Genomic DNA, 144179 nt, shown 5'->3' with positions numbered 1-144179 from the left:
GACAACATCACTATTTTCCCAAATCGGTTCTTCACCAATTCGGTTTGAAACGTGGTATCTAGTTTTAAACGATATGTCAGTGTCTCCTAATTTGAGAGACGAAAACGTGAACAACTGGAAAGCGAACGAATGCAGGTCAGGGCTCATTTTGTATAGAACGCAATGTGTACGTCTTTTCAGCATGCGACGGTATGGAAAGAAAACACGCACCACGATAGTGGTAAGGGACTTTTTGTCATTTTTTTAGCGTCAGGAAAGAACGCACTAATCAACAAGCCATAAAGAACGTGTTGCTTCATCGAAACGTTATGAAATTAGATCTCATCACGCAATACAAGTTTTTAGCATTTCGAGGATTGGTCCATATTATTTGAAAGCGAAAAGTTTCTAAGACAATGACTGTCTTTTCGGATAACGGAAACTATATAATTTCAGTTAGCATGTAGGTTTTACGTTAAACTCAAGAACCAAATGACTGTAGACACGAATCGTTTTTTCTACCAGTCAACAAAACCATAAAGTGTTTACAAGATAAATCATGATCCCTATCGACATATGTAAGTTAATGAGCTGCCGGCGACTTCTCACGACAACAGCAGAACTAGCACTTGACTGTTATGTCACGAAACGTTCACGCGTGGCAGTACTCTAATACATAAAAACAAATACCAGCTCTCGTGTTGTAGCAGTCCGTGCCAAGATAAAGTGCTCCAAACTAAAAAGCACATTGATAACTCGAAGAGGCGAGATGTTTGTGACCTTCGACCCTAGCTATATTCTTATCTCCAGGGAAACGAGGAGCACGTGCAACTCGAGACGTAGTATGTTAATAACAGGTGCACGTGGGGCACACTCACGTCCGTTGTTGACGTTTTGTGTACCAAAGCGTTGAGATAAATCCATGGAGGTATTTTCGGGGTTATGTTTATATGTTTAAGTGCATGGGGTATGTGTATAGTATTCCATTTTAATCTTATCGAGTTCAAGGCACGTTTACTGTATTTAACTATCTCTAATTTTTCAGATGATGCTAAAAATTGCATAGGCAAGTTTCCAACTATCTGAGTGAGTTTAGTTTTACGCCGCATTCAGCAATATTCCACCTGTATAACGGTGATTTGTATATAATCGTGTGTGGGCCAGACAATTCTGTGATCAACAGCAAGAGCATCGATCAGGACAATTAGGAACGAACCGATGACATGTGTCAACCATGTCAGTGAGCCTGACCACCCGACCCCGTTAGTGGCCTCTTATGACAAACATGGGTTACTGAAGATCCGTATTCTAACCCGGACCTTCCGACCTTCACCTTCGACAAACATATCGCCACCATACACCATAATGTATTACCACAATTAGAAGTATAATAACATCCTACAGTGCACATATCACCCTACCCCAATTACGTGAGTGGGTGCTCATGATGTTGATCACTGGGGTGTCTAGTACAGACTCGATTATTTTCTGACCGACGACATATAGATGGATAATTGCTGAATGCGGCCAAAAGAGAACAAATCAAGTTCCTTCAGAAAAAATAAATTGCTGATAGCACAAGCAGCTCACCGTGCCAACCATCACAATCTGGCCAGTGATCATACATAGTAAATGCCCAATTCAAATGTCGTATCCTGTTTCATAGCAGGAGCAGGCCCATTCTGCTCACAGAAACGTTTTAAGAACCTTGAGAATATTAAAATCAACACAACAATGAAGTCGAGTTACTTCCCACAAATAGTACCGGGTCAGTCCTGCATAAAATAAAAGATTTTCCTGTCAATCTTGTTGTCTTCATTTCCAGTATTTCGTCAAGTCGAAGACTCGGGTTCGATTCCCTACATATGGTACAACGTGTGAAGTGCATGTTTGGTGTGCTCCGCCGTGATATTTCTGGAATATTGCCAAAAGCGGCTTAAAAACCAAACTCACTCACTCAATAAATTGTTTTCAGTGTTAATCAGTAGTGATCAGAGAGTTTAGAGCTATCAGGTACAAACATAGACAACCTAAACTCCACTGGATGTTGGCGCCACCATCTTATATTTGATAAGTGCTATTCACAATGGCTAATCACGATGCGCTGCCGAAGACCAATTTCTACCGTATTTTCTACCGTAAGCTTCACGGGTCGTAAATTATACTTTCACAGTGATAATAAACTTTTTCTTCATAAATCTTTTTTCTTATTTTTGTCAGATTTTTTCTTACAAAGAATGCCGTGTATACTTAAAATGATCCGGTAACCTAATGGAAAAAGAAATTCCCTCGCCACTTCGGGTTTCCGGGTTCGATTCCACGAGCAACTAATGGTCTCATTGGACTGAGAGACAACGAAAATATATTGATGCCATCGGCATAAGACAATACACACTGAAATGTTACCGTTAACTGCAGATAATTTTTTACGGACCCAATATAATATTAAATCAAGATCAAGTATTATATGTCGATGAGACCTCGAGGAAGGTAGCAGTCACGACGAAGGTAGCTCTACCGCTACACCACCTTAGCTCGGTTCCTGACATCTGGGTCTATATACGTGACGGACATAACAGATGTGAAGCCTTGGTAGCGAGATACGCTAGATCCAGCTAATTCGTGTCTCTTTCCGCTGCTAAACACTGCTCAACTAACAGGATTAACCATCCTTCGTCTGTTTAATATCAATTTTCAAGTCTCCAAGTACTCTCACTCTCGCGAGAAATAGTGGTGATTGACCTTTGACCTGCAGACAGTTTTCACGTGACCCATCTGGCAGACGTTCAAGAAATGTTTCACTGTGTTGTACTAGATGATCGAAAAACACACCGCAATCGAATTCAATGAAATCCGTTGGATAAGTGTGTTCGACAGCTCAGCTGCATCCACAGAGGGTGGCTTCGTGCGGCCTGTGCGTTTTTAAATCTCATATTAGCATCTGATATTCTGTGCTTCAGCATTAGGTAGCGTCTGTTTTCTAATGCCAACAGTGTTATAATGCAATCCCGCCCTTATCTTTATAATGTTGTAATACACGTTTGCAAATACGTGTTTTGTTATAATTACGTTGGAAATACAACCTGATTTGTTGTCATAGCAACACAACACGATCGTGGGTTTCCAAGTTCTTTAACGTAAACCCGCGAGTGCTTCTGTAATAACAACAAACGCAGAAATGGTTTAAAAACTTGTACGTGAAGATTCCTTTTTTTCCATGACAAGATGTTCACACAATCCACTCAGAATCACATTTGTTTTGTAGATGGCGTTGCTTCCACTTTATCCATCGTCGTTATACACCAGTTCGTCACAGATTTCACAGTTCAGCAAATTAAATCCCAGTGTTGGTACTGTAAGTTCGTCATGTTAAATCCAATGAAGATCCCATCTTGAGTAACCCAAGTTTGTCATAAGAGGCGACTAAAGGAATCGGGTGGTGGGGTCGCTTACATGTTTGACACATGTATCCCAATTTTGTAGATCGATGCTCATGATGTTGACCACTGGATTGTCTGGTCCATTATTTACAGACGGTCGCCATATAGCTAGAATATTCCAGACTGCGACGTGAAACTAAACTCACTCCTTCACTCGTCGCATTAAAAGCTGTATATTCGAATTTGTATATCTTATGTCGTCTTATCCGAATTTCTTACACCAGTTTCAGTATATCACAATTCGATATATCGGAGGCACTGCTGAAAACCTGATCCTGGATTGACATTTTTCGCTGTTAAACCAGATATAGTAAATGCAAATATCCACGAAAATTACTTTTAAAGTTATGATTTTCACATTGTACGTGAACAATGGAATCGTGAATATTATCTTGATTAACTGCATCTTCATCGATGAAATGAAAAGATCCATTAAACGCAAGATATATCTTTCCTTTAATGAGTCAGGGTGGCTGTATTGCGTCAATGTGCAAGTCTATTTGATCTCGACCTACACTTAACTGGACTGACCCCAATTAACCATAGTGACATATTCATTATCACAATGAACTACACGTGCTTTAACTTATTTGTCAACAGTCAACAAGTGTTATTTTGAAGTAAGCCACTCGGCGTCTGTCAGAAGGGAGAGAGTCTGGAAAGGCTGCGGTTTGGCAGCGTCTCAAGTACTTCAACGCTGCAACAGGAAACACCAGTCTGGGGTCAGAACGAGGCATGTAGTTAAACCACTGCGGGGGAGGAATCCGGAGATGATGTAGGGCACAACAAGGGGGATGCACGATACCGGAGGACGTTAAACTTGTGTAGGGCCACGTGTATTCTTACCAGCCCCGATTGAGGATATTTGTTGCTAAATTATACGAGGAATGCTCACACAGCGTCGGTGACGTCAGTAAGAACGACGTTGATATAAATATTTCAGTCTCTACTCCCACCATTGCTCTGACGTATGATCCTCTCATAACGTATGTTATTGTCCTTTGTGACGTTATTCATATTTTATATGACTCTCAAATTCATGTCATTTTCAGTGACCTTTATCAACTTATTTATGGTGTTATATAATGCGTACTCAAGGACGAAAAAATACCAAAGCAACCATTTTTGTATCTCTCCGAAGTTTTTATTTTCACGACCAAACACGTGATCTCAGTCATGTTCATCACATATTTAATAACCAGCAAAATAGCTATGGCGGTTGTGTTTAACTGAGGTATCTCTATACTGAGAGGTAATTAGTGCGACGGTGGCATATTTGTGTAAAATGCCAAGCCATTGCAAACCTTAGAAACACGTAAATAGTCTGACAACAGTCACCGAAACACTAAAAGCTGAAAGCTCCGGACAAAAGACTGTATACACTTGAAAAATGGATTGTACAAGAAAAAGCTGTTGAATACTGTCGCAGAATCGCAGTAGATTTAAGGTGTTAAACACATCTAATATATCCAATCCATGACTATCCAAAATGTTTGTTTGTTTGTTCCATGTATGTAGTTACGTATTAAACATAGAGTGTCGGCTAACATCCTCCTCACGGACGCTCAGTATTACAAACAGACAAATTATGTGCTGACATATTATTGCGCCGCGGTTAACCTAAGCTGTCTGTGAGGCGCTAGAATGTTAACATTCATATGGTCATCTTCTCCCACCGGGTACCCATTCACTGCTAGGTGAACAGAATATAGTCAGCTTTGGTACATTCGCCCCTTAGCTCCTTTGTCCAAGCGATTCCAACAACTTCAGTATCGTTCCTGGAATTCTAACATCTTCACTCGGCACAGTATACAACGCTGGAGACGAACACGTGTACCCTCACTCTTAAAATGACCAGTCTGATACGCCAGCTATTTATAAGCACATCCACTTGCTGTCTATTGTAGAGGGTGAGGGGTAGTCTAATGGTTACAGCGTTCGCTCGTCACGTCGAAGACCCATGTTCGATCCCCTACCTGGGTACAATGTGTGAAGCCTATTTCTGGCATCCCCACCGTGATATTACTGGAATATCAAAAGCAGTCCACTTATTTTCACCGTATGCCAAACTTTGTACAGGGAAACGGCACTAAAAGTCTGTTTACTCTAGAGATGTAAATTGAATACTGTTCAAAACACAAATAAACTTCAATTGACCTCTAAGAGTGGATGTTTTATGTACGTATGTGGTCATGCCTAGCCCAAGGGAAATAGTTTTGGTAAACTGGAATCATCATATATTTTATAAAGCCAAAATGTCCAGCCTTCAAACTGCCAAGATCAAGTGTGTAATATTATCCGCATATTCACAGATAGACATATGACCTGTTAAATACGTAGGTTTGAGCACTGATCACTATTTGATCATTTGGAAACATTATGTTTCCGTTATTATATTTCTTCTTTGACTTCACTTTTTTGCTTCTTGTTACAATGCAACAAGTACCTCAGTGGCACTCATATTGCCCAACTGTGAATACATAAGTAGTCAGATATAAAATATGTTATAGCAGGGATTAGACTAGAATACAGATTCTGGTACTTTCTTAGGTTAAGTCCCGTCCTGGATTCGAACCGACACACTCAATGTGAGGTACCTGAGCGCCAGAAGCAAAGAAAGTCACGAATCTTATTCATTCCAATCCACAAACTTACAAGTACGACAACTGGTAGTGTAGATCATGTGTACCCCTGACGAGCGTAATTTGGCACGGATCCCACAGCCCAGAGCTATGGCGTATGTTCATGTCTTCACTAAAATGGCGAGATGTACAATGATACAATTTCTAGTAGATCAACCTGGGCAAAACAATATGAACATTATAGGTGTTCTGTTTTACACCTGCATGGTGTGTTTTACTACAATGCGATTGCATCTTTACATATTCAGTTTAATAAACATGGTATGCCCACAGTAATTGATCCTCAAAGCTTCTTTGGAGCAAAAGGCCTTACGCTTGTAACGAACTGGCTCGTAGTCGAAGTAGGTATTGTTCGTGTTTGCCTTACGCTTTCTTACAGCATTCAGTGTCCAAAATATTATAACTAAACAACCGATATTGTAGGGAATTTGAACTAGGCGTGACAGTAACGTGAAGTGTTATAAACAGTTGTTTGAAATACAACGAAAAGCGCGTGTGCGGTTACCTCCCCTGATCAGTTCATTCACCCGGTTGGAGTATCGAGTAATAAGTGTGACAGACGACTATTTAGGCTCTCCATTTCAGTTTATGAATTTCGGGATTCTGTTTAAAATAGACGTAACAGACAAATGTAAACAAATACATTTAATTTCCTGTGCAACAAGTCAGGCCGACAGACAACAATGACGCTAGATATACTATGACAGCGCGATCTTAAAAATGCTTATAAATATGACTATATATGACTCATCTCTTCTGTGTTCTGTACTCGGCGCTCAGAAGCTCAGAAGACGGCCAGTGTAGACTAAAAACTAGTCTTTGAAATGAAGATATTTTACGAAAGAAACCATTCTTGATACGACAAATAAAGTGCAATGAAAAGGAGCCCTCAGACTGAAAATGCAGAAATATAGACTTGCCACATATTCTAAACTAGCAATGGCTTTCTTGGATATGTTTGTTTTAATGTCTCTATGACAGACTAGGGCCAACGGTGTAAGAGTACATACAGATGTGTTTCACAAATGCCACTTTTCTCCGCTCTGGTCTGTACTCCCCTGGCCCACGCTTGAGGAAGACCAGAGGTGTGAGAGTAAACAGTTGTAAACAAGGACAGAGAGAGCGCGATCTAAAAAGCTCCATATCAATCATCGGGCAATGTGCTTAAACTGTTCCGGGTCTCAAATCGCACATAGTGTAACTGTTTATCTAGTTAGTATAGATTTTACAACGCACTGACTCGGAGGTTCCTTGGCTGGAACCGGTCGTCAAGGACACATCTGTACGTTACATCTCTTAATCTGCGTTTTCAGCCATTAAGAACACTTTTTTAGGTTTTGTTCGGGTTTCGAGGAAATGTAAATCTAAAATTGATGAAGTGAGGATGGGTTTTGGCTTTCGCAGTGAAGACACGCCTCAATAACAGGTATATAATGTGGCAGTGATGGCGACACATGCTGCACCATGGTTGCAATAACATTGACGGACCAGGACAGATCGGCTAGAAATAAACGTCGTTTAAATAAATTTAGAGTTGAGGGTGTGACGAAAGAATAGAAGTAAATGGAAAGCAATCGTTGTTTGACTGTCACGTGGAAATCTTGCACATGTGGTCTTTTGGGCACTTTGAAACCAACTGGCCACACTGAAATGTCACAGATCGAGTCAGGTAGGCTCATGGATAAAAAGAGTTTAGTTTCGTGACCACATTGAAGTCAGAGGGGTGTATTCTGGTGCCTACATAGAAGTCAGAGAGGGTTAGTCAGAGGCCCACATTGGAGTCAGAGGGGTGTATTCTGGTGCCTACATTGAAGTCAGAGAGGGTTAGTCAGAGGCATACATTAGAGTCAGAGGGGTGTATTCTGGTGCCTACATTGACGTCAGAGAGGGCTAGTCAGAGGCCCACATTGGAGTCAGAGGAGTTTAGTCTGTTGCCTTCATTGAAGTCAGAGAGGGTTAGTCAGAAGCCCACATTGGAGTCAGAGGAGTTTAGTCTGTTGCCTTCATTGAAGTCAGAGAGGGTTAGTCAGAAGCCCACATTGGAGCCTAGAGGTGTTTAGTCCGGTGCACACATTGAGGTCAGAGAAGTTTAGTCTGGTGTGCAGACTGAAGTCAAATGGGTTTAGTTCGATGTGTACATTGAAATCAAAATTATGACTAGCCTGGTGGATATATAGCAATTTACCAGTTCACATTAGATCGCAAGAATTTCGCAAAATGGTGTATTTGGCACACCACACCTCCATACACAGCATCACATACTTGCAAATCCAAACACACCAACACAAACACAACACACCAACCCCTCCCTCCCTCTCTCTCTCGCTATCTCTCTCTCTCTCTCACACACACACACACACACACACACACAAACACACACAAAAACCTGTTTCACATACTTACACCTACACAAACCAACACACACTCACACGTACACACGTTACCCATACCAACACCAACACACACCAACACACACGCAATAAACACCACACACTAACTCATTCAGACACATACACATACACCTGTACACTTTCACACTCAGTGGACACGTGAAGGTCCGGGGTAGAATAGGCCTTCAGCAACACATGCTTGCCATAAAATGCGACTATGCTTGTCGTAAGAGGCCACTAACGGGATCTGCTGGACAGGCTCGCTGACTTGGTTGATAGAAAAGTTCCTTAACTAGAAAAGAAAGAATCAAACTGACCCATCAACCAGACACTCTCTGCAGGAGGTCACATGGAAGAATACAGGGAAGTGCTGTAATGTTATTCTCAAAACTGATATTTTTGCAATTCCCAGACAAGCCATTTTCCACCTATACTGGATTAAAAGTGAAAGTGAGCTGGAGATATTTGATTTAGTTAGACAACTGGAATCACGTGTTACACTCTTGGAGGAAGCACCACCCTTACAGCAAATCTCTGCTCCTGGAACTGGTACCACTACAGGTAAAGATCAAAACTCTAACCTGCTCCCCCAAAAGGCAAACAGTAACTCCCAAGATAATGACCTGGAATTTGAAGTGGTGGTCAGCAAGAAAGCCGCGAAGCCCAAAACTAGGAAATCACTGGAACCACATTCCACAAAAGACACCAGAGAGAAAAGCCCCACTCCTGCACAAGAGCAAACGTTTAGAGTGAACAGCAACATTAAAACTGTATTCACAGGTGACTCAGACTCAGTCCACACCTGTCCGACCCCTATCATTCTGCTGTCTTCAGATTCCCTGGAATAACCACCGAACTAATGATGAACTAAGTATGTTCAAAGTTAATCATACTGTTGAATCTGTGATTCTTCATGTTGGGATGAATGACTGCTGGCTTCCCTGGAATAACCACCGAACAACTAAGTGATGAACTAAGTATGTTCAAAGTTAATCATACTGTTGAATCTGTGATTCTTCATGTTGGGATGAATGACTGCTGGCTTCCCTGGAATAACCACCGAACAACTAAGTGATGAACTAAGTATGTTCAAAGTTAATCATACTGTTGAATCTGTGATTCTTCATGTTGGGGTGAATGACTGCTGGCTTCCCTGGAATAACCACCGAACAACTAAGTGATGAACTAAGTATGTTCAAAGTTAATCATACTGTTGAATCTGTGATTCTTCATGTTGGGATGAATGACTGCTGGCTTCCCTGGAATAACCACCGAACAACTAAGTGATGAACTAAGTATGTTCAAAGTTAATCATACTGTTGAATCTGTGATTCTTCATGTTGGGATGAATGACTGCTGGCTTCCCTGGAATAACCACCGAACAACTAAGTGATGAACTAAGTATGTTCAAAGTTAATCATACTGTTGAATCTGTGATTCTTCATGTTGGGATGAATGACTGCTGTCTTCCCTGGAATAACCACCGAACAACTAAGTGATGAACTAAGTATGTTCAAAGTTAATCATACTGTTGAATCTGTGATTCTTCATGTTGGGATGAATGACTGCTGTCTTCCCTGGAATAACCACCGAACTAATGATGAACTAAGTATGTTCAAAGTTAATCATACTGTTGAATCTGTGATTCTTCATGTTGGGATGAATGACTGCTGTCTTCCCTGGAATAACCACCGAACAACTAAGTGATGAACTAAGTATGTTCAAAGTTAATCATACTGTTGAATCTGTGATTCTTCATGTTGGGATGAATGACTGCTGTCTTCCCTGGAATAACCACCGAACAACTAAGTGATGAACTAAGTATGTTCAAAGTTAATCATACTGTTGAATCTGTGATTCTTCATGTTGGGGTGAATGACTGCTGGCTTCCCTGGAATAACCACCGAACAACTAAGTGATGAACTAAGTATGTTCAAAGTTAATCATACTGTTGAATCTGTGATTCTTCATGTTGGGATGAATGACTGCTGTCTTCCCTGGAATAACCACCGAACAACTAAGTGATGAACTAAGTATGTTCAAAGTTAATCATACTGTTGAATCTGTGATTCTTCATGTTGGGATGAATGACTGCTGTCTTCCCTGGAATAACCACCGAACAACTAAGTGATGAACTAAGTATGTTCAAAGTTAACCATACTGTTGAATCTGTGATTCTTCATGTTGGGATGAATGACTGCTGGCTTCCCTGGAATAACCACCGAACAACTAAGTGATGAACTAAGTATGTTCAAAGTTAATCATACTGTTGAATCTGTGATTCTTCATGTTGGGATGAATGACTGCTGTCTTCCCTGGAATAACCACCGAACAACTAAGTGATGAACTAAGTATGTTCAAAGTTAATCATACTGTTGAATCTGTGATTCTTCATGTTGGGATGAATGACTGCTGTCTTCCCTGGAATAACCACCGAACAACTAAGTGATGAACTAAGTATGTTCAAAGTTAATCATACTGTTGAATCTGTGATTCTTCATGTTGGGATGAATGACTGCTGTCTTCCCTGGAATAACCACCGAACAACTAAGTGATGAACTAAGTATGTTCAAAGTTAATCATACTGTTGAATCTGTGATTCTTCATGTTGGGATGAATGACTGCTGTCTTCCCTGGAATAACCACCGAACAACTAAGTGATGAACTAAGTATGTTCAAAGTTAATCATACTGTTGAATCTGTGATTCTTCATGTTGGGATGAATGACTGCTGTCTTCCCTGGAATAACCACCGAACAACTAAGTGATGAACTAAGTATGTTCAAAGTTAACCATACTGTTGAATCTGTGATTCTTCATGTTGGGGTGAATGACTGCTGGCTTTCTCACTTGATCAAGGTAAATATGAAGAACTGACCAAGAAATGCCAAAGTGTCTTTTCCAAGGCAAACATACATCTGTCACGGATGGTTCCAATCCCTACCCGTGGATTGTTGTTCCAGTCCATTGCAAAAGGCAACGACACAATTGGAACCATTGGCCAGAAGTACAAATGCAATATAATTACTCATGACAGACTATTTATTACTGCCTCAGGAGCCCCCCCCCCCCCCCCCCCCCCCCCCCCCCACCAAAAAAAAATGTATCATGACAAGATTCATCCAAGCAAGCACAAAATTCATCTTTTTGTCAACTCCCCCATAAACAACATGTTACCAGTACAACTTATGCAGCCTGACTATGCTGACTTTCCACCATTGCTATCACAACCTAGACCAAATACCAGTCCTCATGTACTACCAACCAATAACAACAAAAAAAATCTTCATCACCAGCCAGTATCTGCGAACTCCCAAGTTCAGTCACAGGACATGCAACAACCCTGGCAGAGACTTTGCCCCCTCATGCCATGTCGCCCCACACATGGAATGGTCAGCTGAGACCGTCTCCAACTCCCCCACACCAGATACCACCCCGATGGCCAGTCTCCCCACAGGCAGGATCTAACTATCAAATGAACTCTTCCATTGACCCCATGTGGTGGTCACCCTCTCCATTGCATAGTGACCCAGCCCAAGATATCATCAACAAACTCCATATGTGCTTGTCTGGAATCTTATAAAACAAGTGACATAATGTAGATGTTCCATATATTCCATCTACAGTCCATGTTCTAAGAACTTTTCCAAGGATTACATGATACTACTACAATGGAAACTCAAGGTCGACTCTCCCTCTGGTCTAACTAGGCAAATCAGCAGAGTGTGTTTGATTTGTGCTTTATTTCACCAACATTATGCTTCTTAACTGTGAAGTCAACATTTTTTTCTGAAATATCCAGGGAATGAAGGATGAGAAAACGGATGACTTGTGTAAATGTGTACACCAATATGACTTTATTGGTTTAACTGAAACATGGGAGGTAACCACTCCAAAAAGCATTCCAGGTTTTTTTACCATCAGCAGACCTAGAAGGAATGCCATGAACTGTGACAGAGGAGGAATAGCCTTCCACTGTAAGGACAAACTTACCTTCTTCCCACAGACATAGCCTCCAGCGTTCAAATGCCTAGACAAAGTAGGGACACAAAGACAAAAATAATGGAGGAAAATGTCTGCTGGACCTAGCTACCTCATGCAAATTAGTTATTTTAAATGGGCGAAGTGTCGGGAATAGGCTTGGAAATTTTACTTGTCACACCTATAATGGCCATAGCGTAGTGGACTATATACTGGTATCTGATTACATATACGCACAGGTTTCCTACTTCAACATTAAGCCCCTTAACTGGATATCAGACCACTGCCAGCTTTCACTTAAACTATACAAGAATAGATCTACACTACCATCACAACCAAGTTCGAACAACAAACAGGAAAACAATAAGATATTTTCTAAGCCTCCTAAAAAATGAAAATGGCATAGTGACAGTGATCAGGTTTTAGCTATGCCCCTATCAAATCCAAATATACAAAACCTCCTTACAGCTTTCATGTCATCACCGCCTCCAACAACATCTCGGGAATGTGATAAACACCTATCTAATTTTTCACACATTTTGAAACTGATAAATACCAACTGTACCAAAGCAGTTGACTACAAAATTCAACCTAAAAATCCCTGGTATGATAAAGAATGCAAAGAAGCTAAGGAGAATATGGAGGCATATTATGCCACCTTTGGTAAAACCTGCAATGATCTTGACAAACACTTCGCACTTTCAGCCAAAAACTGCCACAAAAGAACAATCAGGAGAAAACGTCGCAATTACAAAACAGATCAGCTACGCAAACTCGAATCGTTATCGCAGTCAGATCCAAGTAAATTTTGGAAACAATTAGGTCAATTACTTAAGACAAACCCATTAAATCTTGACTAGCCAACACCAAATGAAACTCTCAATCATTTCAAATCAATATACAATAGTAAGAAAGTTACCCAGCAAACCAGACTTCACCCTATTAAGAATAATGAACAAAGTATCAATCCCCTCCTTAATAATCCCATTTCAGCTGAAGACGTTATTGCATGTAGCAAACAACTGAAAAACAATGAGAGTACAGGTGAAGACAACATTTCTAATGAATTCATTAAGGCTATAGTTCACCCTATCATTGACTACTTAGTAAAGCTCTTCAATGATCTGCTAAACTGAGGACACTTTCCACAAACTTGGGCGACATCTGTTATTCACCCATTACATAAGAAAGGTAATAGAGCAGACCCAAACAACTACAGAGGTATTGCTATAAGCAGCTGCTTTGGTAAACTTTTCTGTAAAATACTTAATGAACGAATAGCCAAATATTGTGAAAACAATACAATCTCTGATAAATGTCAAGCAGGATTTAGGAAGGGATTCAGAACATCTGACAACATCTTCACACTAAAGACTATTATCGACAGTTCTAAATCAAAGAAAAAGAAGCTTTATGCTTGCTTTGTTGACTTTAGAAAGGCCTTTGACACGGTTGATAGAAGTATACTAACATCAAAACTGAAAGCATTGGGCGTATCTGGTAATATACTTCGTGTTATAACATGCCGATATAGCAATGTTCTTTATAAAGTTAAAACAAGCCAGGGAATGTCGAACCCTTTTACATCTGATATAGGGGTAAGGCAAGGATGTATACTATCCTCAACATTGCCAACATAATCTATTTATTAATGATCTTGAATCATATTTTGATAAGAAGAAAAATGGCTTAACACTAGATGGTATCAAGATATGCCACTTACTGTTTGCTGATGATCTGGTCCTTCTGTCTGATTCACCAGATAAACTCCAAGAACTTCTCAATGATCTCTCAAATTACTGTGCTGACAATAAATTAACTATCAACAATGAAAAAACTAATGTAGTGGCACAAAAACCCACTATCCAACATTTCAATGGTCAGTAGCAGGGCAGAGTGTTAATGTCTTAAACAGATACAATTACTTAGGTGTTATGTTTCATCAAAATTCTAAATTCAAACATTGTGTGGAATCACTTGTAAAAAAAGGTCAAAGAGCATACTCTGTTCTCTCTTCTAATTTGTTCGGAGATAATTTAGGTCCATCAGTTTGCTGCAAAATCTTCAAGGCAGTAATCGAACCTGTTATTCTGTGTAACAGTGAAGTCTGGGGAATTGACTTTGCTCTGCTGAGACATGTTGATAATTTTGCTCCAGAAAAACTACAAAGTTCTGCAAACGTACTCTGGGTGTTTCTCCGCAAACACACAACTGGGCATGCAGAGCAGAACTTGGTTTGTACCCCCTACTATTCAAAGTAATTAAATCCATTGTTCAATTTTATAGACATATTTTACTCCAAATACCATTTTGAAACCTGCTTTCAATGAGTCAATAAATATTGCCAAACACAAACTTGGATGGTACTATAAACTTAGTTGCCTCCTAGATAAGTTTAACATCAATGAAAGTAACCTAACCTCTTCCTCTGTCCTCAAGGACCTTCGACTGAAATTTACTGACATGTTCCATTCCTCTGTTCAAGGAACAATCTTAGAACATATAGAAAATTTATATCAGAAATCAAATTTGAACCATATCTTGAACATTGCAAAATAAAAAAAACACCGTGTCCACTTTACAAATTTAAGACTGAGTGATCATAGGCTACAGATTGAACTAGGTAGGAGACCACCAACACCTCTGGAAGACCGTCTCTGTAGTCAATGCTCAGTCCTTGAAGATGAAGAGCACCACTTCATGTATTGCTCGAAATATTCGGATGTAAGGTGCCACTTATTTCATTCACTTTGGACTCAAAATAATAAATTTCAAAGTCTTTCTACAACAGAAAAATCTTGTCTTGTCTTGTCTTGTCTTGTCTTGTCTTGCCCGGAAGTAAACAAATCTCAGGTTACAAACCAGCACCGAGTAGCAGAGCGAGTCTCTGATTGGATTGCGTTTTTCATTATTCCCACCTCTTCTAAGGTGCACCTATAATATCCAGTCAGGGACTCGCTCCACTATTTGGTGCGGGTCTGTAGCTTGATATTTGTTTTCTTCCGGGCATATGTCCTGACTTCGTCCGAGAATGGACGGTAAAATTTTTGAAAGCTTTAAATGGAAATAAAATCAGCAGATAAGTGATAGGCAAGGTCGTTTACAGAGGTCAACGGAGTATTAATTGTGCAGAATTTTCAACGATCAAAGCTACAGAAGCGTTTGTCAGACCGAAAACGAGCAGAGGCGAGCGGGACCGCCATTGTTAGTGTCACACCTTTCTATATCTTGTATATTTAGGTCGTACTTCCAAATATGTACCAGTGTCGTGCGCCTATGCACTGCCATATAGCTGGAATACTGCTAAGTGCGGCGTAAAACTAAACTCACTCATGCTCACACTCTGTGACACCAGCCAGTGTAGCTGCTGCAGATGTCGCTAGTTTCTGTTCGGTGCTGTATGTTGAATAATACATGTTCGCCTTCAAACGCTGAAGAAAACAAGCTATTGCAAATGTCAGAAACTGCCCACAGCAGTTCCAGAGCCAGCCATCACTTGTCATACGTGATACTTTTATGTCAGTACTGTAATTTCATGCACCAAGCAGATGGTGCGATATTTCAGTATGATTTTTTTATGCCATGTCATCAGCTTTTTACCTGAAATGAACATTGAGCACTATAAGATCGGTTGCTATGGACACAGTATTACTGGCAATTTGCATGCCAAATTATGAGTTTACGTAAATTGTGTTCTCTGTTGTTTACAATTATGAGGATAGTCTGATTTTATCGTTCACGTTGGCTGTCATATAGAGGGAGCATTGCTCAGTGCGGCGTGAAGCAACACGCGCTCATCTTTGAGTGAGTGAGTGAGTTTGGTTTTACGCCGCTTTAAGCAATATTGGAACATTGGGGGCCTGGAATGTGTGAGATGCGTGTGAGGCAGTGTACATGTTGGAGAGCTGGAATGTGTGAGATAAAAATACACAAAAGTAAACCCCTTTTGTTTCAGTGATGCAAGTGAACAGACTGTTTAACAGTGTTCAGTGAATATATTCCTTACAACTGCATACGCCTGCCTTTTTTTCCCTTAAATCCAGAAATGTTAGGAAACGCGAGACCAGTGTTCTGTTGTTATGTTATCGCCTTCCCGTGTAAGACTGAAACCATATCCGCGTTGAAAAGGTACCCGGCGGGTTCTTTTTCAACGTTGAATTATTACCCGGACTCACTTTTCAACCCCAGTTGTTTTTTTCAATCGGGTGAATAATCAATCACCCGACTGCTACTGAAAATTAAAACGTGTCATTTATTGAAAAGACACCCTCGTTGAATAATGACACGTATACATTTTTGCTTGTCTGTTTGAAGTGCGTTCACAGTGAAGAAACAATGAGGGTTATTTTTCAAACAAGGAATCTTATCAACGTGTGACCCGTGTTAATTTTCAATAGCATCCGGTCGATTATTCAACGTTGAAAAAAGACCCCTGGCGTTGCAAAGTCCGGGTATTAATTTAGTGCTGAAAAAGTACCCGCTGGGTACCGTATCGCACCCCGACCGTGGCACCTGCAACAAACGTATGGAACATCTAGTTGCAGTTGTTCATCTGAATTTCGGGAACGGATGGTACCGATCAAAACAGAGACTTGCACAGGACTGTAGTTTTCTTCCTGGTATCCAGTTGCTTCCGATGGGAAAATTTCCAAAGAGAAAACAATCCCCATATGTACAATTTGATGGTGCAACACCTACAAATGTCCTCACAAAATATCATTAAGAACTGCAACACCTGTCAGGGTTGTAACGTTTAGTGTCTGCACATTTTTGAGTATAACATTGCGCATGTTCCACTGCTGGTGGCCAACAGTTAGTAAATTGTGTCTAACGCTGGTTTAAACAGTGTTCACTTACATCACGGAGAGTGGGTCCGTGTGGGAGGAGCGCCCGGAGGGATACTGGCTCAGACTTGCTGGTCTGTAGATTAATTAAGATCGATTGGTAGCCCTTGGAGTACGGACAATGCGACCTGGTATATCTGTGGGGCAGAACTGTCTGTTACAAACTTACGTTTTTATTTTTTGATGATCATTTTATTTAAAAAATCATACGTATCTTAACACCTATACAATCATGAGCATTTTCACATGCTGTCGTGCTTAGTCACGAAATTGAATTTTGAAAAACGTAAACACAAATGATGACGTTGTTATTGTTGTTGCCATTGTTGTGATTGTTGTTGCCATTGTTGTTTTTGTTGGCGCCATTGTTGTTAATGCTGTTGTTGCCATTGTAGCCATTTTTGTTGTATTGGTGTTTCTTGGTGTTTCTTGGTGTTGCTGATGGTGGGGTAGTCTAGTTTTTAAGCGTCTGCTCATCACGCCGAAGACCCGAGTTCTATTCCCCACATGGGTATAAATGCCAGTGGAGCCCATTTCTGGTGATCCCGCCTTGATCCTGCTGACACAAAGGCGGCGTAAAGTTATACTCACCCACTTAGGGTTTTCGTCCCTAGTGTTGTTGCTTTATCACTCTTGTAGTTTTGGTGTTGTTGGCACTGCTGCTGTTGATGATGAGGGTGACTTGTTGACAAGGTGCCAGTACACCAGGGTTGTTAGAAATATATTTTAAACGAAATGGTGTCATGATGTGATATTCGCCTGACATGACACAGCGTTTTCACATGAGTTGCACCATCCACGTGGACGTCCTACTCGTCTTCATCACATTACCTGCCTTGGTAATATATCTTAGTAACATATCCAGCAACGTGTGTCACAGACGTATGATCAATTGTACAGACTTTGCGTCACTCTGTCACAGATCACACATGACCGATGAGGAAACATACATATAGGTTTTCACTTCGATCAATCACAAACGTTCCCTGTCACTATATAACAAAACTTTACCCTCCATGTAGTCATACTAAACACAATTATGACGTTTCTGACTCCATGTGGCACTGTGCCCTAACCATGTATACGCAACTTCACAAGTATGTAACAACACTCCAATGGCATGTGTATTTAATTAAGTAAGATTAATAGTTCTATTTTCGCAGGTGTATGATTACATAACGGATAGGAGTACTGTCCATCATTAATAAGAATGTTGTTAGTCTGTCATACAGACCCGGAGCAAAAATATCCAAGAAAGCCCCCGCAAATCTAGAAAATATTGTCTAAATTTCCACAGCTTCTGAAAATGAAGAAAGTCTCAGGGCTCCTTTTGATTTTATATTATTCATTTTACTATGATTTTTTATGTAAAATATGTTCATTTCAGAGACTAGCTGATAGTCCAGAGTGTTAAGTTCTACATAATTTGCCACGGTGGCATATCGATATGGATACTTAGATGAGCGCCTCTACAATGTGTTTTTGTTTTATCGTTAAAAGTCATTATTTTTATGTCAGTGGCTGTAAATATAAATCATTATCATCCTCTCCTTCCAATATCATACTCCACCATCAGCCGCTGTTGTACATCACAACCATCTCCTATTTGTTTCGTGAAAGTATTCTCCGGAAAGATGTTAATTTGGCAAGAGATGGTATGTTGGATTTATTGTGGCCTGGATGAATGGAGAACTGTTCAGCCTGACGGATGTGACGTCCAAGGGACTCCCAGTCTGATGTGATGCCAAGCAGGTCTGAGAGAGGCGAACCCAGCCTAGTAGAGGCATTGTTCCCTGACGTCGCTCTAATAAACACGTGTGATGAGCAAGTTGGTAAAACCCGTCCCAGGAATTTGCCAGCGTTATCGAGAGCTCGTAAATGTCCAGTATGTGAAATTATTCGAAAGATAAAAATGATTTGGTACGCCATTAGTCTGGACTGCATTATTCCGGAGGCACCGCCTTTCGGGACGTGTAGTTCTTCGCCAAAATTGTTCTCTTAGGAATTGACCAGCAAGTCGCGGGTCCCACTCGGAGAAATTGAGCACCTCTCCGTATGAAAGTAATATTCTTTTGTTTTGAAAACTCGGTTAAGACTTAGTGCCTTCTCGTAAAGTGTTATGAAATGAATTTGAAAAGAGACCAATACATTTTCAGCGTTATTGTCTTTGTAAATAATATGGGTTGGCAACGAATCATTCCTGCAGAGTTAAACAGTATTTAGCAGGAAAGTACTCTTTTGTTGTTCATCTAGAAATGCGTTAACCTAACATAAAGCCACGTTCAAATATACATTGTCTTGGACCAGTGAATGTTATATTGTGTGTGCGCGTGCATGAGAGTTTACTCGCACGCGTCATATCACTTATAGAGAAAAGTCAAATTTTACATTGTTCGCAGGCACCATGTTACCGGTTTCTGTTTCCATTCCAACTGAATATAGGGAAAATGTTTCAGGTAAACAAATATCACGGATACCTTATTCAGGGCAGTAGTAAAGCTTTCAAAATACCTCATAGTAGACATGAAGAGACGTTTCGAAATTGGACACATCAATGACAGAAAACGTAAATACCTATATGACGCGTTTGTGAAATTTGATTTGACTTGACATGCCAATGCATGTGTGTATGACAGTCAGCACTGGTGGGGCCCAATACGCCGATCGTTTCTCGAACAAGGGCTATTACTGAGTCTGTTAACGGTGATTCATAAATGCATTCTAATGATTCTGTTTCGTGGATTTGTCTTTTAGTGGAAAATTCGTATGGTAATGGAAATGAGTTTGTCCCATAAATTTAGAATGAAGGTTTTGACTCTTTGCCACAATATATAGTATCCTCTAAATATATTGGAATCTGCAAACAAGATGGTTGGTTTCACAGATGGAGAACCTTGGTTGGGACCAGTTCCTTTGGATCCCCAGCAACCTGCGTATGTCGTTAAAGGCCCTCCACAAGGATGTGGTGACTTGTTTCAAAGCGGTTCATCTGTCCTCTCGGTTTAGAATGCAGCTGGTCCGTATATTATTCAATACATTGTCTGGACAAGAACCGGTTATGTGGGTGGATTAAGGACTGAGAAACACTGTGCCTGTGTGTGTATGTGTGTATGTGTTGGTGTGTGTGATGGTGTGTCAGTGTGTGGTGTTTGGTGGTAAGAGAGAGAGAACAAGGGAGAGAGGGGAGGGGCGGGAGTGGGTGGGTGGGTGTGTGGGTGGGGGGAGGGAGGGGGGATCCCCGCATGGGTACAATACGTGAAACCAGAGACCACCATTTTTGGTGTTCCTCTACAATATTGCTTAAAGCAGCGTATAAGTCATGCACTCACCTTCTGTCCCCAACAGCATCCAACACCCAACCCTAATAGTATTAGACTTTGAGCGTATTAAATGACTAGTTACAATAAATAAGAAGTTTATTTAAGAAAATAACAAACTGTTATACACGCCGAATGTATTATGTCACGTATGGCTGTGTGACGTCACTTCACTCAGTGCATTTGGTCTATTTTAAATGTCACACAACGCACTATAGAATTCCTTGTAACGTAAATGTAACAGAATTAGACATATATGTTTTTTTATTATTTTTGTGAATGCTTTTGTAATGCCGGTTTGGGGGCAACAATCGTTACATGTAACTTGAGCTTCTGGGACTGCCAATAGTGAAAAATGTCATTTTTAATATCTGCCTACTACAAACGGCCGATTGAGTTTAATCAGCCGTATTGGGACACACGTGGTCAGTTTAAGTCATTTGAATTAGTGTTCCTGACATCGGGAGCAATTGATTCAGAGTAAGCGACCGCTTGATGACCAATTACAAGCTGTGCTGGACCTGTCCTGTTCACTTCCTGCACTGGTCAGCCCAGTGGACATGGGTCAAATGATCGCCACTTTACTGAAGGATGGGAAATGGGAAACCTTATCCCATTGGGGTCTCTGGAAGCGTCTAATGTAGCTTCCACTGTCTCGTCTACAGCTCCCCGTGGTCTCTGATTGAAACTAAATGGACGTATAGGTAGCGTTGTGCTACTAACGTGCAACTGCACAGTGGGCCAATAAACTCGGCGTATAGATGGTGTTGCTACTAACATGCAATTTTACAGTATTCTAATACACGTGACGTACAGATTGTGTAGTGCTACTAACGAGAAATAGGAAACCCGACGTATAGATAGTGTTGTGCTACCGACGTACAGTTACACTCCTGAAGCTGTACAGTGTGCTGCTATTGTACAGTGTGTTACTAAACTATTTTGTACTATTGGATTCGACATGACGTTAAATGCTATTTTGAACGTGTACTTACATGTTGTACTATTTAACTCAACATATATATATGGATATAGAGGGTCTTACTCTGTGTAGACGATTTTGTATTCTCTAACTGGTCATTATATTTTTTCCGCACGTTCAGCTAAGCACGATTTGTCGATGCATGCTCTGCGCTGTATTGTTTAACTCGACGAGTAATCCAAGTCTCATTGTTCAACTCGACATGTCGTTTGATATATTCTTCAAAAAAGTAACGTAAAAGTGAAAATATCATTATAAATTTAGATATGTAATTTTAGGAACGCTGAATATGTTGTGATATGGAGCTTACAAAATGCATTTTAATCGCAGCATTAGTTTTAGAACTGATGACTTTGTACACCGATGGGTAACAATGAAAACTCCCCAAAACGCACCTGCTGTCCCTCGGAGCCAGTTATGCAAAGGCATGGTATACATGCCACAACAAACACTATAAACGTTCAGGGTTGTCAGCACAGATTTCGTAATGCCAAGACTGAACGAAGCTCAGAGGAGCAGTCGGACGATTGCAAGCAGGCAAGTCCAGATCAGACGCTGAGAGGTTTTCTAATGTCTCTCCTATAACCACATATCGAGACTATGGAACTGCTACCACCAGCAGTGATCAACACGTGACCTTCACAGATCGGGTAGGTTACGTGTCACTACTCCTGCCCAAGACCACTATATCAGGCTGCGCCACCAACACCAAAGCACGACAACTGCTGTCTCCACTGCATCCGCAATACCGGGACTGCACAGGATCTCCAACCAGGCTGTCCCGAACCGTCTACGAGAGGCAGGGATGCGACCAACACGCCCTGTTAGAGGCGTGATTTTGTCCAGGCAGCAACGCCAGCTATGACTGCAATGGTGTCAAGCGAACAGGGTATGCCCTCAGGGACAATGGAGACACGTATGGTTCAGAGATGAATCCCGACCCATGCTCTGCAGACAGGATGGAAGGACCTATGACTACGGTCGAAGAGGTGAACGCTTCGCAGCAAACTTCATAAAGGAAGTGGACAGATTTGTCAGGGAAAGTTTCAAGATGTGGGTGGTAATCTCTTACAACGCTAGGACAGACTTGGTGACACCACAGCATTATGGCGATGTGACCTTGCTCCCGGACGTCCGGCATGAAGTGTCAGGAAGTAATTGGTGCCAAGGGGTGTCACACACGTTACTAACTGTAGGTTACGTCTAATGTGACAATGAGACATTTGATGATTTTCACTGAAGCCTTGGTTGATGTTGTGTATCTGTACAATCTTTCACCTTACTGCCATTGTAGTTCAATAGTTAATGTTGTTAAGACATCCAATGAACTTCTGGCTTTGAGTTACGCTTTTTGTTAAGAGTATAATAAAGTTTACACATACGTGCATAGTGTACTGTTCACATATGAACAGTTAAAGTCGACATAAAGATTATGTTATAATATTCAACTCGGCAAAAGACCATACTGAACACTGTCAGCTATACAAGCACTATGAACATGTTGTACTGATAAACTCGATGTGTGTGTGTGTGTGTGTGTGTGTGTGTATATATATATATATATATACTACACAGGACATTTCCCTTGCATATATATATATATATATATATATATATATATATATGTGTGTGTGTGTGTGTGTGTGTGTGTGTCTGTCTGTCTGTCTCTCTCTCTCTCTCTCTCTCTCTCTCTCGCTCTGTGTGTGTGTGGTGTGTGTATGTGTGTATGTGTGTTGTACTTTCCAGTTCGACATCATATCACTTGAACTCTGTCAGCTAGACGCGATATGTAGAAACACGTCGTACTGTTTAACTCGACATATAGATGTATGTTAGGCTGTTCAAGTCGACATGATATCATATTGAACACAGGCAGGTAAACGCGATATGTAGAAACACTTTGTACTGTAAATTTCGACCTGTAGAAACATATTGTATTGTTGAACTCCACGTGTAGAAATATGTTGTAATGTTTACCACGACGTGCAGAAGCACGTTGTCCTGTTAATTCGATGGTGGCACGAATGTCGTTCAGATGTGCGTTGTGCAACTTGCCATTATTACGTCAGTATTACAGCAAAATACCCTATAATACGGGACTTCTTCGTCTTATTTCCAGATCCCATGTCGTAATATTATCATCTCAGTCACTCGGAAATATTAGTAAAGATCAATCCATCGTAAAGAGGTTTGTAGGCTGATCTTGGGTAGAAATGAAGCGAATTCCGAAGTGACGGTTTGACAGCTTGCATATAAGCGCTACTGTAACACCCTTACCACCGTTTGATATGTACACCGTATTGACAACGGTGCTTATGAAATCAGACGTCAGCACGGCACATGAGTGACAGTTGCACGCGCTACCGTGGCAGTTGATATCAAATTCTGGAATGACTTTCCGAAGCGGAAGAAGAATATATTTAGGATCACAACCTCAATTTAGACTGTCAAATTTCGAAACCATTTCATTTCCAAAATGCCTATTATATGACCCGTGATAGAGTGCTGTGGCATTTGAAATTAGAAGGCATTAAAGTACTCTTAGAATTCTAGGCCAATCTTCTCCTTTAGGGACAATCCCGCCGATCTATTAAGGTTATCAATGGCAGGTCACGTGCGCAGTTGGACCAAAAAAAGGTCACGTGAAAAGAATTTGATTTACGCACCACCGAATTCGCAGAAAACGATCATGATAGGGTTTTTTGGTAGCAAGACACACCAAATTTATGATCATGCATTGGAATAGATAAAAACCTTTCTGGAAGATGAAAATTGTATCTTTGGAGGAAAACGTGAAAGAAAAATTAGATTTGATGTGAATTATGGATCGGCTAGGCTTATTAAGAATATTTCCATCGATTTTGCGTCAAGACTTATCATGAGTTCGCACAGCAAGAAAAAACGGAGAAAGATTGCCTTCAGAGGCGTATAGGGGAAATGCAATTACACATATTCGTCATCATTTTTCTCCGATTTCAGACCCAAGACTCGACAAGGGATGTTAAATAGGTCAGACGTTAAGCTCCGCACAGCTAAAGCAGGACGGTCTTCGGAACCGACAAATTATTGATGTTTTTACAATTGCCTCTCCTGGAAAGTTTGGCCCCATCTTGGAAGACTTTCAGAAGTCTCGGGAATCCGAAACGCAAGAATTGCATCGATTTCTCATTGAAATAATCAGCGGGTTTTTTTTCAAATAATTTGATACAATCTACACTTTGGAAGGATTTCTTTTGCTATTGATACTGTCGTGTATGCTTTCTGTGTTGGTCGTTAGTATTGTTTCCTCGCCTTCAGTTAATCCGTGAGTCTTGTCAGGTTTATAATACACCCAATATTAAGCCGAAGGAAAGGTAAAATGAAAAGAAAAATTGGAAATCCGGAAGAGGATAATAAATTCGAACAAATACCTCGTTTCCGATGCTTCTTTTCCTCACATGGTTTCAACACAATGGTCTTGAGATGATTTGTAGTGATCATGTTTCTCTGGGAGCTCGGGTAGGTTATGTACGTCACCTAATTACGCGCCAACGGTCGTTACCACGATTGAGAGTTTCAATTTAGTTCCTCAACGGCTAACTGCCTTTTGCAAAGTTTATATATTGGCCATTTATTTTATGTTTTTTCACCATCCTTTGAATGGTTTGTACTTTGTCCAAGACTGCGTTGTAATACATCAACGGGAGAATGGACAAGGGGTAAAGAAAAAAACATCAAGCAGCGAAAAATTATCTGTTTTATCAGATAAGGTATTATCTGTTCCAAGGCAATGATGTTTGTGTAAATACAACTATAGGAATATATGTAGGAGTACGAGGGCACATAAAATCTTCTGAGACAAAATGAAAATTTGCATGACCACATTTTAATATACGTAAAAATGTACTTACACTGATAACAATTCTACAATAATTGCTATTACGGGTGCATACCAAATAGAAAATAACTTAACGATATAATGCTTTAAGATATGTATATATATCCAAAACACGGGCATTACTTTTGACAAATTATGTTGTATTCAGCAATGTTTCAGCTACATTCCGCATTCTGTTAATAATTGAGTCCGGATTATTGGGGTGTGGTTTACTCCCTGTGTCATATGTGCAAGTAGACTGGACTAGAACTCACTGCGCAACATCGATACCACCTTCAGGCTCTAACCTGGGAGACAAGTACTCACGTGCACATTCAACATTTGGTATGACTGCACCAGATATCGTGCACTCTGCCACGTACTGGTATTCACAATACTATACCTAATGAACATCAGTCTTGCGGTGAAATGTTCTTCTCATCATGTTCAAGGCTTTTCCGTAGTCTGTCGTACAGACCCTGAAGTATATGTATCCAAGAAAGCCCACGCAAGTCTACAAAAATGTGGCAAGTCTAGATTTCCTTAGCTCTGAAAATGAATAAAGTCTCAGGGCTCCATTTCACGTTGTTATATTTTTTGTACTATGAACGTTTTTTCAGTAAAATATGTTCATTTCAGAGACTAGCTCTTAGTCTAAATGTTCCCACTTCAAAGCATGTTAACATGTGAACTTCGCTTTAATTAGAAATCGCTTTAATTCGAGACTAATTAGTGAAACCAATTCCAATTCCACCGTTAATGATATCCGACTCTTTCTCATCGGCTATTCTCCATAAACATCGATGATGGAGGACAGGCCACCAGTCACAGCGGCTGACTTAGAATGGCTTGAAATTTGCACGCATGTTCTCCACTTCCAAACTCACTCAAGATTGTCAGCTGCTCAACTTTAACGACATTCTAATGGGCCACTTCGCGTAGTCTGACCTCTATGACCTATGTAACCTCTGTAACCTCTGTGGTCTCTGTAACCTCTGTGGGGTCTGTAACCTCTGTGGTGTGTAATCTCTGTGGTCTATGTAACCTCTGTGGTGTCTATAACCTCCGTGGTCTCTGCAACCTCGAGCTCTGTGGCCTCTGCAACCTATGTGGTTTCTGTAACCTCTGTGGTCTGTGTAACCTCTCTGACCTCTGTAACCTCTGTGGTCTCTGCAACCTATGTGGTCTCTGTAACCTCTGTGACCTTTGTAACCTCTCTGGTCTGGTATTCTGAGCTCTCCCTGACATTGGGGGTGGAGGGAGAAGGAGGTTCAATGTAGTATTTTCCAAACGAACCAGTGAAATGAAAATCCACATCAGCACATGAATCGTGACCGGAGGATATTTCGCTGCTACATACCACCAGAGTTCTTCATGACCATAAGGTCCCTACAGAAACTGCTTATTATTCGAATTTTTATATTCAACATTTTTCTGCCTGCAGCGAAGATGGGACTGAGACTAGGAGTTTATTTCATGCGCTCCAGCGGCAATAATCCTCTGTGTGAGCTTTAGAGTTTTCAATTAGCTCCAATCACGTCAATTTGCGCGATAAAAGTCCATAAATTACTTTCCCGTCTTCCTCGATTTGACGGCTAGATAATGAAGACGTATAGTAATTTATTTCAATACGACATATAAATTACCTCCCCATGTTCTTTTGAAAAACGTCATACGAATTAGATCGTTTTATCTTAAGGTTTAATCTCTTTGGGTGTTTTTTCACCCTTCAAAAACTGTTATTCTGAAGTAGAAAGGCACAGCTCTTTGACTTAACTAGGGCCATGTTGGAATTGGTTGATGGAATGCTTATTGAAACAAAGTGAAGGGTCGTTAGTCATCTCGGCAAGTAACCATCGTAGATATACTTTCTGTAGAACAACCTCAAAGTCCCCTTCTTAGAAGGCTGTGTTGATAATTTGTATAAATGTGAGCAGGTACACATAAATTTGTGTGAACAGATTACGAGATTTCGCGTCCTATGGTATTGACCACAAGTCGCGTTTCATGGCAACACATTGAAATATTTATAGTAATTGTTTGAACCCCGTAGTACAGTAAAAGCTTGGTTGTGTTTTCACAACATATTGATATCGCCAACTGTATGAACTTGAAGATGGTTAGCGTGACAACATCAAAGGGGTACCTGGTTTCCAGTGCAGACATAATTTGTTTAAATTGACAAGGTGTACTTGTATCCTTCCTGGTGTGATGCACAGCATCACAGGTGAACTTGTATCCTATCTGGTGTGATGAATCTTATCACATGTGTACTTGTATCCTATCCGGTGTGATGCATTGTGTCAATGGTGTACATGTATCCTATCTAGAGTGATGCATTGTGTCACAGGTTTGCTTGAAAAATACCTTTGTGTGATATTCTGTGTGTTTGTATCCTAACTGGTGTTATGCACTGAATCACAGGTGCACTTGTATACAATCTGGTGGGATACATTGTATTATCCTTGTACTTGCTTGCTAACTGGTGTGATTCATTGTACCACAGGTGTACTTTTATTATGTCTAGCGTGATGCATTGCATCACAGGTGTATGTGTATCCTATCTGGTGTTATACATTGTACTACAGATGTACGTGTATCCTATCTGGTGTAATGCAGTGAATCACAGGTGTACGCGTATCCTATCTGGTATGACGCAATGTATCACAGGTGTACTGATATCTTACCTTGTGTGATTCATTGTATCACAGGTGTGCCTGTATCTTATCTGATGTGATTCATTGTGTTACATGTGTACTTGACTCTTACCTGGTGTGATGTAAATTGTGTCACTGATGTAATTTTTCTTGAGTTTCCTAAACCCCGTGCAACAGGGTGTTCCATCCACACCATTGGAGCAATCCACTGGCGTGTGTCTGATAGCTGACAGACAGATGTCAGATGGTTGAAGCGCTATACTGTCTACAGCAGCAAATCAATACCTGTTCATCGTTCTATTTAAAAATGTAGCAATGTGGTCTGAAGTAATGCATATCGGGCGTGAATGTGAGAAAATAGTTTTTCAAGTGAAGACATAGACATGGACGCTTTCTTTCATGAGATTTCATCCTTTAGCAAATTGCGGGTTTGGGGGGGGGGGGGGGGGGGTTGTTTGATTGTTTTGGGTTTTCTTGTTTTTTGTTTGTATGTTTGGTTGTTTTATGTTTCCTTCTTTTGGTTTTTGTTTGGTTTGGTTTGGTTTGGGTTTTTATTTGTTTGTTTGTTGTTTTTGTTGTTGTTGTTGTTGTTTTGCTGTTCAGCATACAACATACAAATGGCCAATAACATTAATCGTAAAATGCTTTGTGATGGTGTATGCCAACCTTCTGTCAAGACACACAAATACTTGGAGTGACCACATACATCACGACCAAGAAAACGTGCTTACAGTGTTGGATCTTGTTCATGAAAGGGGCATATTTATGGGACGTCTCCATGATATCCAGGTCGGAATGTTAACTATCACTAACAGAATGTATGATAGCGTTTATTAAGTTATGTATTCCTTTACATGCTGAGGTTCTGTTTCACAATAACGCTGACGACCTCTTCACATATCTAAAACAGTGTACGTGTATATATTCATGTGTGTGGTCTATGTGTGTACTTTTATGTGGTCGTGCTTTTGAGTCACTTTGTGACTGCGGCGTGTGGTTTGAGCCCGCAAAGAATGTTGTATCGAATGAAGGAAAGGTGTTCTGTTAAAAAGTTCTCGTTAAAAAGTATCACTACAAAGTGATAAGGATGCCTGTGTGAAAAAATCATAGGAAAAAGTCCCCTTTCCCCTTTCTAACAAGAAATGTCTAACACCAGGTTGCAGTTTTTTTGTGTGTGTTCGTTTTTGTTTTGGTTTGGTTTGGCATGGTTTGTTTTTGTATTTAGCGCGCGCGCGCGCGCGCGCGCGTGTGTGTGTGTGTGTGTGTGTGTTTTGTTTGTTTGGTTTTTTGTTTGTTTGGGTTTTTTGGGTTTGTTTGGGGGGGGGTTGTTTGTTGTTAGCTTGTTTTGATGTTGTTTGCATATTATTATTTTTTATTTTACATAATGCATCACATGATGACATACTTTAATTAAACCCACTGATGCTGAGGTATATGAAGTCAGATTTCAAGTTTTAACTAAAAGAAATACTTTTTTACCGAGGACCTTTTTCCTACAGCCCAAGGAAATAACTTTGTCAGAGAACTCTCAATACAACTCCGGCAAAGATTTACAATTGATGCTGCGTTTCCGAAAATTTAGATATATGACGATCGTAGACTGACAGGGTCCTGCACAAAATTTGCCAGTTTTTTTAACAGTAAGACATTAGAGGAATGTAGCATTCTTTCCAAAGCCTCTCTGTGGCTGGTAGTGCCCACGTGTAAATACGAAAAATATTTAAGGTGTATATCATGATAACAGGACAAACAAAGGTAACATGAATTTCATTTTCAATAGCATTTAAACTACACAGTGGGCAAAACCGGATGTTTTTATCCATACCTTGCCTATTCGGGAACGATATACACCGATCCACATTGGTTAACTTGTCATTAACATGACGGTGTTCGTTTGTTGTTTTACTCAGTAATTGTCCACCTATAAAACAGTTGTCTGTAAATAACTGCGTCTGGTCCATACGACCCAGTGATCAACATCACGACCATCGGCCTATGCAGTTGGGATACGATAACATGAGTCAACCAAGTCAGCGAGCCTGACTACCCGATATAGTCATTCAAGACAAGCTTCGATTACTGAGGACCAAGATCTCTTTTCACGGAGAAACCTTTACTAAGACTAACGTTAACTCCCAGCGTTTAGAACTGCACTTAGGTTACCTTAATGACTTACGATCACCTTGGTGCCTTGAGAAAAGACTCCAAGTTCTAAACCGGATCTTGACGCACAATAGCATAGTGTATCAGCCTAATGAGGAAAGTCATCAAACAGTGGAGCAGGTTTTCGTCGTCTACAATAAAAGCCCGGCATGGAAATGGAAGTCTAACAATGATAATCAGGGTGACCAGGGATTCGAACTAGTAATCGAATTTTAGAATAATCTCTGCTGAAGGAGTAAGTATGCGTTAGACGAGCAGGACAGTCATGGTCACGGCAAACCCAGAACTGGCTTCACATTCTGTACTCATCAATGAGACAACCACATATACACATTGAAAATGGCGAAGATTCAGGCTTAGAAGAAAATGACAGAGTTTATATGATTGAGTTCGGACAAAAAGAAAGTACATCTGTCTATGTAATTAACATACTGACATTAACATGAAAGATATGAATCGCATTACGCGAAGTATGAAATTATGTCTTGACTGAATCTTCTTTATTCGATATCCGTCGACTTTCATAAATGCGACTCAAATCTGATACCACTTACATGCACTTCCTTCTAAATTTAATCCGCCTGTTATGGAAATGGCCAAAAAATGCAAAAACATTTTTTTTAACAATTTTGAGTGCATGTTTCTGTTTGGTCTGTTAATCAGGGAACTCTCGTTTCAGAACTGAGCATAAGGAAATAGTGATGCTTTATTAAGAATTTCTATATTACGTTCTGTTTCTACAGTTGTCAAACAAGACAACTCTCTGTCAAGAATTGAGACTTGGCCGTAGTTCCATAACGGTAATTCTCGGCTACCGGATACTTCTTGGTCAAGTTTGTTGTACTGGACCAAACAACGTCATGTAAACATCTCCTAATTGAAATAATGACTCATGGAAAGGATGAGTGGTTCTAACCAGATTGGACAGTGGTCAGTGGGAGATTTAATTAGCGGACACTTTGTAACGTTATTGTCCTTCATTTAGAAATGACAGTTTTGATTAGCAGTATCCAGTGAAACACTTAAGGCATGTCAAAGACGGCTGGGTGGGCAAAGGGAAGAGAGGGTGATTGTGGACGTTCCTTTGTGCATTGGAATACAATGGAGGGCCACTCAATAATGGTCAACAAAGTAATTGGTGCGGGCCGGTCAATGCAATGATCACCATGAGATCACGACCAGGAAGGGACGACGCGAGTCTGGCCATCTGTACCAGGGCGTGGTCCCGCTCGTCAATTTTGGGTCTATTCCCAACTGGACATGGCCATCGATTGGTGCCAGATTCAGTCAGCATCATCCTGTCATATCAATACCTCAATTTACATCCGTAATCACCCCCAACAGCCGTAGATCCCTAACATCATAACCGTATTTCACACTAACGTTCCCCGTTGAGGGAAGCGACCATTTGTTATCGCAGTTTGACCGCTCTCTGACTTGGCCCTGTAGCTGGGATTGTTCTGGTCATCCAGAAGTATAGACGTTATTTGCGCAGGACATCTGAATGACGTCACGGAGGAAACTCTCCGTTGTCTGATGCCTCTGATAGGGACACAGCATCATTCTCAAACATGCTTATTGTATGTGGGTTTAACCTTCGCCATATGAGATTGCGTTTGACATATGTGAAGAGCCCTGTGAGGCGCCACCTTGTTTAGCATGCATAGTGTGCCGTCTTGTGTGATGCGTTATTCATACAACAGCGCCGGGACGACACGTCGTCCGACTGCAGTGTTGACAACGTGGTAATGCTTAAAGACCCCAGTTCTCATTAGCGTCCTATGTTAGATGAATCTCATTTGATTTGTGATCGGGTTTTAGGTTGCGGTTAGATTGATTAATTTCAACTTCATAGATGATAAATTTGTTGTTGTTGGGTCAAGAAGAGACAGCAATTGGGTATTACTTCTCCGAGAACATATAAATATTGTTGTTGTCGACTAAAGAATCCATCTTACTGTCGCTACTGTGCCTGATGCAGTATCCTGTTCAATATGTTATAGGCTTATTTTATTTTCCAACATGCCAATCACAGTTCAAGCTATTAGCATAAGGACATATATATTCACATGCTTGTGTGGTAAACAAGATGACCTAAACTTTCCCTATATTTTGAGATATTCGACAGCATCTCAAGCCTTTGGTATCAGCATTTCACATCTTTTGATGTATCTCCGTGCATGGTCTTTCTGAGAATATTTCAAGTTTGCCAGAACTCACTTGTTCAAAGGTTGCGTGGTAACAACAATCCAAGCCCAAGTTTTGTACCCAAAAAACGCTTAATGTCGCGAAGATTCCCAACTTGGTAAATATATGTCCGATGCAGCTAGAACAAGTGAGAACACCGATATTCTGAAGATCAAGACCACTGACACGAACTCAGAATCATCACCACTAGTACGAACACATACAACAAAGACAAGAAATACCAGTAACACTAGTGCCAACACCATTCGCACTCATCACACGCCCATACCTTTGCGGATAATTTTACGCCCAAATCTAAAACCTTAAGAACCGGTCCTATGAGAAGCAGCTATATTGATATCAACCAGAATCACGGACGTCAAAACAGTCGATACTTACACTGTCAAAAGATCCGGTACCATTGACACCCACACTAAATCTAACACAAAGCACAAAATTACCTCTTTCCCAAATACCCCGCCTTACATTACAAGCCTGTCATTCAATCCAACATCATCAGCGTATACCAACATATCCAACAGTCTATAGATACGCACTTAAGATGTTTAGTGGTTCATTCATATGGTTTTCACAATTGTTTAGCCATTCACACCAAATGGAATCTATTTCTGAGGATGGTCGGGACTGGATGTTTTTGTACTGACGTATTACTCGAAAATAACACATATCGGTATGGGGAGAGCCAGCTCGATGTGGACTCTCCCGTGTATGCAGACCGGGCTATTTGTTGTATTGATGGGCAGTTCCGGCCACATTGCTCATTAATCTAGAGAACGGTAGCCATTAAATGATGCTTGATGAGCAAGGTGGCTTTTTTTCTGATAAACTCCCACACATGTTTGCAAACTGATAATTAATGGCAACGTGACGACGGAAAAAATCAAAGATGAATACGTGCACTCATGTGTTCGATTTTGGGTACATCCTATTGCTGATGGCAGTTCTTCTTTGCAGACTGGAATCCGGATACTGGTCCGCCACCGGACTGGTTCACTGCCATCTCGTACCCGCCTACACAACGCAACATGCTGGGAAGATTCTGTTTTAGAATTAACAGATATTGGTCTCGAGTTCCTCATGACATGTGGAAAAACAGATCATGGAGCACCTGCACATTAATACTATTATGCTTGGCGGCATAATGTTTGACTTTATTGTCATTCAACATGTTTCTATTGTTTCAGAATAGAAACCAATCAACGGGGATCTGCAAGGTCATGGGATCGGTTCTGAGTTGATTGAGCACTTAAAGATATTCAGATTAGTTGGAATTGCGCTGGGACACAGGGTCTTAAGAGGGTATCATTTCATTTAAACTTTGCTTCATTTTGCAATTTCGTTCCAAGCAGCAATAAATGTTTGTCATAAAATACGTCAGAAATGCTGAAATCGTTATAATGGTATATTTACCAATTCTGAATAACGCATTAGGCATTACGTGGCTTCTTAAGTATTCTCGATGTTAATCGTTTTTCATGAACTTCCCTCCAGTGTTTCCAAGGGACGTTGAACAAGAGCTATGAAACTTGTAGGCTTATGTGATGGATACTTAAAATAATAGAACATGAAGAGGCTACGAATGGGATCTGTGGGGATGAAATTAGATAAAAGCATGGTAAAATTTACAAAGTGCTCCCTAGGATGAAATGACATTCCGCCAAGTCATACAGGGACAGTGCATAATGCCGTCACGAAGAGAACTGCAAGACCAGCCAACTGTGCAGTTTCCAACTGTATAATCGAGTGGACCCAGTTGCCCTTTCAATTATCCCCGCCCTACCCTAGAATTTGTTTTGTGGTGTTTTCTCGCCTCTCTGCTTCACGAACGCCAAGCGTTTCATTCACTTTTGGCGTGACGAACCATTAAGTAAATTACGTCCTCTCAGCGTTGTGTTGTGAAGTGCCGCAGTTTGGCATATCGAATTAAGATGAAGTGTCACTGCTGAATTGGGATTGCGAATAAAGCAAAGATGAAATAGGCTGTGTCCCAAAAGACAAAACATCCGGAATAAATTTTCCTTCATACGCGTGCAATGCAGAAACAGATATCTATGTTCTATTTCCCAAAGGCCAATATTCGAAGAGGCCAAACCCTCCCATCGCATCTCTTTGACGACCTCGTCTCTGATTCCATTAGTAAACAAGACTTTGAAACACCCCGCAAGAGCATTTCGTTCTCCTCGGTCTGTTTGGTGTGTTCCGAGCAACGTTCGGGAATATTAGCTACAGCGATAGTTCTGTATCATCATTCAGTGTTTGGTCTGTCACAGTTCGTCCCTCTGGGAGCCACGAGAAGAGTTAAAACGACTCTTCCTGTTTATGCTTTGGTTATATAGAATTTAAGGCCAATCAAACTATGACACTAATATCAATATGTAATCCCTGGAGATCTCTTTGTCGTGCCAGAATTACAACGCCATTCGTGCACTTTTAAGTCGTCACACAGAAAAGGTTTCTTCGGGAATTTTTAAAATACTGACCATATATTTAAGCAGGAACAAGGGTCACCTTAAACCTACGACAGATATCACCATTACTCCTTCCGTTTAACCTATCACATACACCACTTCTAGCCTGCCATAGACTTAACCTTTCGCAAGCACTGCCACTACCCTTTCCTCCAAACCGATTCACAGATACCAAGAACACCGGTACCTTTTTCATTTTAACACCACCGCTAACATTGCTATCATTGACAGTAATCACCCCACCCCCCACCCACCCACCAATCCTCGCCCACAAAACCGTATCCCAAAACCAAGCCTACCACCCTACCACCCTACCACAGACATCACAACTATCCTTTCTGCTCATCTCTAACAACAATTTCCATTTAGCCTTATATACCAAACCCCACCATCACAAATCCCCTTAAACCTTCGTGCTTTACCTAACAACACCCATACTCAGCACAACGCTCTGACCAACGCAATGTGTTGTGTTCTTCCCTCTTCTTCATACGTTCTCATCGCCATTAATGACCTTACCGCAATCACACCCCACCCCAGTACACCACCAGCCTGCACCGCGTCCCCCTTCATGTACTTTCCCTCCCCTCCCTTCCCCCATGTCCCAGTTGCCATCATCATCTTCGACTCCTCTTGTGAATGTGTCCCGGGCGCGCAGGAAGGAACTGACTCTCACTGTGATTGCATTTCACACGATCAGGCCGATACAGACAAAAAAGAATGAAATTCCCTCGGATTCAATTTATACTGAGAATCTCAATTACTGCACGACATGTCCTCCTTTGATCATCTTTAGTGCGCATGTCAGCACACAATTGCCGCAAACCGGCTAGATGCCGTCAAACGATGGTCGTCATTTGGGTTTTTACTAATTCATTTATTGCGCCTTGATGAGTTCATGTACACAAGAAGACAAAGTTAACTTGTTAATAAAATTGGAAGGGTTTTTACAAGATATTGATGTCTTTTGAAAACAGATCTTAGGTAGTAATTAATGCGTGGGCAGAATGCGCTGGCTTTAGAAAAATTAAACATTTAGTTTAATGATTAACGATTACCTGACTTACCGAACGCAACCTGTAGACGTATGGACTATGTAAGGAACTACGGGTCAGGGGGTCCAACATAGTTGTCAGCACAGGTTGATGAAATTGTAGGACAGATCTTCCACTCCAAACATATGGACACTTCAGGAGTGCGATTATGGACTGTTGTGTTACGGGTCGTCGAGAAACAATTGACACTGGAGATATGATATTCTTCTACAGTAAGTTACGTATTTTGATATATGATTTGAGACGACTCAAGTGAGGAAATCAGTGATCATAATGTTTAACTTTCAGTGCTGCTGAAATACAGATGACCTACCCGTGAAGATAAGGGGTAGGCTGGATCTTCATTAACCCATGTTTGTCGTAAGGGGCGACGAACCGGATCGGGTGGTCAGACTCGCTAACTTGGTTGATACATGTCATCGGTTCCATTTCGCGTAGATCGATGCTCATGTTGTTGATAACTGGATTATCTGGTCTTGACTGGATTACTTACAGACCGCCGTCATATAACTGGAATATTGCTGAGTGCGTAGTCACTCACTCACTACAGATGACCCAGAGATAGCGTAGGAAACTTGTTCACAGAGAGATAATGTTTTAGCAATATCACATCAGAAAAGGGCTTCACACATTGTACCCATGTGGGGAACCGAACCCGGGTCTTCGGCATGACGAGCGAACGCTTTATCCACAAGACTAGGGTTGGGTTTAACGCCACATTTGAGTCTTCGGGATGAGACACTGAAGTGAATATAGGTGGCAGACCTTCACTTTGGTACAATGCTATCAGACCAAGAATCATGACGTTCGAAACCTTCCATCATTTCCTGGGGTGCTCAAGGGACACAACTCTGTGCGGCGAATTGTGGCCTCTAAGATGGATTGACCACCCGTGTTACTTTCCAATTAGAAGAATGCCATATTCATAAGGAACCGTCCGTGGAATTTAATATGCGCTGATTCAGAAGGTTTGCGCACCCGAACCCCTCCTTCTGTAGTATACTAGACATCCTTGTTCATAATGTCAACCAATGGTCCAGGTGCAAATGTTTACAGGCTGTCGTATAGTTGGAGCAGCCTTCAACAACAAACAAATAACGAAATATATCAAAATGACACGACCGTTGATGGCGAAATGCCAAATCAAACAACCCTTCCCAATCCTGGTATCTGTGATTGTTTATCTTCCTTGGAAAAAGGGATGCATCACGTAAGAAGGTTGTTTGAGGTTATTGCACCCATGAATAAATGAAGTATGTATTACTGTCATACATAGATTCCCGATCGAGAGCTTCGACATTTGGAAAACAAATAATAGATGAGATATATTTTCTTTTATGCCAGCTTTCATCTCAGTACCCTTTGTTGCCACAGATCTATCCATCTCCAGTGAAATGCATGAGAATAGCTTCATAATCATATCCCTGTGACGTCAAATCACGCATGATCTCGTCGCACGATGTTTTGCGTTATGTTTAATGTATATTTTAGAGCCGCATTTCCTCCGAGGATCGCGTGATAGCGATGTCAGTGACACTCATTCTGTATCAATAAATGATATCGGTAATCACGTTTATCAATGAATGCATACGAAATTATCGCTAAAAATGGAGATTACAAAGCACCGAGATATCAGATCATTAATTCGAAACAAGCGCCACTGAAAGGCGATTACGAATACGAAACAAAGGCAATTGACATGAGGTCACGAATACATATTTCAGATGGCCACAAACGCTATAATTCAGGCATACGTTATCGTTTGAATGATGGAGACTTTGTTAAAACGAGACAGCTAAAGCCAGGAATATTAAACATGAGAGGATAATACCCTTCTCATAGTAATAGGATTCTGAGATACGGGTTCGCCTGTCAAAATCTCGTGTAGGTTTAATCTTGGCTTCTTGTGGTGCGATGTTGAATTTTCCCAGCCATGATTTGAGAAAGAAAACGCCGCTCACACGTCCAAAGTCGGCAGACCTTCATGCACAGACCAGCTTCGAGGAGATTTCAAGATGGCGAAATCAATGGCTAGATCGACCTCCGATGTGAAATATTCAAACTTGTGTGACCCTGAGAAAAAACGCGAGATAATCTATCACTGCTATTCAAACATATCCGGCGGTTCTTCCAAAAAACGTTTTGTCAATGTTTGTTTAATATTTATTAACAAAATATAGCTGAACGTGTGTAAATCCTTGCTGAGCAATTTCATTTAGCATGAATCATTGCAACAATTTGTATCGATTCCTGGTCAAGAATATTTCATTAAAGTGATAGATCACTACTTGATGATCTGATCTGATAAAAATATGGTGCTCAAATTAACACGACAGAGTAGCATTTGTGGTCACTCAGGAGTAATTGCGTTGTTACGTAATCAAGAGAGACGTGACTTCTTTTCTACTCCTTCTTTTAACAGAGCAATCCATAAATTATCATAATGCACTTCAGTGCTTGTCATACATAAATCTTACACAAAAACATTGCAACAAAATATACTATGCATTTGAAACACAGTAATGCAGAGCAGGAAAATGTATTCTGTATTTTTATATCATTCATATTGCTTCTGAAACTCGCATACGTAAACCATCTTCATATGTCTGTGATGCATTGGTTGTTTAATGTTTTCTTGCGTAGTTTGTTCTTTTTAACAACAGCCTCAGTCTCTCTTGCATTCTCAACATACCGTTCTCATTGTAATTCAAGGGGCGGTGGGGTGGCCAAGTGGTTAAACGTTCGCTTGGTCCGCCAAAGACCCGGGTTCGAATCGATACATTGGTATAATGTCTAAAGCCCATTTCTTTTGTGTCCAGCTATGATATAGCTGGAATATTGCTAAAAGCGGCGTGAAACAATGCTCACTCACTCCCACATTATAATTCAAACGTTTTTGAAAGTTTGAGCTGACAAGCAAACAGCGGGAATTCATCAGGATTTCTTCATTTCCGTGCACTGAAGGGGGTCAGTGGTATTTGACAGTCCTAGCAATCTGGATATGATTCACTTCCCTCGAAGTTTAATGTTCTACCAGTTCACAAGCATTTGCTATTGATATTGTTTCCCTGATGTTTAGACTTCAAACATAGCATTGATTACAGCATTTCAATACATTTAGTAAGCGGACATTGTCCACTTAGATATGCATGCGTAATTCCTTGGATGACGTCTCATGGCGCTGTGGAGAGTAACAGCAGTGGTATAGAGATCTTCAGCAAAGGGAATCGCTGTAAGGAGCTTCGTGAGTCTGCACATACAGTTTGTGTTAGTATAAGGTGCGTTCTGCTTTCGTCCCTTTCAACCTTATGAGACCATTAAAGTGAGGGGATGAGTGATACGCCTTTAGCATACTCACGAAACTGGACACCGCAAATGGGCTTTCCACACTGTATCCAAGCGCAGAATTGAACTCGGGTCTTCATCGCGAAGATCGAACAATACTAGACTAGCCCACCGTGTTTACTATCACTACATGCTACGTATAAGAGATGACATGCGCGTTCCATTCTACCAATGCAAGCCCTTTACAAATTTCAGCCGTACCACTATGAGAACGAAAACAGCAATCAAAACCAATAAGGAAATTCAATTGTTAAATAAAATCATCAGGAAAAATGATTTCCCTTCTCTTGTTTGCACATCTATTATGAGGTTATCGTTGCTATCTATTCCCACCAAGAATTGAGTGGTATGGGAAAGAAGCTGTTGTCGCAGGTGCTTCAGTCGTCCCACCCACACAACCGTAACATCATTAATTCTGTTACACGTCTAGTGGCTCCTGTTGTCAGCAATGGTCTCAAGAACGATGGCCTTCACCACAACATGTAGCTTTCAAGAAGGCGAAATCAAACTGCCGGCGAAAGGAAAGTATTCAGGTGGACACTGAACTTGACAAAAACATTACAAACGTTTCCATACTTTACTGACAACATTCACAGAAACAATCGAAACTGTAAACATAATCATTACAATACCATTGAACATAACTACCGCTTGTATGTTCCATTTTTCCACCATCTAAGATTTCCTTATTCGGTTTATGTTTCTACAACTTCTTTGGCCTTTTCAGTGCAAAGATTAATATATGAAATGGTATATCCTTCATAAACGGCACAAACTGATAACTGGAGACAGCAAATCGTTGAAGGATCAAAGCCATCAAGAACATAACCTAATAGAATAAAACAACGGCCAATCTCTCATGGCCGAAAAAACGTACCAATGGGATTCATTTGAAAAAGAAACAGATTTCTACATTTCGACCGCACTCCAAAGTGCATTTTTTCACATTAACTACATTTGTGGGAAATTGACCCAAATCAGTTTCTTTTCAAACGAATAGTAATTGACACAGACAATGCTGTAATGTGGAAGGAAATATCCTCCTCTTTATTATAGTAATTGCTGGTAATAAATTCAAGTTATTCGAGTCAAACTTCCTGACCCAAATGGCCATACACGCAATCCGATTTCGGAGACTGATGGAATCCTCCTATAAGATCTTTATTATTGCTGACGTAAAAGATATTGACGATCTCCAGTCGAATGAATATGGATTCCAAGGAAGGAGACCGATAAGAGTATGTGACTGTGTTCTTCTAGATAGCGTCGATGAATGCATGGATTGTTTAGTTCACGCTAGCTTTCTGATTAATCTAGCGCAAATGTAAAATTAGATTATTGTTTTTGTACACTGACAATGCTCGTATGTTATGTTGTGATGTAATTACAGATCTGCTTCAGCATCCGGGTGCCTTGGCTGTTTATGTTGTATCGATTACCTAATTTACTTTCTACATACTAAGATCTGGCATTATTTCAAGAGGCACAAATATTGCAGGACCTTTTTCATAAATGATAGACGTTGTTATTGAAAATGACGTTCGCAGTCTAATTTTCAGATAAACTGTTATATGCTAATGGTTTTTAAACTCTGATAGTGCCATATTTTCATCTGTGTCAGGCCGAAGTGAAGAGTTGAATCCCGTAAGCGTTCTTGAAACTTATCATGATGTGTTCTTATTCGGATTTGACATGATTATATTTCTAGGACTGTCACCATATTTCCCGATGACCATCTTGCCACATCAATCAGACCCACAGATCCACGTCTAGTCTCGGAAATGAACATATTTTACAGAAATTACGGTTCCTGAAGTATTTTCATAAAACATAATCGTAAGGAGCCCTGAGACTTCCGCCATTTTTCATTGAAACTGGAAATCTAGACTTGCCATATATTCCACACGTGCGCGGGCTGTATTGAACATACTCGTTTCAACATCTGTATTGGATATACTTGTTTCATAGAATTTATTGGGTGTAGTTGTCTCAGGGTCTGTATTGGATATATTTGTTTCAGGGTCTGTATTGGATGTATTTGTTTCAAGATCTGTTTGGGTTTTTTTTCAGGGCCTTCATTGCGTGTACTTGTGTCAGGGTTAGGTGCATGTGTTTCAGGGTCTGTACTGGGTGTATTTATTTCAGGATCTGTATCGGGTGTATTTGTTTCAGGGTCTGTATCGGGTGTATTTGTTTCAGGGCCTGTAGTGGGTGTATTTGTTTCAAGGTCTGTATTGGGTATATTTGTTCACGGTCTGTATGGCAGATAAATGTATCTGGCAGAGCCGTAGATGCGTCCAGGGTATAGTGGAGATTTATAGGAACGTATACCCTGGAGATATCGAGGATGCACGGCGGGGTACTCCAGAGAGAGTGAGTTGGAAAGATCAGCGAACAAAATATCAATGAAAAAATTATGCGAATGGATCGTTGAAAGTCGCATGCTTATAGCGCTGGCTGACCACGGGGAATTAACTAGGTCGAGATTCGAACTCATCTCCAGCGGTCACTGGTATACATATGGACGTAACTCTTGGACATCCAGTGCAGGTTGTGGCTGGTAGAGCTTACAGTCATCGCAACGCACGCGAGCTTGATACACATCGTCACATGTACAACGTCTCAGTAAACTGACACTGTCTGCCGTTCGTGATCGCGACTACAAATGTAAGGAATTGATTCTCCTGACTAAATGTTCCTTTTTGTACTGAATACAAGGTATTACAGACATTAAGGGGATAACTTGGACCATGGACCCTTTGATACCGGAGTCCCAGACCTACAACTAATACTCTGTATGTACCTTGTTCGGATAAAAATGTAGATCACTTTTAACGATGCAGGATCACGCGAAAACGTGGTTCGGCTTCAACAAAAACGAATCTGGATCCACATCGTTACTTGAGATTTCTGCTTTGATAAAACGCCGGGGCTCAAAAAGGCGACTTGAAACCGAATAACATGTCTTTTAATTTCAGAGAAAATATCTGAATTAGAGTTTTACATGATTTGGTCACGTAATGGAGCTTTGAAGAATTGAGATGGAATGCACAGCGTCCCGCCTAATCGGACCTGTTTGTGTCAGCAATTAAAATGGGACTTGCATTGGGTACAGGCACGTATTTACAAATCTTCGGACGGGAATTTTGAACACATAATGACGTAGAATAAGAGACAACCAAATCCTGGTCTTTACTGTAGTGATATCAGTAAAGGAACGGAAACGCATGTTCGTCCTTTGAGATCCTTCAACATCCAGGGGAATATAATGAATACGTTGTCTCCCAGCCACTACGGTTCCTTTGAAACGAAGTTACCATCATTCCTTTGAAAAGATGTTACCATCAAATCTTATTTAGGCTTCTAGCTGAAATATTTATAAAATTCAACAGAGGAGAATTACAAGATGCAAGCGTGGAAGAAAAGTGTGAGTTTGAAATCAGTGGACCTGTCAGCTGATATTCTTCAACCTGATGAAATGTCATCACAAATGAAACATACTTTGCTCAAGATTTCATGAAATGATTCGTGCGTGAAAAATGCAAATGTCAATATCTGAACATTATAGCCTCAATTTTACAAGTAAAAAATTCTTTTTTGACAGCTAAAGTAGATTACGTTTTTTATGCGTGTTGTCTTCTACTTTGATATGAAGATATCATTCATTAATTTAGAAGTCCTCGGAAATCTGAGGTGCCACCTATCTAATAATTATTCTTAAACATCGGAAGTTCTTTGAAGTTCTGAGCTTAATGCCAACTTTTGGAAATAATTCCATTCGTCAATAATCAATGATATAAAAGTTCTCATGAAATCAAAGCATTTGTTATTTTTTCCGGAGAGTGATCTCTTGACATTGCGGCTGATGTCCTTCGATGACTGCAGATACCAGAGATTTTGAAACGATTGCGTTAATTGGATCAGACAAACAGACGTCATCGTAAGTTCTACAGTGCTAGACAAAATTAGATTCCACTGTGGCAAAACAAGGGTGAATATTGGATACAAGTGCAAACTGGTTTGCTTATAGGAGAACACGGGTGTGGTGTTTTGCGGACAGACTAAAATAGAGTAGAACAGAAAAATGCTTTAATGATTTTTTCAGGAATTTGTGTTACGTCAACAGAGCTAATGACGCAGAGAGATACAATTAATACATAACATATTTACATACATTCATTTATTTAAATATCTTCACATTTGTTTAAATGGATATTGTACTTGGAATAAAGGATGTACGGGTCCTCTTAGTTATCACAATTGGAATTTGTAGCGGCGACCTGAGGGGAAGTTAGCCCGACGTGTTGCAGTATGCAGTAACATTGCATGCAAATAGGACCAAATTTCCTTAATGTGAGTGCGCTATTTTGTATTTCGCTGACGTCTTGGCGAGTCATGAGCGAAACCAATGAGAAGTCACAGAAAACTCCACGTCTATTCATACACCAGCAGTGCTTAGTTATTCAAACTGTCATAAGTCTTCCCCATGAAGCTGATTAGACATAAGACAGCCACACATCGGCCATACATGCATCAATATAACTATGAGAGAGGGAGTTCAGTTTTACGCCGCAGTAAGCAATATTCCAGCTCTATGACGGCGATATGACGATGAAACAACACCAAAGAGATTCATACAACATGCGTTTGCGTTCAAGCATATAGCTTCAGCACAAGCAATTGTACACGGGTGTATACGCTTTTGCATTGCTACGAACATAGATGTGAATGTCAATTGTTATCATGCAAAGGACACCTATGTCATCGCGGTGGTTGACTGAAAGATGAGGGAGAGATTATAGTCGTGGAGCCACATCACTGGTAACTCCAGTCACTGTTACACTAACAGATATATTTAGTTTCTATTCTACGTCTATAAATACTCAGGTCCGTTACCACACTACAAATTAGTCTGTAGCCAGATTCGAATGATACGTTGAAAGTAGACATCAATCAAATTACTCGACATAAACGAGAAGAGGACTTTGCAAAGATAGATATGACTGAATGGGTGTGCTGTCAAGCTTTACAAGATCATGTCATCGATACGAAATACCATAAAGGACGGTCTCGCGATCTCTCGATTTCGCGACCTCGAGAGTTGGAAACAACCCCAAAATAAAAAAAAGAGCAAGAATGCGAGAACGCGAGATTTGATCAATTCCCGCGACCTTGTATTTTCGCACTTTTTGCATTTGAGAGTGTTTCCAAAGTCGAGATCGCGAGACCGTCAGGATATCCATTACAACGATCCGTACAACGAAGAGATGCACAACACGCAGGCTATTCGAAGATACTGTGACAATATCAAAACTAAGGCGTGGTTACAGTTATTTCCCCTTCATTATCCGCCACTCTCCTTAAACCGGAATAGGAAGATGTTTCTGCCCATCAGTGTAGGGTGAATCAGCTTGCAGATTAACATTAACAATGCCGCTAATTACAAAATACCACTAATGACATGAGATGAGCATCCAGCGAGATATTAGTTAAGAGGTAATCGATAAGGTCGCCGAAGGTCAAAGATTCGTAAGTCTTCCCAACACGCTCGCGTAATTTCAGCCAATTTCGCGCCATTCCGATTACCGTTCCGCTCAATGGATGTAAATGACTCACATGGTGTTGACCAACTAGGAATCGAAATAGAAACGACGGTAGACCACTCCACTCAGCCAATCAGATGACCTCTTACAATGGGGTCAGGGGCCGTAACCCTTGTCGGCAGAAACCTGCTTCATCAACTCTTGAGATTAAACGCTTGACTCGATATGGAAGATTTATGAGCCATTTCTAGAAACAACATTGCTCCAGAGATAAAATCGGCCATGAATAAATTTCATTATCAGACTCGTAGATTGGGATCATTACATGAGTGTACAAGATCATCTCTGACCCAGTGGTATCGATTTGTGCATTGCACGTGCCTCGTGCAAGTCCAGGATGTCAGCTTGAAAAGCGGGGATGATGTATTTCCATGTACACAACGGACTTTATGAATGAAAAAAACGAGAAGTGAACATTCAAATAGTCCTCTCTGATCAACTGCATGGCCTTTCCGGGTTTCAGAACGTAAAATGCAGAAATTCAATAGACCCTAATTAGTCTTGAATTAGTCATGAAATGGTTATATTACAAAGTGGCTCATTTCGTAGTCAAGTGACAGGAAAACTGATTAATCCCACAGAACCGATCCTTCCTTTCATCTAAACCCCACAGTTTTTATTTCATATCGACATATAATACATGGAACTAATGCATATCACATACGTTGGTCATTTAGGAAGTGCATCTATATACGTAAAAGTGACAAGGAAAATAAAAAAAAACATATTCTCGTGGTAAACGGATCTTTCACCCGACTGTATTCTACATCAGTGAAATCGAACGACGCAAGGAAAGTTTAAAAATATACACAACACTGTGATTCTGTGTCATTACAAGTAATTTACTCCTCACAGACAAAGAAATAGATGCATCGTACAAAGACAAGAAGATGGTTGATTGAGACGACATCTGATTTATTCCGATGATAAAGGTAGAGCCCAATTAGAAGTACCCTGTCTGCTGACCGAGAATTATTAGCCGCCCTTCGCTTCGTCCACAGTACTTTCACCGCTTAATTCAGTATCCTAGGTTGGGGCAGAATGTCTTCATCTGCACTACCTTCAACCTGTGTATTCACAGAAACGCAGTTACACTTTAAAAAGATGTAGGTGGCGCTGAGATCATGGGGAGCATCGCCTATGTAGGCTTCACATTGAAATGCCTTTGAAGTCTTAGTTGGATCGATGTTGAAAACCATGTGAACACGATCTGGATCTTTGACTGGAGTAAAGTATCTCAGCTAGGCCACTAGGTCACGTATATAGTCCGAATAGGTCCTTGAAGGTCAACGCGACCCTCGCTTTAGGTCGACATTTTTACCTCTTCCCATGAAACGTAAGTTTTTTGGGGCGTAGTTTGATTTCAGCGTTAATTGACATTGCGTAAGAAGTACATAACCGGAGGCAGAGAGTGTGGTTTGATGCTTTTATTTGGAGCATTCCTTCGAGGCATTTCCTCCAACGTAGATGACCTTTAACTTCTTAAGATTGTTTTGGGTTTGTGAGTTAAGGGAGAGTTAAAGAATCTTCCTGAGCTAAACTTCAGAAAAGACTCGTACGTATTACTCTGATCTAATACCGCCTGCTCAACTTCTTGTCTAGAACTGAAGGCGGGTCTCAGGGAGGGGGGAGCATTTCACCGTGAGGACAATTTTGTTCTGTAATGGATTCATTCAGATGATACTGAGATGCAGATGTTGATATGTTGTGTTATTCACCATTCCCACATTACCATTTTAATGACTTCATTCCATAACTGGTTGTTTCCGAAGTTCGGTAACGGTAACAAGTATATCAGCATTCCTACCAATCTTGAATAGCATATATAATCCAAAGGTCTCGTATCAAATTTTATTCAGTTCCTGCCGATTGGATGGTGTCCTATTTTCAAAATGGCGTTGCCGAGATACCCACACGTGCATAAAGTTTTAGGCAACTTGTGCAGACAGCGGCTGATACCGGGAGGCCGGGACATATACTCTTTTTGCGAACTCCTTTTAGGTTTTAGTGGCCTTGTATATATTACCAACTTAATATCCCTGGGCCTCCTTTCACGAAACACTATGGTGATCGTCAGTCACTAAGGCAACCTTAGTGCAGTGTTAAAGAATGGAGGTTAGGGTTAACCTTAGTAAAGGTTGCTTCGTGAAAGGAGACCCGGAGCAAGAGGAGGTCCCCACTGAGATGAACATATCGTTCAACGAGAATGGTATTGTCCACACTCGATTATTTATGTGCAAAGTGCAGCTGCTATATTACTGAATATTGAATATGACGACGAACAACAAACAGGCAAAAATCAAAACAGATGTGAGACTGGAATGCTAGAGTACTTAGGGTGCTGGAATGGTCACATGGTATGATCACTGAATCACCGCTTGGTTGAGTCAGGAGCGGTTAGGCGTTCATCCGCTGTAGGCAACATCACAACTACAGCATGATCATGTATTGTTCCAGTGCTTGGAGCAGGCGAACCAGTTGCTGATATTGTCGGTATCGATCCACGCCCGGGGTTGCATGACACGTAAATGAACCATGTGATAGTCAGGAATTGGTCTTCAAAGATGTTTGCCCATCCAAGTGGTATCAACACTCATTTGTAATCGTCAGTTCTGGCGAATTCTGCTTGAAGCAAGGGGCACTCTTGACCTTTCCTTCCCACTGACTCAACAATGAAATACAGTGTATTGAACTTCACATGCATGGCCACATGCTACGAGATGACTGTTTTCTGTTCATTTCTTGCTTATTCCTTCTGCCGCTACTCACTGTTCCATGCTGGCTCTCCGCTTCTTCCCACTATTGTGTTCTGTTAGTTTCAAGACCTATGTTTATTCCTATCGTTTTCTGTTGCGTGCTACTTTTCGTTTAAGCTTACGGAGTTGCGTACAGCAGCTTCCTGTTTTCATTATATATATATATATTAGCTGCTAATATATACATAGGCCACTAAAACCTGTGATGACACCAGGAGTTCGTGCACACACACACACACACACACACACACACACACACACACACACATATATACAGTATGGTTCAAAATTATTGAGAATAGCTAAAGCATTTCATATTATTAAACGAGAACAAATCAGATAAAACTGAATGTATTGTGAAAGTGAACTGACCTTTTCATGTTGTCTAGGTAACAATTTAATATTTTATCAAGTCTCCTTGAGCTTCACGGCACAGTCTAAGACGGGTAGGCATACTTCCTATCAGAGAGGTTAGTGTCTCGTGAGTTATGCTGTCCCAGTATCGGATCACATCTCTCTTCATGTCTTCAATTTTTGTCAACCCCTTTTGATTCACACATTCCTTCATCATCCCCCAAATGTTCTCAATGGGATTTAAGTCAGGACTATATGCAGGAAATGGTAATGCAGTCACATTTTTCTCCTGAAACCACTGCTTGGCATGTTTTGCGGTGTGTTTAGGATCATTATCTTGCTGCAAAATCCAGTCATTTCCATAAAACACATGTGCACTTGGAAGAAGAAAATTATCTAATATGTTAGTGTAGCGTTGACTTGTCAGATTCCCCTCAAACACACACAACGGGGTCGTTCCTAATAAGGATGTCCCTCCCCATACATGAAACTTTGGGCTGTATTTAGGTCGTCGATACAACGGTGCTGACGCAGACCTTGTCCATATTTTCACATTATTGGGATATACCCATATTGAGCTTTCATCAGTAAAAATCACATTTTCCCAGTCAAAGTTTTCATGTGCCAAACACCACTCAACACGCCTGTCTTTATGTTCTTGTTTCATGAGAGGAGAAGGAATTCCAGTCTTTTTCTCCCATCCAAGATCAATCAAATTTCTTCTAACTGTAGATTTTGATACAACTGTTGATCCCCTTTCTATCATTCCATACCTGATGTTGGAGATGCTTGCCCTTTGCTTTTTAGACGCTAAAACTCCCAGCCGGACGCGATCTGAGAAGTCCAAATTTCTGGGTCTCCCTGCTCCTTTCTGGTGCCCAAAATCCTTTCCCTCTTTAAAATTCTTCCTAATCCTATACACAGTAGAAAGAGGAGTTCCTGTTCTCTCTGCCAATGTATTTACATCATCAATTCCTTGATTACACAACTCAAAAATCAACCTTCTTTTATCTTCAGCAGACATTGTTGACAGTGCTGAGGAAAATGACGTCTGCTACAAATTCAGGGGAGGTAACTCTAATTGTACTATACTCAGTAGGCCAAGATGAGTTACCTCCCTTATACCATTACTTAGTTTTAAGTATCAGTGAATCAGTTGAGGTGTTAGGATAGCTCAAAGTAAGAAGAAAAATTCTCAATAATTATGAACCAGACTATATATATATATAGAGAGAGAGAGAGAGAGAGAGAGATTCTACTCTCTGCTGCTTCTATATTCACTTTTGCTTCTGCTACTCTGCGCTGCTTCCTGCTTCTCTCTTCCTGTTCATTTTGCTTCATGGTATTTCTATTTCTTCTTTAGATTTTTCTTCGACTTCTTATTGCCTCCTTCTTCCTAGGGTTTATATTTTGTTTTGCTTTTTTCTTACTGTTGTTCTCAGTTTTCGCTGCAGTGGATCTTTCTTACTGCCGCATGCCACTGTTTTCTGCTTAAGTCCTGCTTCAACACATCCCATCTTGGGGTTATTTTCATGACCCTTCAAGCTGCTTGTTACTTCTTGCAATTGTTGTCAGCTTTCTATGTCTCTCTTATGCATCTGTTTTGGGTCCTAGTTTCTGCTTCAGTATTCTAATTAATACTTGGTGTGAAGGTGTGAACATGTATTCTTTAGGTTGTCTGGCGTTCTTTACCTCTGTTCCAGAAGTTACAATTCAAGCAAATCCTTGTCTTAATGTGTACTGCTTGTTCCTGTGAATTTTCAAGTAAACAATTGACTTGACTTTGCCTGTATTTGTGACGGATTCCACCTGTACGGTAAAATTCGCCCGCGTGTTAGTGAAAACCTGGTGTATCTGAAAGTGAATCATAAATACACGTTCACGATATGTCGGGATCAGGTGAGTGTGTTTTGTTATCAATACAGAAAGGGGCTCTGACGCTCTTCTTTTCTAGTGTTGACTCCAAAATTGTTACTCACTCATACACCAACACCTCATTGGCATACAAGTAAGAAGGCCCGTGATCTGTCCACTGATAGTTGCATGTAGCGTGTGTACATTGAGCGCATCCTGTTCGCGGATTAAAGCAACGGCACCTGATAATGTTTTAAATGCCAGTGATATATAATACTGTTTAATTAAGGAGACAAGACATCGAGTATCATTTCAGTTTCAACAAAATGTAATTACATCAGTAAATCGAAAGGTGTCAGCTTTATTTTTTGTCAATCAGATAAGTTACTAATCAAATTACATTTTTAGTTAGTGACAGTCCTTGTCAAGTTTTTGCAGGTAACCTGATTTTTGTTTTCATTAAAACAGCCCACAGATCCATCACCATTCTGCCAGCAGAACTGAGCGATCGACATTTCAGACGCCGCGAGGTGTTTTTCCAACCTGTCACCTGCCGATATGGCGCGGAAATGCCCGGAAAGGACCGAATCACCTAACGACACACCCAGGGATCGAAGCAGCTTCTTTGGCACTAATTATCCGTTTTAAGGAGAAGCCCAATGCCATCACAGAATCTGCGGACAAGATTATCTGACATCTTCAAGCTGTGTCATAATTGGGTTACCCAGAGTGCGGATGTTTCGATTTTTTATAGCTAATAAGTGACCCAGGGCTAAAAGATATGTTTGACCAGGCGACTTGACAGATTTTTGTGTTTACCAGTGAAGATGCCCCTAGCAACGGTTCCGTTGCCATGGAAATATACTTGTTGGCAATGGAACCACTGTTATAATGGTGACGCGAAAATTTATTTTGGGAGAGAACAAATATATGTGAAAATACCCGATACCTGCTCAAATACTCGTCTATCCTCCATACATGGCTAATTATTGGATTCTGCGACGGTCTGGCAGCGCCGACCGACGTCACTGCAACAATTATACGGTAAACAAACGTTTACACAATGATCAAAATTGATTTATACCAACTGATAACTATCTCAACGTAAAAGCCAATCTTTACACGGTAATATCATTGACTTAACACATATTTGACACAACAGAAGCACCACTGACGGAGGATCATGCATCAATACCGTGTTTTCAGCAACCGCATTCGATTGTAGATAAATGAAGAGGGTCAATGACTCGAAACTAATCGATGTGTTTGTTGGAAGTTATCGACATTCCACTCGGGTATTTATTATGAATGTTTCACAGTTAATCGACAAAGGATTGTTTGACCTTGTTCACAGTGCTAAAAATAGTGTTGATCATGGCCAGTGTTTGGTCTGCTGTACACTTTTGTGCGGAGTTGCTTCCCCTAAGCGTTAAGGATTCGATGATGGTGCGTTGTAGCCGAGATTAGCTTTTGTGTGATTTAGGGTTTGTCTTCAAAATGTCCATTCTCGTGCGTTCACACAAGTAATAAACGTCCAGCACATACATCAAATCTGGCTTTCCTGCCACAAAACTGTCTTACAGTTTCAAACATATAGAGTTACACCTCCGAATACAGACTTTTAGAAATTTGTCCCGTTATTACATTCTGGTGAAGTCATTCGTGGACACAATGCATGGTCAGGAGCTAGCATAACACTGCATGACCCCCACCACGTGACTCTCCGAAACACTTTAAAAATGAATGCATGCTAATTTACTTTGGACAAAACACAGTGATTACACACCAGCGCTTATTTACCGCATTACCGCGTCATTTCAAGTCTTCAAACGTTTCAATATCGTTAAGCTCCACTACATACACAGATTTAATTCCAACTATTCATTGCTCAGTCAGTGTGCTTTTGAAATTAGATGATCTAACACGGTCCACCAGTATCAATAGCACGATGACGCATACCATCTTCAAATGTTTATGCAATGAATGACATATCAAGATGATATGACATGAGGCTATATGGAGTTAGTCATCATAGCTCTAGGTCACCGTAGACGACGTGTATAGCTGGGACCAGAGGCTAATTGCGGAAATAGCGATACCCCGTAGACCATCATCTTTGATGTTTTGACAGAAGAAGACCACAAAGATTACACACACTCGGAGCTGATGTAACAATGTACATATATTCATAATTAGACTGCTATGCTAAAGCATGTCTGGCAAGCTTAATGACTGGTTGTGAAGGTAGCGATGGTATCATTGTTTCATACCTTTAAGGAGGAGTTTTAATTGTACATTTAACGTTGAGCGGCTATGATGAGACCATGACTGAAGTCTCCGACAGAAAAAGTATTCTGTGGTGATGGCATTTTGACAGTAACACTGGATGTTTTCTTCGTCAGACTCTGTATCAAGTTATTATTTCGCCTCAAAAAGTCAGTTGTGTTCATAGGTTTGCAACGACATCGCTGAACGTTGATCGTAGGTACTGACTCCTAGCTTCGCCATGCTACGTCTTGGGTTTGGCAGGACTATAATCATGGAAGTTGGTTTCACCAAAATGGTAATTGTTCATAACCTGTCGCCTTTCCGGTCCCAAGAAACTTAACATCCTGGAATTGCATTATTGTTCAAAGTGGCGAAAAAGTCATCTCACTCACTCACTTACTTGTTGACAGGAGAAAATTATACAATCATCAAAAGCGAATTATATCGAAGGACAGGTTCAAATTTTAGGTTCAAGTTCATATTTGCAAGTTGACATGCTGTTTCGATAGATTTAAACACGACGATGGATGGTTAAACTGGTAAATGGATTTGTAGGTGGATTCTTGCTCCTCAAGAGCACACAAAGAGACTGATGGATGGAAACCAGCCACACAAACCACATGGATAAATGACGATAGTTCAAGTACAATCCCAAATTGGAGGGAAAGACAGACAGCAAGAAAGCTGAGCTCGACAGATGTAAAGACAGAAAGATGCTAATTTAACAAAGTGAAGAAACGCAGACACGTGTCAAATAAAAAGCAGGCCCTGGACGTTCACATGAACCCCACCTTGAGTCCTTGTAAGTCAAGATGACTGAGTTACCAACCCCCATGCCAAAGCCAGCTGGTACTGTTGATCATCTACAATGCTCTAACAGTGTTGATTCAGCCTCTGAGTCGGAAAGTATCGATTGATCTCGAATTAACACTGTTGCACTTTATAGCTGTCGCGGAAAATTAAACCAAGGACAGTCGACCACTATTTATTTTCAGTTCCTTGAGGTTGCTGTTTTCAAGGCATCACCTTGGTGTGTGCGTGTGACGCATGGCAAGGACTCACGTGTTCTCCGTACCAGCCACGTTCAGTTAGTGTTAAGGAATTATGTTAGATTCGTGTTATAGAGTTGAAATATTTCCTTATTGCCATTGTCATCCTTAATTATTCTTCAGTTTACTGTTGTCATACAGGTCGAATATTATTTCAAATTGTTGTGTCGATGTCGAACTGATTTGTTTTGTCTGTTTCAACCAACATTTGTCTGCATCATGTAACCCCAGATTGAAAGTCATCAGCAAGTTAGCAAACCCAGCTAAAGACGTTCACATCACGTCCACAAAACTAGGTCATGTTCACGCCACCTATATCTAACATGCATAGTATGTGTATCTGACGTTCACGCCACATCTATAACATTCATGCCACTTGTACTTCACGTTCACACCGCCTACATCTCACGTTCACACCCTATGTTTCTCATCTGTGTCTGTATTGCACATGCAGATCAGAACACAACACAACACAAAACACATATACACACACACATACACACACACATACACACACACACACATACACACATGCATACACACATACACACATACACACACATACTTACATACACACACACTAGTTCACAACACACCCACACATACACACACACACACACACACACACACACACACACACACACACACACACACACTAGTTCACAACACACACACACACTAAGCTCCCAACAGATGGTCTTTAAATCTTTCGCGATGTCTTGTTTTCTGAAACGTGGACACTGTGATCATGTTTTCGAGAAGAAAAACTTTAGCCACTGTTGAACAATAACACGCCAAGGAGGTTGTTGTTGTTGTTGTTGTTGTTACTGGGGACGAGGAAGAAGCTCGTCAGCTGTCTGGGAGGCTGGCGATTTCACTGACCTATTTTCTGTAAAAACTGACATTACGACCTTGGTCTGCAAGAACTGCTGGTGCGGTTTTCAATCAAAATTTGAGAAAGTAATTATGAAAAAATGTAAAGTATTTTGGATGGAAGTTTTTCAACTACCGCGTTAAAGATAATTATGTTGTTGTATGCGCCCCAGTTGTTACCGTCGCAGTTGTTGTATTTGTCGCAGTTGTCTCTGCTGTTGCTGTTGTATTTGTCGCTGTTGTCGGCCCTGATGTTTCCCTGATCTGTATTTGATTCAGCACATAGTGGAAAACATGAACCATCCCAATCTGCAAAATACATGAAATATTAAGATCACTAATTTGCATAATTTATGCATATATTCTTAACATACTTTTCCTTTTCTAGTTTCTTAAGTAATCATAAGTACCTCATTTTTAAGAAGAAATGGCGTTCTTCTTTATTATCGAAGTTTGTTAAGTTTGAATGACGAAATGGCATGGAAAAGGCGATTTAGGGATGAAAACTACCTCCAGTTTAAACACACAGGTTCAGTGTGTATTGGACTATATACGAAAATGTTTGTCGAGTAGCCATGAGTTAGTGGTAACCATTGTAACCTGGACTTGACCCCTCTGTTGACAAACAAATGAGCTTTCTAAGTGTAAACGGATCTCTTGCAACCGGTTGTGACTGCTCAGGCTGCATGGTCTGACGTGGTTGCGTGTGGTCTACAACGATGGCGTAGCACGGTGCTCATGACATCAATCACTATCTGATTCAGACTGATTACCTACAGCCGTTCAATAAATGCTGGTGATGTTGTATACAACCGCTCTAAAACCCGGCATAGCGTCTATGTAGTCTAGTGGACAGAGCGTCTGCCCAGAGAGATGAAGGTTGGTGGTTCGATCACCAAAGGACGCTATGATATTGGTGTACTCGGCCTTGTTTGTTTGGTTGGGTTTTTTTGTTTTGTTTTTGTTTTGTTTGTTTTGTTTTTAATTTTGTTTTTGTTGTACATGTTTAACCTCACGCCTAGCAGTATTCCAGCTAAATGGTGACGGCATAAAAATAATTGAGTCTGGATCTGACCAGCCAGTGATCATCATCAGGAGCATCAATCTATCTACGCAACTGGGACACATGTGTTAACAAAATCAGCGACCTGATCTACCTACCATATTACTCATTACAAGCATGGACTGTTGAAGACATTCTGTAAACTGAATCTTCACGGGTAACACTGCCTGGTAATAATGTAATGAAAATGTCAGGTCAGACAAACAGCCACAGAGACGCACATGAACATGGGTTTGAAGTGTCATGGAAGGTGGGGAAGCCAAGCTGTTAAAGCGTTCGCTCGTCACGTCGAACACCCGGGTTCGATTCTACACGTGGTTGCGCTCTGTTAGTCCCATTTCTGGTGTTTCCCGCCGTGATATTGCTGGAATATTGCTAAAGGCGGTGTAAAACCACACTCTCTCAATCATTACAAACGAGCAAGAACAATCACGTAAAGCTAACTGACATTCAAAACAGTAATAGAGAACAGCAGTGTTGCTTTTTGAAAGTGTTCAGTATGTTACATTCTGAGTTTGTATAAAGGCAAGCAATTAGCAGGCTACAGTATCCCTTTACTAAACTGCCAGTGCAAACATGTTTACGTGAAGCTGAACTCCGCCGTCAACGACGACAGCGACGCTCACGTGGAGAGAGTATCAGTACAAGCAGGTTGCCGCGTGCTGACACCAATCGATCGAGAATGTCAAGACCACAGTGAGTATAACACAGTGTCTAGAATATATACACACGCTTCTAACACATATCTAGACCGCTCTTTTCCATACAGACCGCTAGACGAAAAGTGACACACCTTATACAAGGACTATGTTGCCATCAACTGCGACCCTGGATGGTCTCAGTTCTCTTTTGCCAGAGCTCGTTAATTGCCTTTTTAAGTCGTGACCGAATTGTTTTTCTGTGACCGTCGATGAAGTACCAGGAAGCCTATACTAGGTGACCTCATTTGTCCAGTAGATGCTAAGCTGTCCTATATAACATCACGGATGGAGAAGAGTCCAGGTTGCTTGACCGACATCTCATACCACATATGACGCTGAGTGCGAGTGCACTCCGGTAGGCCGTTTTACAAAACAACTTTAGAGCTACGACTGTCGTAAGGTTGGGTTAAAGTATTAGTAGAATTTCACCTTAACACTAAGATCGCTTTAAACACAGGCGGCGTTCCGGGGATGATGTAATGATCGGCATGAGAGGTCGTCATGGAGCTCTAGTTATGAAGAACTGACCAAGAGGTCGGCGTGTAGCTCTAGTTATGAAGAACTGACCAAGAGGTCATCATGGAGCTCTAGTTATGAAGAACTGACCAAGAGGTCGGCGTGGAGCTCTAGTTATGAAGAACTGACCAAGAGGTCGGCGTGGAGCTCTAGTTATGAAGAACTGACCAAGAGGTCGGCGTGGAGCTCTAGTTATGAAGAACTGACCAAGAGGTCGGCGTGGAGCTCTAGTTATGAAGAACTGACCAAGAGGTCGTCATGGAGCTCTAGTTATGAAGAACTGACCAAGAGGTCGGCGTGGAGCTCTAGTTATGAAGAACTGACCAAGAGGTCGGCGTGGAGCTCTAGTTATGAAGAACTGACCAAGAGGTCGGCGTGGAGCTCTAGTTATGAAGAACTGACCAAGAGGTCGGCGTGGAGCTCTAGGTATGAACTACTGACCAAGAGGTCGGCGTGGAGCTCTAGTTATGAAGTACTGACCAACTGGTCGGCGTGGAGCTCTAGTTATGAAATATTGACCAACTGGTCGGCGTGGAGCTCAGTTATAAAGTACTGACCAAGAGGTCGGTATGGAGCTCTAGTTATGAAGAACTGAGCAAGGGGTCGGCGTGGAGCTCTAGTTATGAAGTACTGACCAAGAGGTCTTCGTGGAGCTCCAGTGTTAAAGTATTGGGGGTTGGTTTTACGCCTTATTTTGCGATATACCGGTAATACCACGGCGGGGGACACCAGAAAACCCATGTGGGTTCCCACCTGGTTATTTGTACGCCCAGAGTTGTTCACAGAACAGAACATCCTTTATTTATTTCACAGCAGCGTCCTTTTTGGAAGAATATCGAGTGTTTTGGCCTACTATATTGACCATGTCCATTGAAAGGCATCTGAAATATATACACTGTATACCTATTGTGACCATCGATACGAAAAGACATAGACTTCGGTGATTTTGATGAACAGATGTGAGAGAAACTATATAAATGTAATTCTAAAAGCTCATGCCAACTCAGCAACATTGCAATCAAATAACGACAATGCTCTAAGTGTAATGAAGTCTGTATCAGACAGAGCATTGTACTTCTGATTAACATCGATTGGTTTCACGGGGTCATGATGACCTGGGCTGGAATGTGAGTACAATACTCCAATATACAGAGCTACAGTGGGTGTGGCAAACTGGCATTTATTGGTGCGAGTTGGGAGTCAGCTGTCGTAGAGCAAGTTCGTAGTTATCAACATCATACTCAGCGTTTCACTCCATCGTACACGGACCCACTTTAGGTTTTCCGACTGATTTAAGTTGACAAGCTGGGATATAACTGTAATATTGCTTAACTCACTCACTCGCTCACTCATCCGATATAATAATATAGCCACCTATTAGGTGTTGACCCCCACCATGCACGGGCATGCCTTAATCGCATACAACATCAAGGACATTATTACCCAAACAACCCAAGCTATCTGGCGTTAGAAGGCTAATAGTCATATCCCTTATCCCACCGGGTACCCATTTACTACAGAGTGAACAGAGGCATTATTGAACAAACTGACTTAAAAAGGTTTGTCATGTGTGCTCTGTTGTGGTGCAGGGCTTAATTCTTGGAAACTCTCAGGAATCTGCCAAACAAGCTCACCCTTTATAGACCAACGTTGCTCAACTTCAACTGATTTGTGACCTGGGCTCAAGAACACAAACCACAACTCAACCATTCGACATTCTCTACAGTCTTCTTGACAACATGGTTTCAAGATATTAAGGTATCATTCAAGAGTCAAGGTTAAATTCATATCCTCGACTAGACATTATCAACATGGAGGCACATATGTCCAAGTCGAGAACGAGTCAGTGTTTTACACGCGATTATTTAGAAGACGTATGTTCTATGTAGGCCAACAGCCCATCTTCGGGAAGAACTCCCAGCGCCCGTCCCGTATACGTAAGCGTCAAAAGGGCGTAGCAATGTTCGGTTTTACAAAAGTAGCATACATAAATTTCTAAAACATCTTTCATGTAGAGATTCGAGGCGCGCGTTTAAGTATATTGTTTATAATCTACTGAAACTACATAAGAGTATCCCTTGCGTGTATGAGACCCACGTAATTGCCTCATCGTGGGAGACCAGCCTGTCAGGCCTTCAGTCGTCTCCGTGCAACGATGGTCTTTCTGCTTCCACCGCAGGTTTTTAAAGTGATTGAACAAATCCTACGCATCCATCCATTCTAGCACTTAAGAATATTAATACCGTTTATCTGAGTTCCTCCACAGCATCAGCCGATCCATCTATAGACGGGCAAAGTAACAGAACCCGTCCTTAGAAGTACGTTGATATAGGCTTTCTTCTAATCTTCTAAATGGAAGATTTCTTTCTTTGTTCAATGACGCAAGTCTTTAGTCCGTCACGGAAGGAATTGTCTAGATGGGTCATTGTCTACAGGGAAAAGACATGCAGTCTCTTGCTACCCAACTGCTTCTCTTGACGTAAGGTTCAGAAGACTGTGGTTACGTAGAGTGGGCATCGTTTAACTAAAGAATCTCTGAAAGTTATCAGCAAATATACCAAGGCTAAATAAAAAAGGGTGGAATGTTTCTCGGGCATCGGCGCGTCACGTTTGTTTGTGCGCGTAACAAGTTTTCATTGTCATTTAACATAAATAATTTTGACTTGGCCGCGTCCCTATCATCCATTTGTCCACTATAAAAATGAATGTCTGTTAGAACGAGTGTGACTGAATCTACAACTCATTATCACGTACAAAACGTCCCAAGATGTATTTCTGAGCGGAAAAAAACTAAAATTGTGTTTCTCCCTCGTCACTTTGTTTTCTGTCAACATTTTTAAAAAAGATTCCTACCGCCCTAGTCACTTTTGAAAAAAAATATGCCCGAGAAACATTTATTATTATTATTATTATTATTATTATTATTATTCAGCACAATGAATTTAATTTCAACTGTTAAAACTACATTTGCGTGTAATGGGCATCGTTTAACTAAAGAAGCATTGAAAGTTACCAGCTTTTATAAACATACTATTTAATTTAATTTCAACAGCAATTCTACAGCAAGATGTCACGCAGGTCTGTGTCTCATGCATATATTTTCCCAAATAAAACCACAGTTTAAAACATCTCATGGTCGTCATTAAGGTAAGGGAGATAACTCCAATCAAGTCAAGTGGTCAGCATTGTCTCAAATGTCTTGGTTTTTGCGAGCAGGATCGATACCTCATGTCACAATGACATGGATTCTTTATTTACTGACAAGAAGGGGAACGACATTTTTCTTTTACACACGTTAAAGGGAAACATTTTCATGAACACCGTTATGTTCTGACACTCATGGAGTAAGCCTAAGATAATTCAGTTTTCACACAGTTCACCAACTTTCTAGCTTTATGGGGTCTTATAGTTGAGACTGCACTAAAGAAATCAGAAATTTATATTCTGAACAATGTACAATGAGCCTGGAACCTCATTAACCAATCAGTATGGTTGCCTTCTATTCAAGGACAGGTTGTTTGGGACCTAGTCCTTATGGAATAACAATACAGCTCTATTTAGAGGGACAATTGTTTTAAGCTGTTGTGCATTGTATTCTAAAACCCACAGTGAAACCAGAATTGGACTTCACACACTGCACTGAGAACGGAATAGAGCCTAGGCATTTCTCATGAGAAGTAAGGCATACAAGGCCACCTTACCACTACCATCAGTGAGAGTATTGGTTCTACTCCGCTTTTAGCAATACACCAGCCATATCAGGGCGGGGACACCAGAAATGGACTTCACACATTGCACCAATATAGGGAAAAGAATGCTGATCTTCAGTATGACACGCAATAGTATGCATAGTACAGTATTGCACCTGTAATATGTTGTTATGCCTTGTTGAAGATTATTATGCTGACTAAGCCCTTTTAGACTTAAAATCCAGAGGAAAAAGAAGGAAGACAATGAATCGCCTCCATCTGTGAATGCAGAAGAAATTGGATATATTCCTGCAGACACTCTTCACTCTTGTGTCATGTATCCAACATCAGCATAGTGAGACCCTTATTACACCAGGAAGATCCATCAGCCTGACATGTCCTCTCCACCAGCTTTCATAAAGAAATATTAATAGCTTGTTTGGATGGCTTCTGGAAACAGACCCAACCATCAATTGATTCTTAATCTTCCTTGTTTCTTTGAAAATGACAAAAGTTAAAAAATCCAAATTACCAATCTTCAAAACTTAAGTCAGCTCCACAACCCTAGGTTGATGTGTTCAGGGTGTTGAAAGTAAAGAAAAAGTTATTGATTTGGTTTTTTTATTCAGTTTCATTTCAAAACTCAGTATCAAAATGAACGGAGGTCAAGCCGGGTCTGGAAACCAATCCCACTACCTGTTGGGAAAATGTCTGAGGGCACATGAAGTTCAATCACCTGGAGAACAGTGATTAACTGCAGAGTTGTGTCCCTTGTCAGTGCCAGGATTCCATCATCTATTTGAACCCCAAACTACACTGTGACTGATGTTGTGGTTTAACGAAAGTGCAAAATTTCAAGTATCTGCCATACTTTGGCCTTTCCTCCTATGTACTAGAACTGGAATACTGGTCAAGAGTGAACACATGCACACACAAGCATGCACGCTCACAAATGCATGCACACTCATGCACACAAAATACAGGGGAAAAGAAAAATGACACAGCCAACCTAACAGAAACAATTTTATTCAACCAGATGTGTGCGAGTTTATCACACAAGCACATATAATCTCCCCCAAATGGTAACAAATATGTGGAAACAGCCAGTTCTGTATACACATTTATAACAGATAATAGCATGACATAACACCCACATGTACTAGGAATTTTCTGTGTAGTTTCTCAAAACAATTGTGATGGCATATTCAGTTTGATAGATACATATACTTGATGTACAACCTACAGTCATAAAAATGAGGCAAATTACTGGAAACAAGATATTATACACATATATATTGATGAAAATATGAAATAACTACAATTCTTTTAACTAGTAGGGGTATACAAAATGCTAGTTACTCCTCAAAAACTGCAATTACTCATACATAAGCAGACCTGGGAGTAAACACTCAATTGCTTGCAAAATGATCTGGAGCTGTGGGACAGATACAGTATCCTCTATGTGTGTGATGGTGTACGAATTATACCTACCTGTAGCCATGAGGTATAACAACTTTATATCATCTCAATCTTTGCCAAGATGAATACCATGAGTAACATACATTTAAGATACATAACCTGTTATCTTACCTCACACATGAATGTCACTGTCTGATTGACTGAGTGCTTTTCTGTTATTTTAAATGTACCCCGTGTACAAGGTGTATTGCAGTACACCCTGCTGCTAACAGCAACTCATTCAGCACTTCATGGTAGTTACCTTTTAATCTTAAATAACATTGCATGATGCACGAAAATTACCGATGTTTTGCGAATGGAAATCAATGGAAGGGAGATAACTCTAAATCTGTTTTTCTTGCATCGTCTGCAAAATCTAGCGATGGTAACAAAAACATTTAACTCTCTTTCCATTAAATATATTCGCTCAAATGTAGGCCCTGTGAATATTAACAAGGGGAATTACATTGCAGCGACTTTAATAAGACTATACCTACAGGGGAAAAAACGCAAGATGCAAGATTCAAATCGTTTCATTCACACAGGTTGGCTGAATTGTACAATCTGATAGTCATGCTTCAAACAGTTCAAAATTAACATTAAGGCGTTCGGTAAGATAAATATGTCATTCATTGGTCCCCTCATATCAAAAAGGATATGAGGAGTGGGGTTGCAAATTCAATTTCATCAAAAATCAAATCTGATATCTTAGTTTCGAGTTTCAAAAACCATTATCACTCTTTCGATTCTATATTTAATTACCAATTTACCAGGTTGCATACCAAATATGAAACTGATAAATCTGGTATCATTTTGTACAAAAATGTGTTCTGAATCTAATTATGTAATACAATAGCAAGTTACCATGGCATTTGTTTGACAAGTGGCACCCTCTTGTGGCACCATCTGTAAAAAGTAATATTTCAATAAAAGTATTATTAAAAGTAAATTCATTACTTTTATTATCCAATACAATTTTTATTGTAAAGACATTTTAGCAATGATATGAAACAAAGCAGGAAAATCAATTTTCAAGGCAGTATGTAGGGTCTGACATATAAATTAACTTCTCAAAAAAAGAAAAACTTAATCAATATTGTTTCATCAATGAAAAAAACTATTTTCATACTAACAAGACTTCTTCTATAAAATGAATTTTCATATGTTACATTCATACTAGCTTAATATTAAAAAATATCAAAATATGTTACCAGAGGGTATCAACCTTACCTCCAATCAAAACAGCATGCCTAAATTAAATTTGACAAGGGGCATAAACGCTTGCAGAGGTTTACCTTAGGAAAATGCTTGTGTGGCCAAAATATGAAGTATGATTAGAAGCAGGACAAAGGGAAATAACTGCATAACATAACTATGCACTCCAGCTCTCACATCCCGAAACATATAGTATGCGCACAAACCATGGGATCCCATCTCTTTGAATTATTTAGACACAGTCAGAGCATAAGTTTGACTCCGACTCAAACAGTTTCCAGTGCTGAAATAAACACAGAACATGACTGGTTGATGCCGGGCTAGTTATCTAATGAAAATGTTTAATAGTTGACATTACAATGGTTTTTGCACTACAAAAACAACAAGGTCTCTGCCAGCTGAATGAAATCTGAAATTTATATTTGTATGAAGAATCAAACAGAAAATGATCGAAACGAGAGTCCAGTATCAAAAATCAAATCAAGGTCTGGGTGAACCACTGCAGCCGAAATGAGGACCCTGTTCACAGAAAAGCTGAAAAAAAAATTCCATCTGGCTACAGTCATCACTTGTACTTTTGTCATGTCACATTACCGGTACATAATGGCAAGCAGAAATTCCTTTACACATTACCAAAGAAGTGAATATGTATGAATTACCATAATTATGTATTTCCCCTGTCTGTGACTTACTATGATTCTTGCATGGGTAATGAAGAAGAGAAAAGTTTTGTATTGATAATGTAACATTTTCCAGACCCTTAAGGGATGTGAACTACAGACTTCTCGATCCCAGATCAGCCTCCTTGTCTACATGGCTAACGAGAATACCTCCAAGACCTCCAGGCTCCTCTGCATACACCCAAAACCACCAGTATCCACTAGTTTCGTATCCTATCAAACTGGGGATGAAACTGGGAAATTATTATCCTTGAGGCATTATTTCCCAAGCCCATCCCTCTAGCCCCTGTTGTTACAAGCCACTAATATCCACTGGGCATGTGGATATGACAGTCCTGAAACCAACAACCATGTGGAGGGGTACCACACGCATCTGAAGGTCAAGGCCAGTAAGGCACACCCCAACATAGTTGAGGAATATATACACGAAGAAGAATCCAGTCAAGTACAGATTTTGCAAATGAAGTGTGGACAGTCTGCTCCCAAATGCAGGAAGCAATACATAGATAGAGACGACAAGATTATGTGTTAAGTGAAAGAAATCATGATTCATACCTGTGTGCTACTGGACATATGATGGACAATATGTATGTCGCATAAAAACAACTGATCTGATTCTATCCTCTACTATGTGTCAAAATCTGCAGTACTTCATTTGTGAGTGTAAATAAATTTGGAATCGTCATAATTGTTTTGTCAATTATTTGCAACAGTGGCTATCTACTGATCAATAATGATCCCGGAGCTGTGATTCTCTATTATCTCACAAAGTATCAGTAGTCACCTACTCACTACCAACACCTAACCTAACAAACTTACGAATGAATTAATACTAGCATTTAATCCAGCTACAGGGCAGTGAGTACAGCTAACAGAACAGCCAGGTGACTGGCTAGAGGCACTAATTAGTGGCTTATAACACTTGTAATGGTTTTTCAAGTCCATCCATGCTCAGGCACAATTTGATACCAATAGTTTCAGTGGAAGAAGCTATAGGTTCAAGCTATTTACCACAATGGAGTGAGTGATTAAGTGAGCAATATTCCAGCAATATTACGGCAGGGTACACCAAAAATGGACTGAACACATTTTACCCAAGTGTGGAATCAAACCTGAGTCTTCAGAGAGACAAGCAGCCACTTTAATCACTAGGCTACCCAACCACCCCTTACCACAATAGAATGAAGACGTGACAATATATAGTTGAGGATCAGGAGGCTGTACATCTGGGTATTAGATTGAATGACAAGTTAATAAAAGTTATTACTTCATCTGGATTGATATGGACATGGGTGCCTGATCATGAAAAATAATCCCTGTTTGATCTCTTATTGGCTTCATAAAGGTGTATCCTCTATCATATGAATATGTTCATAACAGCTTTATTACTACAAGGTCACACACTGCACCACCAGAACAGTGGTGAAGTATTACACAAACACTTCACATCTGGACAATGGATGTTTCCATCCCGGTTGCAAGTACTATAGGTAAGTCCCTGTGGCAAAGGTCAGATATCACTAACATGAGGTGTATGCAATAGTTATGTCCAGCAAGAAGGTATAATGGAAGTTGAGGTCAGCAGCAGATCTCTTTTAGTGTGAATATGTTGGTCATCTTGCTGTAGGATCTCCTGCTGCTGCTGCTGCTGCTGCTGCTGCTGCTGTTGCTGCTACAAGAAGTGTCCACGTTGAACACTCCAGATATGGACCAGATACCTGAAGACAGAAGACACCAACATCAGAAACCAGTCAATATAGAGACTGTGCATTTAACCCAAGGAAACATCACAACAGACTAAACTGACACCAGGCAAGTTAGGGTTCCTGTGTACACGCCTTGCTAAAGATACATAAACAAGCATGTGACAACTCTCTGGACAGTATTTCAGATATATTACATCCGGTAAATGTGACAAACACAATTGGTTGCATCAGTGAAATCCCAGATAAGAAAAAGGTCCCTTGTACCCTAAGTCCGTTGCAGCAGCAGCTGAGGTATGACTGATACTAAATGATCATAACCTCAAGGGCCTAGATTTTCAAAGCTCTCTTTGTGCTACGATAGTCAGAAGTTAATGTTAATGTACGGCACTTACAAATATCCTAGCACTAAGAGAGCTTCAAAGATCTAGACCCAAGCATCAAATTTGATGATGACAGCACAGACCACTGACAAATGCACTGATCACGTATATCCATTTGCATACCCATGGAATCATAAAAACCAGTACCAATATAAGTGATGTCAACACATGGGTTGAGATAACTTTGAAATTGCTAGTGTACTCCAATACAGTGGCACATGTAAAATCACCAGCCCTGCTAATTTTTCCACTATACTGATGACCTCAGCCAAACCATTCTCACAGAGCACAGAGAGATGATCATCCATCAGATGTTCAGTAGGAACACTTCGTCAACACCTAAAAGGTTTCTCAGAGTCCTACTGGCAAACAAGGACAAGTTGAGCACTGACGTGAAACTTGACCTGCATTAGCACTGGTCTGAGCGCCGCCCTTGTGCCACTGTAAGCGAAGGGGACCCAGGTTGTACCTGCTTGCTACACTGACCATGTGAGAGTCTTTTGAGCGTGTGCAGCTACGCACGGAATCAATTTCATCATCATGCACTGGATGTGCACAAACCTACATCTGTTCTACCTTTCACAAACCAAATGGGTTTGCTCAGTGCCATGCACGCCTACTTCTCATAAACGCGTTCGCTGCACCAGTCCAACTTATCCTTGTTAGCAAGTAGTTTCAATGTAGATGCCAACCTTTTGTTCTTATCCAGTTCTCACCATGTTCCAGTCACTCCTTGACCTTTTCACGGACTTCAACCAATGCATACATGCATCTTAACCAGCAGAATACTGAACACAGTAAATACCAACATGACTCACACTTTCCTATCAAGTTGTCCCTCTGTCAAATGCCATATTTGTCCTTCTACAATTATCTTAAAACCAAATTAGTACAAAAACTGTGATCATAATCTTAATTATCAAATAATATATGCTGAAAACATGCCATCAATTGATACCAAAGATGTAGCTTTAGTAGTTAATGCACTCTGCAACCTTCTCACCAAAGCATTGCGAACACCAGTACTAAATATAAATGTAGATATACCGATAACATAGAAGAGCTGATATCCAAACCTAACTTCAAAAACAGCATCAAAATAGTATGTTTTGTTCACATGTGTGCAAAAATACACATGTGTAGTTTCACATTCCTCAGTAAAGTTTGTGCAAGCCATCTGGGCTCGGAATAGTGTTATGGTGTTCAGGCTCAGTGATTAGACTTACTGCATGTCAGTCTGCCCTGACAGCCAGAGACCTTGACCATGCCATGAGATACGGACTACTGTACTACTTGAAATATGCTGTACATCTTTAATAGTATACTCTAATATTTGTTGATGAAACAAATCAGTTCACAAGCAAGTAAGAAGATAGTCCTTGATAACAACAAATGCTTGTATTGTCATCAAGAACAAGCAGAAGACCATGTTTTCAATACATTCTTTCTTTCCCCAAAGAAATTCAAGATGTGTTGCTTGGCAATGAGGAAGAATGTGCGCACACACACACACTGGTGATGAGCTCAGCAGCAGCAGCCGCGTACAAAACAGACGTGTAGATATGGGGTGATGTGAACTGTGTTCCCACCATTACAAAATCAGTTTCTAACAGCGATACATGTTCTATACAAACATCTAAAGGTCATCAAGATCTTGCCATTAAGCAGGCAAGTCAGGAACGATGGTCTACAGCAGAATGTTTTCTCACCTAATTGTCAGTGACCTGGGTGGCATGGTTAGATTGAGCATCCGGTTCCAAATGCCACCACGCTACATCCCCACACACTACTTCCATTAGATTCCTTCCATATGTCAAGACGTCATGCTATCTTGTCCACTGCATATATGTGGAGGCTCCAGTCTTACAATGGTGTTATTGTAATTTGTATTGTAGTGCCTCGGAATACAGAGCACACACAGACATTGTGGTATACAGAATTTTTAACACTGAGTCAAATTGCAACATTAATTTGAGGGCAGTTGAGGGTTTGTTTGTTGTTTAACTGAGCACTCAACAATATTCCAGCCACGTGGCAGTCATTTGAGAGTGTGCGAGTGAATGAGCCATAGAGAGAGAGCAAGTAAGTGATATTTTTTTAGTTTGTATGGTTTTTATGGTGTTTGTTTTTCAAAGCTGAAAGCTGAGCCCAGCATTATTATGGCTTAATGATGTCATAGCGGCCAGTACACAACTAAGACTGAAACAGCCAATCCAACCACTAAACCAACACATGAGCATCAAGTGAGTTCTGCTTTATGATGTCTTCGACAATGTGTGAGTTGTACCACATTGTGTAAGTGTTTGGAGACAGGGCACCAAGTGACTGGGCTGCAGTTGTCTCTCTGTGTGCTTGCGTGCATGTCTGTGTCGAACCTGTGAACATCCAGGTCAGAATTGGTCTTCAACATCCTATGCTTGTCATAAGGGGCAACTAGCTAATGGGATCAGTTGGTCAGGCTCACTGTCTTGGTTAACACTGAGGATTGATTGATCATATCCCAAATGCATTGATCAAAATATAAATATTGCTGAATGCGGCATAAAACCACACTCGCACACTGTTTGTGTCACTGGTGGTACATGCCCAGACTGATGCCAGTTTCAATGTGCAAGCATCCAGTTTGACATGGATGCCTCTCACAGACCCAGAAGTATCACAACAGGAATACCGGTTCGTATTATCCCCTTACTGCTGAGTGCCAAGTATGTTTCAAAATCTCCTGGTGTCATGATGCCAGGGGATCAAACCCTAATGATGATAATTTATGCACTGGTTGAGGAAATATCAACCGAAGACATGGAAAAATGTCCCATCAAAAGCTCATCAAATCCTGTCCACTTCCTGATGCTACTTGTCTCTGGCAATATGACTGAGTATATAAATGCCTAATGTGTCTGCTTGTTCGGTGTATTCTCCCTCTTGAGCTCCCACTTGAACAAGAGATAAGTGAGAGACAAGTGTAATGCACATCCTTAGGCTCTGTTATCTCGCTGTCTATCTCACAACAGGCGTTTCATGCTACATAAATATCTCCGCACAAACTGTACAGCAAGATTACAGTACAGCTACTCTAAAGTGCAATTACACATGAACATTTCAGTGAATGCTGTTTTGTCCTCTTACACAAATGCCAACACCTCCTCACCTGTCATACATTCTTCACTACTTCACCTGTGCTGACAGGACATACTTTTCACCTGTGTCCTTCAATCCTCTTATCTCATTCCTCATACTAACTAATTAATGCCATATGTTCCATTAAAGCAGTAGCAGCCCCTTCAGAAAGGAACAAAGCATGAATATTTAAGTGTGTTTTCAATTTCTGAAGATATTTTAACTACTGTAAGCAGGAACATCTGTTCCTAAAACAAATATGATATTATCTTCCCCCCCCCCCTCCCCCCCCCCCGCGGAGATTTATCTCCTGTGTTGTGTAAATATTGTTGCTGCCTGTTAGGAGGGTTTGCCATGCCCCACACATGCAGATAGTCAAAATACCTCAGTCTGGGTGATGTACACATGCTGACAGATACACTTCAGGATGCGGACATGGGATCAGCATCTACCGTAGTAAGTAAGGATGGTGTGCCCTACATAGCCATTACAGTAACAACCACAAATCTGTCAACAGTGGACCTATCTCACAGCATTCCCCCTAGTTCCTTCCACAGCAACCACAGTAACAGCAGAAATCACGAACCTGCCAACAGCATCCCCTTTGTTTCTCTTACAACTACAGCAACAGCAGCAACCACAAACACACCAACACATCCCCTGTGTTCCACTCACAGCAACTACAGCAACAACAGCAACCACAAACACACCAACACATCCCCTGTGTTCCACTCGCAGCAACTACAGCTACAGCAGTAACCACAAACCCATCAACAACATACCCAATGTTTTACTAACGACTACAGCAACAGCAGCAACCACAAACCCATCAACAACATACCCAATGTTTTACTAACGACTACAGCAACAGCAGCAACCACAAACACACCAACAACAACCTGTGTTCCACTCACAGCAACTACAGCAACAGCAACAACAGCAACCACAAACACACCATTAGCATCCCCTGTGTCTCACAACTACAGCAACAGCAGCAACCACAAACCCATCAACAACATACCCAATGTTTTACTAACGACTACAGCTACAGCAGTAACCACACACCCATCAACAACATACCCAATGTTTTACTAACGACTACAGCAACAGTAGCAACCACAAACAGACCAACAACCTGTGTTCCACTCACAGCAACTACAGCAACAGCAACAACAGCAACCACAAACACACCATTAGCATCCCCTGTGTCTCACAACTACAGCAACAGCAGCAACCACAAACACACCAACAGCATCACCTGAGCTCCACTAACAGCGACTACAGCAACCATGCTAACATCATCTCCACTACCCTAGGCCTGTTGACATGGAGATGTGAATTCCTGTAGCTAGGTATATGTGTTACATGCTTGGAACAACTGATGAAATAAGACCAGATGGAGATGTTTGTACAGGGTAACACATGCACAGCCCGGCCCTGGCCCTCAGTGGGGTTCAGGGGACAGAGACGGTAGAAGGGTGTTGATGTGAGGGAGGGGCACACAGATGTCCCACCCATGCCCTTTCTAAACACTCCTTTTAGTCTCACAAAACTGACAAGCCCAAACCTCTTTTGCAAAGGTTTTTCGGTCATGTTTACATTTTCCTTTTCATGATAACTGTTACAAAGAGGTGTTTCCTCTGATGCATGCCCCAGCATAATACCTATAGATATACGTTAAAAAATGCTTCCTCTGGAACAATCTTATTCCAGCCTGTTGGTCTTTCATGCATTACCTTGAACATCTGATAGTCCCTCACCATGACTGTCTTATTTACTCTTGGTTCTTATCTTCTACTGAAACCATAAGTCATCAGAAAGTAGATTAAACTAACCCAAGTCTAGTTTCTTTCCTGAATACTGCTAAGAAGGAAAGTTTCAAACAAATACAAAAAGAAATTTGAAAGTGTTTCAAATAAACATTCTTACAGACTGTACATATGGTTGTGATGCTTACTGAAGTATGTTTGCTTAAAGGCGTGCAGCAGTACATTGACCATGTAATGCTTCCTCAAGTATAATACTGTCTCCAGTTAGTAACACTGTGTATTTACCACTCTCCTTGTTAATGGGAAACACTAACTCTACCAAACTATACTGGTGTCAAAATATATAGCTATATAGTTATCTACCCTCACTGAGTCCTGTTTCCAACCTTCAACTGGGGCTGCTCCCACTGAGACAATTATGGTTAATGTACAGATAATGGCTCTGAGGTTCTATTTGCTACCTCATTCTTCCTGCAACTCCATTTTTCAATCCTTCCCTCCTTAAATTACGATCATTTTCCTTCAAACATTCATCATCTTCACCCTGATGTATTCTGACACTTAGCTGTTCTTTAAATCATTTTTCCCCTTCAACCCAAGCGTTTCTTTCCTCTGGATCATTCCTCAATATCTTTCTTCAGCTTTCTACCTTTCTTGCTCTCCTTCAGTTTGTCTTTATTTTCTTTCATTTCTCCATCAAAATCTTGCCAGTGTTGTACAGGACAGTGCCTAGATAACCATGCAACTGTTCTTGTTCCTATAGGGCACTCTTCCTTCATTTACATGTCCTCGCTACCTCAAGCATTTGAAGGGAATTAAACAATTATTACAATAATCAAATTCCAACTGTAATCTGAATGCATGTTTGAAATTGTATAAATGCATGAAACAGAGTTGTGTATCCCTTTAAAATGGTGGCCCTGAATTTTACTCCTGCCCCTGAGCCTGCCCAATAAATGAACAAATTTTTTACCAAATACACTTATTTTCTTTGGACTCCAATTTCTAACAAAAGTTCTGAATGTAATGCAAAACAATGTGGCCTATCCAAAACATTGCAATGTTTTGCCTCCTCCATGCCAGAGAGTGCTTCTCATGTATGATGCAGGGCCTCTCCATCACATATCAATGTCAGCCCCAGGCAACTGGGATCCCTCCGCCCATCACCTGGCCTCAACACTACAGCACCCTGGAGACACTTCTCACAACCCACAGCATTCCAGTCTGCAGTCATACCTACACTGCGGCCTTTACAGAAGATACACTCTGACATTTTTATCTCATTCCTATCATGCTGGGGCAGCTCCCATGGGGTACATCTCCCACTTCACCAACTTACCACACCATCCCCATCCCTCCATTAATACCCACTATCCCCACCATCTTCAAAGACTTTAAATTCTCCATATCCTGCGTTACTGCAACCCCCAAATATCCTGTGCAATTTATCATTTCCTACCTTCACTAACTACCCCACACCAACCCCAATTAACCCCCTTAACCACATACATTATCCATTCATATCAAACCTTTTAAGTAGTCCCCTGACCAAGTCCCATTGATCCCCTGGAATAAAAATTAAAGAAACATTTAAGATTTAATATTTAGTATATTAAATTGGCATCTCCATCCTCTTACTTCACCTTTCATTCACCTCTGTCATACATGCACATGCACGCGCATGCACACTTCCTACCCCTTCCCTAATGCCCATCCATCCTAAACCCTCAACCCACCTCTCCTTCCCTTCATTTCCCCTAACACTATCATCCTTTCACACACACACACACACACACACACACACACACACACACAGAGAGAGAGAGAGAGAGAGCCTGACTACAAGGTATTGTCCATCATGCTGCTGCATCTAGTATCCTGACAAATGCCAGAACTGGTGACACATTTCGGCCCCACCTACATCAGACAGTGCTGACAACAGATAATCTACACAAATGACAGTCCAGCTGGCACACTGGACAGTAACACTGACACCAACAGATAACCCAGCTCCACACACCCCAGAACTAGTAACTTACTGCCAACAGGGAATATAAGGAGTGAGATGATCATGAGATTCTGATGCTTTTCCTGCTCACACTGCCATGATAACCATGACTGAAACATGACAGAATGCCACTTTCGCTGAGTAACGAATACAAACACAATAACGCCATGAAAAAGAACATCCAAATAGTAACACAGAAAAACTCTGCAGCCTCAAAAACATGTAATGCAAACCATCCATCATTTAACTCAAAATGCTGTGTTTGAAAGGAAATACATGCATATGTATGCTCATTTTGACCAGTTAATTGAGGGAGTTTACATCAGCCATTACATTTGTTTTCTGTCTATTTTCGCATATAGGCTTAATGCTTTACATGGAAAATAATTAGTCTGGCTTAGGATCAAGCAGCCAAATATGACAGAATCATTGACAACCTACTAGGGATTAGGGATTATCTATAAAGAATGTGTTAACCCCAAGCCTAGGCAAGGGACTATCATCACTCATTCACATGTACATTATATTGACCCTCATTGCCTCTACTGATAAAACTTCGTTTCATAACCCCATAGAGTTACGTCCACTGGAATGCTCTTTATGAATATCCTGTAACTTAACTCGTGAATACCCTGTAACATAACTTGTGATTAAGGTCAGTTCGGCAAACACCAACAACACCATGCACAATAGTGTTTTCGATGTAAGGAGCAATCATTTAGATTTCATATATGGCAAGAGTTTGAAAGCTGTCTGCCTCAAAGTTTCAGTTATCGATTTCAGGCAAGTGGTAAGAGATAATGAATCTTTTATTGCATCAGTTGTCAAAAAAATGTGACATTGTGCCTTTAAAGAACAGTTTTAGACAATGTTCATAGGATTGGCTGGTTTTCTGCGTTGGAAGGTCTTAAAAGTCATCAGCCCTATTCCCTGATACAAATTTGGAGAGAGTTTCATACACTGATGTCATTCATTATGCTTCCCTTATGGGAATCACTGAAACAAATGAACAAGCACTCCAGTCATCAAGATGCACGTGATAATATTTATTGTTGTTCCATTAGGAACTGTTGCACTACAAAAAACTAAATGAAATCAAAAATAGCACAAACCGATGACTCACAAATAATATTGAAAATCTGGAAAACCATAAAACTGATTCTAATATCAAAACCTTTTCAAATGGAATACTGCTTTCAAGTGTATACATAGTTCATGACATAAAAGCTGTAAATGGTTATGGTCATGCTCTAGATGTACATCAATATTGTGCAACAAAGTGTTATTCATACATTCACCTGTTATTCATACTCTCTTTCATCATGAGATAAGATAATATTTATTACCTGAACATTTAGGAAAATAATATTACACACTACTGACATGGAAATAATACAAATATGCATGATTTTGATAACCCTGAAATACATAGGTGTTAGCAAAATCGTACCCAGATATATGAACGATGATGCACACAAGGAGCATATGTATGTGGTTGTATAGTCGGTTTGGCTTAAAAAAACCCTATAAATTGTAATATAACTCAAAAACTAATCAACATAAAGTATTCAGTGAAATGCTGATCATAATCAAAACATCAGACTGACTCTGCGAGTTTGGAGAAGAAATATTGAAGAAATATTGAATGCTTTTAAAGTTCTGCTGGAAAAAAGGCAAATGTGCATGAGCAGATGGAGTCAATTTTAATATGCCTGCAAAAGGTGTTCTGGGGGATAATGAATAAATTCAGGCTTCAACATTGGCCGGAACAAGTGTTCTATCAGTTTCCAGGCAGAAATGTTCACAAATATTGCTGACAATGCCTGTACCAATGACATCTCTAAACAGCCTAACCCTAACATAGGCTTACTACATTTTCCATAATCAATGCAAGAATATTTTAAAAAAGGTTTATAGCCATTATGTGTTTTGCATCCAGTACATGGCTCTTCTTGTTTACCAGGTTTTAAAACAAAACAAAAACCTATCCACATACTCCAAATTAAGAAGCACTCTCTCAGTCATATTAACAAAATGTCAAGGACACATATGACAACAATACAAGTATTTCCAAAGGTTGTTAATCATAACACAAGGCCACTAGAATGTTTTTGTTACTGTTTACAGTATATTTACATGAATGCCATACAATGATTTGATTAAACTAATCCAATAACTTTAGTATGTGGAGAAAGAGGATTCCTTGAGAATCATAACAACAACATAAAACAATAAGAATAAAGCAGGCAAAATGAGAAGCAAACCCAGATTTTTCTCCTTCACAAATACTATGCCCCCGGGTTCAAAACATTTCAGGAATAGCCATCAATTTGTCATGCTGGTGAAGATAGCCATTTGTGAAAAAATGATATTCTAGCTATTTAGTCATCATATACAATTTTTGTGGGCCTGAGTCAAAACAAGCACAGACAGTTTGGCCCTCTTCTGTAAGTTGATAGGCCTGTAGAAAAACTTGTCTGAGAGTTGTTTAACAGATAAACATGACTAGATGCTTCACGGCTTGTCACTGCCCTAGAACACTATCATCTAAAATATCACAAAGCACCTCCACAGCTGCCTGAAAATGCGATTGAAATGTGATGACTAGCTTACTTTCAGATGCCTTGACTCCACAAAACATATTCTTAGGAATTTAGATGGAGGTCGGTCAACATTTCCCAAAAGACATAAATGATATTACAATTTACAGTTTCACTTTTTAAATTAAAATTTAGCTTTCACACAAATAAGGTATCACCTTACATTGTTTCATCCATCATGTTCCAGAGCATACGCATCACTGTACTGGTGTATTTCAAGTCAATACATTCCATGATGACTAAAAACAAAATGGTGGGCATTATTGCTCGTGCAATGATGCTGCAACAACACCTCTAAACAACCCTATTGTGCTATTTGTACCACTTCTGCAATCCTGTTGCAACAGCTCTGAACATCACTGTGATACTATTGAACTATTTATACCACTACTGCAATAGTATTGCAGCAGCTCTGAACATCACTGTGATACTATTGAACTATTTATACCACTATTGCAATAGTATTGCAGCAGCTCTGAACATCACTGTGATACTATTGCACTATTTCTACCACTATTGCAATAGTGTTGCAGTAACTCTGAACACCCCTGTGATACTATTGCACTATTTCTACCACTATTGCAATAGTGTTGCAAACATTCTGAACACCACTGTGATGCTATTACACCATGTGGCAAAGACAATTAAAATCGTATACTATTTGTATTTGCACTACTTATCACTCGTCTAAATGAGGTCAGTTGGTCAGTGGCAAACATGGATCATACACTATTTGTATTCCACTACTTATCACTCATCTAAATGAGGTCAGTTGGTCAGTGGCAAACATGGATCATACACTATTTGTATTCCACTACTTATCACTCGTCTAAATGAGGTCAGTTGGTCAGTGGCAAACATGGATCATACACTATTTGTATTCCACTACTTATCACTCGTCTAAATGAGGTCAGTTGGTCAGTGGCAAACATGGATCATACACTATTTGTATTTGCACTACTTATCACTCGTCTAAATGAGGTCAGTTGGTCAGTGGCAAACATGGATCATACACTATTTGTATTCCACTACTTATCACTCGTCTAAATGAGGTCAGTTGGTCAGTGGCAAACATGGATCATACACTATTTGTATTTGCACTACTTATCACTCGTCTAAATGAGGTCAGTTGGTCAGTGGCAAACATGGATCATACACTATTTGTATTCCACTACTTATCACTCGTCTAAATGAGGTCAGTTGGTCAGTGGCAAACATGGATCATACACTATTTGTATTCCACTACTTATCACTCGTCTAAATGAGGTCAGTTGGTCAGTGGCAAACATGGATCATACACTATTTGTATTCCACTACTTATCACTCGTCTAAATGAGGTCAGTTGGTCAGTGGCAAACATGGATCATACACTATTTGTATTCCACTACTTATCACTCGTCTAAATGAGGTCAGTTGGTCAGTGGCAAACATGGATCATACACTATTTGTATTCCACTACTAATGTCAGTGAGCGCATAAATTTCCTCTTGTTGTCAGTTACCATTTGTCAATAATGTCAAAATGTTTGTACCCACAAGACATCCATCCATCTGGTTCCAAAACCAACAATCTTACTCCCATTTATACCTGAAAAATCAATAGAAGTTGTAGGAAGAAGTTTGTTTAAAAGCAGCACACAAAAAACATGCATCTATTTCAGTGCTGACTGCCATGTTTTGAGTCATAACTCAACAATGTGTACATCTCGCTGGTGACAGCTGTGAGCTGATAACCTGATAACATGCAGCTACAATTCCAAGTTCAAATTCCTCCCATCAAAATTAAATATTTCAAACAACCTTTCTACACAGACTGACAACAGCTGCATCATGCTGGCAAAATGGGGCAAGCATTGAGGTAAACATTTCGAGTCAGTGCATAGGAAAAGAATATGCCTCAGCAGATGTGTGCATGTATGTCTTTAAAGTCCAAGGAACAGTGATCTGCATTATATGAACACAGTCTATTTACATTTTTCAGTTGAAAAGTTTCCTCAACTTTAGAAGGTGCATCATAGTTAATCACATGACATTCTGCTGATGGCAATTACTTAACTTGACAACTTTCCTTAAGTAAAAAAGATGGCTGAACATGTACAAGTAAACATTTACAAAAAATACATCTGTATTGAAAAAGAGATTCTCTGAATATCTGTCCCTAAAGTTTATTCAGTGTTATACATTCAATTGTAATTTTTTTAAATGAACATGTTGTTATCATGAACCCTTAACTAATATGCAACCAACACAAGACATCAAAGTAAAATAAAGATATTCCATAAACACATTAACACATGCAGTTGATTTATCAAAAACAAATTGCTAAATTATTTCATGCAGCACTGACATAATCACCAATAAAAGGTAATCAACTTAAACATCCATGACATGTAGCCAATGTAACAAGAAGTCTAAATTGATATGACAGACTGTAAAATTAACAAGGCAAGAAAGTAACAGTAATATTTTCATTTATGAATTACAGACATGAGAATGTCTCGAAGTGGAATCCACACACAATTCAGCAGAGAGGGAATAGGGATGTTTACTTTCAGTATCTTTGGCAATGAATGATTTCTTTGACATGCAAACATATGCTCAGAGGACAAATGTTAACGTGAAATGGAACTGTTTGATTGGTAATCTTGTGACTGATTTTCTGGACTTGAAAAATATACTGGGTGTGAAAATGGTTGAAGATACACATATAAGCAGTTGATGTTTAAGAGATAAATGACCAGCATTTGAGATAAATGACCAGCAACGTTCACAAAAAAGGCCAGACAACCAGGCTTTTATTATTTCAACTTCGTGTAGTATTTAGAAGTGCAGAAGTCACAAGAACATCTGAGTTCATTGTTCTGGAATAAGTTTAATATAACCAGCCTCTGGGAAAACAACAGATGGAGAGCTATAAGTGAGTGAGTTGGGATTTATCCAACTTTTAGGAATATTCCAGCAATATCATGGCAGGGGACACCAGAAATGGGCTCCACAAATTGTATGGGTTCCACAAATTGTGGGCAATCGTACCCAAGCTTTGAGCATGACAAGCAAACACTTTAACCACCAGGCTACCCCTTCACCCTCTTCACACTACTGGTTTCACCTTCAACAAGAAAACACATATGAAAATATATGGACATAGAATTAGATGCTTGGAATCATGACAGCTGCAGAATAGCTACAACAAATCTGACACCACATGTGAACCTACATAAGACCTTTAACCACGTGTCATCTGATTTGTGACACAAGGTCAACTGTCACAATATAGCTTTTCTGATGTCATTCAACATTCTAGGTTAACTCCATCAAGTTAAGAAGACATGAATCCATTGTACACCTTGCTTAAACTGAAAGCCTGTCACATTTCCATAATCTCAGTCATCAAGGCTGTCAATAGCACCACATTGATGCAGAGCTGATCAAGCCTTGAAACAAAAGATATGGTATCATCCTGAAACGCATACCAGGTATAGGATTTATTAAGCTATCTAGATCTTTGGGAGTCCTCGGGTGGGTTCTGGGTGGGTGATACAGTGACTCTGTTTAGACAGTTTTCAGCACTGTCATGCTAGAAGACACAAGATTTACATTTCAGACATATTCTGGTGATCTGCCCAATGTCATCCTCGATACCTCAAAGGTACACGTTCTGATAAGTCTCCACTATACCCTGGACGCATCTTCAGGTCGGCCCGATAATTTTATTACCTCCCTTTGCTGGCTCTGCATTCTCACAACAGCCAATCAGCTAAGCCACCATTATAACCAAGCTTGCCAGCGTCAACAAAGGTAGCGGTCGCAACTGCGAAGGTTTGCTCGCAGTGCGAATCATATTTGGGGGAAATCATGCAGTCCGAATCTTTAGAAAAATATATGCAAGAACTCTTTCTACCTCTTTCAGAGTACCTGTGCATGGTTTATGTTGCCAAGTTTAATCGGTTAGATAATTTAAAAAGCGAAAGTGAGTTGTTACTGGTTCGCTCAACTTCCCAGCGTAAACAACTGATTGGATAAAAAGCCAAGGGAGGTAATAAATTTATCAGGTTGAGCCGTAGATGCATCCAGTGTATAGTGGAGACTTATCGGAATGTTTACCCTGGAGATAGCGAGGATGGCCCAAGGTCTGCAATGAAGCAAGCAAACACATTTGCACCACAAGGCTACTCCCAATCTATCCACAGAAAGTATCTGTAAACCTGAGTGACTATGACATGAACTGCTTAGTTTCAACTAAACCACAGTGATTCACCGAAGTCACAGGGGGCATGGTTGGCAAGTTGTCTGTGGTACCAGGCCACAGTGGGTTTGACGTGTTGGGATCAAGCCCACCTGTGACCGGTTGTCAACCTGGAATCAACATTGTGTACAGGCTCTTTCAGTCACAACCCCTAATGTACTGTACACAACCCTTTGCACTTAAAGAAACCCACAAATCAGTTGGTATATGACCAGATGGTGGCCACATGAATGCATGCAAACACCTAGTTGCAGGAATAGCACTGAACATGCAGTAAACTTGGACACAGTACTGTGACTAAGTGTCCCAGTCCACCCACCTGTAAATGGGCTCCTCGTAAGAATGGGAAAGCCACAATAACTCAGTGTGCCTAGTCACTGCAAGAGTTTGTATGATCCTCAGGGAGTTGAGATTGATAATACAATGAGCCACTGAAACTGGCATCCAACAATCGAGATGAAAAAATGCCAGCACCTTAAGCATGTACTGGTTGTGTGGATATGTGCGCACTATACATATCCTGTATATCATTAATGATTATGATTGTTATTGTTATGAGACTCACTAGTGACTGATGTTCAGTCATTGCAGTCATTGGCAAAATCAACTAAGTCATCTAGCAAGAGAAATAAAACAATTGAGTCACCCTATACAACAAACACGGGTTGTTGGAAGCATGCATTTTCTATTCAGGAATCCCAAGGGGAGCCATCACCATCTGTTCATAATACTCTCTATAATCCGGGTAGGATCACAGACCCCACTGACAGCGCTAAGTGAAAAGATGTCTGTCGTTATCAGCAGGATTAGTCTTTTTATGGAAGGTGTTTCTATATACAACAGCATGATGATGAGAGGGACCAGCAACATAAACAAGTTTCTTCCTAAATGGTGTAATCCAAGAACATCACAACATATCCTTCTCTTACACAAGCTGAACATCATCCAAATCCATCCACAAAGGTTCCAGTTTCGGCCATTCCGAACTACTAGTAACATAAACACTGAGATGTTTTATCCTCAAGTCTACCTTCATTGATAAGCAGGGGACATGAGGGATGGGATTTGTGTGCTGCATGTTGTCCCAATCAGCTGATCAACTACCAGGGTTTACTACCAGCTAAAACACTGCCTGACAGTGAGGAGAGATACTGCAACTACTTCTCTGGTTAATCATCACACAAATACTTAAAGGAGGACTACAAGTAAGACAAGAAAACAGTCCAAACAAGTTCTTATTAGGCAAAACATCACTATCCATCAAATGTAAGCACAATTACGAGTTTATTTCAAACTATCTTAGCATCAGTATCCATCAAAAGTAACCATAATTTACTTCAAACAGTCCTAACACTATTTTCTATCAAATATTACCATATACTTCACACTATCCTAACAATATTATATATCAAACATTACCATATACTTCAAACTATCCTAACAAAATTATATATCAAACATTACCACATCCTAACAACATTATATATCAAACATTACCACATACTTAAAACTATCCTAACAACATTATATATCAAATATTACTACATACTTCAAACTATCCTAACAACATTATATATCAAATATTACTACATACTTCAAACTATCCTAACAACATTATATATCAGATATTCCCATATCCTAACATTATATATCAAATATTACTACATACTTCAAACTATCCTAACAACATTACATATCAACTATTACCATATACTTCAAGCTATCCTAACAACATTATTTACCAAAAATACCATTACTTACAACTTTACTTCAAACAATCCTTTATCCACCTGGGTACATATTGTTCATAATGTCCCATTTCATTAATGTCAATATGCCATTCCTAAAACCTGGTTGCTATTTTCACAAACATATTTGACCTAAATGATGGAAAATAATACTGCTGAAATACAACACTGAAAATAAATTGGCCCGTTAATTTGCAAACTCTGACAGACAGATGGGACTCCCCCCATATGTTACTCAGCAATGCAACCTCATTTCTTTTTGCAATCATTTTCAACCCAGTTAGACAGCCTTTTTTCAAAACTTCTCTTTTTATGATATGCATGGCTATTCAATATAATGGGGTCTTTCTTTATTACTTATTTATGGACTCACTGACCTAAATTTCACTAATGCAAAATAGACATTATCGTAACCAATAGTTTAATGCATCTGCAAGTGACAGTTTACATATTTCACTTACACAATGAAATGACCGACTCTGATTCTTGGAAACCATTAACCGAAAAATGCAGAGAGAGACCTCTGGGTTCATACAGATATCAAAAATAAGGCTTTTTTTTTTGGGGGGGGGTGTGTGTGTGGGGGGGGGTTAACCCCATTCAACAATCTTAAGGAACTAGAGAAACACACATAACACAAAAGCAGTTGAATACACAAAAGGTTGGTTGAATCTAACAGTTCCTAGATACATTACTGCACTGTTAAGGTTTTGCTCCAGGATGGAGATTAATTAACATCCACTGTTATAGCAAGGTATTCTTTAGTCATTATACATTAGTTTCCTCTAACATCATTACTAGACAGGTTTTGCTAAACATTCCGCGCTTTGTAAGGAAAATCACTGGCAATTATCGCCTTTCCAAGACTAAAACAAGTATTTTTGAGTATTTTTAGGGCAAAATGTCCAAATTTCATAATTCCTAAGCCATGTGCAAAATAGCAACTGGTCTGCAAGCCAATGGCTAGTATAACTCTAGACAAGTCAGTTAATCTTCACTGTCACTGACAAGGCTGATTTGTCATGGGGTCATTTTGTAAATATATCACTCTCTCTGACTTGTTAAGTTACAATACACTTTTAAATCATGCAAGATTATGGTTTGATAAAATTGTTCACCAAATAGCAGCTTACCTCTGTGTAATCTTTTACCTAATTTCTACATTCAAATTTGGGGCAAGTGAATTATTTTGTGGGTTAGTAACTTTCTGGGATAGCAGGCATTTGGAAACTATTTCACGCATTGAGTCTGTGCATTTCCTAGCAAATACATTTCCATATCATGCAATGGCAGACAGACAGCACTTCAGCACAGAGCTATGTGTTGTTCTTTGTGACGTGATACAAACAGAACACCGTAAACCATCACAGTTACATAGGTAGACTGGTATGTACATGTTGGTGATGTGGCCAAGAATCTTCCACTTACTCTTCCCTTAATGAAGGTATGTGTGCTGTCTCCAGCAAGACCACACACTCTTCAATAAGGGACCAGTGACTGTAACAGACAGATAATTCAAGATTCTCCAGAATTTGAGGTGCAACTTTTGAGAAAAACATTTGGAAAACAAACAATATACTTTTGGCACCTACATAAAGATGTCTTTGAAATTATCACATTACCTCCAGCACATTCAACAAATATTCATTTGGGGTGTTCTTTTTGCTTTTGTCTTGTTTTGTTTTTTATTTTGTTTTTGTTTTTGTTTTGTTTTGGGAGGCTGGGGGAGGGGAGATTTTCTCAGTGAAGCCTGACTTTAAATTTCCATACTTTATGATTTGGGAGAACAGGAAAATTCTGTTTTAATTATCTCAGCTTTTAATTTAAGGAGGTGGCACTTCTGTATTTTGTCAAAACACTTGTTATAAGAGTATCTAAGGAGTAACAAAGTACTCCACAAGGAAATTATTTTAGGGTAGGTCACTTTAATATCAAAATATCATACCGCTAATACCCTGGCTCAGGTAACCGAAGTTTTCTTCAAAACAGATTATTCACTTTCTAGAGCACTTTTGGAATAGGTTTAGTTTTATGCCACTCTCAGCAATATTCCAGCTATATTGTGATGGTCTGTAAATAATCGAGTCTGGACCACGACAATCCAGTGAATTAACAGCACAAGCATCGATCTGCACATATGGGAACCGATGACATGTCAACAGAGTCAGTGGGTCTTACCACCTGATCACATAAGATGCCGGTTACGACAAACATGGGTTACTGAAGATCAATTCCAACCCGGGCCTTCATGGGTAAAATATCCCTGAAAATATTACATCTGAGAGTGTTGTGTTTGCATTTATTACCCATATGAAGTTATCTTTTACTGCTTGTATCAACCTATCTTCCTCCTATTAATCATGTCGTCCAACATATCAGATATCCAAATCCCTTCATCGTCCTCTGACACAAATATCAAAGAGAAAAAATAATGCATCTTATTCCAAAGATACATCATAAACCTGTACTGAACAGCAAAAGAAACTTAAGCCTGGAAAAAAATAAGTCTCATAAAAAGTAAGCGCTTTGACAAAAAGCCAAAGTTTCGTTTCTTTTGCTGTTCAGTATATTTACCACATTTAGATGATATTATTATAAGTGGACACATTGAGCACTGCAAACTGCAATCCAGGAAGCTCATGTTGCCAAGAACATATTTAATATTCAAGTAATTTCAAGTAATAGTATCCAGCACATCAGCCCCAAGGCTCAGGCTATCAGTGTTTAGCATTCCGGTGCTCACATGTCATGCTGAAGAAGGAAACAAGATCTCAACGATTATGGCTCTTGGTCTCTCTTGGCATCCTATTTGACTCATGGAAAATTCATGTAGAAACATCTTCCCTGAGTAACCCTCTGTAGCTACACCTGCATCAGCCCTCAATCTGTACATACTAAAATACATAGGTAAAGAAAACGTTGTTTATAAGTCCATGATCTAAAGGTATTATCTAGCTTTAGCCAATGTCCTGGTGCAGCAGAAACATATCATTGCTCCTATCATAGTTTATAGTCCTGAGAAACATATAGGAACATCTAGCCATCATCAACTATCCACTTCAGCTTAAAGCAATGGGTGTTGGGTTTATAAACATAAGTAGGCACTCTCTCTACTTTCCATTCACCCAACTTAAATTGGTGTGTTTATCATAGCAGAAACAGTATCCCTGCTTCCTGGCTACAAATATCTCTCAACAATGTCATCCTGAACCTCACACGCAGAAAAACTAGCTGCTGCACATGTTAGAGCAATCAACATTACAGCATCGTGATCCGACACACGGCGCAATGTTTGTAAATAACACTCCAGACACACCAACACGATATGCACATCAAATTAACATGGACTACATGATAATCATATCTATGTCGATCAGAGAGAGTTGTGGAATCATTTCTCTTCCTTCCATAGTAATGACTTGTCTGGGGGCACATTCCAGCTAAACCCATCATAATAAATATATCTGTGGTGTATTTTGGCAGGCTATTAATGCATGGCATGTGCACTAAAGCACAACACATGCACACGTTGCTTGCATTTGTTACCGTCTGCTTCAATTTCTGCATGGTCGACATCAACAAAAACTTTGGAAGTAGCAAGTTAGGATCTTCTTACAGAAGCTGAACTTCCAGTGTTGCTTGTACAAGTTGGGGAGCTGGTGCACACGTACAACATAAACATGACTTTGTGCTTTTCATTATAAAAAATAGTATACGTCTGCTTCAGTACAGAATACTATCCAGCACTAAACAGTCACAGAGGAGAGGAAATGAAGGTAGGAGAACACTGGCACATAGTTTCAACTGAGACAGATTCCCAGTAGACCTAACACGCTTTCGCAGACAGGATCTATATTAATCACAACAGCCTCATTTACCATCCACACAACTGACATGTTTGTTAGACATTTTCAGGAAGGAAAAAATCCACTGAAAGTTACGCAAGTTTCATATTAGACTTCAAAGGTTACTTCAAAAGGGACGTTTTTTCAGCAGTATCTAAAACCCTTAGTGTTATCTAATGTTCACGAATCATAAACTAAAACCACTTAAAGACACCTCATAAAATTTGTAGAAATAATTCTCTGTAGAGAAATCTTGTTACAGTCTTGTTACGCCCTTGATGTACCATAAGTAATTATCAATAAAAGTCTGGAACTGACGGTTAGTTGAACATTTGGAGGCACACATGTCAGGTGTCCTTTCATCACAGGTCCTGGAGAAATATTAAATCAATATCATCAATATTATCATTAGTCAAGAAAATTAATGACTTAGCTCTATAATTTGGGTATTCAGCAGAATTCCATTTTTTCGGCATCGAATCAAGTATGGACTTAATCTCACACACAAATCATGCCATACAATGTCATGAACTTACATCAATAAAGCAGCTAGACATGAAGACTGTTTTCAACATTGACAAGAACATGCTTGCTTCAAGGACAATATTGTATTCATAAGGATTCAAACAAACAAGTTTTCTTCAGTAGAACCAAACACAATTATAATTTAGAAGCAATACAATTTTGGTAAATAACTTTGTTCGATGAACTCTTGTTTTGCATTAACCTGAACAAAGACTGAAAAAGTTTGCTTTGCAAATAAAAATGCCATGCTGTGTTATTTATTTGTCTACCAAAACCAGTCTTTGACCTAATGTATTTTGAGTCATGTTTGGCTTTGTATAACACTGTATGACTTTACATATGATCAATCAACATGTAGGAGATAAACTAGGAATGTTTTTGTAAATCAGAGACATGCTTTACTGAACTGAGGGTGACTAAATCTCAATTAGAACCGAACACAAAGTTCCAACCGAAATTTAGTCAACATCAATTTGGTAAAGCATGTCACTGACTTTCAAACACAATAGGTTTATCTCCATTCCACTGTGACCCACTTAAAATCAATCCGGCACGGTATGAGAGATGAATTAAACCTGTCTGAAGGGAGTGGTTGGTGCCGTTCATATTTCTTTAACATTACATTATACAAAATATTCTGTCCTAAGAAAACAAACTACTGTTTATTCGATGCAATAATGTAATATCTAAGAGCCTCATTTTCATAATTCCAACTCCAAAAGACCCCCTTGCCACACTGTGATGGAATCTGACCTACTTATTTTCTTGGAAATAGAGAACCGCAACAGCTTGAAATGGCAGACAGGCCAGCATTTACATACTGTGAAAATTTGAAATGTGAAGTGAAAGAAGAAAATACTTGACTGGTTGTCCAATCAGAACCTTCCAGAATCAAAGAATAGATCCTTTTCTGATCGACCTATGACCTTAACTCATCAAAGACTGTTCATTTTTATGGCCGGTGAGTGTTGATCATGATATGATTTCACGCACATGCCTCAAATCCACCATGTGACGTACATGTGATTAACTTGGGATTCTTTGGAACATTGTTTTCATTATTCATAACTGGATTGTGGCCAAGTTTTTTCAAAGTGTGTGAACATTACAGTGACAGCCTTTCGGGGAAGATGGCAGAGAACAGAATTCTGGTGGTTTATTTTTTACATGTGTTTGTGAACAATGCAACATGACATGATAAGAATGAGTGGCACATATTGGGTATTCAACTAGACTATCATCTTGGTATTTCCCTGACTATTATCTTGGTATTTCCCTAGACTATTATCTTGGTATTTCCCTGACTATTATCTTGGTATTTCCCTAGACTATCATCTTGGTATTTCCCTGACTATTATCTTGGTATTTCCCCAGACTATTATCTTGGTATTTTCCCAATCTAAGCGGAAACAAACATACCATTTACCAGGTAGGTAAATGTTTACTAACGTTTTGCTGCACATTTTGTACAGAGAGGGATATATCTTGACAAGGCTTTCTGATTTATATGTTATGATATGTTTATTATTTGGGGCTGTGTATTGTAACTGATTATTTTCATAAAAGAAGGTATAGTGATAATGAAGTTCCTTGATAACTGTGGAGGAAAAAACATATAATGGTACTTTTTGAGTTTTAATAAATGTTTTATCAGTTTCCATTACATCTGTTGTGTTGATATTAGTCATGTTGGTGATCAAGCTGAAGTACTGCAGCAGTGTTGTATACATATGTGTGCAGTGAAGTGCCATGAAATAAGACGCATTTATTTTCAATCCAAAAACTTCCAATTGCCGATGTGGAAAATTCCAAAGTCTTTGTCAAAATCCATGGAGTTTTTGTTATTATCCACCATTGTGGTCAAACAGAAGTAGTTCTCACTTATAAGATTTGTTAATGCTCTGTGAAGTGGCCTTGAAAATCACATGATACGTCAATCCATTGACGTCATCTGATTTTTCTAGTCAGAATCTAGTGATCTAGTCTGGTCCTGACTCAATTATATACAGACCGCCGCCATATTGCTGGAATATTGCTGAGTGCGGTGTAAAACTAAAACTCACTCACTCTATGATAAGCTATATATCATGCCTATATCAAATTGAGTCAATAAAGATCATATCTAAACAGCAACTGAGAACATCAGATATATGTTAATGATGAGGATATTACAGCATTCACTGACATGGTGATACATGCTTAGAGGTTAGCAATATATTATTCCAGATAACATTTATAATCAAACTTACAAAAGAAACATGATCTGTTACAAGTTGAAAATTTAACACTACAAATGGGTGATCAGCATTTAGAATCTTGTGAATCAGTTGAACTACCTTCTCATAAATATTGCTGGAATATTGCTGTGGGTGGTGTAAACAACAAACAAATCACTACTGCATTCATAGTTTAAACCTCAGTTTACACTATCACTAACCCATGTTATAATATGAAATGTTTCAATACGAAACGCAATAGTGTTCAGAACAATAACGTGATAAAGCTGTCATATACATCTGGGATACGTGACACTCCTGCATCAATAACGAAAACCTGATTCCTCCTCAGATGCTCTACTGGCATCATGTGATATGATGGTATATAGCCAACCTGTAGGCGTGTTATTGTACTATACCCCTAATACAGAATATCACATAACAAACATTAGCTATACAGATATTTTGTAACGAGATATAATACGTTTAACCTGAGTTTTTTAATTTATTAAAAAATATGGCTGACTTACTTATTTATTTTTCAGTTAATACCAAGCAGCACAGTCAGCAAATGAGATAGGTTTACCAATTATTGTAGTGTTGTCAAACCAGGACACCCCATATACCCTGCTAGTCCATTATCGTAGCATCATTGTTTTAATAGTGGAATATACCAGACTCAGCAGGATTGGAAATAACACATATCGCAATTACAATTTGATCCCATATTTGTGAAATTTAGAGCAATCTAATTAAAAATAATCAAAGGATGAAAAAAACATATCTTAGGTTCCAATACCCAACTAAACCCAGACATTTATGGATCTTGAATACAACACAAGACAACACAAATAAGTGATAGATTGTATACACAGATCTAACACAACACAAAGAAGTGATTGTGAGTTGACTTCAACACAATGAATTGTTTGTATGCTGAGCACCACAATAAGTATGTACCATATAACGACAAATGAATCAGTTTTTACTTCTGAACATTCTCCAACAGACCATCCTTAACAAATATTGCCTGGGTTGATTTTAGATTAATATGGTACAACTAGTAATATTGAAAGCCACAAAAACACAATCAGGACTAAAGAGGTAATTTTTCAAACAACATCCTTGCTACTCGAACTAAAGAGTAACTGAAGCCTTAATACTGACTTTAATCATTGAATTTACATGTATTCTTTTGTATTGCTCATGGTTTCCATAATTTGTTCATCATTCTGTCTCACTGTACAAACCTTTCCTTGCAGTCTTATTCAACAATGTTTAGGTTTCCTGTAAAGGGCAGAGCACTCAGAACATCAGTGAGAAGATGGGTTTAGCTTGCTATCACTAATCAGTTAATGGGTTCAGAGGAGTAGATGTCGAAATGTTATGTCAACACATCTCACAATACACCGTTAGCACATTATACAGCTGAAGGGGGGTAACTCTTGTCACACCAAAAATGGCTTACTGGTAGTGAAACAATGAGGATGGTAATATACAAGATGGTCATTGCACTAGGTTTCTGTGAGAAAGATGTGTCAGACAGACAATGACAATGTACTGTGTGAAAATGGATTTACACTGATGTGTTGATAAATGAACAGAACATGTTATGTTAAAATGGCCAGACAAAATACAACAGTAATGAGCATTGTAAAAACAGTTGCTCTACTTGGTAGATTCCAGAGTCTTTTCAAGTAAAATATTACTTGACGATGATTCCTCTGATATATTAGCATGGTAAGAGACTGTACATAGACTGACATGTTACTATAATCAACACATCACAGACAGTAGCAGGTGCAGTGCTTCTCTCAATGTTCAATCCCAGTGAAGGTCCCAGGGTAGAATAGACCTTCAGCAACCCATGCTTGCCATAAAAGTTGACTATGCTTGACGAAAGAGGCGACTAACTGGATCGGGTGGTCAGGCTCGCTGACTTGGTTGACACGTCATTGGTTCTCAATTGCGCAGATCGATGCTCATGTTGTTGGTCACTGGATTGTCCAGACTCAATTATTTATAGACCGCCATCATATAGCTGGAATATTGCTGAGTGTGGCGTAAAACTAAACTCACTCACTCACTCTCAATGTTCAAAGCTCAGTTCAGCTTCCAATGGAGTTGTCTTTCATTTGAGTGAATGAGTCCAGTGTTACGTCTCTCTCAGCAACATTCCAGCAAATATCATAGCAAGGGACACCAGAAATGGGCTTCACGCATCGTGCTGATGTGGGGATTCAAGACTATTGTGAAACAACATTCACAGATCTGCAAACAAGAAAGGGCAAGTGCATGTGTAATGTCTGAAGGCACAGGCTTCCAAGGTATGTCTGAAGGCACAGGCTTCCAAGGTAGGTCTGAAGGCACAGGCTTCCAAGGTAGGTCTGAAGGCACAGGCTTCCAAGGTATGACACTTCAGGAGGAGTTGTACTTAGAGGGGTCATTTGAATGAAAGAGGCACTGGAGCAGGCAGCAAAGCCTCACATTCAACCTGTTCAACTTTGAGAGACTATCCGTGGGAATGGGCAAGAGTTGACCACTATTTCATTATGGGAAGACACTGTGATGTGGAACCAGAGAAAGAAGTAACACATGTTCACTAGTCGGGTGATGCTTACAGGTATGGTGATGACAAACATATAAATATAATCCGATCAAACTCGGATTTGAACCAATGATTGAAGATTTGGCTTGTGTAAGGGAACCAACTCTGTGATGCAATTTGCTCCACTTAAAGACAACACTGCTCCCCAAAACCCCACACATAAAAAGTCCAACAAAATAGTAGTCAAGGCTCACCCAGATTACTTGTCCTGGAGCTTGGAGAAGAAGCGAGAACCCATGCTGCCCAGTTTGTCATAGAGGGAGCTGCTGAGATCAGTTTGGGAGGACGACTTTGGCAACACAGCCTCCACTGCCAGTGTCAGAGACGGATTTCCTGAGTCTAGTCCCTGTCAAGTATGAGAGGGTTGTCAAATGGTGATAGTGTGAGGATAAGGTTTTCTGTTTAGCTCTTTCAACATAAGTCAACCAGAGGCCATACTGCCATGACCCCAAGTTCCCAGAGACTCTGAGGTCATAGATAAAGTCTTTGTTTATAAAGGTAAATATCAGCTCATAAATCATTATTACTACTACATATCATACACCATCTGGAAGGTTTAATCATACTGTTTATAAATAGGAAAGTTACTTTTTATCATATTCAAGTATTACGACTTCAATTTAAATAACTTAATTTTTAATGAAAATGCAGGCTTACACATTTATATGTCCAGATAAACACAAAGGAAGCAAAAACTGAGGCGATTTTCTTCAATTTGCAACACGTCATGATACATCCCTTTCCCTTTATCTTTCATATTTTCTTTTACACACAATCAGAAAAGTACTATGGTCGTGTATTTCCCGATATCAGTGGCATTCCACTCGGTAAGGTGATACAACAGCATGAAATACCTTCATTTTGGAAGCTTTGTATGAATAACATGAGACAATTCATTAGATCACAGGTATCATTTGAAAGCTCTGAACAACAACAGTATCACTGTACCCTTGCCAAGAGTACTTGCACAGTTGTAAGAAACAATTTCATTGAACAAGAAGTGGTTTCTAATGACACAAAATCAGATACGAGGCCTAAGTCAACCAATCAGATAACAGCAATGGATACTGTAAATGATACGTGAACAAACACCTGGAGATTCAGACAAAAGTTTTCTGTAAAATGATGCTATTCTGAAGTGCTACATAAAAAATCACAACCTATACATACATTAAGGAACTTTGAGGATATGTCGGTTATGCTTGGTTATGACCCAGGGCAAGAAAGTTTTACACATATATTTTAGCATTAAACATTGTGTCCAAGCGAATAGTTCAATGCAACGAAACCCTGGATGTCACTTGAATTACACTGCATGATCACACAATAAAGACGGAAATAGTAAGTCATAATGTTTGTTTGACAACTCTTATGAGTACTGTTGTTGATTTTACTTCAGTTTATTTGATTTGTTCAATTATTTCCTCGTAACATTGTTAATTTGATCATTAAGAACTCTAATATCGACCTGTTGCCAACGCATGTCTCTGAGAATCATTCTTTTCAATTACATTGCCGAAAATGGTTTATAACTCTAATCCTGCTGATAATATATGGCCATTTAAAATGTAATAAGTGTTTTCAGGCATTACGAAAGGTGATAGATTTGATAAATGAATCCTGTGTTAGTTTGGTTCCTAAAATTATACATCATTTTAATGCGACGACTCCCTGGGCAGTATTTTGGCCTTAAGTGTCAGGGAACTGGTGACATATTGGCCATTTCTTCAGCCAGAGGTGATGAATGGATTAAGGGAAGACAGATGATAATGCAACACTTCAATGATTGTCTGTGACATAACCTCTGACTGATAACCTGAGGATAAATTCAGGGCGCTGAGAACATCAGTTACCCTGTAGAAATCTGTGAGAGGATGTAAATCTACAGCCAGGGCCTGTTCTTCTTCAAAGCAAAATGAGGATTTTTTGCACACATACCTCACCATGGTGATTATCTGTGAGAGCATATATGTCTACAGTGAAAACCTCTGTTTCTGGGGCAACTAGACATTCTGCCATATCACTTACACTACTGTTTGCTCTGTTTGAGGGATGCTGACTTTACTCACCCTAGTAATGGTCTGTGAAGGGACATAACTCTGCATGGAAGATCTATTCTGCTGGGTGCTGAGTGGCAGAAGTGGGAACCTGCTGTTACAGGTGGACAAAGGCAGGACATTGTGCTGCTCATGTTGGCCAGTAGCAGGTGCCCTCCCTGTGGACAGAATACTCTGCTTGTCCAGGGCAGCCAGGGAACCAAATATCACCTGCAAGTAATCATCACATCTTAGAAAGGCAGTTACTGATATCAGACATGAGAATGACAAATTGTGAAACACTCTGAAAAATTAAGCCGGGAGTCAACGGGGCTGCTTAGGCAACTTTGCTGTTCCCAGGCAGTGCCCTGGGAGGGTCGGGATGGGGAGGGGTGGTCAATGTCTTTTAGACGATCATCATTTTCACCCCCCATATTCTCGCGAAATGTCGTTTACCACATGCATTACCACTAGAATAGGTTACTGATTGTGCCGTATACTAAGAACTAGGGTTCAGAAGCGATAAACACGGAAATCCGCAGATTCACAGAAAATTCTCATTTCAAAGAAGAAAGAACAACTGTTTACAGTCAGTTTTGGACACAATCCTTGATGAATTCCAAATACTTCATTACTGACAAACATAAACTTAAGGGTTCTAAACATAAGGGTATTCCCTTCCAAATCTGTACTAGTACCAGACAAATTATTCTTGGAAGAGAACATAAGTTTATTTCATAATTCACCCTGTTTGATCTCTTATTACCCAAAGGTATAACATGCACAGACATTTACTGGATTTGCAAATGTTTAAACAACACAAACCATGGTCCCACAATTCAAAGTTTCAGACTGACACCCACAGAAGACTTGGGGAAACCTCTTGAATCTTAAGCTGTAACTGCCTATGTACTCACTGCAGTTCTCTGACTCTGTCTGTGTAGGTTGACCTGCATGTAGGGAGTGAACACATCCAAGTCAAACGGGTCGACCACCTCCTCCAGGGACTCACAGATTGACTGAGCTTTCTTCTGGTATGTCTTGTTGGTCTGGAGAAACAGAAACATTTCAAACACATTGGATTGGAAATATCACCTGCAGGCAAATACAAAAATCATTCAACCATTATGACCAAAAGAAGCACATTGTTCATCAACTACATAAAATATTCTTATAATGTTCAAATCATTTTCTGCTGCCAAGTTCTTATTCCCTCATGTTCAGATGCATTTTGCATTCAGTGCGATACTCGGAATGGAAAAGGAAAATCTATTTTCAGCTGAAAACTTGACATTGTGCAATCGAATGGGTGGTTCAGGTTTTCTAAACAGATCTCGAAATGAAATCAACAGAAATCCATGAATCAGTGAAAGGTTGCCATTCCTGGATACTGTAAAAATCTTTTTCTGAATGGCCAATAAATTACAAGTCATTTCTACAAAAGCATACCATTAGTTTGGAGTCCATGACATGAAAGTAAAAAATTCTTCACATAAATCTGGAACTTTTCCTGAAATTTCCTTCACACTTAGGGCCTTTTTCAGACTGTGTACAGAGATTCACTACATTGCATTTAAAGACATTACAGTCTGGTAACATCCCCTATTCTTGAACACAGTATACAAAATACCCAAACCCTATATACCATGTGACAAGATATTTTCATGCACACAAGCATTGGGGAAAAGTTCATTTCCAACTTTCCCTGAGATCATTACCTTTGTATCATCCCTTCTTGGAACAATCTGAAGCAGGTATCTCACATCAAACAGGGACTGAAGAGCTTGCTGTTGGGTCAAGGGGAGGCCACTCTTTCTCACTCGCCGCTTACCTCCCTTCAAAAAGTCTTGATAAACATTGATGATGCTATCAGTTATCTTGTGTAACAAGTCTTGTACAACTGACCTAGAAATGAAAGAAATATGATTAACACACAAAATGAGAAACCAATTTATTTTAAAAGAAATTAAACAAAAGTACTCCTAGTTTCCCAATCATGAAAGGAAACACTTAACAAAAAGTAACTTCATTCATGGCATCAAGAAGGAGCTGGAGCAAAGGTCAATGGTGTGATACAGTGTGCATCAATCTCCCACATTATAGAGATGTAACAGCATGACACAACTTCCACTAAGTAATTTGCACATCATATGGCCCATTATCTCTCGTAAGTAAAAAACAGGATTATTTTGAAATTGCAGTAATCTGAGGTAGCAGAGTTAGACGACATAAAGTTATCCCTGAAGATAACCTACCTGGGCAGTGCTTGACCTCCAACTTTGTTGAGATCCTGGCACAGGTTAAACAGCAGTGAGTGAAGGTACCAAGACGGCTGGGAAAGAAGAACAAACACATACATAGCAGTGGGGGAACAACATAAGCATGATATACTTTTCTAACAAGTGCATTTTAATGACTGCAGCAAACAGGTAATAGTTCTAAACACTATAGCCACACTTTCACTGTAAAACGACTGTTGCTATTTGATAACAAAAACACTACTGTGGTCCTAGTGCAAAAACATGAATATATATCTCATGGCATGACCTGGCTATACACACTTAAGCAGCAACGAGGTATCATTGCTAAATCATCACACAGTCAAAGTTCATCAGTCAAGGCTGACCTCGTCAGTGACTGGTTAACTTCTCAGCTGCCTGGCTACCTCAAAAAGCATGAACCAAGTGACATCTTTAATTTCAAACATTGAAGAACTTTCTGCTTTCACAGAACACAACTGGTATGTCTTCATTTGATTCACTTGCCCATTAATGGGAAACACAAATGACAAATCCCAGATTTGTAGAGTTCTGAAAAAACTGAGTAAGACATCCTCAAGGTACATCCTCATGTCGTATGTCTGTATATTCGTGCCCACGAAGATCTGGGGTGGCATAGGTCTTCAGCAACCCATTCTTGCAAGAAAAGGTAACTATGCTTGCCACAAGGAGCAACTAAGACGATCAGATGGTCAGACTTGCTGACGTGGTTTCGCAGATCAATGCTCATGCTGTTGATCACTGGATTGTCTGAACCTGACCTGATTATTTACAGACCACTGCTATATAGCTAGAATATTGCTGGGTGCCACATAAAACTACACCTGTAGCTTTAAAAGAATCAAGGCCACAGTCAACAATATTTGTTCATGTTATCAGGAGAATAGCTCCAAATCAATGTCAGCTGATTGACATCGCAACATTTTGACAATTGTGATGCATCAGTAATTCCATCACTTGCTACACCTCACAAGGAACAGGTAACAACAGGGGATGTAAGATAGCTCACCTGCATGGGCACCATGATCTTTGAACTGTGCTTCTTCCCCTCCTCTGTCTCCTCCTGAATGTCCACCTCGTCCCATCTCTACAACACAGTACTACTCACTTCACCTCGTCCCATCTCTACAACACAGTACTACTCACTTCACTTCGTCCCATCTCTACAAAACAATACTACTCACTTCACCTTGTCCCATCTCTACAACATAATACTACTCACATCACCTCGTCCCATCTCTACAACACAGTACTACTCACTTCACCTCGTCCCATCTCTACAACTCAGTACTACTCACATCACCTCGTCCCATCTCTACAACACAGTACTACTCACTTCACTTCATCCCATCTCTACAACACAATACTACTCACTTCACTTCATCCCATCTCTACAACACAATACTACTCACTTCACTTCGTCCCATCTCTACAACACACCATCACTCACTTCACCTCGTCCCATCTCTACAACACAATGCTACTCAGGTCACCTTGTCCCATCTCTACAACACAATACTACTGACTTCACCATGTTCCCATAGGTTGGAATAAGGCATTGTCCATAATATTTTAAAAAGGTTTGGAATGAAAGGTTCCTGTTCTTCAACATATAGCACTCTACAACACAGTACTACTCACTTCACCTCGTCCCATCTCTACAACACAGTACTACTCACTTCACTTCGTCCCATCTCTACAACACAATACTACTCACTTCACCTCTTCCCATCTCTACAACACAATACTAATCACTTCACCTCGTCCCATCTCTACAACACAATACTAATCACTTCACCTCGTCCCATCTCTACAACACAATACTAATCACTTCACTTCATCCCATGTCTACAACACAGTACTACTCACTTCACCTCGTTCCATCTCTACAACACAATGCTACTCAGGTCACCTTGTCCCATCTCTACAACACAGTACTACTCACTTCACCTCGTCCCATCTCTACAACACAGTACTACTCACTTCACCTTGTCACATCTTTATACAACACAATACTACTCACTTCACTTCGTCCCATCTCTACAACACAATACTACTCACTTCTTCTCATCCCATCTCTACAACACAACACTACTCACTTAACCTCGTCCCATCTCTACAACACAATACTACTGACTTCACCATGTTCCCATAGGTTGGAATAAGGCATTGTCCATAATTTTTTAAAAAGGTTTGGAATGAAAGGTTCCTGTTCTTCAACATATAGCACTCTCTCAGTGTTCTACCCAGTAAAATTTACCGTGGAATGTTCGATAACAGAGCTGAGGTCATCTGCATGTAAGGCTTTAGAAAACTCAGACACGGACACCTTTGTGATGTGGTCAGCCCAGAATCTGGAATATGACAATAACATCTATAAAAATGCTTGAATACTGCTAAAGCACTGAGTGAGTGAGTGAGTGAGTGAGTGAGTGAGTGAGTGAGTGAGTGAGTGAGTGAGTGAGAGTGAGTGAGTCAGTGAGTGAGTGAGTGAGTGAGTCAGTGAGTGAGTGAGTGAGTGAGTCAGTGTCAGTCAGTCAGTCAGTCAGTGGAGGGAAGGATGGTTTTACGCTGCTTTCAGTAACATTCCAGCGATATGACAACAGGTGACACCAGAAATGAGCTTCACATGTTGTACCTATGTGAGGAATCAAACCAGAATGCTTCAACAATAAAGATGCCCAACCACCACCCCTAGCCCTGCCATCCCCCAAAACATATTATGATATAGGTATGTATTACAAATAACTTGGGAATTTATCATCAATCAATGTTAATAATATCAATGATGACAAATCATACATCTGTCATAATAAAACATCTTGTTTCTGTTTTCAATAAAATGGATGTGATATAAACTGGGTCTTTTTCAACCAGGATCTGATTTGTTTAGAACATATTGTTTCAGAATATTTCCATAAATAATAGTGCTTGATTGAATGAACACTGAAGACAAATACAGTAAACAATCTTTATAACAAACACGGATATAACTAACATGAATATAACAAACATTCTCAGGTTACAGATGTGAAAGGTATATAACCCACTGCACTTGTAATGAACCAACATCAGTGAGTTTGTTACATCCATAGTTTACAGTATGCATCATAAGATGCATATGTCACATGCATCACAAGCCAATGGACCAGTACTGCTCAGATACATGTGCTTCAGGGACCCATATATGGACCCATATTGCTAGGTGCTGCTCCATTTCCGGTGTCCTCTGATATTGATACTGTCGGAATATTGCCAAAAGTGGCATAAATCCAAACTCGCTCACTTGGACATCTTTTCCAGGATAAATGACACTGATGGTCATGCAGTGCCACATTTTTCCCCTGTATGGATGCTGATATTTGCTTTTGTGGACCAGAAGCCCAGGGTCCTCACAAACTGATGCACTGGTCGTATTACCACAAACTAAGACAAGACACTTGCTTTGCTCCAGACAGTTCTACTTACTTGTAGGCCAGGAGTTTACACTCCTCTAGTTTTGTTCTGACGCTCGTCCACTCGGGATGTTCAGTTTGTTTGGAAGACTTGCTGGACTTCTTTGCAGACCTGTATTTGGGAACATGTGAAACAACACATGTGGCCATATATAACAACTACACTCCCTTCCAGATTTCTAAACATCAGTTCTACAAGACAACCTGACAACTGTAAATAAATCTATTAATATCTGAAAATGAAAGAATAACAAGGAAAATGAAATTAATTCATTACATCTGTCTTAACCGTACAGTTTATAAATGCAACATAAAACATGACCATAGAGTGCTTTCAAGTACTGAGCACAAATCATAGTTTTGTTGTCTTCTCACAGACCTAAAAATTGTGAAATACACTGTCCTGCACTTTAAACAAACTTGAGTGGGTGAGTATCTGGTTTGCTGCTGTTAGTAATCAAACTCTGGCTTTTAGAAATTTATGCTCAGTGATGTGCTGACATTACCTGACTGTGTCTGACTTCTGCCAAACCACAGGCCCCAGAATGCACTGCTGCAGGTGAGGAGCCAACTCGGCCAGCGCTGAACACAACCTTCCTACCAGGAGAATTCTGAAATACAATGATATAAGTAGGCCTCACAATATATAAGATATAATGATATAAGTTTATAATCCTAACTATGAAAACATATTTCCTCAGAGAGAGAGAGAGAGAGAGAGAGAGAGAGAGAGAGAGACACATCAGGTCCTGTGCAACTGAGATGCTTTGTTCTATATACTAATAATTATCATAAGATATACCATATCTTATACGCAAGTCAACCAGTGAAGGTCCGGGTTAGAATATTGGTCTTCAGTAGCCCATGCTTGCTGCAAGAGGCAACTAACAGGATTGGGTGGTCAGGCTTGCTGACTTGATTGGCACATGTCATTGGTTCCCAATTGTAGAGATCAATGCTCATGTTGTTGGTCCAGACTCGATTATTTACACATAACTGGAATATTGCTGAATGCGGCATAAAACTAAACTTACTCACTCACATATAAGTCACACATCAATTCTCTTCTCAACACAAACTGGACACAAATGGACACAATATGCTAGGAACAAGGAACTGTACTCAAGGTTTTTCTGCTGGATGTTCCTGTGACAATTTCCACTTACTTGTTCTCTGTGATGAAGTTGGTTGTGGGGTCAGGTATTTCAAATGCTTTCTGCCACAGTGTCAGCTGCTCAGTCAGATAATTCAACACACTGTGAACAAACACAAACAGTTACAGACACACTGTGAGAATATCACTGCAGACAAACAATACTTCAATTGCAAAACTGACATTAGTCCTAGAAGTAGCCCTGCTATCTGAGGGAGAAAGAATAAGACAATCAGAAACTAAGAAACTAACAAGAAGCCTGTCATGGATTCATATATATCATGTACAAATATTTACACTCAGTACAAACATTTGGTCAAGAATTATTAAATCATTAAATTATTAAATCATTAAATCTTGCAATTATCCTCAGATAAACATAAGCTGCTGCTGGTCCAAGATGATGTCACAGTGGTCTCCCTTGGCTAACACCATCCACCATCCACCAACCACCAATCACCCATTGAAGAACTGAGGATAAACCTAACACACAGCCTAAGTAGTGTTTGCCTCATTATCAGTAACATGTTACAGTCATATAACAATGGTTGCTCACTCACTCCTGGACACTTGCAGTGCTGGCAGACTGGACAAAGGTCAATATCAACATGCTGTCTCCATATCTATCGAAGGGTCCAGGAGTGTCTGATGCTTTCTTGACTCCTGGCCCTGCCCCCTCTTCCTCCTCCCCCTCTAGGTATGGTCTGTTGTCCTCCAGGAGATTCTTCAGCTTGTCATCAAGGTGCCGACATAAACTAAAACAATTAATATCAATGTCAGCAACTCACTAACTTTGATTAACAAAAACAACCTTTAGCAACCTCTAAAACAATGGTTTCCATTTTACTTAGACACAAACACAAGGAAGTCCTTACAAAAAGCTTATTGAAATGTATAATTCATCTTTAAACCTGATTAACTAGTAAGATGTTCGTTCTATCTACTGATGTCTTATGAATACAAACCAAAAGTACTAGAATGTTTACTTAAATGAGAAAGTGTAGTCCCAAATCCAACATGTTCGTCGCATTTTAACCAGTATTATGACTAAAATGGATTAAATTGTCACAAAATCACACTCTAGTTACCAGAAAAGAAAATTATTTTCAAAACCTGGAGCTTCTGCAAATGATAAGGCCCAGCGTTACACCTATAATATTTCATTTTGTCACAGATCCTTCATCATGGGCCCAAGGACATTTCTGCTTCATGGATTCACTGGGACAAATCTTCCACCATTATACACCCCACATAAAACTGTACAGGCAGAAGTCTACCTACCTTTGTACTGCTGGTGTGAAGGCTCGGGCCTTGTGAACAAGACCTCCGCCATCAGCCAGGCTCTTATTGGAGGGGGTCCACACCGAGCTGGCGGCTATGTCCCCACTTGACTCAGTCCAAAGGTAGCTGGCCAGGTCTGTTTCGTACTGCAGTGAGCTGGACAACAGAAGAGAACATAATAAAACACATAATTACTACAATCAAGACTAAAAATATATTTACAGCTCAGCCCTTTTCTTGTGATCATGATGTGGTAAGCAGATGATCAGTATCTTCATAATGGCAACACCCTTTTTCTGACAAGTACCATGCCACAGACTTAAACATCACATATACTCTAGGGGGTGCAAATGCATGAATAACTCATTGACATCGTTATAAATGAAACCCCGTCATTAAAACTGCTTATTTTGATCTTTAATTACCTTAAATCGACCTTTATGACAACAGTACACAATTCTCAGCCGCAAATGAAATTTCAACTAATGTCTATGAGACGTAATAGTAGGTACAGAAATGAGGGTCTATGCACAATCCATCTACATTTCAGGGGGTAAATTATTTCATTTACAGGTTTGTACAAACCTGACATCCGACAGCTGTTGTGAAAAAGTGAAAGCTACATATTCTCACAATCTACTATCATTTAGTTTTGTCTCCTGCTTTGCCTAGTTTTCGAGTTACAACCCTTGTTTTCATGAGACGATTCTGTCAAAATCACTGGGTGTCGCTAGGTTATACTTACGATAATATTGTCACTTCGACCAAAACCTCGCTTCCGAAGAAAGCGTTATATTCATGCAATTTTTTTCAGCAAAGTGTAGTAAACAGTCTCGTGTTTTTAAAATCGATGAAACATGAACTCCATTTTTTATCCTGGAAGCGTGGTAAGGGGTGAACCATCTGATTTAGTATATACCACAGGCTTCCACAACGCTCGCTACGCACACACAAACAACCAATTTAAGCACAAACTACGGGGTCTGGTGGAAATCTGTGCATAGTGACACCATCACCCGACCCCAAAGAGCAACTGACAGCAACACAACAATTCGGCATGTCTTCGGTGCCGTCGGGAAATCAGCAAAACGACGAGCTTCCTACACATTTTCTAGACAATTAACTGAAAATCGTTCCTTCTATGATATCACTGCAGGGCTCTAGTTACAGAGTTACGTAACCTGTCCGTGGTTTTGTTTGCGGGCGAAAGAGAAGCAGACAGCTTTTTAGTAACCTTTAAGCGCTTGGTATTAATTAACCACAAGTTGTTTTTTTAAAGAAATGGTGTTCCGTTTATGACTAACCAGAAGTCTTTCATATGCAGTGGTAAAAAGAGTACCAAAAAACTGAGTTTATTCGTTCTTTAAATTTTAAAGACATTCAGTTATATAGTTATACTAGTGGCATGTAGTCATGATGAAAACAGTCTTGCATCTTTGCAGACCGTGATGTCATCACTTACAATGATGTCACTATTACATGAAAACAGTAGTATCTCTAGAGCTTTTAGTTGTAGTTTTCCCACTCCTGAGAGAGTAGATACTGCTTACTAAATGCTATCTACAATTGTCAACATATATCTCGAATCAAAAGCCATAAGGCTGTATTCAATTTTTAATAATACAGACTTGATGAGAGCAATTGATGACAACACATATTAAGTTAACATGTACTAATGTATATGAATACAAATTATCCAAATTTTCAGAAATAACAAACACATGCCAAATTGTTCTGACTGTCATGTAAATGTAACAAATCTCACAACGCCAACTAATGGGATCGAGTGGTCAGACTTGCTGACATGGTGGACACATGTCACTGTATACCAGTTGAGGAGATCAATGTTCATGCTGTCGATCCCTGGACTATCTGGGTCACACACAGACCATTGCCACTGAGCTAGAATATTGGAATATTGCTGAGTGCGGCTTTAAACATCAACCAGACCAACCAGGTTTTTGGAGGGACAGAGACTGACATCTCACATGCAAGCTCTATAGTTTAACTGACAGCAAGTGAGTGAGTTAGTGAGGTATAATGGCATTTAAACATGGTCTTACCTATCAGTGGTGTCTGGGGCGAGCTCCACCATCACCTTGGACACGTTCCGCTTGGTGAGCTCTGTAGCTGTGTCAAGCTGATACTGTATCAGTTGCTGTAGATCAACACAGAGCAAAAACCATTACTCCCTCATGTAAGCCAATCCCAAAAGACCAAACCTAGACTTGCAGCAGTTCCTTTTCCAAAAATGTCATACAAAAACAAATCAAACTAACAATTTTGTCCTCCAGGCTGATGTGTTCTAAAAGTCAAAAACCAACAGAAATCTTTGACAACTATTCACTTTATCTACTTTTGTTGTTTTGTGTTTACTTAAATATTAAACTGGGGCATAGTCTGTATTTCAATAAAATAAATGGGGGAGGCAGCTGGTATTTGACAAACAATATCACATTAACAGAAATAACTTGACAATAAATATTTAATCTTAAAGGAAAGAGTACTCCCCTGCCTGGCTCTGGGTTGTTACTCAAAAACTGACCTTGACCCTGTCCAAAAACAGTGGTTGTAGGAAGTCCCCCCAGACATGCAGTGTTTTGTTGACGACTCTTCGGCAGATCAAATCCCAGTGACTCTCGTCCCCATCCTGCACAACACAACATATTGGGAGATACTCACATAAAGTAAATGTCAGTCAAAGTTGAGGATGACAGAGAACAAGTGAGGGGCACAATGTTGTTATACTTGGTGATGAATGGAATACTACCTGAGAGAGGAGCTCCCACAGTGAGTCTCGGATGTCCGCCAGGCGCTTCACTGTGTTGACAAATCCCAGCAGTTTTCCCACTCCAGACTTGATGTCATTGACACAACTGGGAACACACAGACATTCAGACATCAGGACAACTACCACCACTTATCTTAACATTCACCACAAACCAAACACAACTTCAACTACCATATATAAGCAGCAAAATATGTTATGAATGCTTGCAGTAATAACGACATACAATGACAATGTGAAAACTCACGTGTTGATCCACTGTTGGCAGTTGTCCTGGATGTGTTGGGAGGATATTGTGGACCCTGCACTTCGTAGCACAGGACGGAAATCTGTTACAGCAATAAAAGTAACAATACGATATCAGTGCATGATAGCCTGTGTTCTTATCACTGCACTCAGTAATACTCTAGGTATATGATTGTAGCCTGGAAGAAACTGATTTGGGGTCAGAAAACACAGAGACACCTTTATCATGAGCAACAACCCAGACCCTCATAACCTAACCCTGATCCTAACCCTAATCCTAACCCTTGTCCTAATCCTAATCCTAGCCTAATGCTAACCTTAAATCTAACCTTAGTCATAGTCCTAATCCTAACCATAGTCCAAACTCTAATTCAAACCCTATTCCTCACCCTAATCATAAGCATAGTTCTAATCCCAATCTTGGCATAAAGCTCACCCAAATCATAGTCCTAATTCAAATACCAACCATAGTCTTTAATCCTAATCCTAACCCAAATCCTAATCCAAACACTGACCATAGTCCCAACCCTAACCACAGTCCCAACCCTAACCACAGTCCCAACCCTAACCACAGTCCCAACCCTAAACACAGTCCCAATCGTAACCACAGTCCCAACCTCTACCCCTCTCTAACCACAGTCCCAACACTAACCATTGTCCCAACTCTACCCAACCCTAACCATAGTCCCAACTCTAATCACAGTCCCAATCCTAACCCTAGTCCCAACTCTAACTATAGTCCCAACCCTAACCATAGTCCCAGCTCTAACCATAGTCCCAGCTCTAACCATAGTCCCAGCTCTAACCATAGTCCCAACTCTACCCAATCCTAACCATAGTCCCAACTCTAACCATAGTCCCAGCCCTAACCATAGTCCCAATCCTAACCATAGTCGCAACCCTAACCATAGTCCCAATCCTAACCCTAGTCCCAACTCTAACCACAGTCAAACCCTAACCCTAATCCTGACATCATTCTAATCCTACTCCTGACCATTAGTCTCACTGACAATGAAACCCCAATCCTGTACATCACCTCTGCAAAACCAGGGGGAAATGATACATCCCATCCAACAAATCTAACGGGCTAGTTTGGCAAGTAATTACACATCCATGAAAATATGTTTAATGCATAATTATCTGTCATTATAAACAGAAAATATTTGTTTTGCTCATTGTTAGTCACCACATACACCAATAATCCTGCTATATAACGTTGGTCAGTAAATATCTAAGGACCAAACAATCCACTGAATTACATCAAGAGCATCAATATATGCAACTGAGAAAAAAATGACATGACTCATGCTTTAATGAGCATAGTCACCTCTTACAACAAGAAGACGCAGCTTGGCACCTGTATGTTTAACATGGATCCCTACAGGAGTAACAAGGTACATTCATTAGTTCTCACACATCCCCTGATGATGTCAGCAACATGACAATACCACTATGACAGCTCCCATTTGTTATAAGCTAAATCACCATCAACATGTTTACAAGTATTCAACACGCAAGAGGCAAAATATCAGACATAAATATGTTTTTTTCAAAAAGCGTCAAAACAAAACAGATATTCCCAGCTAACAATGCCTCAAACAGTAGCAAAATATTTATCATATATCATTTCTTAATGAGTGAGTGAGTATGGTTTTACATCGCACTTAGCAATGTTCCATCAATATCATGACAGGGAACACCAGGAATGGGCCTCACACACTGAGAATCCAACCCAGGTGTTCTCATCTCTTAGCACTTATCTGAGTAAAAACTAGCACATTATATATATTTAAAACCAGAAACTGATCTGGAAAGGATAGTACCTTTAACAGATTTGGGCAGACATTTGGCTGATATGGATCCCTGCAGACTCAGCAAACCACCTGCTGTAAACAAAAACATAACCTAAGTTAGCATCTTATGCCACATGCATCATGTCCAATAAAACTTAAACCTAATGAGGAAAATACATTCCATGACTCCAAAACAAAAAAATCTTTCTTCTTAATTGTCTTTCCTGATAAGTATGACCACCTATTTTGCTCCAGTATCATCCAAGGACGACTGCAGAAAATACATTATTACGCAAATTTCCTACCTTCCTGGGACTTGTTGAGCACTTGTTCCAGGATCTCAGACAGCAGGTTACACTGGCCTGCAACAAAGAACATTTCACTTACCATCCTCAAGACCCTGGGGAGACCAGCACTGCTGGGCCTCCTTTCAAAAAGCACAGAGGGGATCACAAGTCACTAAGGAAAGCTTAGTACCATGTTAAAGAATGTCAGTTAAGGTTGACCTTAGTGAAGGTTGCCTCGTGAAAGGAACGCCAGTTCTTCTTTTTCTGATGGTCATGACTTATTCTCATGAACAAGGATGTTAATGGTGACTTTCTGCTTGTTTTACTGAGTAGTGAGGGTCTTGGAGACACACTCTAACTTCAGGCAACACCTATTTCCATCCAGTTCTTCTTACTTACATCATGTCCTGTCAAACTGTTTTACTGACATCATGTCACAGGGTTTTACTGATGACATACTAAGAATGTTTTACTTAACCGATTTCAAACCATGCTGCCTTACTGACTGCAAAGCTGTTTTACTGATTTTAAATCAAGCCAATTTACTCATTTCAAACAAAGGGGTTTTACTCATTTCATTTCAAACCAATTTACTAACTTCAAATCATGCAGTTTAATTGGCATGCAGAACATATTGAGTCAGGCGACACCTCAGAGACAGCACAGTTAGACGTATGGTTATACTTCCATCAAATTCTTCCAGATTCAGATTTACAGAGAGCAGTATGTTGTGAACTGAGACACTAACAGTACCACTACGACAGTAACAAAAAAACTTAACAGTAATCACCTCCCTTTTCCTTCTCCCCTGCAATGGCTGTGTTGTAGAAGACGGCATGGATCTGGTGCACAGTGTTGATGAGGAGTCGCACCACCGTCGACACCTGGTCCTTGATGTTCCCATGCTGGCTGCCATGGAGGGCTTGCTGCAGGGCTTTCTGGGAGACAACAATGGTGCCATTGTGGCATTAATGTATAATATACTGAACAGCAAAAGAAATGCAATGTTGGCTTCTTGTCAAGTTGTTAAACAGATGGCATTAACATGAACGCTTACTCTTATGAGGTATCATGTTTTTTCAAAACTTGCATTTCCTTAGTTGTTCAGCATATATACCTAACTGGGACTTATATCACATATCTACCATCCAATCAAACTGTTGCAGTATCTGAAAGCAGGTAACAATGTAAAGATGGTTTGAGTACCCTACACTTTCACTGCAATATGATATAATTTTTCCACAACTAGAACTACTTTTGTTTTGTGTTTACTTCAAAATTAAACTGGGGCATAGTCTGTATTTCAATAAAATAAATGGAGGCAGCTGATCTTAGACAAACAATATCACATTAACAGAAATAACTTGACAATAAATATTTAATCTTTAAGGAAAGAATTCTCCCCTGCATGATTCTGAGTTGTTGCTTAAAGACTGATCTTGAAGGTGAACTCAACATGAACCTGTTTGTTTCAAACAGATTATCTTAATTATAAGTCTACATGAACATTGGATGTGATATGCAGTTTATGTAACCATGGAACTCCTTACCGTTCTAGCAAGAAGGAACTCATTGAAGACTTGTCTGGGTGTGCTGTCTTCCAACAGAAGGATAGAACATAGAAACTCTGCAATTTGCTGAAAAGAACATAATTACACAAATATATCTACTGATGTCATCAGTACATCTGAGTAACCAAATACATGTCAAATAACAATGTAAATCAACAACGCTAGATTGACTGCTTGGTCATTTGGACATTGCAACCAATCTTTGATTATCTCAAATAACTGGAACACCACTAGTTGGAGCACAAACAGTATCTTTTGAGAAAGAATGAACACAACAATTATAACTTGCCCAAACCCAATACGATATATATCCCAATCAGCAAAAGTACAGATCCCACAGTGTCAACAGAAAGCCATGATCAGGATTATCAGTTTCCTTGGCCAGGGAGAGATGTTACCCCAAGCCTGTAGAGAACCCTACATTGGGAACGTGTTGTCCATCAACAAGAAGGATGTTAAGGAAATATGGCATGCAAACTAGACCTTTTTAATGACCAGCTTCATAATGATACCATTGGACTATTCAAAGTTACTCCAACAGGGGGAGAGGTCATCTTATGACCAGTGTAGACAATATGGCAGCAGCGTGGTATTTAAGATTGAGCCCAGAGTTTCTTTGTTGTGATAACTGAAAATCTACATGTAGAAGATATGTTACCTATTCTGTCACTTCATTTAAAGTCAAATAATTGTTATTAGTGTGAGTATTGGTACAGTAGATTTGTAGTAAAGTTTTAAGTCAGCATGTTAGAGCTCACTGGCCTTAGTTCTCAGTACACAGCAAAGAAAGACTAAATTCTACCGCTAAAACCTTCTTTCACATATTCGTTTATTTTCAGAAGGGAAATATACCATTGTCGAAACGTGTTTGCATGTGAAGGTGATAGTTTTAAAAATTGTTAGAGTGTATCTGAGGAGTGTTAAGAGATGACATAGCACCAATCTGATCTGATCTGTCATTGAAATAATGCAGAGCACTGTTTGACTGTTTCTACTTGTTGTGCTAAAACGTCTTTCACATACACCTTTAATTATTATGAAGGAAATATGCCATCAAGTGAAAGGTGTTTCTAAGTAACAGTAACAGGTTTATATTTTTAGGAAACTTGTTAGGGTGTATTTGATGTGTGTGAAAAATATGACATGTCACTGACCTGATCTGATCTGATCTGCCGTTGATGCTTGTGATGCTTGAGTGTTATAGTTCTGAAAATTCTTTCTTTCTTGTTGATCTTAGTATTTGACGAAACTGGAAAGGTGTTTACAAAGCTTTGTGATAGTTTAAAACTTTCTGTTTTTGAGGGGTGTGTGACAGTGTCAGTTAACATTTTGTTAATGTCCATTCCATTGCCCAATAATGTTAAAAAATGTCTCAAAGTAGATTCTTTAAAAAACATGTTTTTTGCATTCTTCAAAATGTTTGGGGAGGGATGGTCTTGGTGAATCATTTATTCTTTCATTCATTCACATATAATTCTTGCTATAATTCATTCATTCATTCATTCATTCATTCATTCATTCATTCATTCATTGTATAATCACGACTGATACAAAAAAACTGGCTGAAGTACTGCTAAGCAGAAATGCGCTAGGAACAAAGTCACATTGGAGCACGACTCACACACTAATTAGTACAAATGGTAAAGAAAGCCTGCAAGTGACCTATCCCTGTTGTAGATATCACTAGTCTATAACAAACAACACATTAAGAATATTAAACCACCTGCAAGTGTTATGAGTAATTCCAATATCTTGTTATATGTTACTCGCCATTTATTGTCTGAAACAATGTCTACCAGCATCTTATTACATATTCTTCTTAACAGCTTCGAGTGCTCCTTATCATATATTGTCTGTAACAATTTTAACTGCTCCTTATCATGTATTGTCTGTAACAATTTTAAATATTGCTCCTTATCATATATTGTTTGTAACAATTCTAACTGCTCCTTATACTGTCCGGAACAATTCTAATGGCATCTCATCATATATTGTTGCAACAATTTCAACTACCCCTTATCATGTACTGTCTTTGACAGGTTTTATCACATTATTACAGTCCTTGCAAATTTTTAACAGGCTTCTTTGCATATATTTTCCTTACCACTTTCTATCTTTGTCCTTTTCAAATACGGTCCTTAACAATTTCACACTTCTTCATCATATATTGTCCTTTGGTTTAATTATCGCAGCTAGTCACACAGTTGGACAACAAATAAACAACAATGCTACCCACCACAACAAGGAAGACCTAGAATAAAGAAGCCTGAAAGTTACTGTGTTAATTAGGTTCTAAAGTTAAGCCAACATCGACACAAAATGACGCCATGTAACAGTCCTCGAATTACCAACAACAACTGTGCCAAACACCCAGTAGGTGTACATGTGTGTGGAGACACTACAGAGATGGTAGCAAAAATATCTCTAATGTCTTAGAAATGCAACACAGTTGATTGGTCAATTTACCCAAACCCTATAACAGCTAATGGCAGCATGTGCTCAGGGTTTATAATTAGGATGAGTATTTTAGTTTTTTTGGTTTTGGTAGGACTGAAGCCTGATTCTTCAGTCTGGGGAAACTTCCTTCACAAGAACTGTGACCTTGATGGTACCACTCAATTATATTTAGAAATGCTTTGATATGACTTGAATGCAATAAGAAAAGAATCTGTTGGAATAAAGTGTTACATCATTTTGTGGCCAAAGACAATTATGTAATATGCTTTAAACATGTTTATTTACAAAAAAGTGGAAGCGGATTGGTTAACAAGCAGTTTGTAACGTAATATACTCAGATAAGGTGAAAATAGTCTGTATAGTTCCAATGATGAATACAGTCTCTGAAATACGTTTTATGGAACTGATAAAAAATAAACACAGATTTTAAAAAGTTAGGAAGAAATAATTTAATGCCTTTTGGAATCAGTCAGGCATCAGTTATGCTTGGAGAACCATTGCAGAGCAAGTTAGAACTTGAAGCAGAGCTAATAAGCTTGTACAGTATGATCCAAGATTGATTTGATTCTGTAAGTCCCACAATGCCTTAGCTCATTAAGGCTGAGAGACACGTATGTGCGGCAAATTAATTAGCTTCTCACAGCAAGAGCCACGTATGGGTGGTAATAAAATGCACCTCTTATTCAGCGAGGGCTGCACATGATCGTCAGCAGAAAGCACCTCTCATTCAGCGAGAGACTCGCATATGCGTTTTACATTTTAAATTCATACTGTACCTATTATTTCAATCAATTTAGCAGTAATGATCAAAGATTAGCTTTTCTTACGAGAGAGCTTGCTTTCTGTGTTAATCAGAAGAAGTATTAAAGTGTTTTGGTAACAATTGCTAGCAATGTCAGGGGCTTATACCGGCAAATGAACACATGTCTGCAAGAAAGGAGATTATGAGATGTTACAGGAGGTAAATGTTTGTTACTCATCATTGGGAGTGAATACTAAAATACTATTTTTGCACATTGATTGAATTAACAGTGACAAGGTTACAAAACCTTCTTCAAAATTAAATTGTTCATTCATTTGTTGTAATAGTTTATATAATGAATCGTACACATAAATAGCAATACTGTATTACACCCCTGTTCATATAGATTTGAAATAAACCAAGTTACTAATTTAGACCTAACTCACTTGCGCCTATTGATTTTTAAAGTTGATAATAATACATATTCGAATATGAAGTGATAACTCTTGCATCAACTCATAACATATACATACATATATATTACACATAAACCATACAAAGGTAACTGGAACATTTTGTTCAGGCTGTTTCGTGTTGATTTGAAATGTGATTTTTCAATGCAATTTACATAAGCATTGTGTAAGAAACGTTTGTATTTGATCTCTGTAATTATCTTATCCAGTGTAATGATCATGTGTATCAGATCCATTGTCAATAAAAGGAGGATAATATATCAGTTATGGAACTGATGCATATAATCATTCAATCAGACAACACTAAATGAGATATGTGAGCACCTCCTTCAACCTCAAAATAACAGCCTCTGGCAGAATGCATGTCCAGGTAAAGTTTTGTCCCGTGACAAGTGTAAAACAAACTAATGCACTGTTATATCATTGGACAACCTGTTTTATGGAATCAGGCCCATCATCAATCTTCTGGACCTCGTTTGCATTCAAAACAAATACAGGTATGGCCATCTTCATAAATATTTGGGGGAATTCAACAGCAAGTGTATACATCACAATAAATCAGTATCATGTAGCTTTTTTAAATTCTATATTACATGTACTTGAATTATGATATTTATTCTAACAATGTGCAGATTATATTGAAATGTTCAGCAAGCCATTATGTTTGATTTACAAGTAGTGTGCGCAAAGTGTAGATGGAAAAATGTGCTATCTCTACTCAATGGTTGGATTGGGCTATCAGGGATAATAATGATCGGATTGTAGCGCTTTGAGCGCTTTAAGGAAAAATAAATTCGCCAAAGGGTTTGTTGGTCCTACGTGTACATTCCAGGCATCCTTACAATTATGTATGTTCATGATACACAAACTTTTTCATGATAGCTAGAGTTGAAGCCGAAATCCAGCATATCCATTGGTCAATAATCAATCTGTATCCAAGCTAAGTGACCAAACGTGCTCTTCAGAAATTTAGCTCACGCCCGATCAAATGTCATTTCCTATGTGACAGGTATCTCATGATACCATTGGTCATAGATAACAAATCAGCCTCTATACTGTACAGTTGAGATACAAAACGTTCTATTCGGGAAATTTGATGACGCCCCATCCCATGAACCTTTGTCTTATATATGTGCAAATAAGAGTATTATACAATATGTATACATGTATGTTCGTGTGATAACATATATTTTCTGTGATAAATCTACATGAACCAAAGTGACAAATTGTGAATCTGCTATATGTAAGTCACAACATATTCATTCATTCACTATCAATGTATCAGTGAAAACACTTTTTTCATAGAAGATTATTAGTATGTGCTTAAATTCTTCTTTACTGCCACTGACATAGATGTTTTGAAAAATTTAACCTCACCCAATGATATGAGAGGGACAAAGAATACAAGCATGAGGTAAGAAAATACATATGCACATGCCACCAAAAGTTTACAAGAGAAAGTGCAATAAAATTACATAAAACATTACATATATGACATGTATTCACTCCTGCTTTCTTTCAACATATACCTTTACAACACAATTAAACAATTCAACAATCAGGACTTGCTCGTATGACGAGACAGTTTCATGTAACCTCCAGAACCTGCCATTGATATCAGGCATGAGTAGCCCTAATTCTTTAATTTACATTTAAAGAACAGGTTTTGTTCACAAAGGTGAAAGTCAGAAGTGAAACTATTTAAGTTTCTCCCTCGGGTAATACATATGACACTGCCAGAAGCAGGTGTACATCGACCATATTACTCGAGGGAGAAGCATACAACATATTTATCTTACCACCATGGTAAAGGTACAAAATGTCACTTCATTTCATGTTAAAGATCACTACCAACCAAATGACATATAAACAAATGGTGATTGCCTCTCGACTGGATTTTTAAAATCAAAGAAACATATTCTGAGAAGCTTAAAACTGCTATAAAAATGATTAAATATGTTTAAGTTTATGTCAAGTGCGCAAACAACTCACTGTATACACTATTTTAAATAAAACAGTGAAAGTTTGTAAATTAAATCAGTACAAAGTGAACTCAGAACAGCTAATCAAATGCATTTGTTAAACTCTGGTCACCGTGTACATCATATCATGACGGGATGTGACTGTTAGCAACACAGCTACTCAGGGAAGAGTTTCTTACCAAGGCAACAGGTAATATTTTTTCCTCGAGTGAGTGAGTGAGTGAGTGAGTGAGTGAGTGAGTGAGTGAGTGAGTGAGTGAGTGAGTGAGTGAGTGAGTGAGTGAGTGAGTGAGTGAGTGAGTGAGTGAGTGAGTGAGTTTTACGCCACTTTTAGCAATATTCCAGCAATATCACGGCAGGGGACACCAGAAAATGGGCTTCACACATTGTACCCATGTGGGGAATCGAACCCGGGTCTTCAGCATGACGAGTGAACGCTTTAACCACTAGGCTACCCCACCACCACCCCTGGGAGGGATGATAAGGAAACTATTCCACTTGAACATAAGATAATGCTGGATATTTACCTTATCTGTGTAGCATCCCTCTGTGTCCTTCAGAGAACTGCGACATCCCTGTAATCAGACACGGAGGTTGCAGCACAAATCATGTAATGATAGCTTCAAACTGGGTGGCTAGAATTCACTTGGAAGGGTTTCAGTTTTTCAAAACAGGTGCTACTTGTACCAACTTCGTTGAGTGGCATTATTTAGAAGTCGGGGAGTTATATAGGACAAAATCTTCATTCAGATAATGCAATGTATCGATACAGTTTCTTGTAGCGTTGTCAAGCTTGTGGCATCATACCAGCTTGACAACGATACAAGAATCTGTATTGATACATTGCACCATCTGAATGAAGACGTTTTTAATCCATAAGGCTTGTCCTTATATTACTTGAACCAACTTACCCTGAATGTGATGTGGTTGAATCACAGATTGTATACAAAAAGATGAGATTCTTAAGAGGCATTTAGACGTTGGTGAATATATATCACAAGTATACTGAGGGCAACTTTTTCTTTATTGTATAACACAATGTTTCGGGGCTACTTCAGGTGATTGAGTGGGCAAGAAGTACCTCAGAAACATTGTGTTATACAACAAAGAAAAAGTTGCCATCCATATACTCTTCTTATAAAAACAAAAATGTCTTGTAGATACACATGATGTGAAAATGAACATGCATGAAAATATGTCCCTCAGCACTAAAGCTATGTCTAATGATTTAAGCAGTTCATAACGTAAATGCTATAGCAAAAAACCTCAAGGCCATGCTGTACGTAGTCAAGACCACTCCTTCAATACAGCATACGAATGTTCCTTATCTCCTGAGTTTCATCAAGGCAGATGTCTATTTTTTAGGGGTGTGCACCTCCCCCTGCATCCCGTGTACTGAAAGTTTCTGATTATTTTTAAATGACCATTGAAACTCTCGTTAAAACAAGTGAAAATGAAGTGTGCACTCCCCTTTAATCAAAAAGTTGCGTCTGCCCATGTCAAAGACGGTGTTTCCATCAAGTTTTTTTTCAGCGTTGTTTCAATCCTTATTAGTTTATTTACACAACATTTTATTCTAGGATTAAAGTTCAGTTCCACCAATCAGCTGTAATCAAAATTCAACTTGAATGCAATACCAGTATGGTCTGACCTGCAGGATGGTGTTTTTGAAGTGACTGATGGCCGCCCACTGCCGAGTGAGGACCGGGAACCAGGACAGGATGTTGGCCGAGCGCTGGGAATTGAGTTGTAGACTGGTGTTGACGTGGCGGGCGAGCAGGTACAGTTGGGTGGCTGTCAGGTAGTCACGACTGTCATTGCTGCTCCAGATCTACACACAGAACAAGGGACAGTAATAGGCCACTGACATATCTCCAGACTATACTCATGGAAACAAATAAAGGAACACATGGTAGTACAAGTGTTCCTATAATTATTTCCAGAATTTCACCTAGAATGTAATACATACTTTCAGTGTTGCATCTACGATTTAGCTAAAGTGGGCCAACGTTTCAAAACATGGGCTACCTACTAAAATCCATTGGGCACAAAAGAAACAATGTAACTGACAACCAGTCCACTGTTGATATGTCTCAATAGTAGATATCATGAAATTGTTATGCTCTTAATTAGTTAAGATTTTTAGATTTGATCACAATGCATACTTTCTGGCCGATTAACGTTTTGATTTTGCATCAAATATTTATTAAAATGAGCAAATACACAAATACGCACTCTAGATGCAACACTGAACCTTGTGAAAAAACCTGGAAAAGAGTAAATGATCACTTGTTTGTTTCCATGAGTATATATTTAGTACATGCCCTCATAAGCCTCATCAGCTGTCTCCACAAATGTGGCATCAGTACCTTTAGGCAGTTATAGATATCATTCACAATATGGAGATTGATAGAGGGAACTCAGTAATCGATCAATAGTCAATCATTATAGTAAATCCCACCCTGCCATTTGGGCAATAACTTAATATTATGCTCACAGAACGGTTCATGACCCAGCAGGCCAAAAGGCGTCTGAATGAGTGGCTGTTGAATGAGTGCAGCCTTTGTGGTACTTGCAATGCAATGTTATGGCTGAATGATAACAATATGCCCCATGCGGAGGCTCTGACAAATTACAAAGAAAACAGGATTAACGTTGTTGCTGTTTAATTTGGGCACATATAAATATAAATGAAAGTGTTTCCACCTTTCACATCTATTCTTCATTATACATTTTCCCTAATTTGACACCATAGTGTCATTTTCCATAATAAAACACATTTCTGTCAGGCTACTTCAAGTAGAAGACAATTTGAGCACCTAGTATGCAAGAGGATTGAGGATACCTCCTGTTGAGTTATGCCTGCAAGTTTGTTGGTTACATTTCATTTTTACATGTCGGGTCAATGCATCAGCGGTTTATGCCTTTATTTAACAAACATAACCATAGCAAACACACTTTCTAAAGTTAAATTTGAGTTTTCATGTTTATCAGCTGTAGGGCTGTAGGAGGCATCAAACTTTCAATGGAGTCACCAGTAGCAATTAATCAATGGTAGTAATGAAACAACTATTGATGCATCGATAGTATGTGTGACTGTTGATAGTTTAGTAACTGACTCATGTTGATAAAGGCACAGCACAAAATACAGGAAGTACCTGACTCCTTCCCTTAGATTTAGAGTTATCTGCCCCTGTTACTTGTTAACTTGATCTGGGTTTGCATGTTTCTTGTCAGTAATTACAAGAGATTAATACTAATTCAACTTGTTTTCACTTCATATAAACTATACATTTATTTGAGAAAAGACTTCAAATAAGACAATACAAGAAGAAAAAAAATCAGTTGTAACAGTAGTTGGTAGCAACAGACTATCTCTAACGCTATAGTTGCTCCTGCAATAGTCATCCCTAATCGATCCCTAAGCTTATCAATAATCACTGATGGAAGTGAAATAGACCACCTGACTGATTATTCGATCAATCGCTCTGGCTCTAACGTTGGGAGTATGTACCAGCGATGTGTGAATATTTCAAACAAAACATAAAAGCATAAGTAATACCAACAAAACACTTCCACTCTGCAAAAGACTTTTGAGTTACTGAATTGAGCATATTGCTCTGAAATCAATGGCACCAGCATCAACACTACATGGAGCTCCCACCTGGTTGGTGGACATCCAGCGACAAAGGACAAAATGCCAACAGGAGCAATACCCATCTAACAGCTGCACTTCAGTTAACTGCACCTCTCATGCCCATCCAAGTTCAGGGAGAACTACAGGCAAACAGTACAGTATTATGTTCAGTCTCACCTTCTCTGGCATATCCAGCAGTAGCTTGATTTGAGCAGCTACACCATAAAACTCAGCCTCCTGCTTCTTCCTGTGAACATAAAAACATCTCCTTTGAAACTGTGCTAACCCAGTTTGTATACTTGACTATTTCACTGAGAAACACTGCTGAAATTTATGGATGACTACACTGCAGTGTAAGCGGAACAGCAGTATCATATAGAACAAGGAATGACTGAAGATAGAATACAATTTTCACGCTGACCGAAGTGAAAGAAAAGTCTGAAAATTCCTAAAACTTTCATAGTTGACATGCTTGATTTGTCTGCATCAAGTTCTACTAGTACAGGTGTTGACTTACTTGCCCGTGGTATTGTCGGCCTTAGCCTTTTGGTGGTAAGACACACCACGCACCATGTAGTTCTGCTTAAGCTGTTTGCACATGTCCTCCATGTGGCTGATGGACTGGGTCACGTTTTCCGAACTGGTCTTCATGTCTTTGATGGTGTCAGCTGCCTCAATCAAGTCCCGATACCTCTCTCTAAAGCAGTTCCAGTATCATTACACATCACTGATGCACTAACGCACTCACTGAATGCAAGTTCATCATCACTCACTCACTCACTCTCTCTCTCACTCAAACTCTCTCACTCACTAACACTCACTGACACTCATTAACTCACTGAACAAGTTCATCATCACTCACACTTGCACTCTCATTCACTCACTCTTTCACTAACACTCACACACTCACTCCATTCTTATTAATGGATTGTCTTTACTCTCAAGACTGTAAATGATTTCAGTGAAGACCTGCAGTTTATCTTGATATTTAGAAAATTGTGATGTTTGACACAAAAACCTGTAATAGTCAAGCTGCATCATGACTGCTCATAAACACGTGAATACACAATGTCCCTAAGGTAACCATTCATGGCGAAAGTAATAACAATGTGTGTTCATGAATTATGCTAACTTCCATATACAGTGTCGCGTGTATGGTCATAGTGTATGACATTACTTGCGTGGTCAGTGAAGGTGCTGGAAGGCTACCAGTCACATGACCATCTTATATCCATTCACTACTGGGGAAACAAAGGCCTATTGCTACTTTCACAGCGTAACACACAGCATTTCAGTGCACCACTGGCACAAAGTAGCTGTACAACACTGGATATTACAGTTTGAAGAAACAGAAGATCCCTCACTCACCCCACCATGACTCGCAGGTCCTCCTTCTTCTTCTCAATATCCAATCTGTGGGGAACACATAAACACTCTGGTAACTATGGCAACGGAAGAAAATTTCACTCAGATTCAAGCACTCACAGTAAATACAAAAGTATGTACAGGCAAAGAGCAAAAAGTTATAATTAATAATTAATGTCAGCCTGCTTGGCCCTGATCTGCAAAAATCTTAAATGTTTCCAGCGACGCAGTAGTTCAACATCTCAGTATTTATTGATTGGATCAAATACAAAAGCATGTATTTACAAAACTCAACATCTCAATGTACATTATTCATGGATAACAACTTCCTCTATCGTATATGATGCGACGTTTCCGTGTGGATTCGTATACTGTTATCACTCTTGCTTGACAACAGTAATGAAAAAGTTGTTATCCATAAAAAAATCTTACCACTGAAATGCCAATCAAACAGATCATCTCTTATACACACAATGAACCTTCTGCATATCAGCAAATTAACCAGCCAAAGAAAAGTCTTTGCTAAACTTGGGTGCACACCCGCCCGCTCGAGTACTTCGTTTCGAGGGAAGTAAACCAAAGCACAAAATATTGCACTTTTGACTTGCAATTGTACGCTTATAATTTTCTTTATCTGTTTTTTTCACAATCAGAAAGGTGTATTATATGTCATGAATAAGTGATAATTTTGTTTTAATTATGTTTGGGTTTTTGGTTGCATGAAATTAATGCATGATGGACAATTAATCTGTTATCAAACAGCCGTCACTTGTACCTGGAATAACAGGCACAGAAACTGACTTTTAGTAAATTATGAAATCATTAATCCAAATTAAACTTGTGTGTCTATACATGTCAACATATCATGGGCCAATGTAACTGCTCTGAAACTATATTGCGATGAACTCTACAATTGTGTGTAACTTGCACAGATTTACCTTAAATCATGTTTTTGAGAGTCCCTGGTCCCCTTAATTTTCAGGGGTCCTGGACTACAAAATGGGGGTCCCAGACACTAAAATATTATAATCAATACTACATTGTAATATTGGTGCTGTTGCTGTTAGCACTTAACATGGCAGCCATCAAAGACACATCCGGGCACTTTTTGAGCAGAATTTCAAAATGGTTACTGGACATCAGTCACAGAGAGTTTGGAATGTGCTGATGGTTCAAGCTCGGCACATTTTGGAAGCAAACTGCTCATTAAACTGCTGAAAAACATGGCCAAAACCTGCAAAAAAAAATAACTGTCACATGGTAAATTTTAGCGACTTGACCTGTCCAGGCAAAATTGTTGGGAATTCAACTGCGCATATGTATAAGAGATTTGGAAGTGTAGGAACAATTAGTTCTCGAGTTATCTGCTGTCAAAATTTGAACTTTTCAAACTAATTTTGAATTTTCCATCCTTTGCTATTGGGCCTAGTGCCCAGAGATATTTAAAGAGAACATCTTCACCTTGGTAAGCATCAGCCCCATTCTGGGTGAGTTTTTGCAAGTGATTTGGAGCATTGGTTCAGGAGGTATGTTTGGTATAAAAATCAGTGAAATAATAAATAATAATAATAATACAAGCGATCACAATTGGAACCATGCCTTGTGTCCCAATGACCTAGGGTGGCAAACCCCATAGTGATGGAAATTAGCGGTGTTACGTGAGTGAGTCAGTTTAGTTTTACCCCACAATTTTCTAGCTATATGGCGGCGGTCTGTAAATAATCAAGTCTGGACAATCCAGTGATCAACAGAATGAGTATCTATCTGCCCAGTCGGGAACTAATAACACGTGTCAACCAAGGAAGCCAGACCACTCTGTAGTCACCTCTGAAGATCAATTCTAACCCAGAACTTCACTGACAGTGGTGTTATGATTCAGTCAAGTATTCAGTAAATCAAACCATATCCTTCAAGAATTCAATTTGTTATTCATAATCACTAGAATCAAATGTTGTTGTTTTTCAAAAAGGAGTGTCTTTGCTTGAATTTAATTGGTATGTATCAGAGCAAGAATGCAGAAATTAATATATCGAACTAGACAAAACTGTTATCTATTCAGTTTGACACCACTATGATCACTTGTTATTAACACTGTAAACATGATCAAAATACACCAAAGAATTTACTGTTGACTTGTTGCACTACTTACAAAATAATCTTATTCATTACCCAAGATTCAGGGTATCTGAGTGAGTGAGTGAGTTTAGTTTTACGCTGCTTTCAGCAATGTTCCAGCTATGTGATGGCGGTCTGTAAATAATTGAGTCTGGACCAGACAATCCAGTGATCAACAACATGAGCATCAATATGCACAATTGGGAACGATGACGAGTCACCCAAGTCAGCGAACTTGACCACCTGATCCCGTTACTCGCCTCTTACGAGAAGGGTAGTCGCCTTTTATGGCAAGCATGGGTTGCTGAAGGCCTATTCTACCCCGGGACCTTCATGGGTCTTCAGGATATCTATCATACATGCAGGGAATTATTGCCTATGAGAAAATTTGCATCAAATAGCAAGATATATGCGTCCAGATACAATGTTTGAGGCACACACTGTCATCATGCCTGTCATATCATTATCTTAGTCAAATGGCAAGAGATAATGTACGTTATCAGAGTTGAACATTTCCATAGACACTCTACAGAATTGTCTATGTGAGTTTACCTGATTTTCTTCTCAGTTTCACGTATCTCCTCAATGGTCATCTTGTCAAATAGTGAATTAGTGTCCATCTCAGTTGATGGGGTGCCTGAAACAGACAAATTTCGTGTACCATCAATCACAACAATACCATGAAAATCCTGGTTAGAATTTGCCTTCTGCAATCCATGCATGTCATCATCAGAGGCAACAAACGGATCGGGGGGTCAGGTTCGTTAACACATATCATCAAACCCCTTCTATGCATCAATGCTCATGTCAATCACTGGATTGTCTGTTCCAGAGGTGATAACAGACACAACATACGATGAATTTACTCAATGTATCAAAAATCTTTACCAGACTATTGGGCTGGGTAGATGTAAATTTAGACCGTCTGTCAGAATTCTGGTCCATCTCAGGGTCAGACAGACCGTATTCTATATACATGGTGTTATACCACAAACCAACAATGAAACCGAAAACTATCGTAAGAATGATCCTGAGAGGACTAGACTCAGGAAGCACTAAAAAAAAAAGTAAAATATCACAGTGTTATTAGTGCTGTATTTCACAGTCACCTGTATAAATACCTATGATAAAAATAACAACACTTACATTGACAATCTGACCCTCAGGTAAAAAACTGTTAACATGTATCATTGTGACCAAACAATATTTATGAGTGAGTGAGTTTAATTTTATGCCACTTTCGGCAATATTCCAGCAATATCACAGCAGGGTACACCAGTAATGGCCCTCACACATTCTACCCATGTGTGAAATCAAACTGTGGTGTTCAACATGACAAGCGAATAGTTACACCACTAGGCTATCCTAACAGCCAACACTATATACAGAGGCGTGATGTGGACAGGTCACCAGGTCAGTGTAGTCCGGGAGAGATTCAACTAATAATTATTGGTGTAAAATGCATATAGTCACACCCTTAATCATATTTATCATGTCCATCAACAGATTCAATACAGAACCAAATGTTTTGGGATAAGAACAAAGGGTTATCAATGTAAATTCTTTTCACCTGAATTTCCTACACCTTGTTACAATTAAACACACATGATCAGATGAAGGAGCAGACGTCAACAGTATTATTGAAGTAGCTATTTCAGGACACATGGGAATCGGATGTTGTCCTTATATCACCCTGAAGTAATAATAACAAGCAAAGCACATCAATGCTCATTTACTGTCCCAGCTACACTTAATTATAAGCAGTAAACCCCTGATGCAACTGAAAACCATTACAATCAACTAATGAACAAACTATGACCTTCAATTATCTATATCAATAGGGTGAATATTCACATAGCAAATTTGTACCCCATAGCCTTCAACCAGGCTATAGTCTAGGTCAAGGTTGGTCGAAACTAAGCATGAAAGTCAAGGGATCATTATTATAATCCTTAAATTAATATTTTGAGGGTCGCACGTAGTGATGAAACAGAAGACATCAAGGAGGCTTATTTACCTGAAACACTGTTTATCTTTGTCATATTGTGAAAACCAAGTCCAATGCAATTTTCAAATTATTTTCTTTTTCTTGGGCATTGGCTCATCAACTGCTGTCTGACATGGAAAGGAATTCTTTTCAAATAGCAATGGTATTAACAGGAGAATATTCTCTCAAAAGTATACACAATTATTATTATACTACCAAGACCATGTTTCTTCAGCTAAATAACAACACACCTGAAATTGTTTTATTATTGATAGTGATGCTGTAAGATTCTAGATACATGAGTTCTGTACATGATTACATTACATCTGCAGTTTGATTACAGCAGCATCAAGCACTGACAATTCTAATTTCCACATTGCCCATCAATATCAAATGAAACAGGATTGCAGTCTGCCTTTGTTAGAATGTCTTTACTTTCAGTCGATGATCCACTGAGACTGTCCGTGTTCTCGTTTCACATTTACTACCAGATCAGGAACATCCTGAAAGACACAGGTGCAGCAAGTCCACAGGACACGACAAAAAACCTTTATGATTGGTTTCTCAGCTGAATTCATTTCATTTCTTCTTCCTTAATCTGCTGCAATTACAAACTTAATTTTGCAAAGTAAGGTTTCATCTATATTTTGAAAATGATTTCTAACTGTATGTTAATTGTCTCTAATTCTAATTTCTTGGTCTCTTCTCTTGTTTTCTTCTTTAAGAAAAAGATGAAAAAAAAACATAAATTTCTTCAAGAATGTTTCCAGAAATAGACTGTTACTAACCTAAAGTTCAAATTCAGGATCATTTATGTTTTTCTCCATGCTGTCAGCATCTGAGTACTCTTCTATTGTTTCTTCCAGGATTGATCTAACTAAATCTGCATATTCAGGATGTAAAAGTAAGGAAGTGTTAAATTTCCAATAACCCCACCCTGTTTCCTGATTCATACTGTTTGAGACAGTAAAGATAATAGCTGAATGATCTGTTTTATGTCCAGGTAAGATATCGGAATCAAGTGCAAGATTAAATACACCTTGTAATAATCAAACCAAGTCGAGACTTGCTTGTGGTGCAAGGCTTTTTGTCCATATATATACCTATTTTCTTACATCATTGTTAAGCTCTTTCCAAACATCTACAAGTTCTAACGTTTCAGTCCTATCTAAAATTATATTTCTGGCCTTAGGTTTGTTAATATTTTTTAATATTAAAATATGAACCCAATTTTCACCACACATGCTTGTTGGTTACCTTGCAATTCTACCAGCAAGTGGTGCCTCTCATAATAAATAGTGAAAAATGACAACAACATCAGAGTTGGTCTGTCGATTGTGCCTGTGCAAAATTTGGTTTTGTTGCAATTCTTAGACTTTATGTTTGTGCGCATTTCTCCTCAATTCATTCTCAAATGGGGTCAAACGGACTATAAAGGGCGAGATTTCCACAGAAGACATGTTAGACAGGCTGAACAAACAAAGGACTTCCTTCCAAATGTTTCTTGTTTAAAGCGAATTACAGAGGGCAAGTTCTGATTTTGAGAGCCATGCTGTCTTTCTGGCTAGCGACCAGTTATCACCACATACCAGTTAGCGATAACACCTGGCTGTAGCGCTTGCAGAGACAGCTTCACTTGTACATCTATTGTATTTCACACACTAACACTTCAGAAAAGCCATAGACTATGAGAGTTAAAATAAATGTAAGTATTTTACATTGTAGACACTATAAGAATGAATCCCCTTGGAAGAGTACACCCTATCACATCGGGGGTATGTCATGTTAGAGAGTTGACATGAAATTTCATAAATGATGAGAACTGAACAAAAATCATCCTGGCTATGCTGTGAATCAATGACACTACAGTTCTGTCCAAGAAAAAAGCAGATTTTTTTTTGTCAATTAGTCTAGTCATACCCAAATTGCAAACCGTCAATCACTAATCTTTGACTTGACCTAAATTTCCACTTCCGTCTTATATATACCACGAAGACGATACTGACAAAATACAACTGTTAGTCTTCACCTTTATCTTTGCTTTGTCCCCACAGAAAACAAACAATACCACACTTGCAGACAACTACTCAAAAAGTCAGCTTTCATAAGTTCATCCGCAAGGCGACATCTCCTTATTCCCTTCAGCTTAAATCAGCATCCGTCATCATTCACAATGAGCTTGAGTTTTGTTCTTTCAAATTTTTTTTTCTAAATTCAAATTCAAATTAGGAAATATTTTGATATTTCAAAGTTACAAACACAGTTGTTTTGATACCAAATTTAAGTCACATTTGGTAAATAACATAAACAAAATTCAGGATTGGCGATAACTGGTCCTGTTAGTTGTTGCAAAAGCACAATAAACACTACCACGCTTCCTGTTGAATGCATTTTAGAGAAACACAATCAGCAATGGTAAACAAGCAAGAAATGTTGGTGAAAAGCAAATCTATCATCAAGATAATTTTGTTTCAGTATGTTAAGAAACAATGGAGCAAATTGTTGAAAACCACTAAAAAATGTTGATAACTTGTCGCTAGCAAGTTAGGTTTAATGAGTTCCTGTAGGTATTCTGGTATGGAGACACTGGTAAACAAACATAACAGTTTGAATTCAGTTCTTGATTTGACAGGAAGCTGTTGCAGGTTTTTCATGACGGGTGTGGTATGAGAATGTTTAGAAGTTCTACTGATGACTTTGGAACCTGTGTTTTGGATATGCTGCAGCTTTGAGAGGAGCTTCTGAGAGATGCCAAAACAGAGACATGCAGTAATCAAGTCTTGAGATAACATGACCTTGAACAAGACTATATGCTGTGAAACTGCTTAAATTTAATCATAAGTATTAACTACACCGACAATTACTAGTCATTACAGAGTTAATAAATGCCATTCATTAGTACAGCAAACAAACTTAGCTATAGTTCTAAGCTAATTTTTTGGCATTAATACACGTATATAAAAAGCAATATCATTTTGACAAAGCTTAAGCTCCAGATAATGGATACCTTGCAAAATTCACACAAATGTAAGGACAGCATCTAATATTATATCAAAACACTTAAGCATCTGTGTGAAGAATACTTGCCATTGTTTTATGTTTTTCACTGGAGCTGATTTGTTTTGGAAGGTATAAAACAAAAGTATTATATCTTAGCCATAGTAAAAATTTGACACTGAAAAAGAATGTTGCAAATTTGAAGATGAAATTTTTAGCTGTGATATCAGATTGATCATCCTCTCTTGATAAATCTGCTTTCCTTTCTGTGCTGCTGTCAAGACTATGTCGGCTAAGCACAAGCTAACACTTTTATGTGCAAATATGTTCATTGTCCTTGGGCAAAATTAAACACTCATACTGGTGGTACTGTCTGAGGATGTCATGGCAAACAAGTTATTAACTGAACACTAAACTGATGCAGTGAGTCAACTCCTCATTGTCTATCAAGTCATACAATGTCAGTTCTGTTCATCAACATCAGTAGTTTCATGAACATCAGTAGTATTTAAATGTTTTCAGCTACAAATGTTGACTTTAGAATATAATTCAAGACACTAGTTTTTTATATTATTAAATACTATTAGTAAATCAATTAAGATGTTTACTTTATATCTACTTCATGACAGACTGAAACCTCTTCACTGTTTTCAACCTGGGTTGTTTTTCAAGAACTGTCAAACTTTGACACCTGTGATTATTTTATTATAATTATTAATATTATCATTAATAATGAAACTATCACAGCGTATGTTTGCATTGTAAAGAGTTCGGAGCTACGACTGCATATGTTCGACACCCAGGCAGAAAAAGAAAGAAAATCTTACTCATATCCAAACCTAACCCTAAAATCCTAACATAAGTTACCCTGAGAGGAAAGGATTATTGGTGAACATAGTAAAGCGGTCGCAAAATAATTAAGCAAAGATATTCAATAACTGCACCAAGAGTACTATCAAATTCAACGTCACGTGTGTCTAACATAGCTCAAAAATAACCGAAACTGTTTGTATATGTTAGAACCACAAGGGAAAGTTCGCAACTTTAAACAGTTTTAGTGTTAAGTCAAGCCTACAAACCGGTTGATCGAGCCAGAGACCATATACCGATCGAGCACAACCCTTGACAACAGCGATCGAATGCACTATCAGTTCGGGCAGTTTGTCATTTAATAAAAATGTTACCTAACGTCAGTTTGCAAATAACAAGAAAGATAGCTCATTGCTGTAGCGCAAGTTATAAGATAGTGTAAAATTTGCAAGTGCCAACTCACGGTGGTGCGTGTCAGTTGCCATCTTGGAAAGGGCCGAGAACTCTTTCCAATCCAACAAACCACACCGCTTACTTCCCTTACATAGTCGATCAGGCTAAATCTGTTTAGAATACGCTTGTAAACATAAACCAGGGATAATCTACAACATCTCTATATAGGCATAAACCAATTAACCACAGACAACAAGAAAAATCGAAATTGAAGAATATGAAGAGGAATGCATATAGCTTGCATAGAAGTTTTAACGAGTCCACAGTACACATACAGAAATAGAAAGAAAATACTTTCAAAAAGTCTGGTTGTGTTGGGTGTTGTTTTGTTTTGTTTTGTTTTGCTTTAGTTTGCTTTGTTTTGTTTTGTTTTGTTTTGTTTTGTTTGTTTTTATTTTTGTTGTTGTTGATGCGGTTGGTTTGGGTATTTTTTTATTTATTTTTTTTGCTGGATTTGTGTTCTCTTTTCTTTATTTGCATTTGTTGGTGTGTTGGTTTTTTTGTTGTTGTTGGGGTTTTTTTTGTTATTTCCTTTCTTTTATTATTTTTTATTCTTTAGGTATTTTTTTACTGTCTTAATCTTGTTTGTCTTTTGGGGTTTTTTTTGTTGAAATAATGTAATAGTGATGAAACCTTGCTTGATGTGCTGACACCACATTCCCTACTATTCAAAGACAGAATAAACCTCACGTATCTCTTCTTGGTTTGTTAATTTGATGTTTGACGCTGCAATATTCAAGCTATTGGACGGAGGTCTGTCAAATTGGTGTCTATCAAACAGTCCAGTGATTGATATTATGTATTGACATGTATTAACCGACTAACTGATCCTGCTAGCCTGGATGCTGTTGTACAAAGCAACATTAACGCTAAGACTACCTTAAAGTGTCTGTTAAAGAATGAGAGTCACGGCCACCTTAGCGCTAGGATCGCTTTGCACTCTTGATCTCCATGTTACTGAAGATCAATTGCAACTTGGAACTCATGAAGGTATAGTGTCTTGCTGCCATACTGCCTTGTAGGGATAAACAAAGCAGCTTATATTAAATTACTGTTTGATTCCATGGGGACGATTCTGAAATCGCACAATCAACTATTATCTCTGGAAATCTGCAGTCCAAAATTCTAGATACACGTATAACACATGCGATTAGTTAGAGTCACATCAAGCCAAGCAATGACGTGCGAAATCTGGGAGTCAAGTTCGACAGAAACATGATGAAAGACCAACTAAGTCATCATACAGATCTGCCTTCTACAAGACATACGTGTACAATGACAGTCTGAGGACAGTTATCCAAGTCCGTGTCACATCATGTCTTGACTATGGAAATACTTTTCTCAATGGGACTACTGCCACTAACATCAAACTACTGCAACAAGTGCAGAACACTGCTGTCGGATACCAAGTGCCAAACAGGGTACCAACAGGACTGACCACCTCTGTCCGGATGTAACTCCACACCACCCTTTGCCGCTCACCTCAGTAAGTGTGTGTGTGTGTGTGTGTGAGAGAGAGAGAGAGAGAGAGAGAGAGAGAGAGAGAGAGAGAGAGAGAGAGAGGTACAGGTATGGAGTGGAAAAATACGTATATTAGACACATTAATCGTCTTGCCCGATGACGTCACTGTCACGTCACTCCACATTTTTAATATTACTGTTTTGCACACCGCAAAAAGTGTCCACGTAGACAGATTTGCTGTGATTTATGTCTCAGCAGAAATATATTTGTCGTTAGTTAATGACACTTGTCAACGCAAACGGACTTGTTCAATGAAATTATTATCAAACAGTTTCATATACAGGCAAATCATCATCTCTGATCTTCAACATGAAGCACAGATCCGGTACTGTTTTTGAGTCACGGGGATTGAAATTAAGTTTTTTCAAGAGTGCCTCATGGGCACTGTCTTGGTAATTTAAGTAAGCCATTTCAATTTCCGGTGGGCCATAAATTCATGGTCTATTAAAATGAACTTTAAAACATTACATGCCTTGAAGTGAATGTAACAGTTGTAACATTCATGTGACTTAAAGAAAACATTGAAGATTAGCTGTCTGTCTGACCTGTACACGTTATCAGTAGTCATTGTTCAGAATGTCGCTTTAAATCATAAGAGACAATAACGGCGAAAACATACTTTAATGCATTTCCACAAACAAATCAAATATGCCATAAGGGCACGCAGGTAAGAATTTAGCCGTGCCATGTCGATCTATAGCCGTGCCATCTGTACGATTTCGATCACTCATGACATTGTCTTGCAAATATCATTTGTGTAAACGTAGTGTAAATGATCAGCGGGTTATTAATCTCAAGCACATTTACTAGTTTTTGGTCTAACTTGACAGCTACATTAGTGCTCGTTTTCATTGTGTCATATAATCCAATCTTTCGTGTCTTTATAATCTCATCATTTCATCAAACCCAAAACATGGTGGATGGACGCAAATAAACTAACGAGAAAAACAAACTTAAGTATAACACCTAATAATGACAAGGAAACATGCACTAAGGAGCGTTATAATAGAGTGTTTATACAATAGTATTTACCAACCACCTTTAGCGACAAATGGCGAAATGCAACACTTTGAAAGATGAAATGGGCGACAAATCCTCGAAAAACACGTTTTCCGCGGGTAGTTAAAATACTTTGTGGCTTTCCTGCCCTTCAGTGTGTACAGATGACATAAAGCTCAGAAAAACACGGGTCTAAATTGGCCAGATTAACAATGCAACAACTCGAGATGGCTTTAGGAATGCGTTAATTGGGGTGGGGGGGGGGTGGGGGGGTGGTGGGGGGGGAGAACGCTATTTACCCAGAACGTTCAAGTGCATGATTTCAACGGTTACGACGTACTGCCAGTACCAAGGACAGGCAAGGTAAGGTAGGCCACGTGTCATGACATCACGCGAAGACCGACAAGTGCGCACTCCCCACCTACGTAATCGTTCCCTAACTATGACGTCATCAGCAATGACAGGCACAGACGACTACGTGATCGAAGAATGAGATGTCGACGACGTCTACATGGGGTCCAGTTGGCCCTCAACCTGTTGGTTTTGGAAACTCATGATGTCTGACACTCGACTATGTTTTGTTTACAGTGTCACTTTAACAATGGACTTCATTTATCGTGATAGTCGCGATTCGTACCAATCTAATAAACTGTATTTCTCTTTAATACGGTTTGCAGTTTCAATTTCTGTCTGTTCAAAATGGGTGTTATACTTTCTTTTGCTCGCTGGTTTATTCGTATTTACAGTCATGGGGTGTACTAACTTTCTCCTGTTTGACTTTCTGAGGAAATTTATAAATCTTTAGGGAATTTACGTTGTCTCTTGCTAAAGTAAGTAATTAAACTATCTTCGTTTATATCGAAAAGTCTGGTACATAGATTCTGGTTGGGCCAAGAAAGAACGCCAGTGGGTGTGGCTCTAAGCTGTTTTTACTAACATTCTGAGGAAAACCTGAAACGAGCTGAACACATTGTACGTGTGGGGAATCAAACATGGGCTTGGGAATGGCGAGAGTACTATAGGTAACCAAATGGCTACCAAACCTATACCCTCGACCGAAAGAACAAATACACACTTATACCTCCCTTACTCAGGTGACGTGAGATATCGTACAGATGGTTTGACAGTTCACGCAGATCCACTGAACCATTTCTTAGCAACAACATTGCAACAATGATGCTTAATGGGATTATATTTGTGTTCTATTCACTGCATGAAAGAGAGGATGTACATCAATACAACAAACGCGTCTGCATGGAAACTTATCATGTGTACGTGAAAAAGAATTTTTAAAATGTATGTCGATTATTAATTACGAAGACAGCTGCATGACTGCCCTTGTTTGGTACAAATAAGACAATCTGTCGATAAGGTATATTGCTCACAGGAATGCCCCAAAATGCAATCTTTATGAGAAATATCAGCACGGTTGAGATTTGATCACGTGGAACCAATATCTAGCAGTGCATGCAACAAAGTAAATGACACTGTGTGTTCACTACCAGCACAACAAGAAAAGACTACTGAAAGATATGGATGATGCATCGGTGAAGACACGGGGTTCCGAATGACGTCAATAACACGTGATCCCCGACGACCGTGCACTTTCCGCCATGATGCAAAATTGCTGAACCAAGGCTCGATCCCATCTTGTACAGTTCGATAGCCATGTCTTACAGTAGAGCAGGGTGGCACATGAGAACTACAGGGATGGCATTCATGAAACCGTATGCTTATATCATACCGAACCAGAATTCATCCTCGAGGACGTAAGAGGCAACCAACGAGATCGGGTGGTCAGGCTCGCTGACTTGGTTAACACATATCATCGGTTCCCAATTGCGCAGATCGATGCTCATGTTGCTGATCCCTCTAATGTCTGGTCCAGGCTCGATTATTTACAGACCGCCGCCATATAGCTGTAATATTGCTGATTGCGGCGTAAAACTAAACTCATTCACTCATCCTCGAGGACGACCAGCACAACCTCATTGTGCCAGGGTCGTTCACGACTTTTCTGAAAACAGAAGAGCATTTTCTTGATGCTGAGGCTAGTCCGGTCACCAGATATCGACCCTATCACGAGCGACATGTCATTTAGACTAACGTTTAGAACAAATAGCTTAGATTTTAACGAATAAATCCATTTCAATTGAAAAGGAGCCTTTGGTAGACCAGAGATTCACAAAAGTGCACAAAAGTGCACAAAAGTGCACAATGTGCACAAACACACATGAGACACATGGTCCTGAAACCTCTCTACCCAACAGATTCAGAAATCTGCTCAATCCTAGAAAAAATTAAGAAAGTATCACCTAACATTATTCTGTTTTCACAGTTCAAATCTAGGGATGAACAGACACTCTCATTTAAACAGGCGCCCTGACATATATATTGTGACATGCCGTTTTTGCGTTTTGTTCGCATTGTATGACGCCGGTAGAGTGACATTTGTTTATTAAGCAATTCTGCACCTATGTGGTATTTCAAGAGATGCAGACAGTTTGGCGAAGAAGCCTTTAAAGTGATGTGCTCCGTTGTTCAAAACAACCATGTCTCTGAAAGGCCAACCTTGTCTCAAAGATTACAACCTTAGACCTTCACTAAGGGTAGCCTCTCGTTCCACGAAACAACCTTAACTAAGGTTAACCTTAAGTTAAGGTAGAGAACTAAGGTTGGTCTAACTCAGTCTTAGCGTCTGTGTGGTTGAGAAGGGAATGTGGCGGCTGCTGTTGTGTTAGACAACGAGACTGAGAGATGTTTGAGGAAGCAGAGAGTACACCGAGACAGAACGAACAAACTAGTGACGTTTCCATTACTTCAGCTGTCATGTGCAACAGGCGTATCTCTTTCTTAAGGCGATCGTAACTCTAACCTTACTGTTTAAGGTTGATTTTAGCCAAGGTTGTTTTAAACAAAGGAACAGTGGTCCTTAGCAAACAATGAGCTGTATACAACACAATGGTTACGTTCATGATCTGTAAAACCCACCAGTCTGAATATGGTTGTGGAAATGTCTGTAATGAAAAATGGATCCTACTTTACGGTCACTAGCAGCAAATACAAGTGACACATATCCGTAAAGATCGATCATTGTCTGGCTACTGAATACTTTACTGTGGTGCCTAGTATAACTTGTCTTACCTTATTCAACCCGACGATTCATTGAACTCGAAGGCTGAGCAGAGAGAGATATTCAAGTGCATCACTGACTATGGTGGGAAACATCATCAAATGTGAACAAATTCCAACAGATCGATATACTGATGACCATGAAACATGAACTCGTTATGGTGATGTCAGCAAATGTACTCTGTAACACCAACTCAGACTGAAGGTAAGTGTCGGGTATGACCGCCATTAGCGGTGACACAATCCAGATCTGGACGCTCAACACCGACGCACGTCTAACGCAATTAGTGTTGCGTAACAGAGTAACATTCGCTCGCATGTTAGGAAGACTGGTCATTTTTCTTTCTTTCTGTTGCGCAACCCTCTTTGAGGCACAGTTTGCCTGTGATCGACGACACACGATGGAGAAGAAAGGTTTATGGGATGACATTCTAAATTTGGAGAAAGTTTTGTTGCACTTGGTTTGGTTTTGAAGTCAGTTTGGAAGTGTTTCATTTCATCCTGCACGTTTGATTAAACGAAAGGATGAATGAAGGTTCACAGGTCCCGACACCTTTCATACTGCCATCCATGAACACCTTGTCTTCACCTAATGACATACACGATTGTCAGTGGAACGTTCTATCAAAGAAACTGGTGGTAGTCACGTTTGCCGAGATACAACCTCGACTGTATGACAAACGGACTTGCCTCCAGTCGAGTAACCACAGGTTGAAGCTCTCATTTCGAATTTCAGTTAAATTGGACGTGCATCAGGACATCGTGGTCTGAGGTCATGTAATCGATTCGTCAGAGTGTTGTACCAATGTGACGTTAACAAGTTACGCCGGGATGTGAAAGTTGCAGTGTGAAACCAATGTCGCACATGCCGACGCACACGACGTAGCCGTCCAGAACGTCGCTGGTCACGGCTGGTGCTAATGAGGGGCGGTGTGTTATTCTGGTGGTTAAAGTGGTCGCTCGTCAAGGTGAAGATCCTGGTTCGATTCCCCAAATTTGTACAGTGTGTGAAGCCATTATCTGAAAGCCATTACCGTGTTAGAATTGATCTTCAGCAACAGGAATGCTTGTTGTAAGAGGCGACAAACGGGATAGGTTAGTCAGGTTTGCTGACTTTGTTGATATGTCATCGTATCCCGATTGTGTAGATCGATACTTATGTTGCTGATCACTGGATTGTCTGGTCCAGACTCGACTATTTACAGACCGCCGCCATATAGCTGGAATATTGCTGCGTAAAACCCAACTCACTCACTCACTCACTGCCATGGTATTGCTGGAATACTGCTTAAAGCGGCATAAACCCTAACTCACTCACTTGAAGACATTGGTGTAGTAGATGGAGCGCCTGCCTGGGGATCGAGGGTAGTTCTAATCTCTAGCTGCGGCATATCAAAATCATCATTGTATCACAGACTGATAAAACAGTCATGCAATCACATCACAGATGATTATTATCAAACGCACTTTTGTCATTGTCTAAATTAATTGCAAATGTTGCACGTGCGAATCTCGTGACGTTGCAAGTTTCGTGTTTTGCTTGTCACAACTCAATTGTGATTTTTTCACACGTGTTTTTATCAAACCACAAGAGAACATATTGTTTCTGATGATCAGAAAAACACATTATTGGTTCTGTTTACACTTCAAAACATTATGCCCCGTCTGTCTAAAAATGAACGTCTACGTGCCGTCGGCATGCTGCAGGCTGGAATGCCCCGGATAGATGTTGCTAGACGCTTTAATGTTCATCGGAACACCATACCGCCTCTTTGATCCGGTTGTCCGTGACGTCACGTCTGCAAGATAACTATATCCGCCTTCTTCTATTAAGGAATAGGTTTAACCTGCAACTTTGACAGCTCGAACGATTCCTGATTTGAGACCCATTAGTGGGTAGACTGTGAGAAATCGTTTAAGAGTGCACACCATTCGACCACGACGACCTGCGATACGTCCCGCTTTGCCTCCACGTCACCGTCAAACACGTCTGGCATGGCGCAGAAAACATTTACGGATCACACAACGAGACTGGAACTGTGTCCTGTTTACAGATGTGTCTCGATTTTACCTTAACAGTTCAGATGGGCGAACTAGGATTTACAGACGTGATGGGGAACGTTACACCGACGTGTGCGTCAACCACAGTCGTTCAGTTGGAGGTAGAAGTGTAATGTTGTAGGGGGAATCTCACACCGTGGACGAACGGAAGTCGTTATTGTCAAGGGCAATCTGACAGGTTTACTTTACCGTAACGAAATTACTGGATGTCATGTTGTGCCCTTTGTGCAAAACCATGGACCCCTTACCTTTCAGCATGACAATGCCCGCCTACTCGTCGCACTTGTCGTCACAAACCATTTAAGACACCAGAACATTGATGTTCTGCCATGGGCGGCAGTTTCGTCAGATCTTTCGCCCACAGACCATGTTTTGGGTGAAACGGAGCGACGTCTACGTCAACAGCCAAACCAGCCGTTGACGCTTGCTTAATTATTTCAATCTTTGGTGAACATTTGGAACAATATTCTTCAAGCGTTTTTCAATCGTCTCGTCTTCCATGCGTCGCCGTTGTGTTTCTTGCATCGATGCTAACGGGTATCACAAACGTTACTGATTTTTTAAATTGAGTTATGATACCACATCTCTGCAGACGTGTGTCACGCCCTTGGCTGTTGCCGTGCTTGTTTGATTAATGACATTTCCCTAATTAAACATTGATTTAACTGCTTATTTTACGTTGTTACTATAATTATTAACAAAATTATAGTACATTATATAAAGCTCAGTTACATTTTTCGCTATAGTATAGATACAGAAATGTCCACCCATGCAATATATGTCAAACAATCTTTTGCGGGTCGTCAAACCCTGTTTGACCAGCCTTAACGTGTCGTGTGGGGAGGGAGTCGATGTGATTTTCTGTGACCTAAGCAGACTGTCATGTCCTTGTAGATAATGATGTTGCCAGAGGTCATGGTCGTCTAACTCACTCAATGTTGCCTATGTGTCGACACCAGCCCAAAAAGGACGGAATGATGGAAGGATGGAATAAACACCATTTCGTCCAATTCCAGTTTCTAACAACCAACTGATACGATTTCAGACAGGCATAGCATAAAACTTCACTTCGTTGATGAGATCGCTGATTTAGCCTAGTGGTTAAAGCGATAGCTCATTACGCTGAAGACTCGCGTTCGATTCCTCACATGGTTACATTGTGTGGAGCCCGTTTCTGGTCTCCCCGGTCATGATATTTTTTTGGAAAATTGCTAAACACGGCGTAAAGCTAAGCTTAAACTCACGCACTCCATCACTGACCTATGGTCAAGATATTAATCACTGGATTGTTTGGTGTTTGGTCGGTAGACGATAATATAGTAATGAGCAGAACGACGCCATGCAGCTTGATCATTACAACATTAAACCTCAAAACTACTACATAGGCTGTCTGTGCATCATTTGATGTTATACCAGTCTTACTGCAAAAAATAAAAGAAGAATGATGATGATTTATGGTGTTTTCCTTAATCTTTGTTTCACTGTTGACTAGATACTATCGAAATTTGTATGATATGACACGAGGCATCGTAAAATGTCAACTCACAAACTCAGTAACTGTGTCCACAACTTGTGGACTTGATGCAGGCTTGACAACAACGACACACAGGTGTCCCTAAGCGATTGAAGAAAGCTTGGAGAACATTGTTCCATGTCTGAACCAACGTTTGAGTTTTTTAACGTCAATGGCCGATTTGGGACTTGATGTAAACGTTGTGCATTTCCCCAAAGCGTGGTCGACAGTGGACAGGTCCGGAAAAACAGCTGGACAAGGGAGGACCGGAAATCTGTCACAATATGAGTTACATGGACGGGCACATCCTTGCTGAAGCGCAGTGTTACGTCTCTGTCCTTGAATGAAGGGCTGGACATGGCGCCCAGTGATCTCGTCCCTGCATCGCCGACCTGTCAGACTGCCATTGACAATGAGCTGTGTCAAACCATGAGATTCTCCCCATATCACAACGCTCCTCTACCAAACTGTCCGCGTTGTTCACGCTCGCGTCGGCATACCGTTCACCTCGCCCGTTCATTCTTGCCCTGGTATCTGAGCTGTCAAGATGAAATCTTGTCTCGCCAGTGAACAAAGCGCCGTTCCGACATTGTTTCCTGCTCTCGGGTAGGGTAAATACTGTTTGCATCTCAGTCAAGACGTCACTCCATGAGAACTATTTTGTTCTATCGTCAAAAACTAGGTCATTTGACATTTGGTATCGTTGGGAAAGCTCTTGAGCAGCCAGCCCTACACGATAGAATTAACATCAGTAAGATTTTCTCAATAATAAAGCTGGCAGAGACAGAATCGTTTTGTTCTATCTAAAAATTGAAATTGATTTCAGTTCTATACTATTCTATAAATTACATCCAATCAACTGAGTTAATTTGCATCATGTGATCAAAGGTTTCTTTGACGTTCGCATGGAATGGATGGGATGTTGGTGTTCCTCATAAAATCAGGTAAATTAATACTTAAATAATGGTATCATGGTATTAATTCTGATCAATAATAGGCTTAATGATTTCATAGTTCTATAATTTCCATTTAATTCTGTTCAGAAATAACGTCACTGATGAGAATTTAGCCTACAAGTTAATGACAATTTGGACAGGTTAACAGTCTTTAAGGTTTGTACTTTAACATCTCATCAGGCAATGCCTTACAATATTTCTGCAAGACCTCTTTCACTGGCATATAAACTACAGTTGGTGATGTTTGTGGTTCCAGGCAACCGATAATGTTAATACGTTGAGACACACGTCCCTTTGATTCAGCCACTTCCAGGTGTTAATGTTCAACTCTTTGAACCAGGCAAATAATGTTTGTGTTAATGTTCATAAGCCATGGTTTGAAAGCCTGGACTATTCAAATGTTTTCTTCATTCGTATCCTTTTATCTAGTGAGAAACCTTCATATTAACAATATATGTAATTCAGTCATAGTTGGTACAGTAATTATTTCTAAGAAGGGTTGATGGCCATGTTTAAATCATCACGTTCCTTATCATGTAGACATGTTAATAAGCCAAGGCTGGCTTTCATCAGATTCGGCTAACTTACCTTTATCCTTTTCATAGAACAAAGAATCTGACGAGCTGAGATTATTTATACATTAATTTCTTGTTTTTTTAGCTGTATTTTTACGTAAATATTTTTTTTAAATTAAAAATATTCACCAAACTTGAACGTTTGTGTTACTCTTTACCTCAAATATTAATGACACCTTTGGATAAACAAACAAACAAATTCAAATTCAGTGTTCATATTTGTTATTACTTATGCTTTCGTTGTACTCGATTATTTCTGAATTATAGATTACAAAGACAATGAAGAAAAAATAGAACCCTATAAAACTAAAAATATGCTTTAAAAAGTATAGAATAGTTTGAGATTTTAGCTCAAGCGTTCTATCTCAAACATAACATCCTCGTTTTCTGTTAAATTACGTTTAGCTGATGGGCAACATGATTAGTTTTATTAAAGTCACGCGGAATAAATATAAAAAAAACATTTACAACGACATGATATTGAAAACTACATAATACCATTATGCCAAACATTTTAAACTCAAATTTCCACAAATGGGGAAAAAATGGCGGATAGAACAAAATAATTCTCATGGAGCGACGTGACTTTGTCGGTGATGTTGAAGCAAAATGGGACATATTGCAGGCCGGATGTTGCGCTCCCTCAGTCGGTGACTGGACGTATGCCAGGAATAGTCCGAGAAGTCAAACTGGCAGTCTGGAATCGATTCTTCAGATGGGTCACCCAAATGTGGTTTCCTTACGGACGTGACTTCAAGCGTGAAGGGTCTGTTTAAGGCAAATCTATCGTGTTCCCATTATGTTGAAAACGTCTCCATAAAGATGAGGTCGAACACCAAAATACCTCTATTTTGGGCCATTCCAGTCTCCAGCATATATACCAATGCTCATTATCTGGAGGCGTGCGCTTAGTTGAGGTTGAAATTCACATTCAGTGGCCAGATAATAATCAACCGTTCAATGTCAGACCTGTGAACTTGAGATGTTAAAAAGCACACGAACAGAAAGTAAGTTCGTTGTGCACAAAGTGCACCTGCCATGCGCGATACGTGACATCACATTTCATGCAAATGTTTTATTGTATGGTACACAAGTCAGTTGAAACAAAGCAACGTTGGGCGCTGAGTGTCTATGGGTGGGTGACCGTGTCTGGCAGTTTGATCATGTATATGGAGACTCCTGAGAGCGTCTAGGGCTTCAGTCCTGTGACAACAAGGAAGTACATGTGATACATATCCTCTCTCTGAGCTGAAAATAGGTACCCGGTCAATAACACGTGATCCCCGACGACCGTGCACTTTCCGCCATGATGCAAAATTGCTGAACCAAGGCTCGATCCCATCTTGTACAGTTCGATAGCCATGTCTTACAGTAGAGCAGGGTGGCACATGAGAACTACAGGGATGGCATTCATGAAACCGTATGCTTATATCATACCGAACCAGAATTCATCCTCGAGGACGTAAGAGGCAACCAACGAGATCGGGTGGTCAGGCTCGCTGACTTGGTTAACACATATCATCGGTTCCCAATTGCGCAGATCGATGCTCATGTTGCTGATCCCTCTATTGTCTGGTCCAGGCTCGATTATTTACAGACCGCCGCCATATAGCTGTAATATTGCTGATTGCGGCGTAAAACTAAACTCATTCACTCATCCTCGAGGACGACCAGCACAACCTCATTGTGCCAGGGTCGTTCACGACTTTTCTGAAAACAGAAGAGCATTTTCTTGATGCTGAGGCTAGTCCGGTCACCAGATATCGACCCTATCACGAGCGACATGTCATTTAGACTAACGTTTAGAACAAATAGCTTAGATTTTAACGAATAAATCCATTTCAATTGAAAAGGAGCCTTTGGTAGACCAGAGATTCACAAAAGTGCACAAAAGTGCACAAAAGTGCACAATGTGCACAAACACACATGAGACACATGGTCCTGAAACCTCTCTACCCAACAGATTCAGAAATCTGCTCAATCCTAGAAAAAATTAAGAAAGTATCACGTAACATTATTCTGTTTTCACAGTTCAAATCTAGGGATGAACAGACACTCTCATTTAAACAGGCGCCCTGACATATATATTGTGACATGCCGTTTTTGCGTTTTGTTCGCATTGTATGACGCCGGTAGAGTGACATTTGTTTATTAAGCAATTCTGCACCTATGTGGTATTTCAAGAGATGCAGACAGTTTGGCGAAGAAGCCTTTAAAGTGATGTGCTCCGTTGTTCAAAACAACCATGTCTCTGAAAGGCCAACCTTGTCTCAAAGATTACAACCTTAGACCTTCACTAAGGTTAGCCTCTCGTTCCACGAAACAACCTTAACTAAGGTTAACCTTAAGTTAAGGTAGAGAACTAAGGTTGGTCTAACTCAGTCTTAGCGTCTGTGTGGTTGAGAAGGGAATGTGGCGGCTGCTGTTGTGTTAGACAACGAGACTAAGAGATGTTTGAGGAAGCAGAGAGTACACCGAGACAGAACGAACAAACTAGTGACGTTTCCATTACTTCAGCTGTCATGTGCAACAGGCGTATCTCTTTCTTAAGGCGATCGTAACTCTAACCTTACTGTTTAAGGTTGATTTTAGCCAAGGTTGTTTTAAACAAAGGAACAGTGGTCCTTAGCAAACAATGAGCTGTATACAACACAATGGTTACGTTCATGATCTGTAAAACCCACCAGTCTGAATATGGTTGTGGAAATGTCTGCAATGAAAAATGGATCCTACTTTACGGTCACTAGCAACAAATACAAGTGACACATATCCGTAAAGATCGATCATTGTCTGGCTACTGAATACTTTACTGTGGTGCCTAGTATAACTTGTCTTACCTTATTCAACCCGACGATTCATTGAACTCGAAGGCTGAGCAGAGAGAGATATTCAAGTGCATCACTGACTATGGTGGGAAACATCATCAAATGTGAACAAATTCCAACAGATCGATATACTGATGACCATGAAACATGAACTCGTTATGGTGATGTCAGCAAATGTACTCTGTAACACCAACTCAGACTGAAGGTAAGTGTCGGGTATGACCGCCATTAGCGGTGACACAATCCAGATCTGGACGCTCAACACCGACGCACGTCTAACGCAATTAGTGTTGCGTAACAGAGTAACATTCGCTCGCATGTTAGGAAGACTGGTCATTTTTCTTTCTTTCTGTTGCGCAACCCTCTTTGAGGCACAGTTTGCCTGTGATCGACAACACACGATGGAGAAGAAAGGTTTATGGGATGACATTCTAAATTTGGAGAAAGTTTTGTTGCACTTGGTTTGGTTTTGAAGTCAGTTTGGAAGTGTTTCATTTCATCCTGCGCGTAAAACCCAACTCACTCACTCACTCACTGCCATGGTATTGCTGGAATACTGCTTAAAGCGGCATAAACCCTAACTCACTCACTTGAAGACATTGGTGTAGTAGATGGAGCGCCTGCCTGGGGATCGAGGGTAGTTCTAATCTCTAGCTGCGGCATATCAAAATCATCATTGTATCTCAGACTGATAAAACAGTCATGCAGTTAGTGAACGCACGCATATACTAGTATACTAACGGGAAAAAGGTAAAAGTGCTTCGTATAAAATATTCTAAAATATTTATACAAAACCGTTTTTAAAAAACTATCACAGATGATTATTATCAAACGCACTTTTGTCATTGTCTAAATTAATTGCAAATGTTGCACGTGCGAATCTCGTGACGTTGCAAGTTTCGTGTTTTGCTTGTCACAACTCAATTGTGATTTTTTCACACGTGTTTTTATCAAACCACAAGAGAACATATTGTTTCTGATGATCAGAAAAACACATTATTGGTTCTGTTTACACTTCAAAACATTATGCCCCGTCTGTCTAAAAATGAACGTCTACGTGCCGTCGGCATGCTGCAGGCTGGAATGCCCCGGATAGATGTTGCTAGACGCTTTAATGTTCATCGGAACACCATACCGCCTCTTTGATCCGGTTGTCCGTGACGTCACGTCGGCAAGATAACTATATCCGCCTTCTTCTATTAAGGAATAGGTTTAACCTGCAACTTTGACAGCTCGAACGATTCCTGATTTGAGACCCATTAGTGGGTAGACTGTGAGAAATCGTTTAAGAGTGCACACCATTCGACCACGACGACCTGCGATACGTCCCGCTTTGCCTCCACGTCACCGTCAAACACGTCTGGCATGGCGCAGACAACATTTACGGATCACACAACGAGACTGGAACTGTGTCCTGTTTACAGATGTGTCTCGATTTTACCTTAACAGTTCAGATGGGCGAACTAGGATTTACAGACGTGATGGGGAACGTTACACCGACGTGTGCGTCAACCACAGTCGTTCAGTTGGAGGTAGAAGTGTAATGTTGTAGGGGGAATCTCACACCGTGGACGAACGGAAGTCGTTATTGTCAAGGGCAATCTGACAGGTTTACTTTACCGTAACGAAATTACTGGATGTCATGTTGTGCCCTTTGTGCAAAACCATGGACCCCTTACCTTTCAGCATGACAATGCCCGCCTACTCGTCGCACTTGTCGTCACAAACCATTTAAGACACCAGAACATTGATGTTCTGCCATGGGCGGCAGTTTCGTCAGATCTTTCGCCCACAGACCATGTTTTGGGTGAAACGGAGCGACGTCTACGTCAACAGCCAAACCAGCCGTTGACGCTTGCTTAATTATTTCAATCTTTGGTGAACATTTGGAACAATATTCTTCAAGCGTTTTTCAATCGTCTCGTCTTCCATGCGTCGCCGTTGTGTTTCTTGCATCGATGCTAACGGGTATCACAAACGTTACTGATTTTTTAAATTGAGTTATGATACCACATCGCTGCAGACGTGTGTCACGCCCTTGGCTGTTGCCGTGCTTGTTTGATTAATGACATTTCCCTAATTAAACATTGATTTAACTGCTTATTTTACGTTGTTACTATAATTATTAACAAAATTATAGTACATTATATAAAGCTCAGTTACATTTTTCGCTATAGTATAGATACAGAAATGTCCACCCATGCAATATATGTCAAACAATCTTTTGCGGGTCGTCAAACCCTGTTTGACCAGCCTTAACGTGTCGTGTGGGGAGGGAGTCGATGTGATTTTCTGTGACCTAAGCAGACTGTCATGTTCTTGTAGATAATGATGTTGCCAGAGGTCATGGTCGTCTGACTCACTCAATGTTGCCTATGTGTCGACACCAGCCCAAAAAGGACGGAATGATGGAAGGATGGAATAAACACCATTTCGTCCAATTCCAGTTTCTAACAACCAACTGATACGATTTCAGACAGGCATAGCATAAAACTTCACTTCGTTGATGAGATCGCTGATTTAGCCTAGTGGTTAAAGCGATAGCTCATTACGCTGAAGACTCGCGTTCGATTCCTCACATGGTTACATTGTGTGGAGCCCGTTTCTGGTCTCCCCGGTCATGATATTTTTTTTGGAAAATTGCTAAACACGGCGTAAAGCTAAGCTTAAACTCACGCACTCCATCACTGACCTATGGTCAAGATATTAATCACTGGATTGTTTGGTGTTTGGTCGGTAGACGATAATATAGTAATGAGCAGAACGACGCCATGCAGCTTGATCATTACAACATTAAACCTCAAAACTACTACATAGGCTGTCTGTGCATCATTTGATGTTATACCAGTCTTACTGCAAAAAATAAAAGAAGAATGATGATGATTTATGGTGTTTTCCTTAATCTTTGTTTCACTGTTGACTAGATACTATCGAAATTTGTATGATATGACACGAGGCATCGTAAAATGTCAACTCACAAACTCAGTAACTGTGTCCACAACTTGTGGACTTGATGCAGGCTTGACAACAACGACACACAGGTGTCCCTAAGCGATTGAAGAAAGCTTGGAGAACATTGTTCCATGTCTGAACCAACGTTTGAGTTTTTTAACGTCAATGGCTGATTTGGGACTTGATGTAAACGTTGTGCATTTCCCCAAAGCGTGGTCGACAGTGGACAGGTCCGGAAAAACAGCTGGACAAGGGAGGACCGGAAATCTGTCACAATATGAGTTACATGGACGGGCACATCCTTGCTGAAGCGCAGTGTTACGTCTCTGTCCTTGAATGAAGGGCTGGACATGGCGCCCAGTGATCTCGTCCCTGCATCGCCGACCTGTCAGACTGCCATTGACAATGAGCTGTGTCAAACCATGAGATTCTCCCCATATCACAACGCTCCTCTACCAAACTGTCCGCGTTGTTCACGCTCGCGTCTGCATACCGTTCACCTCGCCCGTTCATCCTTGCCCTGGTATCTGAGCTGTCAAAATGAAATCTTGTCTCGCCAGTGAACAAAGCGCAGTTCCGACATTGTTTCCTGCTCTCGGGTAGGGTAAATACTGTTTGCATCTCAGTCAAGACGTCACTCCATGAGAACTATTTTGTTCTATCGTCAAAAACTAGGTCATTTGACATTTGGTATCGTTGGGAAAGCTCTTGAGCAGCCAGCCCTACACGATAGAATTAACATCAGTAAGATTTTCTCAATAATAAAGCTGGCAGAGACAGAATCGTTTTGTTCTATCTAAAAAACTTGATTTCAGTTCTATACTATTCTATAAATTACATCCAATCAACTGAGTTAATTTGCATCATGTGATCAAAGGTTTCTTTGACGTTCGCATGGAATGGATGGGATGTTGGTGTTCCTCATAAAATCAGGTAAATTAATACTTAAATAATGGTATCATGGTATTAATTCTGATCAATAATAGGCTTAATGATTTCATAGTTCTATAATTTCCATTTAATTCTGTTCAGAAATAACGTCACTGATGAGAATTTAACCTACAAGTTAATGACAATTTGGACAGGTTAACAGTCTTTAAGGTTTGTACTTTAACATCTCATTAGGCAATGCCTTACAATATTTCTGCAAGACCTCTTTCACTGGCATATAAACTACAGTTGGTGATGTTTGTGGTTCCAGGCAACCGATAATGTTAATACGTTGAGACGCACGTCCCTTTGATTCAGCCACTTCCAGGTGTTAATGTTCAACTCTTTGAACCAGGCAAATAATGTTTGTGTTAATGTTCATAAGCCATGGTTTGAAAGCCTGGACTATTCAAATGTTTTCTTCATTCGTATCCTTTTATCTAGTGAGAAACCTTCATATTAACAATATATGTAATTCAGTCATAGTTGGTACAGTAATTATTTCTAAGAAGGGTTGATGGCCATGTTTAAATCATCACGTTCCTTATCATGTAGACATGTTAATAAGCCAAGGCTGGCTTTCATCAGATTCGGCTAACTTACCTTTATCCTTTTCATAGAACAAAGAATCTGAC

General features: G+C 39.7%; 1 protein-coding gene across 1 annotated transcript; it reads right to left on the bottom strand.

Moving 5' to 3' along the window:
* Nucleotides 1-61062: 61062 nt before the first annotated feature.
* Nucleotides 61063-126119, bottom strand: LOC137278449 (conserved oligomeric Golgi complex subunit 1-like). Its single transcript, XM_067810778.1, has 28 exons — nt 126090-126119; nt 120385-120469; nt 117721-117765; nt 116870-117049; nt 116530-116599; nt 114367-114546; nt 113243-113290; nt 107041-107127; nt 106281-106428; nt 105509-105565; nt 105234-105296; nt 103412-103493; nt 103147-103252; nt 102922-103026; nt 102440-102534; nt 100377-100532; nt 99656-99850; nt 99109-99198; nt 98449-98553; nt 97956-98054; nt 96748-96841; nt 95497-95574; nt 94464-94540; nt 93927-94113; nt 93126-93257; nt 92242-92439; nt 90367-90518; nt 61063-65123 (listed from the first exon to the last, which is right to left on the bottom strand). The coding sequence occupies exons 1-27, from the start codon at nt 126109-126111 to the stop codon at nt 90372-90374; spliced, it is 2931 nt and encodes a 976-aa protein (XP_067666879.1). The 5' UTR covers nt 126112-126119; the 3' UTR covers nt 61063-65123; nt 90367-90371.
* Between the last annotated feature and the right edge of the window lie 18060 nt (nt 126120-144179).

This window comes from Haliotis asinina, chromosome 3 (genome assembly GCF_037392515.1).
Source record: "Haliotis asinina isolate JCU_RB_2024 chromosome 3, JCU_Hal_asi_v2, whole genome shotgun sequence".
Classification (NCBI taxonomy): domain Eukaryota; kingdom Metazoa; phylum Mollusca; class Gastropoda; order Lepetellida; family Haliotidae; genus Haliotis; species Haliotis asinina.
Note: the sequence above shows the minus strand (reverse complement) of the source record. Positions and strands in the feature narration are given on the sequence as shown.

Excerpts from the sequence above, each read along its gene's own strand:
- LOC137278449 (XM_067810778.1), bottom strand. The coding sequence starts at position 126,111 with ATGGCAACTGACACGCACCACC. Across the intron at positions 96,842-97,955 it reads TGTAAACTCCTGGCCTACAA|ATTCTGGGCTGACCACATCA; the intron begins GTAAGTAGAACT and ends GTCATATTCCAG. Across the intron at positions 94,114-94,463 it reads GGAGGTCAAGCACTGCCCAG|GTCAGTTGTACAAGACTTGT; the intron begins GTAGGTTATCTT and ends TTTCATTTCTAG.